This window comes from Gallinula chloropus (assembly GCF_964237585.1).
Source record: "Gallinula chloropus genome assembly, chromosome: 10".
Taxonomy (NCBI): domain Eukaryota; kingdom Metazoa; phylum Chordata; class Aves; order Gruiformes; family Rallidae; genus Gallinula; species Gallinula chloropus.
Window position 1 is genome coordinate 7813356 of NC_140095.1, and position 141326 is coordinate 7954681.

Consider the following 141326-nt stretch of genomic DNA (forward strand, 5'->3'; position numbering starts at 1 on the left):
ATTGAGAAGAGTGAAATATCAATGTCGTAATGGACATGACAGAAATAACAAATGTCATGATGTACGACAGCCCTTCTAAAGCCCCATGAAGCCAAACAAGATGCAGCAAGCATCCATCTCCTCCTTCCTACCCCCGTTCTGCTCTGTGCCTGTCCTGTCTTTCCTCCACATTATTTCCTCAGTAATGGAAGACTAATTGAATGAAAAGTGACTCTGTATATGCAAGAACACGCGATGGCTGCACTGCTCCCCTTCGACAGCACTGGGTGGACTTGTCTGCTTCGTGAGCTGCTTGGCACTGCATGGAGCAGTTGCAGTGTGGTTTTGACCAGCAGCCATGCATTCCTGTTGGTGTGACAGCAGGTAAGCATACGTGCAAAGAGCTGCCACCTCTGCCAGCTGAAACAGGCAGTGATAGAGCGGCTTTGGTGTCTGGCCTCCAGCCAGGGTCAAACCACCACAGCGCAGGGTACATTCTCCTTCCCACTCCAATTTGTCCTTTGGGTCATGACAAAACTTCACTTTAAAATCGTATATTAGTTTCCATTTCCAAGCCAAACCAAAGAAATGTCTGATTTTGTTCTTTGCTGAGATGGCTGGTCAATGGATGATGCCTTTCTTCCACCACAGCCCCATAGCCACCACACCTGGTGGGTTTTCCTGCCTCTGCCACCTGAGGGATCCCTGTGCCTATCTCCTGTGCAGCACAGTGCTGCACGGCCACTCTTCCTTCATTTTAAAGGCTACCCTTAGCAGTAACTGCTTCCTAAGGATCGTGAGAAATAAAACCCCCAAAGGATAGAAAATGAAATAACCACCGTTTATCCCTGTACTCTGTTCTCACAAAGTCCATTTTCTTATTGCCATATTTTAGTGGGCCTGTAGCAATGCACGTGACATGCAGGGGGACCTAATCTAGTGAACCCACAGCTCAAGCAACCTTGTAGTTGGAAAGCTAATTCTATCTTGCAACTGGGAGACCCTTCATTCAAAGTATATATAATGTACTGTAGAACTGGAGTTACTGCTTTAAAGGGGTGAGCCTTGTGGGACAGTGGGGAAGGTGAATGCTGTGTTCTGACAGGTAAGATTAATTTTACCTGCATGCCAGGTAAAATTGTTTGTGTCATTTTCTGGAACAGAATTTAACATTCTTACGACTAGGAATGCAGGTATTATGAATACACATTACACGTCTTAAATTAATGGATGGGTATGAGCCCTGAGAGGCTATATACTTTTATTTTTGTTGAGTGGGCATTCAGGGAAAAGTAACCTTGGGATTAGGTGATCTACAGCACCAGGCACAGGGCTCTTCCTGAGGGCACCTGGACAGGACAGTCCCAACAGTCCCTCGATGCTGTACCATGGCCAGGGCCAGTGCCAGACTACCTGCACCAACGCACAGCCATGCCTCTTCGTGGCTTGCGGCACTCAGGACGGAAGAAAAACCCTATTTTCAATCCTGTTGTGACACAGAGCTGTCCCCACATGGCAAGTCACACAGAGCAGCTCCCTCCCATCACACAGCAGCTGAAAGGGGGGTGGAGTCCCCAAAGCGTTTCTCCCCGGTCCCGAGCATGGTGGCAAGCGGAGCAGTAACTCAGAGCGGCCCCAGAGCCGAGCCGGCACCAAGGCGGAGCAGTGAACGCCGCTTATTTTAGCGTTTCACGGCAACAGTGCCGCCTCCTGCGTGTAACGGCGCTGGAACATGCAGCCCCCCGTCTCCGAGGAGGGCTCGTTGCTTCGGCCGGGGCACTAAGCCTTTTGCTGCACTGCAGGGACAGCGAGCGGTGCTGGGCGCTGAGCCCCCGAGGAGGGAGGCTGCCCAGCTCATGGGCGGACGGGGCGGCTCGCCCTTCTCGGCGCTCGGCCGCCGAGACACCTGAGGGCAGCGGCTGCCGAGCGCCCGCCGGCGGGCCCTTCCCGCCCGGCAGCCGTACGCGCCCGCAGACAGCCATTTCGCGCCACCGCCCAGCCGGTGCCCTCAGGTTACAGCGGCGAGCGGTCACCTGGCTGGGGCGGCGCTCGCCGCGCTTTCCCCGCCAGGCACAGCTGGCGATGCCGGGCCCCCCCCACGCCTGAGAGAACGAACGAACAAACGGCGCCACCGCCGCCGCGTCTCCTCCGCCTCCATTTTGTGACGGCCGCGGCCCCCAGCGCATGACAGGCCGCGCTCGCGACCACCCCTCCGCGCGAACGCGCGGCGCAGGGGGCAGAGCGAGCGCATGCGCAGGGGAGGCGGGACGGGCTGAGGAGGCGTGGCCGGCGCGTGGGTCTCGCGAGAGCGCTCGGGCTATATCTGGGAGTGGGCGGGCACGCGGCTTCCTTTAGAGCGCGTCCGGCTGCAGCAGCGTATCCCGACCGCTCCTCCCGCGCGAACAGGCCGAGAAGATGGAGGACAGCGCCATGGACATGGAGAGCATGGGCCCTCTGCGCCCACAGACCTTCCTTTTCGGTAACGGCCCGCCGCGCCCCCGGCCCCGCGCTCCGCCGGCCGCTCCGCGCCCTCAGGCCTCGAGGCCGGGGCGGGCGGCGGCGGCCGCGGCCTGGTGCCGGCCTGGCGCCTCAGCGTGGCGAGCGCGCGGGCAGGGCCTCGGTGGGGGGTGGGAGGGGGAAGGGGCGCGCGGCGCCCGCCGCCCTTGCCGCCCTCATCGCCCTCACGGCCGCGCGCTCGCTCCCTCTCTCTGTCGCGGCGCGCGCCCCACGTGGCGCGCTGCTCGCACGTGGCGGTGGCGCGGCCCGGCCCGGTGCTTTTGTTCCCGGCGCCGCCCGCCCGTTTCCCCGCCCGTTCCTAAGGACGCGGGCACGCCCGGCCAGCCGCCGGCCGCGGAGCACGCGGCAGCAGGCGGAGCACGTGTAGGGCGGCGGGCCGCCGCGCGCTCCTCTGCCGCCGGCTCCGGGGGCGGGGGGAGGCCCGGCTGCGGACTCCGGGCGCCCAGGAAAATGGCATAGTTCCGGGCAGCGCGGGGGCGGCTGGAGGCCGATGGTGGTCTAGCGGGCAGGCTCGAAAGGGCCACGCTGCGAGCTGCGCGCTCGGCACTAGGCCGCGGACTCGCCTGGGATTTTCCCCGCCCCACGTGTCTCTCGGGGCGCCTGAAGTTGGTTTTCAGCGCGGGGCCTCAGAGCGGCAGGCTTTAAAATACTGAAATACTGCCAGCAAAACGGTGCGCTCATAATTTAATATTTTTATTACAGGCTGTGAGCTTAAAGCAGACAAGGAGTATCAGTTTAAAGTAGATGATGAAGAAAACGAGCATCAGTTGTCTTTGAGAACGGCAAGTATTTCGTAGTGGCTAACTTTTTAAAGGAGTGATTCTAGGTGCATCTTGTTAAAAAATCGACTTTTACTGGGAGTGGAGCCTTCCAAATATATGCTGTATTGGAAATAAAAAAAGTAGTTTGAAATACCCACTTAAGTTTTTTTACAGCAAGCAGTACAAGTCTAGAAAGTGTAAACATGGAATTCACAGGAGATTAATAAACATACACAGAAAGATGTTAAAGGCCAGAACATATACTCTGACATCTCTGGTACAATAGTTCTGATGCTACAGGAGCACAGGAGAAGGAAGATAACAAAACATAAACAAGTGAGTTATGTTTAGGTTTGTTGTCCTTAGTGTCTGTCACCCCCCCTCAAAGGATTTAAGTGATGCTGTCCATCATCTGTCTTACATGCTCTTTGCTGAGCTGGAAATCAGGGTCAGTACACTGAGTGTCCTTAGGTGTGCATTCTTACATCTTTTTGGTGTCATGGGAAGCAAGACATGGTATTTCAAGGCTTTTGTTCTGATCTGAGCATGTTACTTCTCATTAGCAGAAAAATAAAAGGCCACAACTTAACAGGAAAAAAATCAGGGCTGCAGCACCTCTACTTAACGGTTTATTACTGTGATTATTTAAATAGAGACACCTTAAAGACACCTGGAAATGAGTGTTACCATTGTGGATTACTTCCTGCAGCAGAACTGCACCCTGCAGGAGACTCATAATAATGCTCTCCAAACTTAGTCATGGGTGCGACTTAGAGCACTTCAGTAGGCAGGCATTGCAGTTCTGTGAACCAGGTGCCTTCAGTTCTTAGCTTCTGTGAGAATTGCAGCCTGGACTTGACAGTGACTAATTTGTTCTTAATGAGAATAGCTTTTGAGGGAAGACTGTAACAGCAAAGTATGTACAGGACAAGTTCGTACAGGCAGTTGTTATATCTGAACGCTTGTCATTGATATGATATTAGTCAATGAGGGATAATTGAGGCAAATGGTTGTATCCAAAGATTGTGATGTTTGAAAGAGCTACAGCATCTCTTACCTTTCATGGGGGGTGAAGCAGTCTGGACTCACACTGGTACTTAGTTTTTAGGGTTGTGGGGGAAAAGTCCAAGTCAATAACTTTTGTTAAAAAAGGGAAAAATGCACAGGAGAAATGGGACTGTAATAGCAAACTGTAAGTGCTCTAAGAGGCTTGGAGGATCTTGGACTTGGCTACAAACAGCTACAGCCTTAGCAAGCAGAGAAAGGAGTTAAGAATAGGTAAGATGTGAAGATAGCAAATACATAAACCCTAAGTGCTGTAGTATTGTTTTGAACTGGTGCAGGTGACAGGAGTAACCTGGGGGTGGAGAGCTTGCTCTCAAATTCTTGCCCTGGTGGGTAGTCTTACCAGCTGAATGATTCAGTGTTGAGAACCCGTCTGAGAGGTGAGATCAGGGCAGCAATTCCACCTCTTCAAATATATGGTAACAAAACTTGGTAGGAATGATGAATTCTTTATCCTGTTTCTCAGCTGCCAGTCTTGATGTCTTGTCTGGATCATTGCAGCCTGTATAAACCTCAGGTCTTGGAGAATGGAAATTTGGGTTGTATGCTGCTGCCTGAAGTGTTCACACCTACTTCTTCTGTGGAGGGCGGCGAGCTTTCTTCTCTGTGGGTACTGGGAAAGAAACAGGAGAGCCTTGTGCACTTGTCTTGGGAGTAATTGTGCTTAAGGGCTCTTTGGCTTCCAGAGCTCTTGCATGTAACCCTGACTGATGCCAGAGGCTCAGAGAACTGGAATTTCAGGCTTGTCCCCTGTCTGTCACTTTGACTCCTGCAGCTATGAATCTTAAGTAAGCACCAGACTTGTGCCCTGTGTAAGGAGTCCAGGAGTTTTGAAAAATGCAGAAGATGGGCATTGGGCTGAGCAGACTTAACTCCTTGAATGTCAGGTTGTGGTGGTTTAGCGCTGTCTGGAGGCCAGACGCCCACCAAAGTCAGTCTATTACTCCCCTCCTTAGTTGGACAGGGGAGAAGATATATATTAAGAGGCTCAGGAGTCAAAATAAGGACAGGGAGAGATGATTCTGTTGCCCATGGCATGGGCAAAACACTCAACACAGAATGAAGAAGGAAAACTGTCTAATCTATTACACTACACTACAGAGAACAGTGAAAAATGGAGTTGGGAGTGTGATCAGATCTTTAAACAAACTGCAACAGATCTTAAAACACCACTGCCCCCACCACTACCTTCTTAGCAGACTTCACTCTAGTCATGATTTCACTCCTTTTCCCCTGCTCACAGCACTGGGGAGCAGGGACTGGGAGATGGGGGCTTTGGTCACTCCCTTGCGAGTCGGTTTCCTTCTCGGCTGGGGGTGAGGGGCATTCATTCCACACCCTCCCCCTGCTGCACTGTGGGAGACAGTCCTCCATGAACTTCTCCAATGTGAGTCCTTTCCTGCAGGGCTTTATCACAGTGTCTCAGTCCCAGTCCTCCACAGGATTCCAAGCCTCCCCCCAGCAAACCTGTTCTTACACATAACTCTCTCTCATCTCTGTGTCTCTGATTTTCTTTCTGGCTGCAAATGCTGGCAGGGGCTTATCCCAATGTAGGATCACAGCATCATCTTCTCTATGTCTCCACCTGCTCCACCCAGCGTGGAGCCCCTCCACGGGCTGCAGGTGGGGTCTCTGCCTTTTCCATGGATTTCTCCATTTTCTTGCTCTCTTTGGTGGCAAAATGCAGCTGCTTCCAGGTTTTCTCCTGTATGTGATTCTCAGAGGTGCTGTGATTATCTCTAGCTGAAACTTCGGCCTTGAATCATCCAAAGTTTACACTGAGGCTGGCAGAAAACTAACTGCTTACAAAAAACATCTCAGCAGCACAGCCTCACAAAACTGCAACACAAGTAAGCAGAAAGAGTGTAGTGCAATAAATGAACTGCAGATGAAACAGCAGGAAGGGGAAGGATGAAGGCTGCAGTTCTGAAGTAGTTTTGTTTCCCATCCTCTAGGCATGTGATTGTACTTCCCTTGAGCCAGCTTCAGTGCTGACTGGACAAAAGGTTGCTTCACTCACCAAGACGCATGGCTTGAGCTGCACCTTGCAAGTGCCAGTGTTACAGGGAAAGGGAGAGGATACTGGCTTGGGGAAGAGTGTGACTGAATCACTGTGAAAAAGTGAATGGAATTTAAATAAAAAACTTGCAAATAACTGGGAAGATTCTGACAATGTTCACTGCCTTTTACTCCACAGGTTACTTTAGGGGCTGGAGCTAAAGATGACTTGCACGTTGTAGAAGCAGAAGCATTGGACTATGAAGGCAACCCTGTCAAAGTAGTACTGGCGTCTCTGAAAATGTCTGTGCAGCCTACAGTAAGTACAGGAGCTTGGGAAGCTGCTGTAAATTGGGGCTGAAGTGGGAGAGGTTAGAAAACCTTACAGAAGGTTTGGGTTGAGTTATAGTGAAACTGCACAATGGTCAGTGGGCTCAGACAAGTGTCAAATTTCAGCATATGTAGTAAATACAAGCAAAGTATGGATATATTTTTAGTGCCTAGTAGACTTCTAGTCATAGACTTACTAAAATTTATGCTTTTAAAAAGTAAATGAGAGTAATTATGCATGTTGTCTCTCTCCATGCATTTGCAAGCAGATGCATCTATAGCCTGCCTGCATTGCTTCCTTGAGTCTGGGGTAAGACAAAGCTCTTCAGAGGTTCTGAAGATGAGTGCTCCCCTTTCTTGGTGCAAGGACACCCTACTTGTCACTCCTGCCGTCTGGAATGTGATTTGAATCAGTGTTGCGGGTTATATGAAGTGGCACTGCAGTGCTGGGACAGGTGTGATGGGTAACATTCAAATTGGTGTTGCTGCCAAGACCAGGAGAAGTAAATGTGGATTGGTCTGGCTTTAAAAAGTGATTATGATAATCAAGGAGAACATAGTAAACTCTGTTGTGGCTTATTGTCTCTGTGAACACTCCAGAATATTCTGTCAGATGGAAACTTGGGAGTAACTGTGTTAGCTTTGGAGCCTACAGGTGTGGGTTACATTTGAATGGATTGCCTGTTAGATACTCTTTGCCTCTAATACTTGAATAACCAGCAATGCTTTTTTCCTTAGGTTTCATTAGGCGGCTTTGAGATCACACCACCGGTGGTCTTGAGGTTGAAATGTGGTTCGGGGCCTGTTTATGTCAGCGGTCAACATCTCGTAGGTATGTGGTGTTACTCAGGTTACTAACTGTGATCTGACTACCTGTCAGCACCATCAGAGCTGGGTGATGTATCTGGTATCTCAGTACTGGCCCTCTGAATCTTTAATTCACTGTCCTCAGAGGCACGAGGTAACTGTAGGACAGAGGAGTTCAGGGAACTGCTTGCATACCTTTTCTTGCCTCTTGTTTTGCGTGTCAGCCTTGGCAGTTTGAGTGCTGGTTTTGCTGCTTAAAAATACATGTTGGGTTCCTGGTGTTAGTGTCTGCTTTGCAATTGAGGGTGTGAGAAGCTCACCCATGAAGTAGTTGTGAGTTTGCACTAGGACATATGTCAGCACTAGCTGCCTTCTTTGCAGAATTGTCTTCGAAATGTATTTTTCCAGATTATCTCCTAAGCGTATATCCTCAGAGATGGAGATGTTCTTGCTTTTCTGTGGCTGCTTCTCTGGGAGGAGTGCTACAGGTAGTGTAGGGATAGTTCCTCACCGGTTTTGGATTTCCATGTAGTAGTATGCTACTGATTTTCTGTAGTAGTATGCTACTGAGTTTCTGATCTCAGCGGTTAGATCCCTAGTTACAAAATTCCTCCTATCAATTCAGTGCCTTGATAAGACCTTGACTGTTTAGTTATCAGTGCTTTCCAGCAATCTTAACTACTCTTAACTGATAGGGGTTTTTTTACACACTGCTTTCATTTTATCAGCATTAGAGGAAGAACCAGAATCAGATGATGAGGAAGAGGATACAAAAATTGTGAACACTTCGACAAAGAGACCAGCAAGTGGAGGAGGAGCTAAAACACCACAGGTATATACATTTTGAATCAGCTGCAGAATTTTCTTCTGTGTTGGCCCTAACCAGCCTGTAGAAGTAAGCAATTAGATGGCTTGCTATGAATTACTTAATGTTTGGGGTATTGATAGCAGTGAGGAAGGGTTATTTTGTACTCTGGTCTCGGTGTAGTACAGATGGTTTCCAAAGCTTTGCTGAAGGGACTAACACGAAGACTGCTTTATGTGGAAGCTTTGTCCACTGCAGTAACTTGAGCATGTGCAGATTCTAGGGATAAACATCGGCACACTCCAAGTTTAAATGCTGCCAGAAACTCTGTAGTGTTAGAAGGAAAGGTTCCTATGCTTGGGTGTGCTGTAAAATTGTCAATAGCTTTTGACTTGGTAGCTGCACTTTGTTGGTTTTCAGCTAAATTGATGGGAGATAGCCTTGTAATTAGGTCACAAATGGGTTTGGATCAATTAGTTAAGACAAAATTGTATTGACACATAATATGCCTGTTCTTTTTTAAGAAAAAGGCAAAATTGTCAGAAGATGATGAGGAGGACGATGAAGATGATGATGAGGATGATGAGTATGTATTCTTTTGATAATGTATTTTGAAAAGTGGGGTTAATGGCTTCAGAATATGAATTGCATTACGCAACTGAATGTTAAGTGATGCTACTTGGCTACAGAAAAGTAAAATTGCCTCATTTACCTCTGCAATGCAGTCTAAATTAGTGTCACTAAAATGTCATACCTAGTTACAAAACTTAGTTTCATGTAATTCATTAACTTTTAATCAATGTGGAATTTTTTTTTCTTAGAAGTCAAAATATACCTTCAGTATTAGAAGAAATAAAGACACTCAGCTGCTTTAACAGTAGTGGAGTATTTGCCCATGTGTTAAAGCAAGGTATAAAGCAGATTTGGAAAACTCTATTTGCCTCCCATTTTATTTGGGGTGGGGAGGAGGACACATTCCTTAGTGTGGTTGAAGTTGAGAGTATGAATCCTGAACTGTGGTGACTGCCTTTCTAATTGTAGTGATGAGGATGACTTAGACGATGAGGAGGAAGAAATTAAAACACCTATGAAGAAGGTAAGTGATATATGTATATCTATATGTGCACAACATTGTGACCCTCTTCACCTGTGAAGGATTAAACTCTTAATTTACTAATAGGTGTCAGTTAACTCCTGATTTTGAGGAATCATGTGAAGACCCCTAATGCACTACAAGGTGGAGAGAGCTTTAAGTGAGATAGCTGTTGGGGACTGAACTCTGTGTTTGTTGTAATGCAGAAGGGGCTTTTTGTGCAGTGTTCTGTTTTGTTATATATGAGATACCAGGATTATAATAGACTGGATAGTAGTAATGGGGGCAGGTAGTCCCTCACAGGGATGAGTTGAGGCACAGCAGCTTGTGGTGTGTGAATATATGTTTTTGAGTGCTCACATACGTGGGTTGTGCTTGGCTATTTCAGTTAGGCCTGTATCCTCTGAAAAAGGTCTCCCTAGCAGCCTAACTGCAAAAACTGATCTAAAATACGTATGAGCCCACTGGAAAAGGTTGACTTCAGGCAGCCAGCTGCTCGGTGTGAAATTGCATCAGCCCTTGACTGCCATCTGGTGGCAAACTAAGTGATAACGTCTTGGCAACTGCTGAGCTAGAAGGTGACAGGTTTTTTTGAATTTGTTTACTTGGGTTGAATTTAGATGTGTATCTGCTGTTGAGAAACAGTAGTTTAAAATTTTCTTCATTAGGACAGAGCAGCATACAATGAGTCTCTGTGGGTGATAGAGCACAGTAGTTCAAGGCCTGGTAAAGCCAGTCTGAACTGCAGATTTCCTGATGTCTAATCAGATCTAGTGTGGCCAAATAAAATGTTTACCTTGATTTATATAGGAGTATAAAAATCCAGGTCTTAAAAGATGTGGCCTTGTCTGTGCATATCCCAGATGTTTATGAAATGCCAAACAAAAAGTAATGTTTGTGATTAAAAAAAAAAACCCCAACAAAGCAACTAAGTAGCACTGAGTCAGATTTTGGAATTGAATCTGGAATTAGTTTAGATGGCACTGTGCTCCTGAAAATCTGCATGGTAATATAGGGAAAATGTAGTAGAAGTCGTGCATACTTGTATAGCATCCTAACAAACCTTGGTCTTGGTTATGTAGTGTGCTGCACCAACAATTTATATTTGAGCTCATGTAGTATATGTGCTTTTTGCTTACAGGAGGCTGATCATGTTGCATGAGAGAGAATGCTTTTTTTTTATGTGGGGTTTAATAGTATGTATCACTAAATCCTGAGTATTGGCTTGATGAGCTTAATGTTTACTAACAGTTCTTCATGGCAAATGGTCTTTAATGATTTCTTTTCAGCCTGTCCGTGAGGCTGCAGGAAAGAATATGCAGAAAGCAAAGCAAAATGGAAAAGACTCTAAGCCGTCCACACCAGCATCAAAATCAAAAGTGAGTAAACACAAATCTCTGTAATTCAGTTTTCGTGCCCAACAGTAGCTTCACATAATCTGCTAGCCATAAAGTTAGATTTTTTTTTTTAGTTTTAATTTGAAACATGCTGGAGATACTGTTAATTGCTTAGTGTTCCCCCCTGAAACTCCTTGGTGATCAATATGGGCCTACCACAGCCAAGATGCAAAATCAGATGTTTTGTTCCCTGTGAGTAGTGACCCACCGTTTAAAATACACGTGTTTTCTATGGAGCTGCTTGTGCCAGAGGGTGGGTGCTGTGTTGCCACTGCAGTGCAGCAGGAGGCTGCTGCTAATGGGGGAGCTGAGCTGGACTGATGCATTTGAGAACTAAATGTTTTCTTCTTGAGTTGCTTTGTAGTTCAGCTTCCCCTTGCTGCCTGTACTGTACCCAAATAGACATGCTGATATCAGGAAGGCTGATAAGAGAGATCAGTGTGGGAAGGATGGCAGGACAGCGTCTTAAGAGCAGTGCAGATGTGTGCCTTTGTGAAGCCTGACCTAATCTGGCTGCAGTTGAGTAAACTCACTCAGTGTTTTGACAACTTGCAGTTTCATCTTTGGGAGAAAGAGCTGTGTAGGCACCTGTGGGGGAGCGTAAGTGGTAGTTGTGCGAACTGCAGTAATTCCAGACTTCAGTGTTGCTCTCCTTGTTTTTGAGGAATGTGATGCAAGCACAAATTTAACTTTTGTGACTTTTAGGATGATCTGAAGTATTTATGTGGTAGTTTTTTTCATTCTGTAGAACTTCTACAGAAGGTTTTTATGGGTTTTTTTTGACAACTTGATCTTGTATATTAAATAACTTTATGTATATGTGCAACTTTCTAATGAAATGACTAATTTTCAGACTCCAGATTCCAAGAAGGATAAAACTCTAACTCCAAAAACACCCAAAGTCCCTCTGTCGTTAGAGGAGATAAAGGCAAAAATGCAAGCATCTGTAGAGAAGGTGAGTTTTGGAAATGTTTCCTGGCATTATATTTGTGCTTCACACATGAGAAGCATCAGATAGTTTTTAGGAATGGTTACCTGTCGTGGATTGCTGTGCTTTTACTTCAGTTATGTTGATGCTGAAGCTCAGAGCAGTGAAAACTCACTTGGGATAAACAGATGCCCACGTACTCAGGGGAAATGAGAACACTTGGCTTTTGTAGTTTACCAGCAGTGGTGATTAGTAACTCACTGTGTCTTTATCCACTGTTTCAGCTGAAATTTGAAAAACGCACAACAAAAAACAGAGCTACAAGCTGTGGGTGATAATATTCTAAAGGTGTTTCTAATCAGTGTGTACACATTTTATTTTGATGAGTAAAGCAGAGTTCTTGTCAGGCTTGGTGTAGGTGGGGCTTAAATTAGTATCCAGCTTAGCTGCTTGTGTGGCTTTATAACTTCCAGAAGGGGGAGATAGGAGCCTGTGATGTGCAGCAGTGAATCGAGGAAGACCTGAAAGCGTTTGCTTTCTGAACTGAAGATCAGGCGTTGATTGAGTTTCCCCTCAGTGGATGTTTTGTCTTTCAGAGGTCACAGGGCAGTCACTCAGGCTTCTGGTTGTTACCAGCTTTGACTAGCACTTAGTTACATGTATAAGTATTCCTCTTACCTGATGGTTAAATGTAAAAAAGAAAATTGCATTTTAGTTCTAGTCTGGTTGGTAAAAAGTGTATGCAGGTAATAGGAATTTTTTCTCCCTTAGCCAGGTTAGGAAAACGTGTGTGCTAGCTAGGGGTGCAGCTGAGTGCATGTCTGTGCTGCGGAGTAGGTGGTAGCAAGGACCTGACCTGTAAGATGTATGAGTTCTGGTTTTACTTCTTGATTGTGCTTAGTGTGCTCGCCTGGGACTGAACCAGAGACTGTTTTGGCTGATACCAGTGTTAAAATAATTTTAGTTGTGTGGTGTTTTTTAATTTGGTCTGAGAGAAGCCTCCCCTCCTTACAGTGGCAATCAAAAATTCAAGGTCATTTAAAAATTTTAATTTTATGCTTAGATTCTTCATGTTTTGCTGTAGTTTTGTTCCATAATGCAAGAGAAGGCAAATGTGTTTCAGTAGAGTGGGTTCCGAGTGAGCAATAGCAAATTGTGGTCTAGATGGAAATGCATATCCCTGTCAGTGATGGATGGTGTCATTCGCAAGGTCAGACTACCCTCTTGGATCTGGCGGATGCCAGGGTGGGCTTTTGCGTGGCTGAGAGGAGGCAGGATCAGTGTGGCTTCTGCAGTGTAAGCAGAAGTGGCAGTGCTGCTCACAGCAGGCAGACACCCCTGTGGAGGGAAGCATGTGAACCACATAACCGGCAAGTAGCTTCAGCATTCACTTTCTGTTGCTGAAGAACATTGCTGCTGGGAAGTGCTGTGCAGGCACAAATGTGTAGAAGCAATAGCAGGCACCTTAGTGTAAGGGAAAAGGTTTGTGCATTGGCATATATATACAGTAGTGCTTTAGCTGACAGTCAGCAAGTTAGCAGCTTTAAAAAAACCCCAAACTTATTTTATTAAATTGCTAGCATGGAGCTGCTGTGTTATGTAAAAATATGAACAAGTTAATAGAAAAGCATCAGACTTGACAGTGTCTCATAAAACAACATGCTATATATGCTGGAGATAAAAGACAAGATAAACCTAGGTCCATATATTCTTGAACCTGCTTTATATGTATGATTTCAGACATAGAAGCAAATATCCCTAAACAAGTTCTTTAAATTCACAGAACTGATGTATTAGGATGAGGGTTGAAGGATGGGTGGGAGATGAATTATTTCTTGCTTCAGAGCTGAAGTTGAAAACCAACCTGTGAGGAATAGTGGTGCCTTGAGTTGTATCTTGTAGTAAGAACTCCTAAACATGGAATTAGTTCCAGTTTATCTGAACAGAATATGAATGTTGGCTAAACATGGATATTTTGGTGGTGGGTGCTGGATTTTTTTGAGTGTGAGCAAGGATGTTTGTATGGCCATTTTGGTGTGTAGGCATTCACTCTAGTGAGACATAGTAGGGATTCAGTAGAGAATCAAATCAGTAAAAACAGTTTAAAAGCAGGTTGGTTTGGGATGTTGAGGTTGCAAGGTGAGTTCAGTAAAATTCATGTGTACTGAAAGGAGGGCTGAAGCTTTGTAAGTTACTGGAATCATTACATGACCTGTGCATGCTAAAGCTTGCTTTTTTCAACATAGGGTGCTACCCTTCCGAAGCTGGAGCCCAAATTTGCCAACTATGTTAAGAATTGCTTCAGGACGGAGGACCAGAAGGTAACTGAATTTATTGGAACTTGATAAAGTCCAAAAACTTTTATAACCTGACTTAGGGTTTCTTTTCCACTTCTTTATCTTTACAAGCTTTGGACTGCTTCAAAGGGTTACAAACCACAAACAATACTTCAAATTAAATAAATGGGAACGGTTTTAAGGGTTTAGTTGGCTAAGATAGGAAAGCTAATATTTTATTACATTTTTCCAGCTTTTATATGGTTGGTAAATTATCTCTTGCTTACTAAACCCACAGAATTTTCCTTTTGGCACCATATTGGCTAAGGAAATGAGCTGTGGTTTTCCTTGCTGCTGCATTTGGCCACCTAGGCCAGTCTGCTGCTCAGCCTTTTGTTGGGGAGGGTGTCTGGGAGGGGGAACTGTTTTGTGATGGAGATTATGGCTTTCTTGCTACATTTTCTCCCAAAGTCAACTGAACTCTTGTAATAGAGGGTAAGCCAAAAGGTGGTATCAGGAAGCAAGTTTCTGAATTAGTTATTACTCAACATACACTGGGCTAAAATGTGTCTTGGATTTCCCTATCAAAATTCCTGCAAGTCAAAGCTTTCTTCCAGTGACAGAATTCCTTATGCTTTCCTCCTTCCCTCGGTGGTTCAGAGTAAACTTGTCTGATAGACAAATTGGTAGGTTCTTGAAGGAATGTTTAGCCTCAGCTACTGGAGTTGGTCTGACATGAGCCAGGGTAGGCAGAGTTCAGCCAATGTTTGCCTAGCTGGTCCACACCCATCCTCTCACTTCCACCTCCACTGAATTCATAGTACTGTGAATTTAAATGGATAAACCTGATAGGACCCAGCATCTTGCTTCTAACTTGATTTTTCTCTGAAAGGAATGTGGGCTTTGTTGCAATTCAATGTCAATATTTTGTGGAGTGTGTGGAGATAGTAAACTGAAAATAATTGGGAAAATGGATTTTGGTTTCTAACTCTTTGTGTACACTTCCAGGTCATTCAAGCTCTCTGGCAGTGGAGACAGACTCTGTAAGAAAAGAAAAAGTTTTAAACAGTTCATTAAAATCTGCACTCTTACTTCTGTAACCGTTATTTGGCTGTCCTTTTTACAAACGCTGAAAGAGCTTTCCCTACCGTGTCTGATAAATGTCATCCAGATTACCTTGCCAAGAATGTGTTGTCCAAAATGCCTGTTTAGTTTTTAAAGACTGGACTCCACCCTCAGCTTCATTTAAAGTATGTATGGAATGTTTTGATAAGATGTGGTGGGGGTGGTCAGACAAATGGAAATGGTGGGGAGACTAAATGTACGTGGAGAACAAATAAAATTTAGTATTTTAATAAAGTACTATCGTTTCTTTTTTTATGGGGTGGGGGTAGTCTGTATACTGAACCTGGAAGAAAACAGGGCTTTAAAGTTAACCTCTCCTAGGAGTTACTTCTGAGTATTTTAGCTACTTCGCTTTACTGACTACACATCAGAGTGGTGTTCATGTTAACTTCAAACCCAACCTTACTCCAATTCCATGGGCGTCAGAGCTGTGGAGCAGCAGAAGGCGTAAAGGGTAAGTGGGACTTGATGCTTTTCTGGAAGTGACCACTAATTAGGTAATTGCCTAAACCAGCCTTTCCTGCATCCCTGCTTTATTGGGTTTTGGTTTATGGCTTCTCCTAACAACTTGAGTTTGTGGGGCTTGTGACTCCACTTGTAAAATGTAATATTTGGGAACTGCCGGCTGTGCGGTTCCTCCAAGGGGCTGCAGGCTCCCAGGCGCTCATGACAGGGTTTTGTGGAGAAGAGATTTAGCTTGATGGCAGTAGGGTGTGCCTGAGGAGACCAGTACCAGTGGATAGATTCCTGGGAATGGTGAGGAGCTAATGCAGCAACTCCCAAAAGCTCAGATCGGTGGGTAGTCCTGTCAGGTCCTCAGCCATTTTCTGATAGCTGCCTACCAAGGGTGCTGAGGTAAAGCAAGCTTCTGCACTGTTCTTGGTTGTCAGAGAGCAATGCCAAGGTGTAAGGGCTCTTCCAGATGAGGGGAAGGGGAACACCAGATGGTGGGCCTGGCACTGAACTCTGGATTCCTGTCTAAATGCCTCACCTCAGGCTTGACTGCTGTGATGTGTAGCAACTGCAGTAAAGGTATGAAGACACTACTCATGTTTAAGCAGTTGTAACTTAAACTGATTCGGTCCCTCCTGTGTGTGAGGCTCAGTGCAACTGGCTTCTGTTTTTCACAGCCAAAAAATGTTACTTGAGAACACAAGGGTGTTAAAGCAGACATCAGCAGGCTGAGTGTTTTACCCTTGAAGGACTCAGTTGGGGTCCTACAGTGGTTACCTTTGCAAGATGTGGTAAAAACCTTTGGGTTGTGCTAACTGGGTGTGGGGGTCTATTTCTTTACTGGATGTTCTTTCTTCCAAGTTACTTTAGAGACAGGATGAATAATTTGGTTTGTAAAATTGTCACTGGAAATTTTTTAAGGTTTGCTATTAAAAACTCATTTTATTTCTATAGTTGAGGTTCTGGGCATGTTAGAAACGAATGTTGAGTCTCCAGAAGCAAATACTTCTTGGAAAAACAAAGCCAAGCAAAGCGCATGGTAGAAAAGTGAGACACAGTGCAAGTCCAGTGTCAAAAATTCGTTTAAGCTTGAGTATAATTGCAGTATGTGAAATGGAAGAGAGTAAGGGTTTGAAATGCCTGTTCTGGTGGGGTTATGTCAATAGATGATGGCATATGCACAAGTGAAAGCAAATTTCCCTGGTGAAATAGAGCTAATGGCACAGGCTGGCTTATTTAAGCAAAATTGCCCTCAATTTTGGCTGCAACAAGTGAAAATTGTACAGTAATTTCAGTAAAGCTGTCCAGCCAGTACACCATGGCAAGGACTGAACTTGAGAACAGCCGGGGCGCTGCCTGCCTTCAGGTCACCAACCGGAGCAGCTCTGTGGGGCGCAGCTGCATGTGGCATGAGGATGCTGGGAAGATGGGGCCTGTAGGGCTGGTTTGAAGGGAACATGGTTTAGACCTGGCCAACATACAGGCCACTGAATCTGTCTGGCTGCCATTGAGCAGCATGGTATAGAAATGATAACTTCCCTTGATCCCAGCTTGCTGCCAACTGATGTGCTGGCAGCTCTTGGTGTGTGAGAAGTCTGTGTGGCTGTTGCTGCCCTGCTCCTCCCTGCATGGCTGTCTCCCCATCACTCCCAGAGGAGACGTGGATCATGGCTCCAAAAGGTTTGCTCCTGTTGGGACTGGCCATTCTGTCAGTATTGTGGGGCTGGGCAGCTGTATCGTCTAGGATACTTGTGTATAGCTGCTGTTTCTTCCCCTTGAACAACCTCAAAGGTTGAATCAATGACAAATCTTAGTTCAAGCTTGGATGTGGAAATGCCTGTTGGGAAGAAGATCCCAAGCACCAGGTGTGGGTTACTGGAGTACTGCCCCTGACTGGAGCAGAGTTGTATGGTTGCAACAAAGCTGTAAGGCTTTCATAGCCAAGTTGTGTGATCCTGGTCCTTGAGGATGGGATATTTGAGACTATGGAGGTGTGTGGTCAATGCACTGAGGCAAATGCGGGATATCTCACTCTACTATGGGTAAACAACTTGCCTTCCCTTTACATGATGGTGGAACACCTATCCAGATGGTTGTCCTGTGTTGTATCTTCTCAAACTTCTCTCCCTGTTGCAGGACCCTGCTGTTCCATTCTCAGTTTCCTCCTGTATTTTGTTCTTTCCAGTGAACAAGTAGCCAGTGGTGTTCCCCCCAAACACAAGGGGAAGGCTGTGCAGCCTGGGTGGGTCTGTGGGGTGTGCAGCAGCACTGTTTGTGGTGGTTGCTGCAGCTGCTCCACATGGATCTAGTTTGTCTCCAAGTCTTTGGTGTTGCTGGGTATCTGGTTTTGGCGGAGGTGACAACAAAAGGATAATGTCCTGCAATAAACCCCCCTTCTTTCCAGCCTCAGGAGGTCTTGATCTGTGTCTTACTCCTTGAGGTGTTTAAGAAAAGTGCTTGTGGCCACCTTAGGTCTGACTCAGGGTTGTTTACTCCTGCAACTCAAGCTAGCTGGCCGAAATGGTGAGGACAGGACCCTGTTTTGCCTGTGCTCAGCTTGCTGCAGCCTTTGGAGAGGAACAACTTGAGCATGGCTGGCAGGAGGGTGGGTGGGAGTGTGTGTGGGCTGAGGTAATGGAAAACAGGGCCAGGATGGGTGGCGGTTCTGGGCTTCTTGCCACCCAGACAGTCCCGCAGGGGCTCGGTTCATGCTGGAACATACTCTGTCCTCTCCTCCTAGAAATTTTACCCAGATACCCCAAGCCATGTCCTGTCTGCTTCTAACGTACCATTACTGACTGGCAGCCAAACTCCCAAGTTTTTCCTTCCCTCTTTCCCTGTGGAATGAGCACATAGGCCCTCAATCCTCTTGCTGCTTTCCCAAAAGGCATTTGAAGACTGGGTCCCAGAAGAACCTGCAAAGGAGTTGGGTGGTTTGGAGCCAAGTGTGAGATGGAGGGGCCTGCGCTCCCTGGCCTCAGTGAGCGGGCAGTAGGTCCTGGCAGGTGGCAGCAAGTGCTGCTGGTTGTGTTGAGTGAGGTTTGGGGGTTTAGTGACCTGGCAGTTCAGGGGCTGCTTTCAGTCCCGGCACGTGTCTGAAGGAGGAGAGCTGGGATTGTGTGATGGGGCACCTGGAAAGTGCTATGGGACTTCAAGGTGTGTCTGGAAGTTCCTGGCCTGTCCTTCCTCCTGCAGACAGCAGAGGGAATCCCCTGCTCTCTACTTGCTGATTGTTTTTATCTACATTTACACTTCTAGGAGCAATTCTGTGTTGGATCAGCTCTTCAGTAGCTCTCTGGGCTGTTATGTGGGTGTATTTTAAGCCAGGCCTAATTTGGACCAAATAAATCCATCATATCTTAGTTAACATTCAATATATTTAAGCATTCTGTGGAGACCACCAGGCTCCTCTAACTGTACGTGTGTATGGGATCACAGAATCGTAGGGGTTGGAAGGGACCTCCAGAGATTGGGTCCAATCCTCTGCCAAAGCAGGGTCCCTAGGACAGGTCACACAGGTCAGTGTCCAGATGGGTTTTAAATATCTCCAGAGAAGGAGACTCCACACCCCCCTGGGCAGCCTTTCCCAGGGCTCTGTCACCTTCACTGTGAAGTTCTTCCACATCTTGGTGCGGAACTTCCTGTGCTCCAGCTTGAGGCCATCACCCCTTGTCCTATCCACAGACCATTGATAAGGGGCTGGCCATTTCCCCGTGTCCCACACTTTGTGCTGCATTCTGATGAGGTACTCCCTGTTTCAGTGCTGTAGCCCCCTTCGTCTGTGCCTGGTTTGTGTCCCTTTCTCCCAAAGCTTGTACCTGTGATGTTTTTCCCAGGAGCAGCCTTGGAAGAGGCTTCTCATGGCACGGTCTGCCCTGTACTGCGGCAGCGTGTGCTGCCTCCCAAAGTACCTGCTGCTTGAGGTTCCGCTCCAGGTATGTAGCTGCCTGTGTGAGGACACCGACGGCACTGGACAGCTTTGGTGAGCAGGTAAAGCTTCCAGACCTACTGCTGGCCCTCAGGAGATTCTTCACTGTCCTTTATCTCCTTTTCCCATACCTTTAAGCGTTTCCTTCAAGTTTTCCATGTAGAAACTGGTTTTAACTGAATGACTCTCCCATAGCTAAGGGTGTCATGGGATCACCAGACCAAAGGGGACCCTTGTGATCTCTAGAAAGTACAGGAGGACAGGGAGAATTAGGGAACTTGGCTCCTTTTTTAGGGTCTCAGGTTAGGAGAGATGCTTCTGCCTGTTCCCTCTAGCTTCATGGTTCTGGATAGTCCCTTCCAACTCATTCCCAATTCTACATCTTGCTGCAGTCTTCTCCTTGCCTACTTGGTCCACCACTGCTCCTCAGGCTTCTCTTGTGTGTGTCTTCTGGTACTTACAAGTTTCTCCTCCAGTCTTTTCTACCTGAGCAGCACTGTCTTTCCCTGGTCAGTCAGGCTCTCAAAAAAGCTCAAACACCATTGCAACAGTGATGGTCCTGCATGAATCAGTTCCCCCTTCTGTGTTGCTTGGCAAAGTCTCCCTGGTGGCACAGCAGAGGCTGGTCCCCTTGTTGCAGTCACGGTGAAGAATGCTGGTAAGAGCCCAGCCCTGTTGCTGTACTTCCAAGGGGATGGAGCTTCTATCTTTAGCTCCTTGTTGGGCTGTGAGACCCTTGTCATGCCCCAGGACAGCAGGACTTATGGAGATGTCTCTGACCTGTGACATCAAGGGGTTTTTTTGTGCAAATAGCAAAGATGGTGACCCACCCACCCATCCATTTGAGTTCTTCCTCTGAAGCGAGGTGTGGCCTACAGCTCCTTATCAGAAGGATTAGTAGAAACATACTTTTGTCAGCATTGTTTTCAGACAGAGCTGTCCTGTGCTTGTCTCAAGGCCTTTCTTTGGGTTGTTCCGAGGCTGCTCCAAGTCACCTGCTCAGCTGCTCCAAGTCACCTGCTCAGCTGCTCCAAGTCACCTGCTCAGCTGTGCTGTTGCTGAGCAGTGATGTGGGGCATTGAGAGGCCCAGGATGTCCCCGGTTGTTTGGTGCCTGCAGCTGTGTCCATCAACCCTGTCCTGCCCTGGGGTGGTATGTACCAGCTGTGGGACATGTGTGGTCGTGCAGCCTCCATGGGAGGTCCTGCAGCAGAGGGGCAGTGGGCAGGAGCCCACATCAGTGACGTGGGAAGGGATCAGTCCTTCCAGAGAGGAGATGGCTGCACAGACAGGACTTGAGGTGGTGACTTGCTGGAGACAGCTTAATTCAAGAGACTTCAGTCAAAGAGCTTTACGTTTAAGAGCTGTCGAGCTGAAAAGCTCCAAGTTAAGGAAATACTAAGTTTTGAAGCTTAACAGCTTTTTTTTTTTTTTTTTTTTTTTTAGGGAAAAATGAAACCATGGAGGAATATAAATCCATGAAGCCAAGCCCTTGGATTTAATGCATGCAAAGGCTGGGAAGTGGAATTTCCCCACTGGTTGGTGTTGGGCTGTTGGCAGAGGTTTGCTGCTTCTTGCCTCCTTTGAGAAGTGCTCAAGCAGCTGCTACATGCTTTTGAAGGGGAACTGCAATGCTCCTGGGTGGTGGGACCAAGGGAAGCCCGTGGGTATCCTCCCTGTGCTGGACAGGCAGGACACGAGGTGAGGTTGCCAGGCTGGGGGACATGGGGTGCAGGCACGCACTGGCTGAGGGGCCGTGAGTACTGGAGGTGGGCTGCCCAGCTCCAGCTGCCTCCCAACCCACAGGACATCACACTTGTCCCTCTAATGCTATGGGCTGAGAGCTGCCATACTGGGCAGCCCATTGTTTGTGCTCCCTATGTTATTCCATTATTCTGTGTTTATATTGAGCATGCAGGATGTGCTTTTTCGATCTCTGTTCTCCAAGACAGGAGTTCTGGTTGCCAAGAGAGGTGCCCCTGGCCACAGTGGGGTGAATGCCAGGGGACCTGAGCTGATCAGCCTGAGCTCTTGCTTGCTGAGGGACTTCAGACACTCCTCGCAGCCCATCTCTCCTTCATGCTGACTGACTGGTGTGCTGTCTTTATCCAGGCTCTGGAGACCGTCATTTCTTTCCAGACAGGGATTCCCAGCAGCTATCAGATACCAGATACTTCTTGCTGAGATGATGCGGTCAGGCCAGACTTGAGTCTCAGCAGTGCCAGTCTTCAGGTCTCTTTGACGAAGATCATAACCCTCCTGGGTCCCTACAGGGGATCGGTGCTTCTGCCTTTGCAGGATTAGTGCTCCCAGTTCCTGGTGCTGTGCCTGCTGGCTGGCATGGCTCATGCATTCCAGGTCAACAGTGGGGCTTTGACAGTATGTGCAAGAAACCCTCAGTGAGCACAAGGTGCCCAGCATCACTGGCACCATGTTCAGGGTTTTTAGGGTGGTGAAGGAAAGCTGTTACATGTGCCTGGGCTTAGTGTTTCAAATGCTTGGCGTGGGAATTCAGCTTTTCTGTATTTGCTGTATTTACTCCTTTGTCTGGTGTTTCAGCTTCATTCTATGCCTCCATGTGTCTGGGTAACCAGCAGAGTGGTTGCAGACACATTTTGGGTCTGTGCTGATCTCCCTGGCTCTTCATCTGTCTCCAGGCTGGTGAAATCCCACTGTAAGAGCTGACAATGTATGGCTTTGGGTGGTTTTTGTTCCTCCACACGTGCTTTGCTTCTGTCCAGCGAGAACTTTCAGTGTGCTAAAACCTGACTTCCACCTGGAACAGGCTGGTAAGAGCCTTCCCCATGCCTTTTGGGATGTGGTGAGGTCTGAGGGCTTGAGGGGCTGAGTTAGTGCACCCAGCACCTTCCTGGCCTCTCAGTCTGACGCCCCGTGCTAAAGCAAGATGCTGACCATGGCATCAAAGTGTCAGAATTGCTCCACACCAAATCATTGCGTGCTCTTCTTGGGTTCAATCCGTGCTGGCGCAGGAGTCTGGAGCCTTCTGCTGCTACCTGTACGTGGGGAAAGCTCTGCCAGTGGTGCTACAGTATGGAGCGGGCTGCAGGAAACAAGGCTGTGCACCTCTGCTCCTGGCTGTGCCCTCCTTGTGCGGTTGCTTGCAGGGTTCCGTGTCTTGGGAAGGTTGGGGGCTCCCATGAACCCTTTCTGTGGCCTTTTGTTCTCTTCTCCCACATGTGAGCATCAGCAGGGCTGGTGGCTGCGCTGCCACACTGACGACTCGCCAGCCGCTTGCAGAATTTTCATGCACGTTGTGTGTGTATATAGAGATAGTTCTATATATTTACGGCTCTGTGCTGCAAGTGAGGGCTTTAGCCTGGTGCTTTGTGGCTGGTTGAATCAAATCTGGCTGTTTGCTCTTTGTGCTCCTCCTGTGAGGTTGTGGCTGAAGGTTGTGGTGCCAAGCCTTCAGCCCTGTCCTCCTGGGTATCGCTTCAGGGTTGCTTTGAGATGGGTCTTCTGTCAAATGGTGGTACCTGCATCCCTCCCGGCCTGTCCAGGCTACACAGCAGAAGTGCTTCTGAAATCCTTTCTTAGATCAAGTTGCCTTTTAGTGTGGAAACTGGTTAAAGGTGTGACAGCCCTTCTGAAAGGTGTCTTTCCTTTTGCTGAGGGTTCAAAACGCCAAGGTGGTCCTCAATTTGTTTCTCAGTAAGAACTGCTTATTGACATGACACAAAGCTGGAGATGCAGAAGGTGATGGGAGCAACCGGTGTGTGGGTTTGCTCGCCAACGGCAGGGCTGAGACGCAGAGCTGACACTTAACAAAGTGTCAGGGGGGTGGGGTTATTTTCCCTTTAAATCTCAGATGTAAAGAAGGGCCCTGGTGTGCCAGGTGCAGCAGGGCTGGATCCTGTGCTGGCTGTTGCTGCCGGCTTCTCATTCACACTCCAAAGGGGTGTCTAGTGGGTGGGAAGGCTTCCTGCTCAAGCATGCTGCTAAGTCCCCAGCCCCATTGAATGGGCTTCATGCTCTGTGGAACGTCCGCTCGTCGGGTGATATGGACCACTGGAGCAGGGCGAGGATAGCTCATTGCATGGGGGGCACTTTTGCAGCCCTACAAGCAAAAGGTCATGCTGCTCAGACTTTGATTTGAGCTGTCCAAGAGCAACCACTAATCCTGTAAAGCCACCTGGCCTATAGGATGCAGTCTTCACTCAGGGATTTGCATCTGTGAGGGAATGGCAATAACCCCGGGAGATTTCGGGCAGCACCTGCAGTGTGGGCACCCTGCCTAGCCTGTGCCTTGCTTCATGGGATTTGGGGAACTCTTGGGAACACGATGCACCAGCCTTCACACCTTGAGTGTGCCATGTGGGAAATAAACAGCTTAAAGGTGTTAATTTCCCAGTGGGCACTGACTGCGCTGGATGCTTCGTGCTGGAAGTTGGATCAAGGAGCAGTGAAGCAACAGGCATGGGCACCCCATGCTAATAGCAGATCCATCCACGCACACCTATTCCCAGCAACGTGCAGCTACGAGGTATTCCTGGTTTTCTGCTGATGTGAGAGCTGCTCACCCATGTTCTGCACTCAGCTGTGTCCTTCGAGGCGGGTAGATGGAGACTCACCTTAAACTGGTGCTATTCCCCAGGTAGTTATGGAGGTTTTGAAGATCCAAGGGCTTCCTCAGACTGCCAAGGCAGAAAACAGGGCCTAGTTTAAATAAAGAGCTCTTGTGCGATCCCAACTGCGACGCTTTCGTAGTTGGAAAAAAAAGCTGCTGCTGTGCCCTCCTTAAGGCAGCTGCCCAGGCATTGCCCTGGCTGCCCTCACTGTCTGAGGGGTCTGGGTGCCTTTGGCTCTGTGTGCACCCGGTCCATTCGGCACCCTGGCTGGGATGCGGCAGTGGGACCTGGCATGGCATCGCCTGCAATGACATTTCACACATTGTAGCTCTTCTGTATGAGGCTGCTAAAGGTTTCCCTGCTGCCGGGGGGAATCAAAGCTAGACACGTTAGCGGCAGCTTCACAAATCCCTTGTCTAACTGTGCTGTTTCCATCCAGGTGCAGCGGCCCAGGGTGACTCGGGTGCTGGGTGATGCCACCAGTCGTTGTTGAAGGAACCTTTTCTTGGAGGTGGGTGATGGGGCTGTGGCAATGCCAAGTCCCACAGTGGTGGGGCAGGTGCTCATGGCCACTGTGGGGGCTTCTGTCCCTCCCCAGGTACATTGCCAATGGTGTTTCTACATCAGGCTGGCCTTAGGAAAGCGCAAAGTAGGAAAGCACAGACTTCACTTAAAATACCAGGTTTAAAGCATCCCTCAGGCGCTCAAGGCCATCCTGAGTGTTGGCAATGTAAAGCTGGTGCTGTGCTTGGTGTGTTGGAGGCTCTGGTTGTACAGGAGAGAGGGGCACATTGTGTGTGGGATGCTTTGGGCTTGAAAGCCTTCACCAAGAAGTCCACAGTGTTTTCTGTTCCTGTGGAAGGAGGAAAATGTGCTGCTTCCAACTGGCACAAAGCGTCACTGGCAGTAAAGGTGGAGCTGCTGTGAGGCTTGGGGGGAAGGACCTAACAGCAGCAGCTTGGGCACCATGAGGCAAGGATGGGGGGCATGTTTCATTTCTGCATGGATCTTCCTTCCTTGAGGATAAATCTGGGGTTGGGAAGAGGGAGGGGTGACACAGGCTGTTGGGAGAGCAGGAGGAATACGGTTTTGGCTGAGGATGGCAACCCTGTCTGGGTATTGTCTGCTGTGAGCTTTATCCTGTGCCACAGGGGCCTTTCCGGGGTGACTGAGCAGCACCCAATGGTGCAAGGAAGCATGGGCTGGGATCCTCCCCACCCAAACTGCTCTGAGGAAGAGAGGCACTGGTGGTAGTTAGGAACATGTTCAATGTTCTCACATCTCACTCTCATTCTGTAAGTCTCTGGATTCTGCTCACAGCATTTCTGTGCAGGGATCTCGGTGAGCTCAGCTTGCTGGGCGCAGAAAGTGGCTCTGATGGTCTCAGACATCCTTGGAAACAGCCTTCAGCTGTGGCAAGGTGCCGTGGGACTGCCGTGATGGGGATGTGTGGTGTCACTGGTGTTGGTGGCATCAGGGATTGACAGTGCTTTGGATTGTTGGGGTTTTTTTGTTGGGTTTTTTTTTTTTACTTGTGGATCAATATGACCAGAATCGTAAAGTCCATCAGAAATCTCTGTGTATTGTTGCTGGAGATTTCCTATGAACTTGCTTTGGTCACGGTTTTCAAACGTCTTGATGTTTTTTGTGATGGTTGAAGCTGACACTGCGGGCTGCAGAACACTGTGACAGGCTGTCTGAATGGTCCCTGGGGACCATCCTCCAGGGATAACGGTGCTGTTTGGTTTGATAACATGGGGGAGCGTGGGCACCTCGGTCCCCACGGATGTGGGAACAGCAGGGCTCGACTTGCCACGCTGATGTGCGCTGTTATTGGAGTGGGGGATTTGGAGAGCTCGGAGTTGTGAGCTGTGGTTATGTTCTCACTTAATAAGGTGCAAACTGATGCCAGGCTCTCTTCGGAGCGCTGGGTTGCCCGTGGAGGCTGACGGTTCCTGGCGTGTTTGCTGCCTCTCAGGGACGGGGAAGGAGTTACCGCACGGTCTCAGCGTGTGGGCTTTGGGGTTTTTTCTTCTTTACCCCTAAAAACCCCTCCCCGAACCCCCAAAGCTGGGAGGGGGCGGCCGGCTCGGTGCTGAGCCGGGGCCGCGCCGAGGTGCGGGCCGGCGGTGCGGCCGCTGGAGGGCAGGCGAGCCGTGCCGAAGCGGGCGGGCAGCGGCGGCCGCCGGCCGGGGAAGCGCCGGGCGAGCCCCGACAACCTGACCCCGGTGTAAATATCCCGCCGTGGGAGCGGTGCCGAGCTCATGGACACGGGCGGGCGCGGCGCTGCCCTGCCCGAGCGGCGGCGGGGCCGGGGAGCGGGTGCCCCGGTCGGCGGAGGGAGGGTAGGGGCGAGGGAGAGGGGGGACTGCGCCGGGGCTTGGCGGGGCCCCGCTGCCGCCCGCCCGGGGCTCGTTGGGGACGGGACCCGCTCGGAGGTAAGAGCCGGCCGGGTCCCCGCCGCCCCCCCCACCCCCTCCCCTCCCGGCCTCGGCAGAGCGCGAGGCGGCCGCGGTTGACACGTGTCGGCGGCGCGGAGCGGGGGGGCTTGGGGGGGTTGGAGGGGGTGTGTGGTTCCCTTCTTGTTTCGGACGAGCAGCCGCGCTGCCCGCTCCGTCGGGCCGGGGAGGGCGCGGAGGCGGCCGGAGCCGCAGCCCCGCTCACCTCCCAACCCCCCCGCCCCTTCTTCCCCCCCCCTCCCTTTTCTTATTTTTCTTATTTAAAAACCACTCCGCTCGCCGCCCCTGCCCTCCGGCCGCGCGGGCGGTGCTCCATCCGCGCAGGCGGTGCCAGCCCCGGGCGGGTCCCGCCTCCCGCTCCGCGCCCCGCGCATCGCCATGCCGCCCGCGCGGAGCGGCGGGGCTGTGCGGGGCCGCCGGGAGGCTTTATCCGCCTCGCAGGGCTGGCCCGGGGGGGCGGCGGGGGGGCACTTGCTGATGATCGGAAGTTACTGACAATAAGCACCTTCATCCCCCCCAAAGGCGGAGAGAGAGAGAGAGAGAGAGGGAGAGGAGGAGGAGGAGGAGAGACAGGGGGAGAGGAGAGCTGATGCCTAAGCGAGTCACTCGGAGGAGGCAAAGCGGGCGGTACCACAACTTCTCGGCGGCGCGGAGCGGCGCGGAGCAGCGCGGAGCGGAGCGGAGCTCGCCGGCCGGATCGCTCCCATGTCAGGGCGGCGGTGGGGGACTGCACTCCGCTAGCGTGAAGCCACTGACCTCCTCCCTCTCCTCGCCCAGCGATGTATTCACTGCTCTCAGCCTGCACTTGCCTGTAAGGATTATGGCATATTTCTACATGGTTTTTTGTAATGATTTTAAATATTTTTTTTTAAATTGCTTTTATTATTATTTATTTTTTTTAAAAAAAAGACCAACAACTTTCATTTCGGAGGCTCCGGTTGCCTTTTCCCTGCAATCAGGTGGTACCAGGGACCTGAGCCTTTTGCTACGCCGAGCATCGCTCTGTGCCCTTAAAAAAAAAATCGCAAGCAAAAACAAAGCGAAAAAAAAAAAAAATCAACTTTACCCATTTTCCTGCATCATTTGATCTTTTGTTGCCTTTTTTTTTTCTCCTCTCCAGATGTTTACATTTCCTGCTGCTGTGCTTTCAGGTACAGGTACGTGTCCTTTCTGTCCTCTTTCGCTTTTGGTTGTAAAATAGAAACAAAGGCGGCGTGCTGACCTCGGAGTGCCAGGCAGTTTTGGCTAGGGCTTTCACTTTCCCCCCCCCCAACCCTTCCCTCCCCTCCCCTTCTAGTTTTTATAGCCGTATTAAACCGATCCCCGCGCCAGATGCTGGAGTGTCACTGGCCCTGGAAACGGGCTGCCCGTCTCGCTCAGCTCCGTCGCGATGACCGCTTGCGCGGAGGCACCGCGCTACGGGCGCTCGGCCGCCCGGTGCGGGTTGGGGCGCAGCGGGTGTGCCGGTAGCCTGCCGTAGCGGGATCCTCTGGAGTGCATTAGCCTGGCTAATGATGTGAGAGGGAGTGCTGGACTCTCTTCCTTGCGCGATGTTGATTGATGCACTTGCCTTGGAAGAGCAGGCGCTCTCCCCTTCGCCCTCCTTGGGGTTGGGGTTCCCCCCCCCCCTCTATTTTTTTATTTTCCCTTCCCCTCCTAGGGAACTTACTCCTAAAAACTGATACTTTGAAAAACACGAGTTTCCCTAGCCAGGAGAAGGAGGCTGTATGCTCCCTCCCCATTATTCAGTAGAAAACCATCCAAGTCAGATCCTGCCTTTGATCCTGCCTCGGCAGGAATGAAGCCGTTGGAGGAACACCCCGAGCGGCAAGGCTCTGCAGCCAAGGCGCCTGCGGGACGGGGACGGCGGCTGGGGGGGTATTGGGGTGGCTGCTGCCACCCCCCAGGACCACGCGCCTCTGGGGATGGGGATTTTATTTAGCTGGGCATCCTGGAGCTGACCCACCTGCGGGGCTGGGCAGAGCAGGTGCCACTGCCCCGGTGGCTCCAGCAGCCCTCCATCCCATCCCGCTGGGGCGGGGGGCTGCTCATGCCCCCCCACTCCCCCCCTCAGCCCCGTGTTGTGCTTTGGCCAGAGTTGCACCTGCTTGTCCTCTCGCAGGTACCCCGGCAGCAGTGAGGGATGGTCCTGGGTGAGCACAGCCGCACCCTTGGAGGAAGCTCCATCCCTCCAGCCAAGCTCAAAACCCAACCAGCTCCATCCCCTTCACTCCCCACCCTCAAAAAAACCCCTCCAAAAAATCAATCTCTGGTCACGTTTTTGTTCCTCACCCCCTCTGAAAACTGCAGCTCGAACCTAACACCAGCAGAGCCTCCCCTCGGCAGAGCAGCCTGCTCAGGAGAGCATCCACAACTGTAAATTACCCTGCGGTTGGAAGGCGTTTGCTGTATTTCTCCGGTGCTTTTTTGGGTGGGTGTTTTTTTGGGTTTGGGTTTTCCCCCCCCCCCTCGAGCCTGAGGAATAACAGGCTGCGCAGGGCTCGCAGCGCCGGCACCCTCTGCAGCGGGGAGACATTTTTTTGCGCTTGTGCGGTAACTGAAGTTAATCAGCCCCTCCAGCCCCCTCCCTCCCTCTCTTCTCCCCCTCCCTTTGGTGCTTTTAGTGAATCAGAAAAAGTTTGGCTGGCTGCCTGGAAAGCACTTGCTAAAATCTGATCTCTTACTTCAGCAGCCTTAAAACTTGGGAAGTTATTGGCATTTATACAGTTGGAGCTTGCAGGCTTCCAAAGCAATAAAATAATAAAAAAAAAAGCCAAAAAAAAAAGCAAATCTCTGTGCTCTGGTGCTATTAGAACCATACTCGCTCCGTTTCGGGCTGATTTTGCAGCGTTTTGCGGGATGGGATGCCGGGATTGGCTGCGGATGGGTGCTGTGGAGGTGTCCTGGGCTGCGGCTGGAGGGGCGGCGGGTCTCGCTGGGTGTTACGCCGAGAGGCGAGCTCTTTCGGCGATTAGCGTTGGGAGCCAAAACATTAGATTAGTCATACTCAAGGGCCTTCGAGTGAGTGTTTACAGTATTAATGGTAGATGAAAAGATGTGAACGCTGTAAGTTTTTATTGCCCGTTTTGTTACACTTTCTTTCTGGATTTATTCATGGGATTACATGTTTTGAGCCTGAATGGGAGCGAGGGATTATAGGATTTCTTTTATAATGATCAGTTTGGGTAGGAGTTAGCCTTTGGTGAACTGGAGTAAATTAATGCGTCGCTTAGGTTTAATATTTATTTAGGCTAAAGGAAGTTGTTTGGTTTTGCTTAAAGGGCTCTGCCTTGTATTGGGGAGGTTTAAGAGCGCCAGAAATGGATTATGTTCTAAGGCCGCCTCTTGCCCTCCCGAGCAAGCCATGAGCAGCAGGCCATCCCGAGTGTTTGCCTCGGAGTTGTGCTCCTCTGCCGCTGACCGTTACCCTGCGGCTCTGCGTGCCAAGGTGGAAATGCCTCCAGCCCAGCACATGTTGGGGCTGGAGGGATGCTGGGGGAAAGTACCAGGGTCTGGGTACCCTGCTATGGCGTGTTATGTGCGAGCTGCCCGTGGTTTGGGGGTACAGTGGCTCAGCTGTTGGTGAAAAGCTTTCCCATAGACCCCGAGGCTCCTGTGGGGTACAGCATCACCCATGGGTGGGGTGCGGGAGCGCTGGAGATGCGCTTCACCCCACCCAAACCCTGGGGAGGCTGAAGGGGACAGGAGTTTGCAGGGGCAGGATTTAAAGCGCTGGCTCCTCCAGGGCTCTGTCATTGGGTGATGTTTCAACCAAGGGACATGGGAGTGCGGAGGGTTAGAGGGGAGCGCTGCTGGAGCGCAGGTGGTAGGTGCTGGTGGTGGCACGGCCATGAGAGCAGCCCCGTAGTGTACAGGACTGCAAGGAGAACAGCTTGTTCTCTGGTCCCTTCCCCGGGGCAACATTGGTCCTGCCTTGTTGTCTTTTCTTGCGTCTCGGGAAGTTCCTCTGCTGCTTGGGGTTGCTGCAGTTCCGATGGCAGCAGGGACACTGGGAATCCTCGGGGACACCAGAGACTAATTTACTTACACAGGTTGTTCCTGAGGATGTCCTTTCATCACTGGTTACTAAAATCCATCTCTTTTCTTCAGCATCCTTCAGTTTCCTTCTCCTGCTGCCTTTTCCCACTTCAGGAGCAGGCTGTCCTCCACCCACTTTTCCCTGCTGTGTGTCCTGGAGCAGTTTCAGGTTTGTCTTTGGAGTCAGTCCCTGCTCTTCACGTGGGCAAGAAGCCTTGTGTGGATGGAGGGGATCTCCTGTCCTGTGCTGGCCCTGGCAGTCCCGGTGGCCCTTAGGACATGGGGATGGGGGGGGACAGGTCCTGACAAGCTCAGAGGTCCCCCTTTACTGGGGCAGGTGGAGGCTGGGGGCAGCTTTGGTGTAGGATGTGAGGTTTTGGGTGTTGCCCTGGTTTGACAGAGCTTCCAGCAGTTCTATCCCTGGGCCACCTCCGGCACATCGTCAGCTGGAGTATGGGGTGATGCCTGTGTGGGCTGCCCAGCCCATGCTGTAGAGCGGTGCTGCCTCAGCCTCTCCTCTGCCCTGACAAACCCTGGTGTGGTCTTCTCAAGGGGCGCATCTGTCTTAGATTATGGTGAGGTCCCCGATAGGGCCGAATCCTTTGCTTTTATGGCTCTTGCAGGTTAGGATCCAGCTTTGGAATCAGATCCAGAAGCAAACAGGTCAGAGGAGCACACCAGGCAGCACCAGGCTATTTTCACATCTGCCGGTGTTGTGTAAGAGGAAGGCTGCCGTGCGCCATGCCAATAGCAACTTATGTTTCTCCTAAGCTCCTGTGCAGCGACAGACAGTTATTGTTTGGGGCTTTGTAAAGTGAGACACAGAGGAGTGTTGCTTCCACACGTTCAGTGAGCCAGATCCTGCGGTCTGGCGAGGCTGTGCGCAGCACATGTCGGCGGCGTGAGCCTGCTGCGCGGCTCCCTCCCTCTCCCTGTCTGCTCCTCCGCAGCAGTCCTCCCGGGGTGGTTGGATGCCAGTGCCACCCAAGGGCACTGGGGACACCAAAAGGCAACCCAGAGCGTGGCCCTTGCCATGGGGTTCCTGGTCAGCCCTTCTGCGGGCGTGAGTGGTACTGGGGCCCTGGGTAGCTGGTACGAAGACAGGGTGCTGGATGGCACGTCCCCCATAGGGTTACTCTCGTGCTGTCCTCGCCATCCTTGAGTAGCACGAGCATCCATCATGAGACAGCAGCTGATGTGCTGCCCTGGGACTTGGGCATTGCCATGTCAGTTGCTCCTGAAGCCCATGCTGTGGGATACAGGGCAGGTGCTACTTTGATGCAGAGCACTGCTCTGTTCCCTGCAGCAAAGCCCTGCCTGTCAAAACTTGGTGGGGGCTCAGCGCCCAACGGCTCCCAGGCTGGGACATCCATGTGCTTGCTGTCTCTGCTCAGCCTGCACCAGGACCGCTGAGTCCTCAGCACAGCATCCCCATGCTGGCACCTGCCTCCTACTCTGTGATGGGGTCCGAGCCCCTCGGAAAGGCAGCGCTCCTCCAGGAAAATATCCACAATGAGTTCTGCTTTCCAGCCTTGTCTCACCGTGGTTCCTGCTGCACTGCAATGCCTGCCTGAGAGTGCACACCCTGTGCTCATGCAAGGCTGCTAGCATGCAGGTTGTAGCAGTGATGCTGTGAAGGATAAATGTGGCAAAGGTGGCTTGGGAAAGGCTGGGAAGTTTTCTGGTGATTTTTCTGATTGCAGCTGACAATAATTAGGTGATGGGAAGACAAGAGAAACTGTAAGCAAAAAGTGTGACTTAACTGGAGGAGGAGGAGGAGCTCAGTGATGTCAATGAAGTGCATGACCCCACCATGGGCCGGAGTTGATGAGATGACCACAACTCTGAGTTGGTGCTGTCGCCGGCATCACAGCAGTGGATGCCACACTGGCTCGTGTGGCCCTGCACATCTGCAGCCCATGGAGAAGGGTTTGGTTGTGTATTAAATTGTTCTTTTCCTGTTTAAAGCCCCTTGCTCTCCAGGGAACGGCTGTGCTGCTTGCCACAGGGTTTCTTGTTCCTCCCTGCTGACTCATTGCCCTGGCCAGAAGTGCTGTGCCCTGCTTCTGCCCCCTGCACCCTGATGCTTCTGCCGCCTGGGCCTCAGAATGCTGAGGCTAGTGAAGGAAGAGGAGATGTGGGGAAGCCTGGCTGTGCTTGGTGGGAGCAGCCTGGTGCTGGTGCTGATGTGTGCTCTCGTTTCTTCTGTGGGAGAAGTGAGGTTGAGAGTAGCACAGGGTGAGTGCTGGTGTGGGTTGTGCCTCTACGCCGGGTGGGGGTACACAGCCTGTGCCCTCCACAGCGGCTGTCAGCTGCCTGCCCCGGGGCACGTGCTGCCTCTGCGGTGCCCAGCCCTTCAGCGTGCTGGGGCAGCTCCTCTGCCAGAAGCCCCCTCAAGCAGCAAGGCTTGTGAGGACTGAGCTGGTGTCCGGATTCCTGTCCCACCGAGGCAGAAACAGGCAAGAGCTCCTTCGGCGTTTTCTGGGTGTGCTGTGGCTGTGGGCCCCAGAGCAGAGCTGCTGCTTGGAGACTTTGGTCCGGGCACCTACCTGTGTTTTCGAGGCTTGAGAGACGCGTGAGATGCTCCAGGGAGACAGGGGAGGGCTTGACTGCTATTGAGGAGTGCCTAGAAAGGTGTAGTAGGCACAGGGCTTGGATTTCCCCTGTTTGAGATAGCTGGCTGCATCCAGGCTCTTGTGTTTAATTTCCGTTTGGTGTTCCTTGGGGTGCCTGGTGCGTTTGGGATGGGCTGGAGGTGAGTGATGGGGGGTTTGGGGGGGTGGTGGCTGGTACAGGAGGAATGTCCGCTCAGACCTGTGTGTATGTAGCTTGTGCCAAGGCAGGGAAGATGGGTGTGGAGCAGGTGATGTGTGATGCTTCCGGATGTGGTGGTGGGACCTCTGTGGAGAGGGTGACTGCCAAAAGCTCCTGGGGGGCTCAGATAGGATGAGCAGCACTAGGCCACTTGGCATATTGCTTATTTTTCTGTGAGCTGATGGCACCAAGCTGGTGGAAAATATTTTTTTGGGGTCTATAAAGCTCCTTCCTGGATTCTTGGGAGTATTTTTATGGGAGTGTTTTACAGAAGCTAGGCAAACCCATGTCGTGCTCTCCTCCCCTCCCAACCTGAGCAGGAGCTTTGGTTTCCCCAGGTACAGATGCTGTAGGTACCAGGTGTGATAAGAGCAGGTGAAAGTGTGTTCAGGGACCAGTGCGATTTAAAATAGGGAAAAAGAAAATAGTAGTGGCTGCTGTTGGTGCTGGGCAGGAGTGTGTGAGGGCAGATACCTGCTGCCAGGGCCTGTGCCCAGGGTCTCTGCCAACTGGGGTGGGTCACACCATGCGTACTTGGGCCGGAGGGTCCCTTGGGCAGAGGGAGGCACCCGGAGACCCTCCTGCCTTGAGCCCAGCACGGGGCTGCACGCAGGAGCCCCCAGTATGCTCTGGAGAGAGATGCTCTGCTGCCAAGCGTGACCTTCCTGTCCTTTGCTCCCATGACCTTGGGGGGGCGGGGGGGTGTGTCCAGTGGGAATCTGTGGCCCAGACAGGTCCAAATCTACTTTATTTTTTTCTTTCCCTCCCTGTGTTTTTGTGCTTGGCTCACCTGCTGTGCCCTAACGGCGGGTACGACCAGAAATTATGCAGAGCTGGGCATTACGTTGCCAACCTGGTATGTCGCCTCTGTGTCCCGGTGCCTCTCGAGATGTCCACGGAGGATTAAGCATCCAGCGAAGCAGCTGGAGGGAAAGTAAGAAGCCCCATCCCCCTCCCACCCCAACAAAACAGACTGTCTGGCTCAGCCAAAGTATTTTCCTATCGGCATTCAGCAGCCCCGCCATAGCATGAAGAGAAAGAAAGGGGAGCAGAGAGAGGAAGGAGGAGGCTTAGCCTGTCATGGTCTGCGTGTTTCCCTTTGTGCGAGCTCCTTGCTGTGCTGGGGGTTGTGGTGGGTGGGAGCCGACGTGCCAATCTTCCCTGCTCGGCCAGGGTGGGCTGCAGGGCTTGTGCCCCGGGTGCTGGGCTTGCCAGCTTGCTGCTGGCAGTGCTTTGACACCTCCCCATGTGCTGAACTTCACTTACACCCCGCTCGCTGTGTGCATTGGCTTATCCAAGAGGTTTTTGGCTTTATTCTGCTGTGGGCAGTGGAAAAGGGGTCGCGCTGCTGGGAAATCCGAAATGTGTACTGACCTCAAGTGCCATAACGGCATCTGCCAGCATCCTCCTGTGTGTGGCTCCTGTCTCAGTGCCATGCTGCTCCTGCTTCACATGTGGGTGCCCGTTGGGCCCGCTGGTGATGCTGGCTGTGGTGAGCTTTGCCTTGGAGTCAAGCTGGAAGGGAAGGGGGAAGACCCGAGGCTCCAGCGCTGCACCAGCACAGCCCTTGCCTTGGGATAAAAAGCAGTCAGTCAGGAGGAGTATGGCTGGTCCTGCTCCTCGCCATACAGTCCCTATTGACGGGGGATCGGTGGAAGGTGAGGCAGTGCTTTCTGGGGTTCAGACTAGAGGTGCTGGGGCTGCCCTGTGGGGACGCAGAGCCCTATGTGATGTCTGGGCCCAGGGGCTGGATCCTGCAAGCAACAAGGGGATAGCGTGGAGGTGAGGGGCCGAGCATGCCCTGTGATTCCACCTCTGTCTGTGCTTTAGAACCCAAATCGGGCTGAGGTCGATGAACACTTGATGAAGGTCCCAGGGAGCTGCATCTTGTGCGGATGCAAGGATGCAGCAATTAATTAATAACCTTCCTACAAGGTATTTCCAGCGCTCCTTAATAATCCCAGTTTCCTTTTCTCCTGCTGCATATATCAAATCCCTTTATTCCCTACTAAAATACTATCTTTGGCATCATTTTTAAGGACAGCTTGTTACAAAGCTGTTGTATCTTTTGGAACACCCCGAGCTACTCTTCTGCAGAAAGCCAGAATTAGCAGCGCAGTGCAGGGAGCAGCGGCGACTGACTGGGCTTGCAGTGTGCGTGCTGGGCAGCCGTGGGCATCGCTGGTGGGACATGAAGCCCTGGGAATATAGACTAGAAAATGGGATGAAGGACAGTGCTGCTAGAAGGGTGTGGGGCTGCTTCCAGGCTGGCCATCCCCATGGAGAGTGGGGTGCTCTGGAGAGCTGGCGCTGCTGTCATGGGGGTCCCCTTGCCCGCGGGGGCTCTAGGCTCACCCCAAACCCTGGGCAGTCTACTGGCTTTGCTGCTCCTCAGGGTTCTCCTGCCCAGTTGTCCAGTACGAACCTGAATGGATACTGGTGTGTATTTTCCTGAGTTGGATTCAAGCTGTAGAGGCAGAATTTCACTCGCAGCGCACGGGGTGCATGCTCTACTTCCAGCCATGACTCCTGATGATGAAATGAAAGTTGTTTTTGACCTCTTTAAGCTGCCAGGCCTTAAGGTTACAATCTTGTGTGAGCAGCATCAGTCCCTCGGTGTGAGGCCCTACTGTAAGATTGGATGGTGCAGCGGGTATTGATTATCTGTAAGGTAAATTATGATGTATGTAGTGCAGGTTTCTGACCCCGTGGTCGCGACCTTGTGGTGATTGGGGAGACTTCCGACCAGCTGAGATCAGAATAGCAAACAGCCCCCCAGCAATCGATAGAGGAACCAGCAGCTCTGGGCGTTGGGGCTGTTCGCGGGAATAATGCTTGCTGCTTGCCTGCTCCTGGCGCTTTCAGCCCAGGGACCAGGCAGTTCTTCCTGAACTTTGCCTAAAAGTAGCCGTGAAGCTCCATGTTGGGTGCTGTGCTGTGTGATGAGCTGGGCTAACCACAGGGTGAGCAGGAACGGAGAGCTTGGCCATGCAGAAGGGAGCGCGTGTGTTTCTGCATTGGGGTTTTTGGCCGAGCTGCTGCGACTCAAGCTGGAAGGGAGGAGTGAGGGCAGCTCTATCTGGTGGTGCTGGGGCAGACACGGAGGGTTCTGTCTTGCTTATATTGCATATTTATTTTGTGAGTCTGAAACAGCATTGTCTCAGCCCCTGTGAGAGGTCTCTTCTGACCTATGAACCAAACAGACTGATGTGTGGCAGAATGGATAGCTAGGGCTGAATTCGGAGTGACGTGCATGCAAGCTGCCCGTGGATGTGGGTGTGGTGAACGATGTGCCAACTCTGGTGCTTTGCTGGGGTTGCTCCCCTAACCTGCGTAGGCGCAGCTGAGCCACCAGGGCACTGGTGAGGTGGAGAACTGCACTGGGCTGCCCCCAAGAGCATCATCCTCACTCCTGACCCCATGGTGCCTCCAGCTCCTGGGTCAGCCGGATGGCGTTTGCGGATTCGGAGAGGGAGCAAATTAAAGGGAAAAGTCTGCCAGGAATTTAATTGGGGTTTGAATTTAGCAAACAAGGAAATGGAATCTCTTTGTGCCATTTTCATTTCTTTCTGTGAGTGTGATTTCCCCAGCGTGCACCGTGACCATGTGTGCCAAGAAGCTGGACAGCACCAGGTTACATCCTGGGGTCTCACTTCTAAAGAAAACCTCTGTGAGCTCTGATGCAGGGCCGGCAGGGCTGAGCTCGCAAAGCTGCTCCTGTAGCCAGGTGACAGGCCTGGGGAGCTGGGGACCAATTGGCATTCCCAGACCAAATGGGGCTATCGGCATTCCCAGACCAAGCGGGAACCCTTCGTACCTCACCATTGGCACCGGCTGTGCGATGGGTGCTGGCCTGTTCCTGCAGGTCCCCTCGCAGAAGGATGCTTGCAGAGCAGGGAGAAGGGGGATGCCAGGACTGGTCCTGTAGGTGTGAATGCCGGTGGTTCAGAGAAGGGGGTGCTGGGGAACCCCCAGCTTCATGCTGTTGCCTCTCCTCGCTGTGTTTGCTCGCAGTTGACCTGAATTTCCTGCCAGCAGATTCATTTCCCACTGCTGATGGCTGGTGATGGATGCAGCACCATGTGTTGGGCTATCCCAGGTACCTGCAGGCTGTGCAGGGGCACAGCAGCCCAAACCTTGGAAGGTACCTTAATGATCATGATGCCTCTTTTCGTTTTTTCCCCTATTTAAATTGTTTCATAAAGGATTCCTTCTCCCAAACCGTTCCAAATTGTTCCCTGCAAATGGGAGACCTGCAAGCTAAATTAATTAAAACCAAATGAAACTTTTCACTAGCTCAGTGCAGTAGAAAGATAAGGAATCCTGTTTGTCGGGCGCTGGTGGTGTGGAGGTTTCCACGCGGCAGCGCAGCTAAAAGCCATCGGTGCAAATCTGCTATTAGAAAACAAACTGAGCTTTTAATTTCTGGCCCTGGGCTCATGTGTTTGTTATCTCTGATCCCAAAGGCAGATTGACAGTTTGGTTTGGATCAAATTCAACACATGGTTTCTGCCATACTTTTGATAAGGCTCAATATTAATCTGATTTTATTTTTTTTCTTCTTCTTCATGAGATCTTCAGTTCAGCAGAATTGTTCATTCCTGGGAATATTTTCATGCCAAAACCATTGAGGAATTTATTTCTGGAGAGAAGATGAAATGACAGATTTTAAAAGCTCTCAAGATCCCAAATAAGGTTGAAATTCATTAACTGCAGGCAGTAAGCTTGGTGTGACCTGGGCAGGCTTTGAGCTGGTTTATTAACTGATATAAAGAGCATTTTCTTTAACCACCTTTGGAAAGTCAGCAAAGGAGTGGGCAGACTGGCTCTAGCAGAGGGACCAGCACAGGTTCTGCTGCTCCCACCACCAGCATCAGCACATGGCTCTGGCTGCCTGGGAATGAAGGTTGTCACCATTCATGTTGGTGAGCTCCGGTTTCTTCATAGGAATGGTGGGGGGTGTTGCTGCTCTCTGCCGGGTCCTCAAATGACCCGCCATACATCCCAAAGATGAGCTTTTAGGTACAAATAGGTTACTTGCATGGTTTGTAGTTGTTCTGTTTATATGGGCTTCACTCACCAAAGCTGGTGTCTTTCATTGTTGTTCTGCTGCCTGGGTTTAAAGGGGCGGGGGGGAAGACAGAAGAATCGGGAATGGGGGGTGGCCAAAGGAGAAGAGGCAAAGGAGGACTACCTTGTCACCTCTAAACTCGGCAGCTCAGCAGCTTTGTGCCTGGAAGCCCAGCTGCCAAGTTTTGCACCCATCCTCACTCTTGAACGCAGCTATCTGTGGTGGCTGATCTTGGGGCCGCCTCCGATGCAAGCGTGGCAGCTTGTAGGTGTGGCTGTTTGATCAGGGGTGAAGTTGGTCCCAGAGCTTATCTTTGGTGCCTGGGGGCAAGCGGTGCTGGCAGGACCTACCAGTTGGTTGCACGGTGCTAGAACTGGGCACTGGAAAATCTATGACTTGATGGTGATGCTGAAAGCATCCGAGACCCGTAACCCAGCTACGCATGGACGTAATAAAACATGAAATTAACAGAGCTGGAGATGAACATCACCTGGGTCTGTGCTTGCTTGAAGTTGCCTCTGGCAGCAGGTTCCACCCAGCGAGGGGTTTACAGGAGCTCTGTGCGACAGAGCTGCCGGGGCACGTGTCTCAGGGGGAAGCCCTCGCTTCTCAGCAGGGCAACGCGAACTCCCTGCATCCGCCCGCGTTGGGTGAGCCGGAGCTCTCCAGCCGCGAACGGAAAATGTGTGTTCGTGCAATTAGCGTGGCCCCTTCCTTCCCTGGGAGCAGAATGGTTTATTGATTTCTTTGGCCCGCTCGCCCCCACCTATTCAGCAATAATGACCCTTCCACCCCAACTCTAAATCATCCCAGCCTGCCTCGCCCGTAAGCCCTCTAATCTTTTTGGGTTGTTGTTGGTATTTATGCTCGTGGAGGTTTATGATCTGTCGGCGCTGGCTGCTGAAATGCTTTATTTATCCATGCGCCAGGCCACACAGGGAGTGTCCTTATTCTGGTATCATGTTCAGGATGCTGTAGTTAAGGTTTGTGTCAGCACTTCCATGCACAAACCTCGTTATTCAGGGGTTTTGCAACTCCGTGGAAAAGAAAACCAGCGACCTGGCACGGCAAGGGGAGACTCGGAGGCACGCATGGAAGCCCGGCAACCCACTGCCCATTTAGGGATTATTGGATGGGCAACCTCTTTCTCCAAGGAAAATAGCCAAAAACACCCTTCTCCTTTTTGGTTTGATTTTGTAGAAAGAAATCCCTCTTCAGTGTGCTTGTGTTGGTGTCAGATGGGGAAAACACAGTGAGGTAGGACACAGGCTGGAATCCTCCCTGGATACTTGAAAAATAAACATCCGTCGGATGCGGAACAAAACTGCTTTCTCCTCTGGAGAAATTGGGTGGCACGGAGGGTTTGGGGAGGGCAGAGCTGCTCGCTGGTGCCTTGCTTTGCCTGGTCCTGCGGCCGGCGGGCTCAGCACCGCAGCCTTCCGAACAGTAGGCGACGGGCTGTGTAAATGTGATTTATTGCCCTGTTAGCGCAGGAGCTTGTGGGCTTATAAATTACTTGGAGATTTCTCGATAATAAAGGGAGCATGGTATAAACAGGAGAGATGATAGGGCTTGAGAATGTGTTTCAGAGGACTTGTGGGGATGGAAAAGTTTCGTGGCTGTTGGCAGGTATGGGGTGATGGCTCACCAGGGTAGGGGAAGAGCCTTCACAGCCCAGCTGGGATGGGTCTTACTGCTCCCTCTTAATGGCCCATGGGTTTGCGGGCGCTCCATGGAGCAGCCGAAGTCAGAGCAAAAGTGCTCAGGGAGCCCCTCAGTTTGGCCAGGAGCAGGGTGTGCACAGGGTAACGTGTTGATGGAGAACTATCAGCTGCTTGTGTCCACAAGCAGGGAAAGGCAGTGCTGAAGTACCCCGTCTTCCTCAGATGGGACACTGTGGTGGCGAGGTGTTTGTGAGGGGGCACAGGGAAAGCCAAGAGAGACACTCAGCCCTTTTGTTAAGCAGGTACCGAGCTGGCGTGACTGGCTGCTGCTCCAGAGCCCTTTTACTCATCTCTGGGATGGTGCTGGCATGTCACTGCATGTAGCCTGCGGGAGCATGCAGCAGGCTGAAAGCAGAAGCGATGGGGGACATTATTAGTGAATCAGGAGGTGCAGGAACACCTCCCCTCATACACGTCTCTGTGCCAGGTCCAGGGGTGCTCAGCTTTGGCACTTACCTCCCTCCCAGCCCTTGGTTTGCTGACCGCCTTTGGCAGGGCATCAGGGGAAGCTGCTCTGCAGGCTTGCGAGAGCACCAGGTTCAATAAGGAGCATCTTGGGTGCCAGCACTGACACAGAGGCGGTTCCCATCTCTCCTGTTTTCCCTTGAAGCTCTTGGAGATGGCTGCGTGCTTCTTTTGCTGACCGTGAACTTTGGAGCCACTTTGGAGCATCCTGGTCTAACGTTGGGGGTGTTTTCAGGGGAAATGGTGCTTTGCTGGTTGGTCCTGGAAGCTCTGCAGCATGTTACCATGCAGCATCTCAGACCACGGCTTCAGGTCAGGGCCACCCCAGAGAACCAATAGGAAGTGGAAAAATGCTGTTAGTGATGACTTTAATTGAGTTTTGCTAATTAAAAGTGGGTCTTCCTGGGTAAGCTGATTTGAAGAGGTTTATTTAAAGTAAGTAGCACATCTTCAAATGGAAATCAGTTCTGTGCTCCTCCTACATCAGCAGGGTTTCTGTGGTGAAGTATTTGGGGCTCAGAGGACACCCAGAATGGTCCATCCTGCCCTACACTTCATGAAATGGACTTTGCAAGGCAAGCTGAGCCTCTAGCAAGGTCAGAAGGAAATATCTGCCTTGCAGAGATGAAGCTGATTTTGCATCTTCTGTTTCAAATAAGTGAATGATCGATCAAAATTACCTCTGGAGAACCCTGCTCTGGATCTGGCTTGCAAGACTTTTGCAAATGAAGGTGTTTGTCACATATGTGGGGAGAGAGCTGGGCAGGAACAACTCCTATTGCAGGGGCTTTGTCGTGGGAACTTGGCAAGAGGAAAAGGAAAGCCATCAGCAGGTTGTTGGTAAAGTGTCCAAGTGAAAAGCTGTCTGAAGGAGAAGGGGGCTTATCTCCATGGTTGTGATTTTACAAACTGCTATTTATTTTTAGGTGGCTTGCTGGCCTACTCCACTTTTCACCCTGACTGCTCCTCCTCTGCCCTGTTAAGCCACGACCTTGCCTTTCACAAGTCCCAGTGGGTTGAGAGAGCTCCATTGGCTTATTCCTGGGAGACGGTCTTCTGCTGGGTGGTGCCATGTCCCAGTTCCCTGCTCTCACCTGTTCAGGCACCTCCAAAGTAATTTCCAAACCTTAGCCTTGCTTGCGGATCAGACAGGACCGTCCCCCCCAGTAACTCATACTACCAGGCTGGTGTTCAGGAGACATGTAACCACTGAGGCTGCTGTGTATTTCCCAGTTTCCAGGGATGCTTTGGAAGTTTCCATAGCATGGATTGGATAATTGCCCTGGAGCCACAAAAGTCTCCCTTCAGAGCAGTGGTGTTGGAGAGGCAGTAAAGAGGATGCTTAGATGAACGATGGAGAAGACAGCCTTTACGTGTAGGGGAGGGTGGGCAAGCTGATGCCAGCCTGTCCTGAAAGCAGGCACAAAGAAACGTGAGGCAGGCTGGTGGGATGAACACAAGGCAGAAGTGAGTATCGGCAGCACAGATGTTCCTGGCGGAATGACTCCTGCAATGTCAGTAAATCCCCTGCCTGGCCTCCAGTTATTGTTAGCTGGATTAACCTCCCTGTTCGTGGTCACAACCATTTTCTCGTAACCCAGCGCAGTGGAGAGGCTGCTGGATGGTGGGCTGAGTGAGCAGGGACACCCGAGGAGGTCCCTTCCCCTGGGGACCCTCCCACGTGGGGTCACTAGGTGTTATCCTGCCAGAATATGCAGGAGTGGGACCAGTTGGAGCTTAGTAACAGGTTTCCAGAGAGCAAACTCGATAGAGGAGGAGTGGCACGGGGTAATTTGGTAAGGTCTCTGGGCATCTGTATTACCCGTATGCTTCTGGAGAAGCCACCTTCCCTGTGAGGTCAGTGCTCGGGGACTGCTGTCCAGGGAGACAGTTGTTCGCTGCATCTCTCTTTTCATTGCAAATGCAATGGAAAAAAGGTGTTTTGGAAATCCTGCCTGCACTCCTGCGTGCGGCTCGGCAGTTGCCATGTTTTACCCTAGAGGGAGTTGCTTTTCTGCAGTGGGAGCCGGGATCTGCGTGTTCCTTGGACGTGTCAGGGGACCGGGAGGAAAGGAGCTACCCGGGTAAACATCGGATCGCTGCTGCCGCTGCAGATGTTTCTTTCTTTTATGGGGAGATGGGTCTGTGGTGATCTCCTGTCTCCTTCTGATGGTGGTGTTTTCCCAAGTATCGCTTGGGTTTCTCATGTCTTGGGCTTTTGCTCCTGTTTTTGTGGAGGTCCCGGCTGGGCTGGCATCGAGCAGGAGAGCCAGAGACATCACCTTGGACCTGATGGGCTTTACGCTGTTTCCAAGGGTGAAGGACTCTGCCTTTTCCCAGGGTTTTGAAAACCCCAGGCCAGTCTCAGAGGGGTGGGCTTGAGGTTTCTGCTCTGCCCTGATGCCGTGGCCAAATGGATTTGCAGCTGCAACATCTGCCCTGGGAAGAAGCTGCTGCTGATGGAGGGAAGAGCTCAGCAGTGCTCTGAATGGGTCAGGCTTTTCAGCAGTTGGGCTCAGGTCTCGTCTGAAGGGATGCACAGACTGCCAGTGAGTATTTGTAGTGTGGTGCCTGCAGCGTTGGTCCTTGGAGCTGGGAGGACTGCCCTGGTCTCTGCTGCAGCTCCACCAGCCTGTCCACGCTGGGCTCCGCCACCACCATGGGAGGAGCAGAGGGCGGTGGGGACCCACCGTGCGCTTTCCCGGGAGCATCCCCGGGACGAGCAGGGGTAGGGGAGGTTCAGGCCCCTCACCCTTGTGTCCTGCTCTTGCAGAGCTACCCGTGCTTTGTGCAAGGGCTTCTCAATTGTTGGGGAGCAAGGTGCCCACTGCCGGGGCTGGTGTGGGAGGGAGCTCCTTCGCAGCTCAGTGTGCAGGGTGGGACATGCTCAGACACGGGCAGGCTTCTGCGCTGCTGCCTTGTCAGGAACCAGGTTTGTTCCTGGTGTGTTTTGGGCTGGAGAGGCTTCCTGGCTTCTTCTCAGGGTTTTCTTTCTCGAATGCCTGTTTCACCTGCTCGAAAACACTGACAGACAGCTACTCACCACAGTTCAAAGTTCTGAATGGCCAAGCTGTAGCATCCCTGAATCCAGCCGCTGGCTTCATGGATCCACAGCCTCACAGAGGCTGGTGGGGGCTGATCTGCAAAGCCTTGCTGTGGTTCTCACTGCAGCAACACCCATGACAATGGATGCAGGCCTGAAACTACTTCCAAAAGATATTTACACACTGGTGCAAGCGGTGAGGAGTGGTGGCAGCAGCACAGAGCCTTGCAGGGATCCTGGGTCATACATTGCCCCTACAAAGCCTGAAGGATGTTGCTAGTGGTCAGAAAAGCATGCAGGGACACAACAAAGTATGGAAACTTCCCCCTGAGCAGGGAGTGCATCCCCTGGGAGGCACGGTGGAAGCGGGGAGATTGTTCTGGGTTTTGTTTTGCCCTCGCTAAACTTGAGGGTGTTGGAAATAACTGTGGGGAAGTGGCAACTGTGGGAGCTTAGCTCTTCCCCAGCAAAACCATCTGGGGAGAAGCCATGGTAGGGACTTCAGCCACGAAGGGGAATGCTTTGGAAAGCTCAGGCATGTGGCAGTTGTGATTTTGGCAGGTCGGGGCTGTCGCAAAGGCTGTTGTAGTATAACACATCCTCCAGAGCCCACCTGCCTTCTCTCCGTGGGTTGTGTGTCTCGGGGTGGGTTTGATCGTGTGGCAGGACGTGCTCAGAGCAACGTAAGTGCTGTGAGGGTCTTGGTCCTGGGGAGGTGTGATGGTTTCTGCTGGCCTCGAGCTGTGGGTTCCCGGAGCATATGCTGTTCAGGTCTGGGATGAGTAGTTACTCTGCTGTTTGGGCGTTATTTAGTGAATCCACTGTGGAAGCTTAGTGGGTTCCAGTGAGTGAGGGAGGAAATGATTTGGTTTAACATTAATAGCCTCTTCCCCCTGCCCTGCCCCCTTTTTGAAACTCCTGTTGTTGTTGTTGTTCTGGAATCATCACACTGTTTCCTAAAAATGTGTTTTCACTACAATGTGCTTGGATTTTTTTGAAGTGAAAAAGCAGTGGATCTTGTGGGATGGAGCTGTGGCACTCAAGCAATGCTAAACTGCTTTGCATCATGAGGGCCCTGAGCCTCCCTATATCAGAAACTCCTCCTGAGATAAAAATCAATGGCAGCTTTGAGTCAGAATTGCTGAGGCTGCCTTAAACTGATGTCAGAGATGTTTTACAAGACCACAGGGCTGGGTGTTTCAAAGCTCTGTGGTGATCTTGTGTCCCAGTTTGAGAACCTCAGAAAGGACAACCAGAAGTACTTGAGAAGTGGTACAGCTATGTGGAGGATCTCAGTTTTCCCCTTGAGACTTTGATTGGCCAACGGTTGGAGCTGCAGAACTGAGCACCTGCAGATTCCCCTGGGTACATGGGGACCTGGAGCAAGCCTTCAGAGTCATCCTGGGGGAGATGAGGCACTTGAGCTGGAGCAGTCACAGAATCCCAGAATCGTAGGGGTTGGAAGGGCCCTCCAGAGCTCATCAAGTCCAACCCCCTGCCCAAGCAGGGTCCCTAGGACAGGTCACACAGGTCGGCATCCAGATGGGTCTTGAATATCTCCAGAGAAGGAGACTCCACACCCCCCTGGGCAGCCTGTCCCAGGGCTCCCTCACCCTCACTGTGTCTGCATGGCTTTGGGTCAGACCTTCCCTCCAGCCCCGAGCAGCAGCTTTGGACGGCAACATTTTGCCAGTTGCGGTGGAAGTCAGAAGGACCACCCAGTTCTGATAAGGGCAATTTAGAAAGGAAGGGGAAGATTGTGAAAAGGGGGGCAAAGGGGCACAAAGGGAAGGGGAGAAAAAGAAAAAACCCACCCCATGGCTGAACAAAAATGAAGATCAAGACCGCTGTTAAACACACTGCCTGTGAGGGAGGTCTCCACCGTGCCTTTTCTAATCTAGAGCCAGCAAGGATTGTATTAACAGCTTCAACGCAATGGAACAAATTAATCCCTGATGTAATTGAAATCGGTGAGGTCTCACAATAGGTGAGTTTGACCCAGTGGGATAGAAATAGAACAAGTCTTGGAATGAAGGAGTGAAATGAAGTCACACTGTTCAGCCATTGGTATTTCATTCCTAGAAACAAAGGCCGGACGAGCGCAGAGAATACATGGCTCTGCTGGGCATGGTTGAAAGCTGCTCAATAATATCAAGCTTTGAAGGGATATTTCTGTGTGGAGAGGAAGTATGTAGCAGAGATATAACAAGCGTTAAAAAGAAAGACAGACAAAGAAAGAAAGGAAGAAAGAGAAAGCCCTGCTTGATTGATGGCTGTGGAAAAATAATGCTGGCCCTGAATTAAAAAAAATTAAAAATTCAAAAAATTAAAAAGATATGTCACAACTAGAGAAAAATAAGAAATAGGGGAAAAAATATATTTCTGGGGAGTCAAAGCTGTCAAAAGCTTGTGGCAATCAGCATCGTCCTGCAGATAGCCCTGCGGCTGGGATGCCTGGTGCTGGGTTGCTTTGGTTAGCATGGGTAGCAGAACTCGTGCCCCTGGGGAACAAGGTGCCTTTGGGTGCTGGGGGGTGCCTCAGTCTCATCCCCTTTGTCACTGCTGCAGGGGGAGCAAAGCGGATGTGGGATGGGTGAGCTCCCTCTCACAGGCTGCTGAGCTGCTGCTGCTCATGGTGATTATATTAATAATGTGATGTTGGGGTGCAGCCAGTGACCTGGCACTGAACTGGTGAGAATGGGCAGATGCAGGTGGGGATGAGGAGGGTAGGGTGTTGGAGCTGCGCTCCAGCAATACTCTTGTGCTGGGCTTGCAGCCGCCTTCCTGGGGCTTTAAAGGCCATTAATCAAGGCTGAAACCCTGCTCTTCCCCAGGCCCAAGCGTTTCCTAGCGTGGAGCAAGTTTAAAATGTCACCATCTCACAAATGGGGTGTTTTGGCACTCCTGGCAAAGGCTCACTGTCATCAGAGAGATTCGGTTTTCTTGAAGGTGGCATCATCTTTCTTTAGAAAATGGCCAAATACTGACTGATGTGCCATAAAACCATTTGCTTTGGGGGTTGGACTTGATCTCCTGAGGTCCCTTCCAACCCCTATGATTCTGTGGTTCTATGATTCTGTGATTCCTCAGTCTCTCTGGTCCCCATGTTTTGGCACTGCGGGTCAGCAGGCTCCAAGCTGGGCAGCAATGGTATGGGTGTGGAAGGCTGGTGGCATCTCGGGGAGATGCTGGAGGCATATGGGTGAGCGATGGCTGTATTCTCCAGGAGCTGTGTGTTTTGGGAGAGAATGAAGGTCCATTGCGGCCCAGGGAGATTTAATGTTTGGCCTCTCCTAGTGTGGCAGCAGCTCTCTGGGGAAAAGGCAGCTTTGCTTGCAGAGCAGCTTTTGGATCCAAATATGTCTCACCTCACTGAGCTGCACATCCCCTCTTCCAGTCCTTGGGAATGTCTTGTCTTTGGGTCTTGTTTAACATTTCTGGAATCCACAGGGATGGCAGGCTTGACCCCCCTCATCACCCCGTTTCCTTCTCCTTCCCAGCTCCATCCCATACATGCACTTCACTTGGAGTGCATTAAGAGTGCAGATGTCACTGAACTTCACATACCACAGCAGCTTGAACAGGTCGGTGTATGAACGGGCTGTGGAGCGGTATGGCTCTGGTGGAGGGAGATCTCTTGGCATCTTCTGGGTTTTAAACAGGACCTTCATGCTCGTCTGGTGAAATTGTATTTTTTTTCTTTTCCCCCACCAACAAAAAATTCCCAGGGAGCATATCAAGTGAAACATGGCATAAACACCATTGAGGGACTCTCATGTCTGTATCGCTTTGAACGACTGTTTCCGTGGTGCACAGTGTTGCATCTCTCAGTGCGTCCTTGAGGGCACGCAGTTGTCATCCCAGGTGACATCTCCCAAGACTGAAATGTAGCTTTTTGGATGCTTGTTTTTCAAGGGGGGGGGGGGGGGGGAAGAGTATTTTTCTGTGGACAGCAGGAAGAAACAAATGCCTAAACAAAGGTCTGAGTTCTGTTATTTTGAAAGGCTTAGTTACGTTTGTCCCACAGCATCTCTCCTGTTGGATGCACGGAGATTCACTCCAAAGGGCCCTCGCACCTCTCTCTGGGTTCCTGCTGAGCCTCTGAATATGAAGCTGCTTCATGTTAAATGAATTTCTAAACATGCTTCTAAGCCCGGAGATGTGAATACATCCACTTCTGCCCGGCTTTGAGCTCGGCTCTAACCTGGAGGTATCAATATCCCAGCAATGGGTTGACTTTGCAGCCCAGAAGAGGAGAGAGCAGGAAATGAGGAGTGCATCGTGTTTCACTGTATGTTGAGGATGACTGTCATAGCAAGCTAGCAAATCCTGCTGTAATTGGCATAGAGGAATGTTGCCAAAGTCATGGAAGCAAAGTGGTTTGTTACTCGGCTTTGTGGGCTTGAGAGAGATCTGTCTTGGATATCCTCTTGTTGACCTTATTGAGTTAGCTTTCATGTGCTTAGAAGGTCACGGAGAAAATCATTAATACTGGGCTGATTTGATGGCTGGAAGGTAATAAGTATTTCCTGCTTATCAGATGGGGTCTGAAAGGACTTTGAATAGCTGGATTTGTTTATCTTTTGCAATCGGCACGGCCCTTAGCAAGAGGGGTTTTGTATTCCTGGTTCGGGTTGGGAATGACATATGGTTTGCTCCCCGGTGAGGCTCGGAGGCTCTGCAGGATAACAAGCAAAAAATCAGGAAATGCTGAAGTCCAGCTCCCAGCTAACTTGGCCATGCTGTGGGCCTCAGACATCTCCTGCTGTAACGCTTTATGACGTGAGCGGCGACAGATTAACATCCCCTCTCCCTGAGAAGCTCAAAATAGGAGGTTTGAAGTGCAGAGAGGTCGGTCAGCGGGAAAGCCAAATCCCGTACACATGTCTTGGCACCGCAAGGATTTCATGGAGCTCGGCGGGGCCGCCGCTGCTCGTGACAAGGCATCAGCATGCGCAGAGATGCGGCACACGCCCGTGTAGGACTAATGTTGCCGTGCTGCTGTCGGAGGCTTTTGCCATCATTGGGTGCTTCTTGGATTACTTAATGGTGAAACCTTAGGCTGTGCCAGCCAAATGGTCTTTCCCTCGCCCTTCCATTGGGGATTTAACAAATAGGAGAGTCACTCTTTAAGATGAAGGGTTCAAAAAGCATTTTAAAATTCTTCGGCTGCCTTTGTTGGCTGAATGTTATTACTGAAAGATGTCAGGATAATAAATAGATGAGGAACTGATTGGAAAGAAAAAGAGAGGAGGAATAAAAAGGCGCCCAAATTCGATGCTCTGTTTTAAGGACTGATTTTGCAGACTATAAACCGTTGGCCAAGAATAGGATGGAGTTACGAAACCCGCTGTCCTGGGATGCTGAAGTTGTCCGGTGGCCCATCCCACTTGGATAGATTTGCAAAACCCCAAGTCCCACCAAAACACTGGAAGAGATAAAGTAATGCAGGAACTCCTTCTCCTGGCCCTAGCGAGTGTGTCTCACGGGGCACGTTGCTGGGCGGGAGCTTGAAGGTGCAAGCAGCAGCCATTCCTTTCAGGGACCTGTTGTGCTGATCTCTGGATCCAGAGTCTGTGGGTTTTGCTACCTCCAGTGAGGATGTGCAGATGATCAGATTGAAAGGGAGAAAAAAAAATGAGGTGATAACTTTGCATATGATGATTTTATGTAGAGGAATAACGTATTAATGGGGGGAGGGGGGGGGGGAAGAGAGAAAAAAGGTTTCCTGAGATTTCCTTTGACTTTGGTGAAGGGAAGGGGCAGCCCTTAAGTTTTCAAGTGGGTCTGGGACATTTCTGCATTGGTTTTTGCATGGTTGTGATTGTTATGGAAGCGTATTTGAGGGTGGATGGACTTGGTTTTAGGTGACCTTCTTGGCGATCAGTTACCAGAGGAGGCATATGTTACTAATTTTTTTGAGATTTATGAAAGAGAGTCTCTCTCATGGTACATATAAATGGACTTTCTTATCTCAGTAAAGTTAGCTGCTTGAGGGAGTATGCTCTTTAGGGCAGGGATACTGTGAGAACGGATTTCAGCACTGATCAAATGGGTTTTATCTCCTGAAATCGACACTGCATGAAATTTTATTTTAGAGTATCGATACTCTCTGCTGCAGGCCAGATGCAGCCCAGGCTGGCACGGCTAATTCGCCTTGGCCGTGATCCAGGAGAGCATCCTGTTTCAACCTAGTGCTTAAGCAGAGTGCTTATCTTTAAGCAGGCAGCTAAGTCCTGGTGGTTTGTTTCACAGCTGCTTGGGACCATGGCTTCCTGACCCCAAGGGACAGGTCAGCTGTGAGGAGAACCTGCAGTACGGTCCTCCTCCAGGATTTCTTCCCCTGAGGTAGAGCTGGGCCTGTTACTGGGCAAGCGATGGAATGATGCCTGCTTGGTGGACTTTATTTTAGGGGTCAATGTCCCCCCACTGATCCCTGTGTCAGGCTGCTGCTGGGCTTGGGCGAGGTGTTGGGCTTGGGGGAGATGCCAGCCAGGCTGGAGGAGGAAGAGACATCACCACTCTAGGCTGTGGCGTGTCCTCCTTGCCAAGGAAGGAGACACCAAATTAGCTGATTTTGGGAAGGAGAGGTGTGCCAAACATGCACAGGAGGGTCATGGGGTGTTGGAGCTGACCACGGCGCTGGATGGCTCTGTGGGCACTCCAGAGTCTGCCTGGGCACTGCAGCTGTGGGCAGGGGCTTCTGCCACACGAGTGCTCGAGAGCCCATTAAAAGAAAGAATTAAAATGTGGTTTGGAAAACAGATTGCCTTTTCTATTTGAAGGTTCCAAGAAAGCAAAGCAACCTGCCCTCCCCCCGCTTCAGATCCCACCTGTTTTGGTTTGGTTATTTTTTTTTTCTCCCTAGAAAAATGTGAAATTCATTAACATGTGGTGAAAGCAATGTAGCGACGTCATCCTGATTTAAAATATATTCTAAATCTGAAGATGATGGAGCCAGAATCTGAACTGCAGATAGCCTTTGTGGGCATGGGACGGGCTGTCAACATTGCTCAAACATCTCTGGCTTTGGTAGTTTATAGCATCCTTTGCAACAGGAAAAGAAAGTGAGAGGAGATGTAGGAAGGACAAAACCAGATGAAGAACATTCACATCTTGCTTGCTGTGCCCAGGCATAGCTGCGGTGCCTTGGGAGGGGAAAGGGTGAGCAGAGCCTGGCTCAGGTGAAGGACGTACTCTCTGTCAGCATCCCGCTGTACCTCCTGCCAGGGGACCCCAGCTTCTCGCTGTGCTGTTTTCTGAGAGTGGGAAATGCCACCGTGATGAGTTGCGTTGGTCTTGCTTGTCACCTCTGCTGTCACTCCAAATGTCTGTTTTGACCCTGTGTCACCCTGAATCTCCTTTTGCACAGCCCATGTGCTTGGGTCCTGTGCTCTCCTGACTTCTGCAGTGAAATAAGAGAGCTGAATCCCTTTCTCTCCTGAGATTTGGGATTCAAATCGCATAATCCCAGCATTTAATAAGGGCAGCAAAGGCGATCCTGCAACATCACTGTGAACCTCGGGGCTGTTGCCACTGTGTTGAATATAATGTTTTTGTTTGGGTTGCTTAGTGAAGGTCTGGTGCTAAGCAGTGCTGCTGGCTTGGAGGTTTCCTTCTGCCACCGATCCGTGCATCTGCTTTATAATTGGGAACACTAAAAAGTTCTTTGGTGGTTTTGACTTTCAGGGAGAATGTGGCTTCAAAGTGGTTGCTGGAGTAAGGTGCTGCATGTATGTGGGAGGCTGTCGTGGGGCTGCATTGCTGTGGTCCCTTGTCCTTACGGGCTTTAGCCTGGAATGGACCCGAGCGAGGATTTATTCACCCTTTTTCGTCTGCAGTCCCAGCTCCATCCCCACACCAGCACTTCAGAGTGCTGCTTGCAGGCTGGGAGGATGAGCGTGCCATCGTGGGAATGTGTTAGGAAGAGAAGTGGTAACCCTGTTAGGAGTAAATGTTGTCCCTCTGCTGGTCTTAGACCTCTAAACATCATTAAATTCCCATGTGGTTCTTATTTCGTGGTGGATTTTGTCTCTTAGATGCAAGCGCAGACAGCATTCGAATTCACCAGTGAGTCGACTTGGAATGGTCTTTGTCTTGGTCAAATTAAAAGTTGCCTGTTGTGTGCCACTCAGTCATCTTTTCCTTTTGTTTTCTGGATGATTTATTGCCCTGTGAAGGGAGTGTGCCACCAAAATACTGTCCCTCTGTGTGTTTGGCATGGGCAGCGTGGGTGTTGTGCTCTTGGGGACAGACCGTGGAGGGATTTCTGGGCTTGGGTGGTGTTAGGGTGTGAAGTGCTTTCAGGCATGTGCTGCTCAGCCTCCCGGACCGGAGGGACATCCTGAGAATGGCTGGCTTGTCTGGTCCTCTGTCCTTGGGCAAGGTAGCCTGGTGAATCCTGTTTCCATGTTTCTTGGCAGAAGTTAAGATAAGGAGCAAGAACCTCCAGAGGGGGGAAAATGTATCAGGGAAAGTTTCTGGGAATATTTTCAGTCTGTAGTGAATTCAATTTAATCAGTTGGCCAGAAAAAAACCAATGAAGTGGCTCCAGCCATCAGCCCCGGCTGACAACAGCCTGGACATGCTGGTTTGGCTCTCCCTGGCCCTTGTGATTTCTCCCCAAATTGTGGCCCCGTCGAGGCAGACAGCGATGCATCCGTAGATGCTCACCCAGGGCCTGGCTTCACTGCAAAGCAGTACTGGCAAAACAAGTTGGTCCGAAGAGTGCTCATATACAACTGCCACTCTGATCATGGCAGATTTTATGCCTGTGTGAAGCCGGAGTCTGGTCTGCCAGTGTCGGCAGCATTTTCCTGGGACTTCCCCCATGCTGTCACGCCAAGGGCAGCCAAATCCGAATCCCCTCACTCCATGTGCCCTTGGCAGGTTGCTGTGCAGCTGCGCTGAGATGCTTGTTTTGTTTCATGGTCTGTTCTGTTCTCTCTTTCCCCCCTTTCCCCATCCACACTCAGATGTTCGCCGCCGAGGAGAATGTAGATTTTCGGATACACGTGGAGAACCAGACGCGAGCGAGGGACGACGTGAGCAGGAAGCAGCTTCGGCTCTATCAGCTCTACAGCAGGACGAGTGGGAAACACATCCAAGTGCTTGGCAGGAGGATCAGTGCCAAAGGAGAAGACGGAGATAAATATGGTAAGAATATTTACTGGGATCCCCCAGACTCCGGGTCAAAAGGCTTCGGTTTTGTACTTTGGGCTGAAAAAGCTCGTGGAGAAAAATAAGAGCAGCAGTAAAAAGCAGGACAAAAGGGAGAAAACCCCCAACTTTTCCAGGTTAAAAACTTGGGATGTGTTGGAGCAGGCTGGCAGCCCTGCTCCCAGCTGCGGGCAGTTCCCACAGTAGTGTCACATCCCAATTTATTAATGTTGGATGGTGCTTGTAGAGAAAATTTTTTTCTGCCTGTTAGGTGAGCTCAGCCTGTCTGTTGTGATGCACAGGTGATAGATACCCAGCCTGGTCTCTGGGGATGTTCTTCCCTGTGAACTCTGGGCTTGAGTTTGGGTGAATCCAGCACCTCAGTGGACCACTCTGATCTTTTTAGGTGGGGGGGATATTTGGTTTGAGCTGAAATTCAGGAGACTTTGGAGCTTTGGGAGTACCCTAAAGCTGGACTTGAACCTTGGGAATGCAAATAATTGAAGGAGCAGGGTGTTGGACTGTTCTCATCGTGGTCTGTGCACAAGCACCGTGCTAGAAAGGCTGCTGGCTGGCTGAATTACAGTAAAACTAATCCTGGTGCGTTTGGAGGCGGTTCGGCAGGGATGCTTTTGCTCTGGTTGATTGCTGGAAGGACTTAAGGGCTATTTGGAGAACTGGTCCTTTTCCTCTTATGGGCGTACAGCCCCGTGGGCTCATGCATTGCTGGGGCGGTGTGTGGGCATTGGCTAGCATTGCACGTTCGTGTGGGGCTGACCTTACTTGCAGCACTGGCTGCAGTGATGGCAAGGGACTGCGGTGATGGCAGGTCAAACCCTGGAAAGGGCTGTATCCTCGGGGAGCTTTGGGTAGGACAAGGTACACGCTGTGCCTGGCACTGAGGGCAGCTACTGCTGCTGGTGTGGGTGGGTGAGCAGGGTGGGCTGCGGCCCGGGAGGTGATGGCTGCAGAGCACCTGGCTGGTGGGAAATGGACCCCTACTGCTGCTGTGTGGAGTCACCCGCTCTCTCGGAGAAAGGCCTACCCTGAGGTCTCATCAACCTTGTCCTTTGTCATTCCCAAATTTCCAGATAAAACAGGAGTGGGAAGTGCCGTGCGGCTGCTAATTATTGTGTCATTTTATTGCATTAATCCTCTTAAGGTTTGATATGTAAACTAGTCACTGTGTGCTGGCTGCTGGCTGCCCGGGGAAGGCTCTTGCCCACGGTGCCTGTCAGGTAACGTGATGGAGTTTTCCTTTCCATAAAAGAAGGCAGCACTTACGGTGGGGTGCAGCAGGGAAGTGTGCCCGTGAGCAGCTGACAAGTGCTAATTTATGTGTCAAAGCCCATCTTGTCCCCTTCATACATATGCAATCGTGTCTGAACAACAAATCCTCGCGCGGGAGCATGCTCGTGACCGGTGGCGATGCTGTACGGTTGCAGAGCCTGAGATTTCTGGGTGCCCACGTCGTTCCTCACCACCAAATCCTCTCTGCCACTGGCATCCCGACAACCTGGAGTGCTCTGGCGGCGGGGGGCTGTGTGCTGACACCCCCTGCCTGCTCCCTCCTCTGCGCCTCCTAATAAAACTCCTTGATGCATCAAGCTGCAAAGCCTTCCCATCCCTAGCCCTGCTGAAAGGTTATGGAAATCTGTTCGTCATCTTGCTTGGCACAGGAACGCTTGGAGCATGATAATCGGGGAGACAGTGAGGTGGGACGTGGAGGTCCGGGATGTGACCACGCAGAGCTCCTAGCTGTGATAATGAAGGGGGGAGAGATGTCAGAGTTACTGAAGTGAGAACCATCTGTGTTACAGCCAAAACTGGATACAAAAGCAATGACACAGGATTCATTATGTGCTGGGAACCCCTCCCCCCGAGGCATTATTACAGAGTAACCTTTGATCAAGACCAGAGAGAGGCTTAAACCAGGTCTGGGGATCTCAACGGTTGCAAACTTTTGATCCACATCTCCGTCTCACTGGTCGGATCTGCCTCTGAAGGGAGGACCACCTTTCCTCTGCTGCAGCAGATGGCTGGTTTGCCTCCTGCCCTTTCTCTCTTCCTTCCTATTTTATTGCCTCTAGGCTGGCACTGCGAGTCCGAGCCAGGCCTAGCATCGGGGAGTCCGTCGGAGCCTGGCTTAGCGTCAGGGAGTGCCCAGCGCACTGTTTGGCTGCGTTGCCTTTGCAGACGGTGCAGTCTCCCACTCCCATTTGGGGGGTTGGACCCAATGATCTCTTGAGGTCCCTTCCAACCCCTACAATTCTGAGACTCTGTGATGTACTGGGGAGTCAATCAGAGCCAGGCTTAGCACTGGGGAGTCCGTTAGAACCGGGCCTAGCACTGGGGAGTGCCCAGTGCGCTGCTTGGCTGCGTCGCCCTTGCAGATGGCGCAGTCTCCCGCTGTCTTAACCCTGTCCCCACGGACAGGAGGGGCAATGGTGCAGCTGAAGTGGGTTTGTGTCCTAAGGGTTACAACCCAGGGAAGACTTTGGGAGACAGTGTCAGAGAGAATGGAAGGGTGATGAGGAGGAAGGTGCCTGTGGGCTGGCTCCAGCCCTGAATTCTCCCAACAAGGGCAATGGTCTGTGGCATTCCTCACCAGCAATCAGCACTTAGCCTGTTTCAAGGATGGAAGAACTAATAACACCTCTTTGCCTTCTCCTCCCATGTGTTCACAGCTGGTTAAAGCCCAGTGTCCAAGTGAAAAGAGATGCTTTTCTTTCCTTTCCTTTCTTTTTTCTTTTTTTTTTTTCCCTTCCACAGACACAGGTTCCAAATGGTTGGCGTGAGAGGGTTGTCCTGCCTTTGAAGGGAGGTTAGTTTTATTGCAAGGTTTTATTGACTTCTGTAAAACTTCTCACCTCTTGGTTGACGAGGATGCCCAGAAAAGAGGGGAGGTGGCAGATCTCAGGCAGTGAATTGCTCACTTCCATGGGTATGACAAAATGACCGGCCAGCCCTGGTTTTGGGGGGTGGGGGTAGAAGACATGGCAGGGCTGAGGGAATCCAGCCAGAGGAAGCCCCCTTTAGTGTTTCATCTGGGTCTGCAAATGCCATGTCTGAGGAAAGATGTGTGCTCTGCAAGGCGTGGGTTTGCTGGCATAGTAATTCCAGTATGTAATTTCAGGTTTGTGCGTTCTTTGGGGCCAAGATCTGGCCCCACGTAAATGGCAAATTAAATCAGTTAATAGAATTAATTGAGTCGATGTAATCCTTTTAATCAGATGGATTTGATCCCTTCTCAGATGAATTAGAATCCATTAACAGATAAGTCAATTATTGGACTAAATTAAATCTAATAATAATGCCTGATGCTCACAGCAACACTAATTAATCTAAATACACTTACCTATCTCCCAAGGTTGGGCTTTTTTTTTTTGAAGGCTTAATTGATGTTCCTAAAGTGCTCTGAGATCTTTAGATAACAGTCGATCTATGCGAGCAAAATATTATCTCTTAACAGACTATAAACTAATTAAAAGGCTGATCTATTTACAGATTGCATTTTTACTTTAATCTTTTCAGCCTATTCAGAAGGAGTTTGCACTGGCCCAGAAAAACAATATTCCTGTTATAAGCTTATTATTACTTTACAGGTTCCTAAGTGGCCCTTTCATTCAGAAAATGAAAGGGGGAAGGAGAAAAAACAACCATTAAAGTGCTGACAAGAGAAAAAAAAAGAGAAAGAAAAGGACCTGGAACCTTTATATTCTCCCTCCGATAAATGGTACAGATAGGGAAGAGAGGGATCAGTGACCTGAAACCTTAGATCCTTTCATTTATTTTCATTTCACAAAAGGCAGAAGACATTCTATCCTGTTTGTTCACGATCTTTGTATCCGGCGTGGTCGGGGAGACAGAGCTCTCTTGGTTGGGTGAAGGCATTTTTTGGCCTCATTTGTATTTCACAGCCATGCGATTTTTGTTTTAATTTGTCCCTGGCTACTGCTGTCCTGCGGGTGGGTGAGAAGTGATAGCCATCAGCAGAGAGGTGAGGGGGGTGTGGGAGGTCTTTGGGCTTGCCCTCTCTGCAGAGGTGACTTTTATTTGCCTGCGTGTCCCGAAGGTTGGTTGGGATGTGGGGTATGTAGGTGGATTGTAAGTCGGTGTGTGCCAGGTTGCTATCTGGTGGTATTTGCTCCTTTGGGTCCCTTAAAGTTACAAACCATCTATTGTGTAAACTTGCTGCAGCATGTCTGCAGCATGGGGGTGTGTGTTTGAGGACGCTCCTGACAAGGGGCAGTGCACAGGTATGACATCTCTCCTCAGCATCCCATCATCCCCTCAGCATCAGGGTTTCCAGCCACCCAGGGGATGGACCTTAAGCCAGGGAAATCTTCTTCATGACTGACACCCTCCCACCCCCCAGGATCTCAGTGGGGCTCAAGCGATGCTCCTGAGAGCTTAGGGGAGGGTAACAACACCTGGGGTTGCTGGCACGGGGTCAGCAAATCTGGGGTCAGGCAAATGCAAATTCAAGAGGTGGTGTGTGTGCATGATGCCAGGCATCCCCTCCGTGTATCGTGGTACACAAGACACATGCTTGTCTGGGCTATGTACCCAAAGCAAGGGGTTTGGGGAGATGGGTGCCTCCTTACCAGGGCTGCCCCAGCCTGGGCAATATGCTCGCAGATTGCTGGCCCTGCCTGCTGCTCTAGCTGGAGCTTCCCAGAGATGCCAGTGGACAAGCCCACGGAGAGCACATTACAGCTGTCTAGACATCAGCCACACTCCATCCCGCCAGAGATTTCGTTTGTGGTAGAAGTGGGCTCTGTTCCATGAGGAGGTGTAACATGTGTGGAAAATATTATTACAGCAAAATAGCCTCCTTTAATTGACTCTCAATTTTGCAGGATTCCTTCCTAGGTTTGGGTAATCCTGTGCTCTCCAGAATTAATGAGCTGACATAGCACTTCTTGGGGTTTGGCAGCCTGACAGCTAATTTAGAACTCCCTAAACTCATTTCACTAATGACTCCCATTTGTTCTATCTCAAAGCCTGGAAACAAATGCAAAATACCAGTGCCATTGTCCCATCTTTAGCAAGTCATTCTTCCCCCTCAGTATTTCTGGCACCTTAACAACAAGCTGCCTTGGGAAACCTGATTTTAACCCTTTCCCTCCCTAGAACACTTGAAATCAATTCTCATCCCCCTCCTGGGAAGACCAGAAAGGAAAAACCCAAACCCATGGTGGCTGGAAGATGCAGAATTAACCTGCAAGAACAACGATGGATGTAGCCCGAGCATCGGTCCGGGTTAGGGGAACACAGCCTTGTGCAGGCCAGGCGTTCAGAACTGCTTGTCCTCCAGGAGACGGGTCCGGGAGGGACTGTCGGTCCATCCGCCTGTCCCGGTGCAGCTCAGCCCGGTGCCAACTGTGCTTTGTAATTTATTCCCCCGAACCCTCCGGATGGCTGTTTCCTACTTAAACGACCTATTGCTGCCTCCAGTCCCTTCCCATTACAGTTTTGACACGACAACAAGACAAATAATTTTTTTAAAAGACCTTTTATCTTCTAAACCATTTATTTTCACTTACTTAGCCCGGGGGCAGAGCTGACCTCAGCTAAGGGATGATCATTCACCATGGCAGCTGTACAGTTATATGGGTCCTGGGGACTGGCCCGATCCCGAGACGCCTTCGCCGTCCAGCTGCTCTGTTGTGGCTCTGGGTTTTGTTTTTTTTTTCCCTGTCTTGCTCAACACCCCCTGATTTGCTTTTTTTATTATTATTATTTTTGTGCTTTTCCTTCAAATGTCTCCCCTTCTTGTCTGCAGCGGGGCGGAGGTGAAGCTTTCCTTTGAAAGCAAGTGTGGGGATGATCCTGGAGCCGGAGCTCCCAGCGAGGAGCCTGGGCTGCCCTCGCCTTCCAGGAGACACCCCGAAAGCTTCAGCGGCTGATGGAAACGTGCTGTAAGCATCTTGCACCAACCATCTGTACATTTAAGACATTTTCATTTTTCTCTTTTTTTCAACCCTGCCGTGTTCTGTGCCAAGGTAGGGAGAAGCTCTGCTAAGGTGGGATGAGAAGTTTGGGAAGAAAAACTCAAGCTTTTTCCTTTTTGATTCGTGACAAACCAATTTCAAATGATGTATTTCTTGCTGATTTCCTTTACTTTTGGTTTTTGATAGCTGCTACGCCAACTGTCACCATGGGCAGCTTCCCACCTGAAGCTCCCACCACCTTCTGCAGCGCTCCCTGCTTTGTGCCTGCAGTAATAGCAGAAGCTCTTTATTTTCCCTCTGACACTACAGTGATTTTTGATTTCCCTGCTTCTGGACCTTGAAATAGCTTAAAGAGCCTTGACTTTCGTGTGTGTGTGTGTGTGGGGGGATTAAATTAATCACCTTTTAGCTCTCTCTCCAAACTTCTCCATCATCGCTGGTCAGCACTTAGAAAGCGCAGGCCTGGCTGTCAGTAAGTATCAGGGACCTGAAAAGAATGAAGAGGAGTAATTTTTAGGTCCACTGATAATTTGCCATTTTTAATTTCTTCAAGGAGCACAAAGCGAGCTGCAAAGTGAAAAATCTTTATTTTCATGCAAGTCATAAAAGGGTTTTTGTTAACAGTTTGTGTGCGTATGTAATTCTGTGCTGTGATTTAAGTGTTCCCATTAGAAATGCAGAATAGGAAATAGGATCCCATCTGTGAGCAATTTAAGAGGAAGTGAGACAATGGAGTCGATTGCCGCTTCGGTTTAGATAATCAATACAAATATTATTAGTATAGTGATTTATCTTCGGAGACACTTTATGAAAATGTGAATGCCAGACCCTGAAGACAGGTCAATGCGATGTTATCTGTTCCTGCCTTGCTGTGGTTACAGCCTTTTCCCATGAAGCTCAAGCAGCTGCTTTGCTAAATCTTCTTCCCTGGCTGTGATGGAATAACACAGGAACAAAGTTAGGGCTTCCCTTTCTCCTCTGCGACTCTGTGAATTAGCACAAAGATTACTTTGCTCTGATATTTGTACCTGGGGACTGCTGGGTGGACGCCGGGAGTTGATCTTTAAGGTCCCTTCCAACCCAAACCCTTCTGTGAATCTATGATGAAGTTCTGGGAGATGTTTGCGTAATTCTAAATATATCTCTAGGCACAAATGTTGAGAGAGCTCCTTTGAGTTTATTGCAGCTTTACATTAGTGTCTGTTATCAAGCCTTGTATTGAGGTTTTCCTGTATCTAAGTATTTGGCCAGTCATGAATCCAAGTCTGTTCTTGGGATGTGGATAAAAGTACCCTGTGAACATGTGAACATGCTATCTGATGTTCCTGAAAAGGTTTTTCAATTGCTTTTATGCTGAACAGGGTGGGAAGGGAAACATCGTCAACAAATTGTCTTGTAAATTTTGGGTTTGGTGTGTGCTGTTGTACATGTTCTCCAGTGGCCACCAAGATTTGTCCTTCATACGAAACATGTGGAGGAAATGAAAAACATTGATCACCTCATTAAGAATAAGCCTAATTAAAGGCAGGATGGGAAATTGAAGACTTGGTGTGTAAAGAGCACACTTCAGCTTGTAGATAGCAAGGGATCTTGCCAGGTTGATGTCTGAGAGCCCTAATGTCAGTGGCTTGCTTTGCTGGAGACTTGGTGTTGGCAGTGGTAGCCGAGTCACTCAGCTGGAGCATCTCCTGCAGTCCCCCTGCACAGGCTGGGTGGTGGGACACTGAGGCTGGACCCTCTAGACAGCGGAGAAGAGAAGGACCTTTGCTCCTCACGTGTAGTGGAGTGGCAGCAATTTCATCCTCTCAATCTCCTCGTGCATCCCTCATCTCTGGAACAAGGTTTGCACCATTCCCTCACCGTGTACACATGGCATCAGGATAAAAGCATGGAGAGATGCTAAAGAGGTGGTGGTAACAGGCACCACATGGGTAGCCTGGCTAGAAGGAATTCCTCGGTGGTTTTAGGTGCTGTGAGACCATTTCTGTTTTCAGGACAAGAAAGGTGGTAGACTTCATAAACAAACCCCCAAGGTACTTTAATCACTTGGATTTCACCTCGGCTTTTTCAAAAACCAGATAGTCAGAAATTTCCGCAGCTGTGAGGTGGAGCACAGCAAACATTAACAAGGCCAGTAGCATTGTGTGGCCGTCTGGAAGAGGAGGGAAGAGCCCAGTCCCCTACAAAACTGCACCGAGCCCCAGGCTCGGCGGAAAGGTGAAAAATAATGAAGCTCCAAAGAGGAGAAATTGCTGATGCGCGATGCTTGGAAATCTGGAAGGGTCCAAAAAGGGAGCTGAAAATACCCCCCAAAAATGACTATCTGTGGCTTGAACGAAATAGTGTCCGATCAGCATTCAGAAACCGCTGAATTCAGGCCGTTCCAATACTGGCATTTTCCAGACTGCCTGCCAGTCGGATGCAGAGGAGAACACGTGTAGAGCGTCTGCGGTCTCAGCGCTTGCAGGAAGGCGAGCTGGAAGTGAAGGGAGTGAGAAGGCCTGGTAACCCCCCCCCTATTTTTCCTTATGGTGAGGACGAGTAGGGGGCTTTGGGGTCAGAGGGAGATGGTTGCGTGGCCGTGCTCTGTGAGCATCCCTTTTAGTGAGCTGTGCCAGAAGGGAGTAGCACACGCCTTGGTCCCTGATGAATTTTAAGTATTTTCTGAACGCCCGGAACAGACAATTCCTGCTTTTATGGTGACGTAGTTGCCGAGACCTTCTAAAGGTCTCCCGAGCTTTGTGTCCCTGGCTTCTGCTGTAGGCACTTTGGGGATGTGCCTGCCCTTTGCTGGTGAGTGGTTGAGCTTGAGGAATCACTGGGTTGTGCTCAGATTTATTTTGTACTTGTCTCTGAGAGCTGAAACGAGTGCCTGAAATGCCTTTTCCGCGCCTGCATTTGCAGCTGCCAAAAAGGGGTGCCTTTCTTCCCAAAGCAGCAAGAAGGAAACCCTACTATTGGCCATGACCCTGCTGCCTTCTAGCTGTAATGAGTTTTGGATCCTCTCCAACAAGCAATTTTCCAACCATCTCAACTGTATGGTAGCTGTGCTGATTGGAAGTGTCCAGCTCCAGGTAGCGCCATGGAGCGGACTTCTTGTTCTCTGACGCTGTTCAGCTGCTTCTGTTCCTCATCCAAGGGCTTGCCTGGTGGGATGGAGGAGGAGCGGATGCTGAGCGGCGTGATGGTGACGCAAACCATTGGTGTTTGAGCATATGGTAGGCAATGTATGCTTGGGATCTGGGCTTCAAATTGGTGCATCTGGTATGGTTTGGTTTATACCTGATGTCCTCAAGGAAGGACAAGCAGGAGAGGAAATGAGTGGTCAGGTGTGATTGGGGAGCTCTGGCAGCCCAGGACATCACCCACAGCTGCTGGGGGTGGTGACCTCAGTGTGGAGAGTCTGCAGGGAAGGGTTAAGCACAGGGTAGCATGGAAACACCAGATAAATCCAAAAATACAATGTCCAAAATGGCCTCAGTGCTTGTCTGGGGACAGCCACGAGGCTCACAGTGGTGTGGGTGTACGGGGCAGCCCCATTACTCCAACCCTGTCGCTGAATGCTGGAGTGCTGAGTGCTGAAGCAGACCCAGGGTGCTTTGGGCTCCTAGTTTCACACCACAGGCATAGGGGGAACTCCACAGCTGCAGAAAGCTGGTCTTGTCCTGTTGGGATCGCTGATGTTGTTGCAGGTCCCAGCAGCAAAGGAGCTTGCCTGAAGGTAACTCCAGTACAAATCCCCAATAACATTTCTGCTGGTTGCACAGAGGGATCACAGGGCTGGACCGCTGTTAAAACAGGGGCCCGATTATCCTCTTTCCTACGCTCATGAAACTCCACCGGCTTCAGCAGAGCCGTTCCTGGAGCTCCTGTGTGAGCCTGAAAGGAGATTAAGTGCCCAGCAGTGCCTCCCATTCCCCCTGTGTCTTGCACCTTTGTTAAGACCTTGCATTTCAAACCATTTTAGCCGGTGGGAGGCAAATCAAAGCTGTTAGGTTTTAGCCGGTGACAATGGTAGGATGCTGCGTGGTGTGCCCAGCCCCTCGCCTTTGTGCGACATGGTTTGCTCAGCGGTGATTCTTGCCTTTATTTCATTTGCTTCTGCATCTGCATTTGCAACTGATTTTTTTTTTCACCCCCCCAAGTTAAGTTTCTGAGCGGTGGCTCATTAGGAGTAAATAGGCGAAAGGATATTGACTTTACACCTACTAATTTGGGGGTGCTAACAAGCACATGTAAGAGCTGTGTAGTCACCGGGAAATTGGTCCACCTGGGAGGACTGGAGGAGGGGAGATAAAAAGCACTGCAAAGAAGCCGCCCTTTTTGTTCCTAGCTGCGAGCTTTGGCTGTTCTTGCAGCCTAACGAGTTTGGGTGAACCTCTGACGGTCACCATGGCTGTAACCTGTTCCGGGCTGTGCCAGGATTTCCTAGTGCTGGAACCGTTTGACCTGTGTGGGCATGAGAAGAAGCCGAGATCCTAATTAGGAGATGCTAAATGTTTGCTCAGAAGTGAGGTGCCCTTTGCGGCGGCTGGTGGAACAAACCCTTCTTCCTGCAGCATATGTGAGCGCAGGGCTCACAGAATGAGTCAGGATGCGCATCGCTGGCATGCTGCGTGTGCACGGCACTCAGAGGAGATGTGTAGTCGCTTTAATACAGCTAGCTTAGGTACCAGCATCAGCAAACATCAGTGGTGAGGGATGCCCATCAGGCAGGGGTGAATCAGCCTGGCTCTGTGAACTGGCTGCAGGAGCAGCAGTGGCCCATGGCCATGGGTAGCTCACTCCCACTGAGGTCTGCTTAGAGTTTCTGTGGTTTCTCTAGCCCTGATGGGCCTGCCCTTGAGCTGGATGACCTCTGCAGTGCCTTCCCAGCCTAAATTACTTTGTGATCTGGTAAGTGTCTTCCAATGCTGAATGTCAGAACAGAACTGGCAGATGAAGCCATCAGCAGCCTGTTGCTTCGAGGGCAGTGGTTCTCCTTTGGATGCGTTCAGTGGGACCCTTAGGAAGTGTGTGTGCATGGTCTGTCCCTCCCTTTTCTCCTTGTGATCTTTGTATTGAGATTTCTAGGAATTTATATTATTTAAAAGGTTGGATGTAGGCAAAGTTTTCTATTCTGCTGCTTTAGTCCTCCTGCCTTTCCCCCAGCTTGGGGTGACCTGCTTGTATCTGTTGAGGTGATGCCACCTGCACAGGGGTATACACACCATAGTTTACTCTGAGAGGAGTGGAGAGGTGTGCTCTATACCAGCACAAGGAGCAGTTATCTGTACTCTAAACACAGATCCAGTGTGGTGTGTGCTTTGAATGGAAGGAAGGGGTCCCCAGCCCTGCTGTATCCGATGCCAGGCTCCTGTTCTGTCGCTGGGCCCTCCAGCCTCCCTCCTCCTCCTCTTCAGTGCCTGACCCGGCTGCAGCCAATCTCTGTCTCTCAGCAGGAGGAATCTGAGGAAACCAGCAAAGTTCAGCTCCTGGGGCTAAATTGTTGTGCTCTGTAACAGCAAACTGTGTTGAACTAATTGACAACCAGCTTTAAACGTACCCTGATCGAGCAAATACGTTGATTTATTTTTTCCTCTCTTACTGAGTGTTAAGCGGCTTCCAGCTTGGTTTCCTCCCCGAGAACTGGATAACTCATCTATTGTGTAGTAAAACTGATGGGCAGTTTTGACCTCTCTACAATCCTTTCAATATGCAGAGGGAGGAAGGAGTTTCCTCTACTCATATGAATGTTTGACCACTTAAAAAAAAGCTAAACAACAAAAAAAAAGCCCCACAAAAAAAAAAGCCCAACCCAAAACCACACACAACAACAAAAGATGATCCATTTTCTCTGGATGTCTTTGAAAGAAGCGTAGTTTAGAGACAGACTGGAGAGAAAGGCTATTGATTTTGTTTGACCTCCAAACAGACTGCGGTCAGTATATTTTCCCTGCTGGAAGTGGTTCAGGGCTCTGAATTTCCATGTCAGCGTTTGTCTTCTGGAGTGCGCTGGAGCTTTTGCTGCTTCTTCAATAAACAGCAGGCTGTAGGGAAAGGTAACGCTGGTATGTACGTATTTCCCTCCGGATCTGCCCTTCCTTTCCCTTTCTTGCCTATACAACTTGGTCAAGCTGCTGATCAAGTGTTTACAAGTCCCCTTCAATGAACATCATGCAGGTTAGTGCCTTAAACCGGGACTACAAGCAACAGATTTGTAATCCCTGTCTTGATTTTCCCAGTGCCGAGCCAGGTCCTTTCCCAGCCTCTTGCCTGCACCAGCACCCATTGCTATACCGGTGCTAGGAGAGAGATGCCTTCCTGTACGCAGTGGTAAAGCCCTCCAAAAAAATACCATCCCCTCTCTTCTACCATGTTTATTCTCCCCTCTCTTCTACCATGTTTATTCTCAACCTTTACATAGGAAAACCTCTTCCTTTCCTCTTTAGGAAAGGATTTGCTCTTAGTCTCCTGTGGCGGAATGGAATGCTCTGGTAGTTCCCATAGTGCTGGAAGCGCTCTGCTGGGTACAGGTTTGCAAGGTTTTGTGTATGCAAGTTTGTCAAATGGCTTATGACAACCGATGTGCCCTTTCCTCTGGCAGTCGGCTGTCAGAGAGCAGCTTCCAGGGATGGAAATACCTGTAGGATGTGTTGATTGTTGGGTTTCTAAATGGAACTTCTCAGCTCCTTTGAGATGAGTCGTACCACTTGGCATCTCTCTGTGCCGAGGTGTCGGGCTGCATTGTCTCCTAATTTCACAATAACGCTTCACGTGGTGTGTTTTCTGGTTTGTGTGCTTCTGCCTGCTTTGTGGCAGATTCAGCACAGCAGGTTTGCTGCTGTCGGCACATCAAAGGGCGGCCCGATAAACCCGCGGAGACATGATTGGGCTGTAGGCAGAGGGCCATGGCTGTTGGATGCCAGTTGCTGAGCTCCCTTCTTGGCTTTGGCAGGAGGAGCTGTGTTTCTGTCCCACATGGACAGATGTTCCTGTTGGTTCTAATATGGACCCCCTCTTTGGAGAAAGGGTTGGTCTTTGTTGCCGCTGCCAGCCGCGGCATCATCTGCTTTGAGCTGTTTTGGGTCGGGGGAGGCTACTGGTGAGGATGAGTGAGAGCCTGTGACAGGAGGTCTGCTGACAATTACACTGCATCAGTTTCTAAATGAAGTGCTGCATCCCTGAAAAACAACGAGTGGTGGAAGATGTATCGGTCAGGCTGTGCTAAAACAAGCTGTGGCTGCAGCCTGCACTGTGCATGTCACCAGTGACTCCCCTGTGCAGGACTTTCAGGGTTCCCTGGAACCTTTTTGTACCATGTAGCCCAACCCCCCTCTCCCTGCATCTCAATATTCAATTACATCAACACTTTGCAAATGGCTCAGCAAACACCTCAGAGAGACCTGTGATGTTAAACCTCTGCACAAACATCCATCACAATCCCAGAATTGTAGGGGTTGGAAGGGACCTCCAGAGATCACTCAGTCCAACCCCCCGGCCAAAGCAGGTTCTCTAGGACAGATCACATAGATAGGTGTCCAGACAGATCTTGAATATCTCCAGACTGAGTTCTCAGTGGTCTGTGGGGACAGATGCCCTCTCAGTCTTCTTTTCTCCAGGCTGAACAGCCCCAGGTTACTCAGCCTTTCCTTGTAGGGGAGATGCTCCAGGCCCTCAATCATCTTTGTGGCCCTTGGCTGGACTCTTTCCAGGAGATAGCAAGGAGCTGACCGAGGGACATGGCTGGTGGTGATGGAGTAGTGCCCAGCGATGCCCCAGGCAGGGCTTGAGCCAGCCCAGTGTCGCCTCAGAGTCCCACACAGCACTGTTGGCCCTGCTCTTTCCCACTGCTGGAGCTGTCCCCATGGGTCTCACTGGGTAGTTGTGTCTACCCTGGGTGCTGCTAGTTATCCCTTGGCTCTGGGTCCCAAGGCTGTGTGGTGAGTGGTCCCTCCTGATTGCATGGGGCTGTTGGGCAGAAGAGGGCAATGCAGTGGGGCTGCCATGCTGTCTGGGGTGACTCAGTCATAATTATTACTGCTGCATCAATGATTTCCGTCAACCCACTACTTGTCTTGGGTGTGAGTACTCCCAGGCTTCCCATCTGAGTGCAGACTGCTCCGTTCAGGCATTATGCACCTTGAGGTGATCATGAAGCTTTGTTAGTAAGGAGAGAGTTTTGCCAGCACGCTGAGCACAGGCAATGGAACAATAAACCATGTCATTGGAAACACAGGCAACTGCCAGAAAAGCAGTGGTGCTGTGTGTCACCCTATTGCAATGGGTTCTGGTGGTCTCTGGTATGTTGTGATGGTGGATCGGGGATGTGATGGTTCCTCGTTAATGATCTAAATCAAAAAGTAAGCAGGCATAGAAAAGCAAAGACATCCTTGTGTTTTAAGTGCCTGTAATCCGTTTCTAAGAGCCGGGTACCAAAATATCCCCTTGATTCTCAAAGGTAATTGTACCTCTTAATTAGCTGGAGAGAAAAAAAACAACCCACCCCACAACCCACCAGCGCAGCCTGAGATCTTGCTATATAAATTATAATTAACCCCTTGGCACTGGAAGTTGAGATTTCCTGCCCCCGAGCACAAATGCAGAACGCATTAGCAGCACTTAACGTCAGGCGCTCTCGCCCACCGCAGCCGAGGGGTCAGCTCGCTACCCCATAAATACTGCTGCACGCCCTGGCCCGGTAGGGAAGTGGCAGGGACGCCACGGAAACCCGAGGGGAAGCGCTAAATGCACTGCTTGAGGATGTTTGACCTGCTTTTTATTTGTTTCCAGAGCTGCAAATGCCCCAGCAGGAAGGACAACACAGGAGAAAAAAAAAAACCCCACACAATCCCAAACCCAAAAAACAAACCCAACCCCGGGTGAGGAGATGGGAGCAGGGAGAGGGACACTTCCCGGCGAGAGGTTTTGTTAGCCGACATGGCTGGTTGCTTCGCCATGAGAACGGCTCTCGGCGCTCCCGCCTCACCCACCTCCAGCGCAATAATTGTCTGGTGCCAGACACACTTGGCTGTGCCTGTTGTATGCAGAGCGGCCAGCCAGGGGCCGCCGGCCACCCACCGCTGTCATTCACCAGCATCCTGCTTTTTTGTCTCCTTTTCATCCGTGCCTGTTGGGGGATGAGCTTTAACTCTTCACACCGGAGGTGGACCTGCAGCGAGACGCCAGGTCGGGGCAGCAGCGGGGGGAGGCTGGCCCAGGCTGGGGCGGCGGCAGCAAGCCTGGGGTGACCTGGCCACCTTGGCGGGCTTCTAAGGTGGCTTTCTCCTCCCGTGGCGGAGGTCAGGGCAGCCTTGGGGCTTGGAAGAGAGATGTGGCCATCAGCTCTGCCTGTAAATACTTCAAGGCTGCTGTGGTGGGGGGTTTCCTTCTCCTGTCTGCTCCGGAGATTGTGGACGGGGGGAGCAATGGTGGGGAGGAGGGATGTGCTGTGCAGGAGGAGCGCTTGTGCTTTGGGCTTTGTCCTTTGCTTGTATGCCTGGAAATTTGTAACATGACTTATGTTCTGATGGAAGAGCTGGCCAAAGAGCCACCCCGAGCTGAGCAAGGTCTGTCTGTCTGTGCTAGGATAGGTACAGGCAGGACCCCTGCAGCAGCCAAGTCACTTGCCAACAGGGTCCCCTCAAGGGACTGCCCCTGGCGTGTGGAGAAGGAGGAAAGGATGCTCTGCTGAGGGCAGGGGAGAAAATTTGGGCTGGAAACATGGGCCTGAGTCTGAGCTTTGTAGGTGACCTGGATAAACTGAAACTGATAAATAACAAGTAACATGATACAGACTTTATGTGGTCAGTGTTTCTTGTCTAAACCCAGAACACCCCAAAATAAGCAATTATAGATATTGCCTTTGCTCTTGTTTATAACACTGCAGATGAGGACTGGCTTAGTTCTGTACTTGATTTAGTTTGTGTATTAAGTTTTGTCATGGGATCCCCTTTTCTTAGGCCAAACACTTCTGATTTGAATGCAGAATCATATTTGAGATTTTTAAAGTACCTTTATTAAAACAAAAAACTAATTTTACAGTTTTGCCAGGTCTTATTTAAATACCCCGTGCCAGGCGCCTTTTGTCCCAAATGACTCTAGGGGAAAAAAACAACCCCACAACCTGACCCATAACTTTTAAAACTTCTCATGTAATTAAAATGCAGTAAAAGGCAAGCAAATAGTCCTACCTATGCTGTGGATTGGGGGGTAATAGTTTAACAAAAGCCCCATGATGAATGTTTAAAACAAAAAAGAAACAAATCAAAGGTGCTAAAGGCAGAGTTAATGTGATATTTGTTTTTTTCTTGTTGTTATTGTCATCATTTCTGTTGCTGCTGCTCTGAAAACAGTTGAAGGGGTGGTGCTGTGTCTGTAGGAAGAGACCTTTCAAAAGGACTGATGCAGAGCACTCTCCTCTGAGGTGCTTCCCCCTGGGGACTCGCTTTGGGGAGCGGTTGGTTTTTGTCCACCTCTTTCAACCCTTACCCAAAAATGTTCTTACTGAGAGTGACAGTTTTCTATGCTTCATTTAATAATATGTTATCTTTTACTTGGCAAAAATGAACTTCAGCAGCACAAGCATTAAGGTATTCATTCAGATATCTCTGAAAATGTGTTTGCATCCACTTGGCAAGAGGACAAAAAACAGGGATAATTTTTTTCCCTGTCTGAAAACTTAAAGCACAGAGGAATTTCCCTCATGTGCTGGGATGTTCTCCCTGGTAGTTTGCACCGCTCCTGATGCTCCTCAGGTTCCAGAGCCACAAGAATCCCATGGAAAATACCAGAGCATCCTGCAACTTTGTCTTCAGAATATATATATTTTTTTTACTTGCTGGAAGAAGGGAAGGCTGGAGAAAATGCTCCTGTGTGCTTATATCCCTGTCCCTAAAACGAACTGCTGTAACTTCAACTTTGACTGGAGAGCACAAAAGGATACAGCCTGCTCAGCAGGGCATCGCATCTTTGTGTATCAGGCCTGGCTGATCTTAATTCAACTAACACTGCAAATGCCTTATGGATTTCTCCTGATTTGGAGCACTCACAAATACAACAGTGGAACCTGGATGGACTAACTTCTGGAGTACGTGCAACCGTCGTGGGGTTGGCGCACGGGAGAGATTTATGCGTGTGGGGCTCCTTGGTAAGAGGATACGGTGGTGCTAACATCACACCTACTTCATTGCAGGGGATGAGCAGCCAGGTTGCCCAGGAGAGGTGGGCAAGTGCTTCAGAGTGTGGTCTGTCTTACGCTTCTGGCCCCAGATAAAGCAGCTTTGGAAGAGTGAGAGTACACGGGGTTCCCATAGTTGTCATTCTCTGGTTATTGTTATTTTTGTGTACATCACTGTTGGTTTTGGGTTCAGCCGAGACCGGGAACAAGAGAGTCAAAATAACTTCAGCAGGGTTTGTTCTTGTGGTAATCCTAACCCTCTGCGGGATGGGAAAGGTTCACGCTATTTCCAGACCCAAGAGATTCCAGTGCTTTGGATGTGTTTCAGCTAGGTGCTCAGGGCCAGGACCTGAGGTCCTTGTCTGTTGGGCTCGACTGTGTCAGTAGGAATTTATTCAAATGAGAATGATCAAAGGCATTGGGGTTTGGCCCTTTATTTTTCATTTTAGGTGCTTTTTCAAGCATAACAGAGCTTCTGAACTTTTTTTTTTTGAGGCTCATCCTTCACTAATTCCAGACCCCGGAGCCTGGCAGCTTGACAAGCAGTTTTCCTGCCTCTGTAAGAAATACTGTCCACTTAAGCTGTGTTTGGAGGCAGCAAGACACCCTGGTGAGATAGAGGAATTTCTGTGCTAACATTTTTAACGTTTCTCTTTCCAGCCCCACTTCTTAGTCATCGCGAGCGTGCAGGTAGCAAAGTTCAGCGAGGAATTTGTTCGCTGCCGCTCCCTGCCCAGGCGTTTCTAACGCACACGGCCTATCGCCTCCAGTTTTACTGGATCTTGTCTAAATAAGCTTATTCACCATTGAAGCAACTGCCAAAATATTTTTAGCATCTCTTATGGTGAATTATGTATAAAACATCTGCAAGAGGCCAAGTCCGATTCCCCGCCGCTTAATCCTGTTTTCTTAGATCTACAAGTGGGGGCGAATGGCTCCGTGTCAAAATGACAGTATTTTATATTCATTTTTCACATGGGTAAGTGATGGCCAGGCTCTGGGTAATGCAGGCTTGGGCCAGTAATATGGGACTTGAAAGTTTCACGTTGTCCTCAGATGCATTCAGGGATGTATTAAATTTTTGTTTAGGTTGGGCAAAATCTCTAAGAACAACCTCGGTATTTATTCTGGCCTTATGTCAGCTAAGCTATCAAACAATTTTCATAGGCACAGACTGATAAAAGACCTCAGATTAGTGAATTTTCATTAAAGCTTCTCCCAAGATGAAGCGAATAGAGTTAATTTATAGGGACTGTGCCTGGAAGCGTTGTCATCCCTCATGAGCCTGGGCAGTCCGGACAAGAGTACTTCTTTGTTTCAGGATTCTCTTTTTCCCTTGATATCACCATGCTGGTGTAGGCAGCACATCTCCTACAGGATGGGGATGCAGGCACTCGCTGAGATGGTCCCCAAGATGCTGGGGGAACACCAAGCGACTCAGCATCGTTCCCTGGGCATGTTTTGTGGAATATTTTGGGTGGGTGTATCAGATATTTAATTATCTGAATACATCTGTCTGCGCACCGCGTGGGGTTAACTGCTGAAGCAGTGTGTCATGCCTGCACATCTGTCCTGGGCTGGGTCCTCAGGCTGGCATGGTTGGCACCAGCATGGGATATTTCCACATGTCTTGGCCTCCTGTCATGTAAGACGTGCCCAGTGAGTGCGGATAGCTCAACATCCTGGAAAGGGGACAGGATGTCTGCTAAGTGTTGAGTGGCTGGTGGCAAAGAGGGGTGCCTGAAGGCATCGCCCGGAGGCTGGAGCTCTCTTGCCCTTGAAGTGAGGCAAAAGGGGAATTTCAGCCCTTTTTCCTCCTTAAAAGCGCGGTGATGCTGCGCTTTGCTCTATCCCATCAAGCACTTGGCGCGGTTGCGGGTAGGCAGTGTGAGCAGACAGTCCCGTGGAGGGCAGGCTGGGGTGGTGGGGTGGGGGGGAGAGCTCACACCTCCGTGTCCAAAGCCATGCTTCTGGCACGTCTGACCATGTAGCCGTTGGCAGGGGCAGGACCCTGAAGCCACGCAGGGGTCTTTATCAGCACTCGGGGGACTTCCGATGCGTGTGAAGTCCTTTGTGTGCGAGTATTTGTGGGATCAGGTTGCTGCCCTGTCAGTGCCTTTGAGGTCTTTGCTGAATTACAGATTTCCTTCTGATGTCTCCCATGCAAATATTTAACCTGTCTGGTTCCTGAGAGCTACCGAGGCTGTTATGCAGGTGACAGGTTGTCTCCACAGTCTTTCCTTTGTTCAGTCCTGCTCCCCCTCACACCCCAAAATCAGGCATGGAGAAGCCCTACGAGGGACTTGTGTGTTGATGCTCTGAGGGGCTTACATGCTCCAAGTCACGCCTTTTTTCCCTAACAGCGCCTGCTGACCGGTAAAAGGTAGGATGCTTAAATGGGGTTTAAGAGAAAACCTCATTTGGAGAGATGGTGTTTATAAAAGCCTGGGCTGAGGCTGTGCTGCTCCCCATGCAGCCCTTGCTTTAACATGGGGCAGCTCCCTGGCGTGTGCAAAGTGATGCCTTAGTGAAGGAACTGCCTGGAGCCGGGATCTTGGTATTGCTCTTACTCCACCTCCCCATTACCATCCATCCCTCTTAATAACTTGGCGGATGTATCCTCCTTGATGACCTAATTGTGGTGGTATGTGGGCCAGAGCTCTGCCCTCCCGAGCCCCAGCCTTACAGATTTCAGCAGTTACTCCTGATTTGTACCTGTGTAACTGGGGAGGGAGTTGGATCCTGTGGGTTCTAACTATTTAAAATGCTGTGGAATATACAAGCGCCCAAAATAAACTGGAGGGTGCAGCTTAGCTTCTTCCCTGTCTTGTTCATAGCCTGTGGCTTTATCAGACCCTCCAGACTTTGTGTAATTTTGGTGTTATTCCCTTGTTGTTACGTCCCAGATGTGGAGACTGGGTCATTCTCTCCTACGTTGAGGTCATGTAAAGGATTCATGTGGTGTTGGCTGGGCTCAGGCTGTATTTGAACAGGTTGCAACTATTTTAAGTACCTTTGGCCACGCTGGGGTACACACAGGAAGATTCAGTCTTACTGGAGAGTAAATTCTACTCTCTGGTCAGGTTCAGTATGTACTGTGAACTTTGGAAATGCATTTAGTCTCACTTCACAGCATCAGAATTAATAAACAGGAAAGCTGCTCTCCATCCCAAATACTGTGGTCCTAGCCTGGGCGTACCTGTACATCCTTCCTCTTCGTTCACTGGAAGTGGTTTCAATTGCTGAGGTTGCTTTCCCCGACTTTGTAACAAAACCTTGAGAGCCTTGTCCCAGGAAAGGTGCTGTAGCTGGCAAGCTTCAGGATGGCTGTGGGCAGCATAAGTGGCTAGAGTTCCTTTTCCTCTGTGGTTCATTTTTGCAGGATTTATACTTGGGAAGAAGAAACCAATAGCAGTGGTGGCTAGACCCAAAGAATCCAGTCCTCCTGCACCTTGGTTGTGTTTTTCCCTTTATCTCTCCATTTATCTGAACCTGGCTGGTGCTTAAGCATTTGTGATGGGTACATGTAGACCTCACGCTTTGCAGGTGTCCTCTTTCTCCTTTCTTCCCCTCTGCTTTCCTGGCTCCTGTCCTCCCACTCCCAGGAAATATTTGAAAGATAATTTGGCATATTTTCTGCCACCTTCACATATCTCCCTGACTTCATGTTTTCTTAGCTGGAAGATAGCTTTTCAACATATATATGTAATCCCTTTCACCTAGACATGTGAGGAATTCCAATCTCTTCCAGTGGGAGTTTTCAGGAAGGTTTAGGTTAAATGGGCCAATAAGGCAAAAGCATGTAGCAGAAGATCTCACCCTCTGAAGACATCTTTTCTCTTTAGGTCCCCTCCAGTCCCCCCCCCCCGAAAATATATCAGAATATCTAGCTGTCAAAGAATTTAAACAATAATACCTGATCTGAAGGCTAGAGTGCAGGGCTTTTGAAAATAAAGATGGCAATCTCTCTATGGTGTATCCAGGGACTGAGGGAGCTGGAAGGCAGGTGTCCTGAGCAGCTCACTGCTGTGGGGACACTGCTCCGGCTCCATGTGACTTAGTTTACCCGTGTTTTTTCCCTGACACTTCTGCTATGGCATACAGCATCTTTATCACAGAGACAAAGCAGGCAGCAAGCTCAGCATGTGTGTATTTAAATCTTGCATGTGATGACTTGAGCTGCTCTTACAGCTCGCGAGCGGGGTGGGAGACCTCAGCAACGCCTTCTGCTGGGATGGCCTCCACCTCCCATCCCCCCTCCCCAAAACTACGGTTGCAGCACCCAGGACTAGGATTTATCCCATCTGACTTCTGCTGACTAGAGGTATTGTCCAAAGTCCTGGCTCCTGAGAGAACTTGGGGAGATACCTGTTGTGAAAAGGATCACTAAGGGTGCCATAGGCTGGAAGCCAACTGTGTTGTGAACCCAACCCAAAAACCATCTCTGTTGTTGGAGAAGAGGTCAAGAATCCCTAGAAATAAGATGTTTCCAGCATCTTAAGCCCCAGCTTTTTCAGAAGCGGGTACCTCTGGGCATCCCTCGGCTGTACTTGGTGGCTAGGATCACAGTGGGGAGCAGACAGCATCTGCTGAACCTCCTTCTCTCTGCTCCCTGATCCTATGCATGGGGCACAGGATGATCTCTGGGGCTTGCCAGCCTTCTTGGGACATAGGGGTAAGTGTGCTGGTATATTTACTGGTGTGGGCGTTGTGCTGGGTGCTTGCCCATCTGCTCCTGCTTGGTCTGTGCTGCAGCGTTAGCCTGGGAGGGATCCCAGTGCCAGCGTAACCTTTGCAGCCCACAGGAAAGGTGACTTCCATTTAGTTCTAAATTATGACATTATTTTATTAGATCTTTAAACTTTATTTAAATTCTTTATTTAAAAAAGGGGGAGGAAGGTATCATATTTTAATTAGTAGCGGTGTCAAAGGAGACCTAGATTAATTATTTGAAATCACTCCATCCAGATGGTTTTAATTTTCACAGCAGGGAACCGGCATCTTTTTAAGGTGATATTTTTCAAATTAAAATCAGCTTGGATATTACTCATACTGGCTGCAGAGCGAGGGGGTGGGGAACACGAGCCGGCGTGCCCCGTGTTCGTCCATCTGAGCGTGGGCTGCTGGGGGGGTCCCTGCATCGAAGCAGTGTGGGTTGCCGACTGTCCCGCTGGACCAGGGGTCGAGGCTGTTGGGTTGGAGCTCTTTGTCAGCGTTAGCTCCTACTTGGGCTGGCCCAAGGCTGTAGCTGATATTCAGTGTTGTGCTGAGCAGCTTTAGTCACAGCACTGAGGCTGGGGTGGGTGGGGAATGCTTTGCAGCTTAGACGGGGACGTGCTATGTGCTGTGTGCAAGCTGTGGAGCACCTCGCTTGACTCCTTTGGTGTGTGGCCATTTGCATGGGTGGGTTTGACACTGTAGATCTGTGGGCAACACCTCGGCACTCTGGGTGTTGGCCATGGTTCTTGGGTCCATCTTTGGGACCTCTCATGCTGGCTCCATAACCTTCCCTTGCTGCTGCTCTCCCTGTCCAAGGTTGACCATTAGACCTTTCTGGTGCCCTTGCTCATTTGAGAGGAAGACCTTCCACAGCCATCTCTTTAAAGACGGCCCTACCTCTGAATATTCCCTGGTTTGTTAGTGCTGTGTTGCATCTCAGAAGCCTCCCTGAACTTCTCAAAGCAGTGTGCATTCACCAAGTGACATACCATCTTGCTCCTCTTCCCCTTGAAGATCTGTTGTTGACCCTGTGCCATCCTCCCTCATCCTGGCTTTGCCCATCTATGTATCCTTTACTGCAAGGGGCTATTTCTGGTTCACGTGGCCCCTCCTCACAGGTGTCTAGGGGTAGTCACTGCTTCGGTACAACCTTAGCAGGTGTGGAGGGAAAGCCTGCAGCACCCGGCTGTCGCTGGCAAGCTGCTCCCCATTGCAACAACATGGTGTGTTTCTGAAAGGCTTAGATAAATATCTGTATTTATGCATGGCTGCAAGTAATATTCTGCTGTAATACAGGCATTGTCCTGCTTGCTGTCAGAAAGAGGTTGTTATTTAAATATCTCCTGTGATAACAGGTTTAACAAATATATCTGAATAAATGCAAACCACTAGTAACTGGAAAACCCTGAGCTTGCACGTGTGGCTGAGCTGCAAAGGGAAAACTCCGTTTAGGGCCCTTGTGAGTTAAACGTTAGTGATATTTGCACCGCTGCAGAAGCCAAAAGCTGACTTTACAAGTGGGAAAAATATTAATGTGTTTAAATGAAACAAACTCCTATTTCTATCCCCATGGTAAATCCTTACAGCGAACATATTTGCTCTTAGAGGGTTTTAAAGACTGAAATATGAATGCCAAAAAGAATGTGACTTTCTGCAGCACAGATCAAACATTCTCCAGAGTTTGGCATAAGCCGTGTTTCTACGGTAAGGCACGGGTCTTACAAGCGTGAGTATTTCCAGAGCAGGACCGTGGATTTGCACTTGCTGACACTTACACATTCTTGTGTTGTGTTTCGACCATGTCTCCTTTCTCCCCCTCCGTATCGGAGATGGATCTGAACCAAAATGTCCAGCCTGCCTGTTCCTGCCTCTCCAGGGAAATTCCTGGAATCCAAACCTTGAGCATGACTGGAATTTGTGTTCAGATCAGGGATGGAATAAAATGCTGAATTTGGATGGATCCAGGTTTTCGAGGTGATGATGGCACGCTACACATCTGGGTGGCATCTCATCTACTTCTGCAAGTACAATTGAGTTGAGGCTGGTGGTTTATGAAGATGCAGCAGAAATCTACCCTCTACACCATGGTTCCTGGCAGTGCTGCAAGCCAGCCCTGCCCTCAGTAAACATGTGAGGCACTCTGAGGTTGGCCATATTCTTCTGGTTAGAGCAGGAGTCATGGACCGGGACTACCAGCAAGCAATTAGTGACCTCCTGGGAACACAGCTAGACGCCCAGAGGATGTCTGTGAGGCGTGCGTTTGTCAGAGAGGACGAGCAGTGCTGGATCACTCCCCTGCTAGCTGTTGTGGTGATCTTCAGGAGATCACTGTAAGGCTTTGCATTGCAACTGTGTGGCTGGACCACTTCTGTGAAGTGTCTGGGGGCTGCTAGCTGTTGGGAAAGGATTTTCATTCCTCTTGGGCTGATCTTGAACCTGTTGGAGCATGTTCAGAGGAGGGCCACAAAAATGATCGGAGGTCTGGAGCACCTCTCCTGTGAAGATAGGCTGAGAGAGTTGGGTTTGTTCAGTCTGGAGAAGAGAAGGCTCCAGGGGAACCTTATAGTGGCCTTCTGGTACTTGAAAGGTGCCTATAAGAAAGCTGGGGAAGAACTGTTCCTGAGGGGATGGAGTGATAGGACATGGGGTGATGGTCTTAAAGTCAAAAAGGGGAGATTTTGGTTGGATATCAGGAAAAAGTTATTTGGTATGAGGTTGGTGGATCCCTGGCGCTGGTTGCCCAGAGAGGTGGTGGAAGCCTCATCCCTGGAGATATGCAAGGTCAGGCTTGATGGGGCTCTGAGTGACCTGATGTAGTGAAGATGTCCCTGCTCACTGCAGGAGGGTTGGAGTAGATGACCTCTAAAGGTCCCTTCCCACTTAATGCATTCTATGATCTTTTGTTTGCATGAGAACAAAATCCACGTTCTTACCCACTGGCAGCCCAAAGGAGAGCATCTGTTGCTGACGGGGTGATGGAGTTGGGGTGGACTGGTGGAACACGTGTATATATATCTGCATTAAATCTGGAGTGCCTGCATAGGAGCTGGTGGAAACATGTCAGGTCTGCACCTGTGAGCAAGCCTGGAGCTCAGGCCCTGGGTGGTTGGTCCCTTGTAGAGTGACCCGGTGCGGGGTGCTTTGGGGAGGGGCGCAATAAGACAGCGCACTGATGAGCTGTGCGTGCTCTGACTTAATGGACCATATTGGTAAATGACTTTTTCTCTTCTTCTTCCTTTATAAGCCCAGCTTCTAGTGGAAACAGACACTTTTGGCAGTCAAGTCCGGATCAAAGGGAAGGAGACAGACTTTTACCTTTGCATGAACAGGAAAGGCAAGCTCGTGGGGAAGGTAAGTGTTTCCTCTTAATTCGTTTGTAATGTGAGCGTTACCTTCAGCAGCCTCCTCAAGGCTGTAACAATGTGTTTGCTTCACCGGTCAGCCTCCAGTGAAAAGCAGGATGATGGAGGGGATGTGGGGTTTGGGAGGCAGCCCATGTCCTCCTGACCCCTCCCTCATGTCTATAAAATCCAGCTCTGCACCTGCCCTGGGATTCTCTGATGGTGCTTCATGTGTGGATGGGTTTGTGCTTTACAATTGTGTTACATTGCTTGAGGCGGCATCTTGGCATCCCAGTGTCGTGGCTGCCTCCACCTTGACTTTGTTAGTTGATCTTTCTTTGGAGTGAAATTTGAAATAAAAGGGCAAGTGGACTGCTGTGCTGGGGAGATTGGTGCTGGGGAGGTGGGCACCGTGAAGGTCCCTTTGGTGGTGAGCCAGGGTGGATGGAAGGCGTGGCAAAGCCAGAGGATGGATGGTGTGGTGAGCCAGGGGATGGACGGCATGGTAGAGCCAGGGAATGGATGGTGTGGTGAGCTGTGGCAGAGCCAGAGCTGGAATCCCAATGTCGTGCTGGGGCCGGGCTCACAGTTCTAGCATTACAGGAATATTTTATTACTTTGGATCCCTGCACAATGGAAGCATGTAACAAATTACAGCGTGTTCACCCGTCTAGCTTAACTTCTTTGCTGAAGTCATATTTTTTTATGTATTAACTTGTTTTTGTAACTTAGGCAGCTCTTCTGTATCGCTGGCGAACCTAGAGGCTCGCTAACCAGGCAGGAGCTTGCTCAAAGCTAAAATATCACCCAAAAAAATAAATATGAAATAAACGATCCCAGCCCACAAAGGCCCCTCCTCCGCTGCCTGCACTTTGCACCACCAGGAATTAAAATCCTGGCATCTTTGTGGCCACGAAAAAGGGAAGCTGAGTTTTGTTTTGAGTCAACAGAGCGAAAGCCACGCTCCCAAACAGAAACCAGAAACCAAATTGCTCTGATGAAACATTATTTACTTTTGCGGTCCCGAGAGTGACACTTGTGGGACAAGTGCCTTCCCGGGAGGATCCCTCCTGCCACTTTTGTTTTCCTCATGAGCGGCACAGATGCTTCTGAGACTGAAGCCCTGGATCTGTCGCCGGCAGCCACTGGCCATGGCAGCCTGCCTGACCCACTGCCGAGCAGTGCCTGCCAAGCGGGCAGCATCTGGGATGCTGCTCAACATTGGTGGGGTCTTGAAGATTGGTGCTCTGGGAGGGCTGGACCAAGGTAGCCAGTTCTCTCTGCTTCCTGCACTTCTGTGGTGCAGTTACTGATCTGAACGAGGCACCCTTGCTTGATCTTGGACAGGGAAATACATTTTTTTTACTGGCTTAGACCTCTCAGGGCACATACATGTGGATGCTTTTGGATATTGCACTGAACCCAAACCCAGCCCTTGACTTTTTTATTTTTATTGCGCCCCCCCCCCCCTTTGACTTCCATCCTCTAAAAGTGGGATAACAATGTTTTTTTCCCCAAAACGCTATAAGGATAATTTTGTTAATGTTTATGAGGTGCTGATACAACAGTAATGGTGACCTTAGAGACATCCCAATTAGATGGGGTAAAATGACCGTGCAACTGTACCTTTTTCTTTAATACACCTTACCCGGGGTGGGTCAGAGATGCTACACTGTGCAACCTGCATCCTTTCCTGGTCTGTGCTGTGTCCAGGAGCATCCTGTCAAAATCAGAGCCTGTTTTTCAAAACACATAGTATATTTTGGCAAGATTCATCCTTTGATTTGGCCCGTTGGGCACCAAGGCAGGACAGTTCTTTTGCTTGTTACCTTTCACATGGCGTAAAGCTTTTTAAAAATTTATTTCTTGATGTGCTTTTCACAATGTTAAGTTGGCAAATAGCTTGTTATAAAAAAAAAAAAAATTAGAAAAGAAAATAAATCTATTCTTGTAAATATGAGCCTTCCCACCCCAGACTGCTGACAAGTTCATAAACCAGCCGACCTGAGCAGGAGGGGGTACAGAGCATGGCGTTTGGAAGGAAAATGTTCCAGACGCGTTGCCCATATTAACAGCTTCTCATGAGCAAAGAAAGAAAATAATAGCATGTCTTCTTGATACCAAAGAGTGTGGTTTTAATTAGTATCATAGTTTCAGCTCTTTTTGTGGCAGGAGTTTGAGGGAATGCTTTTTAGCCTGAATGCTCTAAACAGCTAGTAAACCCCAAGGAAAACATTAGATAAAAGTTACGCCTGGGCTTATACAAATATTTAAGTTCAGTCTGGGGGTGGAGGGGAATGAAACCCATAAACTGATTGTTTCACGGTCGCCCCGGTATGTTCATTTGGCAAGAGAGGAGCCATGGGACCAAACCGGGTCTTTTTCTCTGCTCATTTCCTATTGCCTTACACTGCATAATCCCTAACAATACCAGCATATGCCATCTGGCTTTGTTCTCCTCCTCAGTCAGCAGTTTTGGATCCCTCCCACCCCCCCCAGTTGAAAACCTGCTTTGAATTTAGTCCTTTTTGTTTCCCATAATCACCTACACAGGGTATTACAGACTGGAGCAGGTTGTTGTTGTTCTCAGCTGGAGCTGGTGGTGCATGCAGGAGCTCCAGAGCCTGGGCTTGCTCCCCACATTGGAGACGGCTGTGTTGCAGGCCAAGAGACTGACCCACTGGAGAGAGAAGAGCAGTTTTTTGTGCCTTTTTGTTTATTTATCAGAAGTTGTACCTCCACCAGCGTTTCTGAGCAAGGGCCATCTGATAGAGCTTTCTCAGGAGCCCCAAAACTTGAGCTTTCCTCCTCGCTCGGTTGTTACCCTGTGGCCAACGCTGGCCAAAGGGCTCAGAGGTGTTTTGGGCAGGCTTCTAACTTTATTTGTTGTCACAGCATGCAGCTGTGGAGGTCACCAAGGCTCTATGTGCTACTTATGAATACTGGAGACAGGGCAGGTGTTGTACAGGGAGTGACTTTTCTGTTAGAGGTGACAGGAACCAGGGGAAAACAAATTGGACTGTGCTTATTCTTTTATTCTTGGTGTTATGTTGAAGAAGGCCCAGGAATAGATTGCAGTTTAATTTTTGTCTCTCTAACCATATCTTTTTTGGCTGTGGGGTTTTGGTGCCTCTGTGTATACACATATGGAAATGGTAGGACCTGAGTTCTGTGATTTGGCTGGTTTTCTGTGGACTGCTGAACTTTTTGGCGGGGTTATATTACCAGGGGAAGGATTCAAGTAGGAAAACTCAGAGCAGGAATATTTGGTGCTTTTGTGATTTATTTAGTTTAAAATTATTGTTATTACTTATTTATCTTGTACTTCTTACAAACATGGGGAAGAAGGGGACTCTGAAGGGTTCAGCTCTCCTCCCAAGGAGAGGAGGGATGTGACTCTCCCGCTTGTGACAAGGCACAGTGTGACTGGTCACCTCAAAGGTGGCAAGAACTGAATATTTGCAATAATTCACTGTCAAGGGGAATACCAGCTAATGGTCTCTTTGGAGGAGCTGTGAGTTTCTTTGTGGGTCTCCTGGTGAGTCCTCCAGTGTTTTGTTGGGATTTTTTTTTTCCTGCCTCAGCTTTTCTTATCTTCTGCTTTGAGATAAGGGTGTCAATATAGTAGGGGCTTCGTGTTTGTAAGAGGCTGTCAAAGATAAGTCTTTTAAGTCTCCAGAGCAAGGAATAGCAGCCAGGGATGGGAGCTGGTGGCTGTTAATTAGCTGGGCCACTGCTAACTGCTTTTGCTGGCCTGTCCTTACAGCAAATTCATCTTATCTAGAATTGCAGGAGATTTCCTTTCCCTGCCCTGTCCCCCCCATCCCCAATCAGGAGAGCATTTACCAGAGGTCAGTGATCTCTCTGAAGCTGAAACTGGATGTGCCAGCACCATTACAAGATGAACAAAGCCCTGCCCCTTCCTTTAGGGCTGCTGGCTGTTATGTAGGGATGGGAGCATCCCCTAATCCTGTTCCTGGGGGACTCCCTGTGCATCTCTCCCAGCCTCCCATAGGATCACATGGGGTCAGGTCGGTGCTGGTGCCTGGGCTGAAGCAGGTATCCATGCTTTGTGTTCACAGCTGTAAGGGACAAGAGACAATCAGCTTGTTTTTCTGGACTGACCAAGGGCAGAGGAGAATGGACCTTGGCTTCCTGCAAAGCTGTCGAGTGAGAGGAGAGGCTGTTTCCTGCAGACTGGAGCAAGGGAGACGCCAGTCTTCAGAGCAAGATACAGAGGCAGGGAAGGGAAGTAATGACTGGAAGGAATCTAGAAGAATGGGGAAAAAACTCCTTCACAAGATGCTCTGAGCAATCCTGCTGATGTTCTTTCATGGCATTAGGTGGATTGAGTCTTCTCCAGATTCAATAGCAATATTGCTCCCTGTTGGTTTTTGAGAACATCTCCATCTCTCAGTGCATTAAGTCACTCGAGCTCTTCCGGGAAGGAGAAGCAGGTGGTGGGTGCTGAAGCCGTCACCTCAGGGTGGGATGGGTCTCAGAGCACATGTAGAGGTGGGACAGTTGTGTGCTGGGCTCCCATGTGGTACTGCTCTGCATGGTGTGGCTGTACTTTTGACTCTGTGAGTCTGCAGAGAACCCCCACAATGCTGTGAATGGGGGTGAGTGTTTCTGAGGTAGGGCGCAGCTATGGAGAAAACTCCAGGAATGGCAGCAGAGTTGGAAAAGTGATATTGAATGGGGTCCATCACAGGTACCGTCCCTCTACAGAAAGTGAGAGCAGTAAAGTTGTGTCCTGAGAAGTCCCTGCTCATTGCACTAGTTCAGCTGCTTCCAGGAATTCAAGCTGGAGAGCTGGTGATACCATAACACAGGTGATTTCCCACCAAATCCACATGCTGATTTGCGCCATCTCTCCTTGGGTTTTCTTTCAGAAGTCCTCAGTGAGCTGGTATACACACACTCTCAGAAAATGATTACAGTGTATATACATTGTTTTTTTAAAAAGCATTTTAATGGATTTGGTTCTGTTTCTCCTTTCTTTGTGCTTGCTGTGGGGGGAAGAGCTGTTAGTTGAGAGGTAGGAACCCCTTGACTGTTTGGGGTGGTTGAGGCATTGCTTCAGCTCGGTGATGGGTAACTCGGGTGCCTTCTGGGTACGGCTTTGCTGATGCCATGTCTGTAGCCCTGAAGCCCTCCTGGTGCTTACAGAGCGTGGATGAGCAGTGCTGGGCTTGTGCTCTCAAGCACAGTCCGGCTCTTGAAGAAAAGCTCTGCCAGCCGGAGTGTGGCCGTGCCAGGGACATGTCCTCTGCGCCAGGGGCTGGGGGTGGCATGGTTCTACTGGCCACCATCACCTCTCCCCCACCCCTGACCAGTACCGCTGTGCTGGTATCCCTTACAGCATAGACCTGCCTCTGCGATGTAAGGTTTTTTCTGGTGTGATAACTGCTTTCCAAGCCAATATATTTCTTAATGTTACCAGAAAGTTGCTAATACCATATGGCAAGGCTCTCTGTATTTTTGCAGGACAACAAACAAATTGTTGCTAGATGCCAGACTGCTCTGGCAGAGCTTTATCACTGATGCCTGCCAGCAGTAGCCTTTAGGGGATAGTAATAATTTGGGGTTGTTTACATTACAGCTTTAAAATAGGGGTTTTCTTGAAGCATGTGTGTGTTTAGTCAGGAAAGTTGGCTAAAAAATCTCTGACAGCATCAAAGAGCGAAGGCGCTCGCTACGGCCCATGCATGCGGTCTTGGCCCTTTATAATACCTCAGGCCGTGCAGGAGAAAGGAGCATGTTGTGTTACAGGAGCTCCGGGTGGTTAAAGTGGGAGCAACCCTTTGCAGGACAAGGGGACTTCCCTGGGTAGGGGACACTGGGTGGGTTCTCCAAAGCTTTACCGGTGTATCGGGACCGGCTTTGTCATCACCTGACTTTGGTCAAGGCTGAGGTTGAGCTTTCTTGCAAAGCCACCTTTGAAACACCCATGATGGGAAAACAGGGTCTTGCCATCAAGCCCGGGGTCTGTGCCAGCCTGAGACAAGGAGACTCAGGAATGAGCTCCAAGCCTGATGCCCAAGTCCTGCTGGCGTTTGGCCACGAGCATTCCCTGGTGCCTGCCTGCGCCAGGGTCTGTCCCAACAGCCAAATGTGCTGCAAAGATGTTGGGAGGTGGCAAGAGCAGAGAGGCGCTCAGAGGTTTTGCAGTTTGAAACTTCCGTGTGGTAGATGAGGTGTTTGCACTCCTCAGCTTGTATATTTAAAACCACGCCTAACTGCATCTTGGATTTGAGGCAGAACTCTGAGTTTCACAGGGGTTTGATGTTTATCCAGAATTTTTCCCGGAGTTGCACAGTATTTGGGTTGCTTGAAAGGGGCTTGTAAAACCTAACAATTTCTGGGGCTGAATGCTGAATTTGCAACAAAAACATGACCAGAATTAGTGGGGTGTTGGGTTTAATAGCGTGCGTTTTGTGGATCTCTCTGTGACACATTCAGACGTAAACTGTTCTGACTTGGCATCTCACGTGGAAGCAGAACTTGACTTGGCTTTTGGTGGATTTTGCTCAGATCACAGTTTGGATGCAGATGGGTTCTTCACGTAGGGTGGGACTGGTCCTTTTTTTTTTTTTTATTAAGTGAACTGTTCCCAGTCTCTCTCTCCCCTGCTAGTCTGGGTTTAAGCCATCTAAACAAACGCCTTCAGTGGGACCTGGAACCAAGCGACCTTGGGCCCTGTTGTGCTTTGAACGGGGACCTGATGCGAAACCAGCCTCGAGTGTCTTGAAAGCCTCAAATCAGGGCCTGTGGGACTGCAAAGGGCTTAAAAGTGAGGAGGTGACAAAAAGGGTTGTCTTTCGGTTGTGCCATTAGAATCATCTGTGTTCACCTTGCCTGGCTTTGCCCTTCAACCAGCCTAAAGAAGTTTAAGCTATTACTCTGAAAACTTAGGAGCTGAGGTTCTCAAGAAACTAAAAGCTGAAGGGAAAATAAGCGATCGCCCTTCTCCGTTCTCAGTCCCTACCCTCAAAATCACAAGGCTTTTGGTAGCACTGCAGCCTTCTACATCTGCTCCTTTCCCTGTTAGCTGGGCTACCTGACACATCGCATTCAAGCTTTGGTGGAATTTATATGATTTGGTTCATTTTTTGCAGTTTCAAAGCTTTATAGTGCTGGAAATGTCAGGAGGATTCCCCAGGGTGAGGTTGCTACATGCTATGGTAGGGATGTTGTTATCACACAGTCTCAGGGTTTGTGGACACAGTAATTTGTCACGTTACTTCTCAGTAGGTGTAATACGCTGAGAGCTGGACAGACCCTGTCCCACACCTTTGCCATGGGGCTGTAGTGGCTTTGCCCTCTGGTGAGAGGCTCAGGGATGCGATGTCGCAGCCCGAGGTCGGTATGGCTGGGTTGGGTTTGCACACCTGGCTGAATGGCTCCGATGCTGCGGTGGCTTCTTCGAGGTGGTAGGAGTTGGTGTGAGCTCGCTGGACCTTTGCGCCGTTAATATTTGCTGTGGGCAGTAGGCCTTGTCCTGGTTCTGTTTGTACGATGATTTGTTGGCAGCAGTGTTTTGCCAGAAGTTTCTCTGGAGGTGGTGTGGGGAGGGAAAACGTGACGTGGATACAGGTAACAGATTTTGTGGATGAAGTTTAGATGCTTTCTGGTGGTGTGGGATGGCAGGCAGCTGATCTCAGTGTGGCTGGGAGAGCTGAGGTCTTTGGACTCAGCAGTTTGGTGGCCACGGAAAAGCACCGAGTGACCTCAAGTCTTGGGAAGGAGAGTGGGGAGAGTTGGTGGGGGGCAACAGGCATTGCTGGGAACATGGTGGGGATTGAGCTCATGTGTTGTGCGAGAGGCTGAGGAGCTGGAAGATGGGCACTACATGGAGAAGACCCCTTTATTTCACAAAGTGTTAGAAATTCATGGCGCTGGGTGGGGAGAGGGGCTTACGCCAGCAATTTACCAGCATCTTCTCTTTGCTGGTTGGGTGTTGGTGCTGTGTGTGCGCTTCACCTGCCTGATGGATTTGGGAGGTGGGTTTCATTGGGCGCCTTGTGAAGCACAGTTAAGCCCACACCATGCTGCTGAGGTTGGATTTGTGTTTAGCTGCTTTGCCAGGCAGACCATTCATGGTGTTCATTGGACATCACACGAGTTATAAGAATAATGTACATGTTTGAGGTCTGCACTAAGTCCTCCTGTGCTACCGCCAGTCCTTACAGTCCTCTAAGCCTCAGGAGGCTTTGATTTAACCAAAGTGCAGTGTTGGTGCTGTGCATGATGTGTGTGGAGGATCCTGTGAGCTTCCATGGATGCCAGGGGGAACACCCGAGGTGGGGTGATGCTTTATCCATCATTTCACAGGCCAGCCTGGGTGGTCAGGAGGTCCTCATAGCCACATTTTAGCCATGTATGAACATTTCCAGTTAAGTTAAGCTTCTCTGCATGGCCATGATGCTTCAAGTGTTTGCTCTGAAATAAAGCAAAAGGTCTTTCTGGTTTTTAAAATAACTTTCTTCATGATACTGTTTTTATGTGAGGGAGCTGCAGTTGCTCTGCTGAGGGTGTGAGTGTTGGACTTCACCCCGGCCTGCATCTCCTCACCGTGTAACAGTTTCATGGATTTCCTGTGATTCTTCAATTGGAAATTCTTAAAAAGCATCAATTCTGTCTCTCAAACTGGAGTTTTGCAAAGCCAAGGTTCACATTGCAGACCAAGCTTGACCTCTGAGGCTTTTTCCTTATCCTGTGGCTGGAAGCTGCGTATCCCTTTCCAGGCCAAAAATTGCCACTTTCTTGAAAGCTATGTGACAATTAATCTAATCCTTTCAGTATTCAAGGAGCAAGTGTCACCATGAGGCTGCTAACATCCCGTCCCCTGTGTTTCTTGGTGGCTGCAGCTGTGTGTCATGTTGGAATATTTCATTTCCCTAAGGTCAAATGTTAATTAAAGTTATTGAGGGAGGATCTCCGAGCCCTGGTCATACCTCACTCATTTTGGGTAGAGAGGATGGGTGTGCTGTATGTGTCTTGTTGCTGACACTTGAGTTGAGTTTTAATTGCTTTCCTTGGAGCATCCTATCTCCCAAGTCTTGAGCGTCTCGAGGATGAGGCTGATGTTTCTTGTAAATGATGCTTTGCAAATACATCAAGGTATTTAACCATCAGCAAGCAGGAAAGCTGCCCAGCCTTGTCCTCCTCAACTGGATGCAGTTGGGATGCGCTTTCAGGTGGACTTTGCTCTTCACAGACTGTTTCTACTTGACTCTTAATTTGGTTTTGGAGATGGAGTGAGTATGGAGGCTAATTTTTGAGGCAGAGGATAAAACTTATGCTCCAACTCCTCCTGATGCCCCCAGGATCCCATTGGCTCTCTCAGCCCCAGGGCACACTGCTGGCTCATGGCCAACTGAGCTGTTCAGATACTGCGTATGAATCCTGCCTGTGGTTTCAGGTCTCTCACAGCAGAACTTTCCTATTGCGGGAACCCACAGTTTTGACTTAAATTCTCCTAAATTTTCTACCGGTTTTGTAAATTTAGTTGAAAAAAAGTGATTGACATTTCTTATCATGAAGAGTGAGCACAGATAGTTCTCTGAGATGCAGTCAGGAATTTCTATTAGCCAAATGTGCATCTTCCTGGGCGAAGCCAGCCTAGTTTGCTCAGATGACTGCTGTGTGCTGCCCTGCTGTACAGCTGGCAATAAACGTGTCCATGGCAGCAGGAGCCAGTTTAGGAGCATGTCCCCAGCCTTGCTTGGCTCATCCTTCCATCTCTCTGTCCTGCCATGCATCCTGTGACAAACTGCTCTTCCTTCCAGGGTGGTGTGAGGTTTACTGGACAGATATTAGTTAGAAAAGTGAAATTTTTGAATGAAAGGTGGAAGGAAAGAAAAAAAACCTGTAATCCCTTCTCTCCTTTCCATAGTTCTTGCAGCTTGTGCTGTGTCTGGCATGGACAGGGGTCTGCCAAGCCTCCAAGTCCCGTCCCACACTTGGAAGACCGTGTCTGGTTCTACATGTGCTTGGGGAAGATGGAGTGTATCCCCAGGGCATGTGGGTGCAAAAATGGGTGACACCTCTTTGAATCTGGGCCTCTGGAGATGTCCCCTCTCTTCAGAGAATCTCCTCTGTGTGGGTTTTGTATTACTTCCCCTGCCTCATGAATGCACTTAGACAGCCTGTATACATAATTAACCTCCCCGCTGCACTGGCAGACACTTTTATTGAACTGACCATCATGACTCCTAAGTATTTTCCTGGGAGGATTGTGCAGGTTCAGAGGCCAGAGAGCTGGAGGAAATGCGCCTGACGCTGAGTAACTCGTGGTGGTTACGGATGCAGCTTCCCTGGTTTTCTGGGAGCAAGAATGTACATTTGGGTCAAGAGGTGTCTCTGTGGTGAGGGTGCTGTGCCATCAATCTAGGATGCTGAAGGTCAGGATGCTTATGGCGGATGTGTCCTGATGATGCCTATAAAGTGAATGAGGATGGCTGGGCCCCGTGGACCAGCAGCTGGAGCACTGGGATCTGACATGTTGTGAGGGGGTGGCATTTCCCCAGTGCTGTTGGATCTGGCTGCTGCCCTACCCGCCTTGTCATCACTCTTTCTGGCCTACCTTTAAAAGGCGTGCATGGGAAGGGGGAGAGGTAGCAGAGCTGAAAGCTGCCCCTAACACAGCTCCCACTGCCCCCCCTCCATTCGGGATTTTTCCAAGCCATCTGAGCTCTGACTCTGAGCTGAGCTGGTGCAAATCCACAGAGAAGTAATACGCTTCCTGAAAATCGTGTCTCTAGGTACGTGCTGTGTACAAGCTCTGGGGCTTTATAGGTGGTATCAGTGGTGCTGGGTGCACCAGCCCTTAGCCCTTAGCTGGGGATGCTTCAGGAGTGGCTTCCTGGGACTGCTGAGCCACACAGCTCCCAAAAACCCAAGCCTTCGGTGCTGTGCCTGCTCTGAAACTCAGGAAATACAGGGCAGGGTTTCTTCTGTGCAATGCAGTGGGTGAATCAGTGTCAGTGTTTGAGGGAGATGGTGGAAATAATTGAAATAATGGATGAGCTTTGTGGCTGTACTACCTAATGCCTGGGGTGGTGTGAGATCCATCACAGTGGGGTCCCACTGCTCAGGCACCCGCTCTGTGGAGGGGGAGGGAGATGCAGAAAGGGTCAATTTTCAGGGGTTTTCCTTGCAAAAAGCCTAGGTGTGTACACCTCTTGGAAACCTCTGGGTTAGAGTGGTTGCATTCCCTGTGCTGGAATTTTTAGGAAGAGAGGGCTTGCTTTTCCTGGCAGAGGGAAGCCATCCTGCCTGCATGGAGAGCTTGTATCTCCACATACTGACTTTGAGCCTGGGGGGCTGGACTTGCAGAAAAGTGATAATTAGACAGGAGAGTCATCCCCATCTTACTTGAAAGGCTGAGGCATTCCTGGGTCCTTGCAGAGTTGTGTCCTCTGGGTTGGTGTTTGTTATTATTTGCTGCACATCTCCAGCAGTTCAGTTGCCTTACCCGGCTATCCTCATTGCAGCATCGTGATGGAGGCGGGAGTGGGGGGAAGCGTTTTACTATAAGCTTAGCTACCAGCAGTGGGCTTCATTTGTGCCCCCATCTTTGCAAACAGAGAAACCATGTGGTGTCAGAGGCAGCTCTCCCCATGTTGTGGCGTTAACCGAGCCGCTTGCGCAAGCTTATTGTTGCCATAAAAGCCAAGTGAAGTTTGGATTTGCCGGTGCCTGCCGAGCCGGATTTGTGAAGTGTGGATGAAAAAAATGGCCCTGGCCTCCCTTCCCCATAAAAAGCTGCTCAGGTGGCTTAGCGTGGCGGGCAGCAGGGAGAAGGCGGAGGCGGCTGCACCTGCTCAGGCCTTGGCTCGGGCTGGTGGCGCAGAGGCTGCCGCGAATTCCCCCTGAGCAGCAAGCTGTTCGTGGCAGCAATGCCTCGCTCCGAGGAGCGCTCCCCCTACGACAACAAAGAGCCCTTTGATCCTTTCCATTTGGAGAACTTAAAACGGGAAAGCCAAACTACAATAAGACCAAGTTGGGTCATAAAAAGGAGAGCAGGAGCACCAAAGCGCTCCGGAGTGTAATTGTAGAAGCAGCAAATGCTTTGGCACTTAATTCTGCTTTAGTGTCAGTTCAACATGTTTCATGTTTAATACTGGAAAGCCTGTCGCCAAATGCTCTGCACAAACAATCCGGCGCTGCTCCTTGGTACGCTCGGAGAGGCCCTGGCTCTTGTGCAGCTCCTCCAGCTCCGCTGCCTCCCGCTTGGCCCGCAGTGCATGGGCAGTTCCATGCTTGAGACTGCCCTTTCCATAGCAGCTGCTGCCCTAACCCTGCCTGGCAAAGGCACTGGGACTGTTGGGGTCTGCCGCCTTGTCACTGGGAGCGGATCGCTGCCTCCGGGGCTGGTCCCTGGCTGTTAGCTACCAGGGGTTCCCTGCCAGAGACTTCATGCTCCCCGGGCTGCTCCGACACGGCTGTGCTTCCCCTCGCCCCTGCGCACACTGGGGTGATGCCCGTGGGGTCTCTGTGAAAGGTGGTGTTTAGATCAGGCGTGTTATAAGATGCTTATCAGAAGCCTGGCTAACAGCTACTGCATCTTCCTGCGGCTGCTGAAGGGTGTGTTGAACCTATAAAAAATGCTCTGAGTTGTTTTATGCAAGAAAATGAGCTGCAAGCTGTCGCCTCTGCGGTGGCACGGCCTCATCACCCGGCCAGGCACCAGCAGCACCCACCGAGCAAAATCAGTGGTTTGGTGGTGGCTGCTCTCTGGTACAAGGAGGTGCCAAATTGAAAGACAGCCTGTGCCTTTCGCAGGGGTGGAGCTGTGCCGCTGCAGCATCTCGCACCCTGCTCTGAGAATGGGCTTGGCTGGAGATGTTGCCCATGGAACAGTGCTGGGCAAAATGTGGGAACAACTCATCTCCTGAGCAGGTGTGGGACACCCTAAGGGCCACAGAGCCCTTGCGCCCTGCCCTGCTCTGAGGGGCTGACAGGGTTGCGGGGCTGGGTGCGGGTCCTTCCCCATCAAGTGGCAGTGCCATTGCAGCGGCCAGGTGGTTCCTGCACAGCTCTGGGGCTTGCAAGACTCCTTCTTTATTTTAAAAGATGACTTGAAATCATGAACCTTCATGTCATGAAGGGTGAGTGCTCTGCAAGGTGCATCCTGACAGCTGAGTATGCATGAAATGCGGCTTGGCAGCATCTCCTGGCTGACGGTGGTGGCAGAGGGTGCAGCCCGTATCAGCAGCAAGTGTTTGCACCAGGAGCTCCTGGGGACGGGCGAGTAGGCAGCTGGAACGGGGAGCAGCGCTCCTCAGCCCCAGCCATCTCCTTTTTCTCTTCATCCTCCACTCTTCAGAGGAGTGAGGGCACGGGTGGCAAACCCAAAGAATGTTTTGGTGTCGTTTAAATAGCGACCATGTTCAGACCTTACGTGATGGGCACCCAGTGAAAATAGGGTGTCTCTTCAAAATTATTGAAAAACCCTCATAAATGGCTTTTTCTCCTAATAGATTGCCATGGGCCCAGATCTCCATGGTGTAGGTAATGTGTTGGAGTGATTTATTCTATTGGGGATTATAACAGATGCTGTAAAATCATCTTGTAAGCATTTGAAAATCATTTGTCTGTCTCTGACGTGTCTCAGCGCGTCCAGGAATGCTCTGCTTGGGGAAGTGAGGTCCTTATCCTGATTTATCTCAAGGTACTTGTAAATGTTGCTGTAATTTCACATTATCAAATCATTTAGCTCTTCCTCTTCCAGCACAAAGTTATTTTATCTCACACACCTTGTTTACTTCAAATTAGCCCTGAGGTTGGCCTGAAGTTGCACCTTGTTATTCCTCCACCTCCCGTCTCCGTCTTTAGGCTCTGTTGGCAAATTGGAAGGTATAAGTAAATACTTTTTTGTTATTAATAGAATAACTTCTCCCTCCTACACACACATTTTCTTTTCATTCCAGTCTTCGTTTTCCATGAGAAACTGGCATTGCAGTACAAGCGGAAACCTCCCAAATTGCACGAAAACGCCTTAATTCTCCTAGCAACAAGGTCAGGGCTCAAATCCAGGACCTTTCCATGAGTGTGGGGGAAACAGCCCTTCCAATTACCTGCTCCCCCTGCGGTACGGATCCGGTCGGTTCATCAGCACCTGGGTTTGGGTGGATTTGAAACTCAGCCATGGTATTGTTTAAAATTTCTCCATTCATTGGGGAAGGGTTTGTAGTGGGCTGAGCCCTGAGAAACCTGGGGCTGGTTTTTATGGCTTCCCATTGAAACCTGGTGGAACCCCGTGGTGTCGACTGATTTTTCCCCTTCCTCACTCATGTGGCTTTGATCAAGCCTCGGGCTTGGAGAATGACCCCCCCAGGAACTGGAACCACTGAGCTTTGCCCACTCCTGCCATTCATTAAAACATTTGTGAGCTTCCAACTGTAGATGATAAAATTAGGAACTTTGTGGAGATCGCTGGTCCTAGGCTGAGCTGGCTTTGCCCTTATACAGGGGGCACAAATAGGGAACATGGCCCCTGGATTAGCATCTTTGATGCAGAAGCTGCTGTGATCTTCATGGGAGCTACCCACAGTAACAAAATCCTTTAGGCAGGATGGTGTGTTCATGTTTTCAGGGTAAACATTGCATATTATTGCACTGATTGGATTGGATTGAAGCTCTGCTAAAGGTGTTCAGTTGGGGAGTTGTGGCTGGTCCTGGTGGCTGGCGATGATGAAGCTTTGCCCCTCTTGCCTGTGTGATTCCAGCTTGGGTCATGGTGCCTGATGGTTTCCATCTCATGGCTCTGTTTGTAGCTTGTATGTGGTTATTTGGGGATCGGAGGTGTAAGGAAGCCTAAGCCAGCATGGGCCTTTCTCTCCATGGGCTGCAGGTCCTGTCAGAGGCTTGCTCCAACGTAGGTCACTGCATCTCCTGTCTGTCTCCCCCTGCTCCAGCGTGGGGCCTCTCCACAGGCTGCAGGTGGGGTCTGGGCCTTTTCCATGGGACACCCGCTCCACCACGGGTTTCTCCAGGGGCTCAGGGCCATTTTTCTCTCTGGCACCTGGGGTGCCTCCTTCCCCCTGCTTCCCTTCCCTTGGTGCCTGCAGAGTCTCTCACATCATCTTACTCCTCTCTCACTGTTGCTGTTGTTACAGCAACTTTTTCACCCCTGAGGTGTTACCACCATCATGTCTTGAACCAGCAAGGGTTTGGGGAACTAGCAGCCTGGGGCAGTGGCTGGGAGGGAAGCAGAATTGAGAGGAGGTTGGATGTTTTGCTGCAGGGTGCTTAGGGAGCAGTGCTTGTGCTCAGGAGCTTCTGACCTCTAGTTCTGCATCTAATCCTGGCTCCCTCTGTGAGGAGGAGTGTTGGTTAGGGACGTGGTTTCCTAAGTCAGGTACTTCAGCTCTATGTGACTGCTTTTTAGGTTGAGATTGAGAGGTGGGGAAAGGAGAACCACCATGTCCCTTCTGCCACCAGAAATGGAACCCTCTTTCAAAAATCCAAACCACCCCTGAGAGAAGAGAGGTATAAAAGGTGGTGGTGGGTCTGGTGGCTGAGGGCACCGCTGCCCCATATTCCTCCAGCTGCAGTCTCATCAGGATGCTGGTGGGATGCCAGCCCATCCAGGGAGCTGCTCTGGTGTGAGAACAGCCCCTTCCACTGCTGGTGTTGCTTGAGGATGCGAGTGGGAGCCAAGTCTGGGGTGTGCAATGTGGGTCTGAAATAACCGGTTGGATTCAGGGGTGGAGTGGGGTTGGGGACCTTGTCGCCCACAGCACCTCTCTGGCTCAACCCTGGAGCCCCACACGCAGTTTATTTGCCCAGGATGCTGCAGGGAAGAGATTTCAAAGCACCAGGAAGGCTTAGACTAAGGCTTGTAATGATTTTAGTGGGATTTGGGTAGTTATGGATGCAAGCCCATAAGGTATTAAAACTGAGCAGTACAAGTGGGCAACGCTGATGTTTGGCCCATGTGAGATTCTGATATTTTATTTTTTTCTGATTAAGTATGATGGTTCCCTGGCACGAGTCCAATTCACCCTCCTTCCCTCATGGAGAAAGCAAAGGGAAACGTCTTGCTTTGCTTGCGACTGAAGGAGCCGGACTGGATATATTTAACTCTTTTCTTTGAAAACTCTTTCTCTCCTTGGATAAGAGTTTAAAAAAAAAATACATTTACAAATATGACCTCATACTTTCGTGCTTTTTAAAATTCGTTTCTATTTCAGCTGATGTTTGTTACGGCTCCTATTAACAGTGTTTGAACCAGAAACAAGGTCCAGATGTGATGATTTTATTGATGCCAAATTGGGTTTTGGTCACTGAACTTGCATTTGGATAATGAATTTTTTTCTTTTTTTTTTTTTTTCCCTTCTTTTCTTTCTTTTCCCCTTCTTCAGCCTGATGGCACCAGCAAGGAGTGTGTCTTCATTGAAAAAGTCCTAGAAAACAACTACACGGCACTGATGTCAGCAAAATATTCAGGCTGGTATGTGGGATTCACCAAAAAAGGGAGGCCACGGAAAGGGCCCAAGACCCGGGAAAACCAGCAGGACGTACATTTCATGAAGAGGTACCCAAAGGGGCAAGTGGAGATACAGAAACCTTTCAAGTACACAACAGTCACCAAGAGGACTAAGAGAATACGACCCACCAACCCCAGTTAAAAATAGACAGAAACAGTGTCACGATAATAAACCAGAAAAAAAACAAAAAGACAAAAAAAAATACAAAAAACTGCTCCAGAGGAATATTTTTACATTAAAAATAAGGAAGAAGCTCTATTTTTGTACATTGTGTTTAAAAAAAAAATAAAACTAAAAAAAATTAATAAAAGACTAGATGGCAAACGCTGGGGAAAAGCTGTTAGGGATTTATTGTGACTTGAAAAACAAAACGAACTGCTCTATTTAAATTGACTTCTTGTTGTTGATGACACACAGGTGCTTATTTCGCTTTTTTTGGAAAGGACAACTTTTCAAGCAGATCCCCAGAGGAGGAAACAAAAAAAAAAAAAAAAGAAAAAAGAAAAAAAGTAATTATTAAAAAAAAAATAATAAAACCAAAGAAAACCAAAGTTCTTTCCCAAAGTTACTGAGACCCTGCCCCGAAAAGTGCCGGTTTTGCAGTAATCTATTTATTGTCTGCTGCACGCCGGCCCGAGACAAGATGGTGTGTGCCGCAGTGATTGAGTTTCCGTGGAGTTCTCGACGCATCGATCTTCTGTAACCTTTCTGACGACATAAGGTGTCACGGCTCCGTGATCCTGCATTATGCTCAGTTCTGGAGAATGCTGCTAACTACATTCAAGTGACTACAAGATGACCTAGTACACCAATGATAAGGGAATATTTTAAAACCAGCTATATTATATATATTATATATATATAAGCTATTTATTTCACCTCTCTGTATATTGCAGTTCCATGAACCAAGTATTACTGCCTCAACAATTAAAAAAAATTATTTAAAACACATGTACATATTTTTGCTGTTTGCACTTCTTTCCCCTCCCGGAGTAGTGGGTTCTCAGCACATATTCAGCTTTTCTTTGTGGGTAGGAGGATATGCTCGGGGTAGTTTCCCCATCATAAACAACACTGCTAGTTCTGTAACTCCTCCTTTCTCTGTCTTCCTCTTCCTCCCCCCTCGTTGTTCCCACAAAGAAGAAATCTTGCGTGGGGTGACGATGGGCTGGCAGTGGGGTATCCCTGCCAATGTTTTTTCAAGAGCAGGAGTTAAATTTGATACTTTTTCCAGTGAAGTGACTGTTTCCTAAAGCTTTGGTGGTGCAGAAGGTAAACGGGAAAATGATCTGACTCAATTGGTGTGCATCTTGTGTTTCCTTCACTGGAGGTTTTGAGAGGGGCTGTTCGTTTCAGCTATTCAATAACAATATTTTGTCTTTCAAAACTTGCCTTTGACTGGCCACATCCCTCACCCTGCGTAGCCCCACCAGCCTGCCGAAGACTTGCTCCCCTCACTGTCCATCAGTTTTCCTGCACAGGACGAGGACTTCAGCTACTACAAGGTATTTGCAGAGGTGTTGGGATTGGTCTCTTCTCAGGTGACAAGTGATAGGACAAGAGGAAATGGCTTGAAATTGCAGCGGGGGAGGAAGAATTTCTCTACCAAAGGGGCTGTCAGGGGTTGGAACAGGCTGCCCAGGTCAGTGGTGGAGTCACCATCCCTGGAGGTATTTAAAAGGCGTGTAGATGAAGTGCTTAAGGACATGATCGAGAGGTGGGCTAGGTAGACTTAGGCTGTGGTTGGACTCAGTGATCTAAGGGGTCTCTTCCAACCCAGGCGATTCTATGGTGCTAGGCCGCAAGGTGTGAAGCTGTACATTCAGAGTGGCCTGCTGGCTGGCCTGGTCAGACGGGGTTAGCTGTGGGGGGGAAAAGAAGGATGAGGAAACAGCCAACCTCAGGTTTTTCACTGAGATGACAGCTGAGCCCAGGTGAAGCTTTACAGAGTAGCTCCCTTGACTTTTTCCTTCCCTCTGTGAGCAGACGTTGCTGTGGTCCTGATTCCAGCCGGGGGTTGCTGTGGTCCTGATTCCAGCCGGGGCTGAAAATGCTCAAAACCACTAAGAAAGCTTTTCCTTGTTAATCAGTAGAATGACTCTCCCCAGAACAAGCTTTCTCAAGATAACTTTGAGTGCTGCAGCCAAATCCTGCAGATCAAAGCCCTCTGAGAGATGGTGCAGATAAACATGCAAGCTTGAGGATGCTTATCTGAACCAATCTCCAAACCTCGAAAGCCTTGAGAAAAATGAAGAGTGCTGAGCAGGGTCACTTCGTGTTGCTCCACAAAAAGCCGGGCAGTGTTACAGGTGATGCCTTCACCCCAGCTACGCATGGGCGGTCACTCGAGCAGCCCCTCTCCCAGTGAATACACTGGAGCTGCTCTCCTGGCGCATCAGGAGACCAGTACGAAAGCAAGACCTGATGGTGTGGTGGTGGAATTGGTGGGGGCTGGAAGGCTTTGCCAGCTTTGCCTTCAGATTGATTCATGTGGGAGAGATCTGGGGGAAGTTCAGAGGAACTTTCTGGGGGTGGGGGATTGGGAGCGGCTGGAGACGTGCTGTGTTAGTGTCTGCAAGAGGAAAAACCCAGTTGATTTCCAGAGTGAGAAAGGATCTGTTGGTGCCTTTTTCTCCTTGAATGCACCATGGCACTGATGGTTTCACAGTCAGAATGACAGGGTTTCTTTGCCATCAGGGAAATTTGAAGGGGTGGAGGTGGTAGATGCTAGAGGAGGTTGGGCTGAAGGGATTTCCTATGAGGCTAAGGGCAACCAGGCCTGTCCTGCAAGGCCCACTGGGTTTAGAGACTGGCATGTGGGAACTAGGGGCCTCTAGCACTTGTGTTGTTGGCTTACAGGAATATTTGCTGGAACAGTAGTGAGACGGATTCATTGGGGTGTGAAAAGTCAGCATGGTGAGGAGATATGGTGCTCGCTTGGGTTAGGTGCTTTCAGAGGTTGGTTGAGAATGGTGTGTGTTGAGTATTCATGCTCATTAGACTTTATTAGCAACAAAAGCAGAGGCAAAGATGAGAAGAATTCACACTAGGGTCCCTTCAGAGTGCCTTCCCGTTGGGCAAAAGGGTGCCCTGGGAAGGAGACGTTTAAGAAATTAATAGAAATAGGGGAAATCCATTGCATGCTCAGTGATGGTCACCAGCAGGCATGTGATGTTTCTGCACCTTGGTGGTGCTTGGTGGGTAGGCCAGAGGTTGAAAGTGGTTGCCAACATCCCAGTTGGATTAAGTCTCTCTGCTGACCTCCAGACTGAAGTGGCAGCTTGTCTGTGGTGGTTAACATTTCTTCCTTTCAGAAAGCCTTCGGGCTCCCTGAGTATGTGCTGAGATTCCCCATGTAGACTAGTACATTTGATTTACTTTATAACTGAGAATTGTTAATAGGGATTTAATTACTGTTGTGGAAATAACCTCAACAGCGAGTGGTATAATGCTTGAAGCAACTGGAGGCCTTAATGTGTGTGGAGCTCTGTGTGGACACACTTAAAAACCCCACACTGCTTTATTTGAGTTAATAAAAGCAAATTGTAGCTACTGTTTCAGAAATATTGATAGATTTGTACTAATCTTTTCATAGCTGAGATCAGATAGCAGCATGCTCTCATAACACCATGGTCGGCTTCGTCATGAAGCTGGGTGAAGGTGCTGCTGGGCACACCCAGATGTTAGTCCATCCCAGGAAGGAAGCTTTGCAGGTCCAGGGAAGTTCCTTGTCAATACTTTTGAGTGTGTTGCACAAGCCGGGCTGCTGTTTGCTGACACCTTGCAGGTGGTTGGTCTCCCATGTCTTCCTGCGGTGGTGAAGGGTTGGCAGTCAAAGCTCAGCCAGGCTCTGCATCTGGTCCAGGTAGGACAAACCTTTCACTGTGGCGTTGTCATGACCTGTGTGGAGTTCACCGCTGCTGCAGAAGACAGTGTCCCTGGCCACTGTGGGAGGTGTCTTCCAGCTCACCAGGGATGTGTCCTGGACCATGGAGATGTCAGAAAATGGGAGTGGTTGACCAAGCTGACATCCCTGCAGTTGGAGCCCTGAAGCTGGCATGGTCTTTCCCTCTTGACAGCCAGTAGTTTTGTTCTGCCTCTGCCTTGTTGGTGCAGATGCAGGTGCTGTTGCACTGCGAAGCCAGGCGGTTGCTGCACCTCATCTGAGCCTGATTTCTAGCTAACAGTCAGCTTTTGGAAACATGGCTTTCGGGAGCCTGAGCCTGTGAAACAGGGTGCTCCTTTTCTTGGACTGTCCTTACAGTCTTGTTTAGCTCAGGATCACTGATTAGTGCTGGTTTTAGGCTCACAGAGATGAGATTCTTGCAGCTGCGAAGCAGTGGGGAAGCCTCTTCCAGGAGCACACTTGCGGTTTTAGTTGTACTCTTCGGCAAGTAGGGCATTATTGCACTTGTCTACCTGTGCTGCATCACCTCTTACACACCAGTGTGCATGATATATGCACAATTGATATTATATATTATATTTATTTTCGGGAGGGTAACTGGTACACCCTCCAATGAATGTCACAAGGTGAGGAAAGGTGAGGAAGAAGCAGTCAGCACAAAAGCCTGGGGAAGGGATGCTGCCCAAAGGCTCAGTGATGAGAAGACTGAGTTTTATGTCCAGGACTTGTTAAGGCCATACCCTAAATGAGCAGGATGTCTGTGAACCCTGAGTGTCTGCAGGGAGCCACACATGGAAGCAGAGCAGAGCTTGGGAGGATCCTGGAAAGCACTGTGAGACCTGTGTTTGGCTCATCCCCGTGGGGCACATTGCCTTAAATTTTCTTGGTCTTTGCAAGAGCTTATTTACCTAGGCTCATGGATGCATGGCCAGGTGGAAGGTAGGTATGATTTAAGTGAATGCCCAGCCTACACCAGGTCTTGGAGCAAGGCTTGACAGGCACACACATTGTGCTACAGGCTGTGTTTTGCCACGGGGATGTCCAGCAGCTTTCCCAGATCCACTGGGTGTTTTGGTGTCTCTGGGAGAATGAGATTTCAGTCTCTGGCTGGAGAGTATGGTCTAGCAGTTTGTCTTGCCTAGGAGAGTTTGTCCACCAAGGAGGATCTGACTCTGAGCCAGTGGAGTTGGCTCTAGGTGGGATAGGTTGGGTAACAGAAAACATATGTGACTTTGGTTCTAAAAGCGTGCTATTTTATCATAGCTACCTTTGGAAGATAAGGTTGTTAAAAGCCCGTGTGTGTGGAGTGGTGGTGGCTCTCTTTTAGGGCACTGAATTACTCTGCAATGCAGGTATCTGCCGATGGAGGAGGAGGCGGCACATGTAAGTGGAGCTGTTACTACCCCACCTCAGTGCTCAGTCCTTCCTCAGTCCCGCTTGTCCAACATGGAAGGGGCCAGGCAAAGCGTGGGTGTCCCCCAGGAATAAAGCCTTTCTCTCCTGGCCACTCTCAAGGTATTAAACATCACGATTTTTGTCTGCTGCAAGGAAAGCAGGTATACTCCTGTGCATAATTTCCTGGGGTAGCGCCAAGGGGTGGAAGTTTATACTTAAGATTCACAACAGCTGTTTAAAGCGCCGCTGTCTCGTGCCAGCCATACCACCTGAATGGCCAAGGGATATATATAAAACTTCAATTATTTTCTGAATGTTTGTTGTTATTCATTTGGAGACGGATGAGAGGAGATTCCTCACGAATGATGTAACCTGCGTAGACTCTGTTATTTCCAACGGTGTGAGCTGAAAAATTAGGGAGGAAAATCAGGTCAAACTGAAACTGGTTTTTTTTTTTTTCTTAAGTGAGACAAAGTACTGGATGGAGAAATTTGGGTTTACCAAAAACATTTAATTCACCCTATTTAACAATTAATGTCTTAAAATATAGAGAATTTTAAAGGACACCCCCCCTTCCCCGAGAACCTTCACTTTGAAAGTAAAGAGTGATATCTGGTATGTAAAAGAACCTTGCCTATTTCTCCGTTGACAGTTTTCAAAGTCTGAATATATTTGAGCCTCTCCCCAGAACCCCACATCTGTGGCAGGTCCCTGTTTCTTTAGCAAACACCATTTTACCATGCTGGCCAAGGCCCTGGGTGGTAACTCCTACCACCTTTCCCTGGAGCCTGCTGAGGAGTCTCAAGTCCAAACCTTCTCTAGGTTGACTGTGTCTTACCCATTCCTGCTGTCACCACCTTTTCTCCAGAGGCTGAATCCTACCTGATGGGGAAAACAAAGCTCATAACACCTTTTTTTTTTTTTAAGCTTATAATGCCCAGATTAAGGTGCCGACACGAGGTGACATGGACTGCAAGCATCCCCTGCAGTACATCACCTGCAGAGCCCCTGTCCCACAGCAAGGTCTGGCACGCACCGGGGGATCTATTCAGCAGTCAGGACCCGTGGATTTGGTGGTTACCGGTGGGGATAAGCCACACTACAAGCTCCAGGCTGGTGTCGAGCACTGCAGTACCTGTCCCTATTTGTTTTGGGTAAGACTTGTTTCTACTCAGAAAGTTATGGAAAGTTGTAGCCCAACCAGGGCAGCCCAAAGGTGGCTGACACTTCTCCAGGCAAGAGCTGATTTCCAGTTTCAGAGCAGCCAAAAGGGGAACTGTCTGCACATCCCCAGTGTCTGCCTGGCTGGGGGACCCGTGGCTGAGCCACAGGAAGCATAACTGTGTTACACTGGGCTTGGGAAACGACCGGTTGGGTTTCCCGAGCCACAACAAACTGATCTGAAGAGAAATGAATCGGTCTGCTCAGGCCTAGGGGATAGAAAGCACTGCCTTTATTTTGAAAAAGACAACTGGGGTGGCCAGGAATAACAGAAGATGTAACCACATTGAAGCCTCTGATGGGAGTTTCTTCCCTGGTTAAGCAGTGCAAGTGTCAGTGAGGTTCCCAGTGTGTTTTGAGGGGTGTCCTGGGTGAAGGATATGGCCCAGCTGGGGGAAGCACCACATGTGATGCTGCAGCTTCTCCTTCCCAGCCAGGTGCTGAGGACTCGTGTTTTCACCAGCTTGTGCAGTCCCAGGCTTGGAAGGCCTTTTCCCACCACCCCCCTCCAGCACCAACCCCTTACCCCCACCAAAAGAGGCAATTCTGAACCTGCTTCTACCCGGAATAACTGAAAGGCGCTATAGAAATCATGTGATAAATTTGTAATTGAGAGATTTCACCCCAAAACTTCCCATCTAGGGGAGCCAGAGATGGGCCTCCATTTTGGGGTACACTGCCTCTCCATCAGCAGCTGGGAGTGATGCACTGTCAGAAACCTTGCTGTGGGTGGAGCAGGAGGGACACAAGGGAAGTTTCTCTCTGAGCCTTTTGTGAAGCTGTGTTGAGAGCCGTCATGAAGCAGACCCCTATCCCAGTGGGTTCAGGGCTGGCTGCCTGCTTGAGGGACGTTGTGTACAAGGACAGGAGGAAGCAGGTCAGGAACAAGGAGGGAAAGTGATGGTGTAAGATAGGCCATGGCCCGCGGCACACCAACGATTAGTGCATTAGTTCCTGGGAGGTAGCACATGTTACTTTGATCATATGATCGTATTTGCATGAATCAGAATGTAAAAATCTTGGCTGGGGTTTACAAAGGAGCCTAGAGGAATGAACTGCCTATCTATCTATGTATCTGACACAAGCACATAGTGCTCCCACTCCTTTCGTGGGACTATTTTCCAAGGTGAGACAGCTATGTGCAGCTTAAATGTTGTTTACAGCCATGGCAGGCTTTAGGGCTGTGATCATCTCTGCTCCAGAGCTTTCAAAAGGATAAAATGAGCCTCCTATTATAAGGGCTGAAAATGATCCTAAATGAATAACACACATGCAGCCTTCACAGGCACACATTTCTGAGCCATTGGAAATGTTGGCACACGCAAACAAACAAAAACACATGTCTCGGGTCTCTGGTTTTCATAGATTTCTGCATGCCATGACATTTTGTGGGGTGGCATTGCCAAGAGCTAACGAACCAGATTCCCAAGCTTGGCTTGCAGAGCTGGCTTGGTGACACAGGGCCTGAGAGGGGAAGCCTCTGGGCTGGGGACGGGCTTCGGGGATTGGGTAGAGGCTTTCGAGGGGTGCCTGCCTGCTGGAGGACCGGGCAGTGAGCAGAGATGCTTCCTCCAGAGCAAGGTTTGCAATGGGAGGCTCTCTGGAGGCAGCCTGGGCGGTGGGCCCTGCACCCACATCTGCTTGAAGAGGTGATGGAGAGCAACCTCTCTGAAACCCGCAGCCCTCTGCAGTGCCCAAAACACCCCAAGACAAGAAGGTCTGTGTGAGTTGCATGTGTAATTCAGCTCCACCTGGCCCTAAAGGCACCATGATGGGGACACAGCTGAGTGCGGGGTGGGAGTGAGGGGGGGACGGGGGACACACGACTGGGACCCTGCATCTGCCCTCAGAGAGCTGGGCTTGGCCAGGCTGTGCCCTGCAGAGCAGCTGGTGTGACCCACGGTGCTTGCCCAGCTCGCATGCACCATCCATCAGCCTGTCTGGCTGGCTGGCTGGCTTGGGAAAGGTAAAACACTGTTTCCTGCGGGGTAAGATATTTTGGAGGGGGAAGAAAGCAATTTGTGGCTGTGTTGTCTGCCTGATCAAAAGTGTTACCGGACTCGGCTACACAATGTGCGCTCTTTAAACCGGTCCCAATTAGCCCTTCTTGCTAATGCTGTGTTTCATTCCTGGGAGACTGCACTCGGAGAGCTGTTATGACTTTGTGATTGTGCACATACCTTTATGTGCTTTCATTCTTAATCCCCTTTTTGCAGAAGCCAAAAGGTCTTCCAGCCAAAAAGGAAATCAAAACCTTTTGTTGGCTGCTTCATAAGAATTAAGGGTGGGATGAAGGTTGTAGCAGGATCTTAATTAGCCATTGTAAATAACGAGAGCGGCAGTGCCTGCAACCATATACCACCTTGGGTTGAGATATTGTCAGACCACACAAAGCTAGGTGAATGGGCAGCACAATGGCAGATAAAATTCACCCTTGACAACTGCGAGGCAAGGCACGGTGAGGAATAATTCGAGCTCTGCATGCACGTCGTCAGGCTCCAAATTAATTGTAATCATTTATGCTTTTATTGAGCTATCTGCAATGACTCTGGGGTCTTTTTTTTTTTTTTTTTTTTTCCTTTTCTGCTGTTGGGAAAGTAAAGCAAAATGTGAGGATGGATAAAGAGAGGGATGTAAAACATTCCTGCAAGCCTGCCTGCTCGCAGCAGAGATCCGGAGGAGACCTTGCTAACATGCCGGGCTCCTCTCTGGATATCTGATCTCAAAAGGGGATATAGTGGAAATAATAAGTGTTCAGAGGCTGACAATGAAAATGATTAGAGGCCTGGTGAGGGAATGCTTTATGGAGGTATTGAAAGGACTGCGCCTGCTTCATTTAGAGACAGGAAAGTAATGAATAGTCTAGACTGCAGAGAAAGTAAATTGGGATCTCCCGCTCACCTGCTCTCCCAACACAGGCGGGGAAATTCAATGAAAGGCAGCAAACTTCAAAACTGCTGAAAGAGAGCGGTGCTTGACTTGGGAGAATTAACATACGGCATGGCGATTAACCTTTGGGTTCAAACGGTGAGAGCCTGGAGACTGGCCTTGGAAGGGGAGGGCTTTGGGCAGTGGACCCCCTTACGGGCTGGTGCTTCTCCCATTGCACCCTGCGAAAGCCATGGTGGGTCATTCTTGTGAAACAGCTCTGAGGAAAGCACAAGATACCTCCAGGTGTGCTTGGGATCCTTCCCTGCTCCCATCACACAGGCCAGTCATTTCTCCCACTCCCATGCTGGCTGAAGCAGCAGCAGAGATGCCCCATGATGGCCTCATAGGACCCTCTCCCAGTTACCTTTCTCCCCCAAGAAGCTCTGTAGACACCTCTCCCCAAGGAGACCTTTGCCCAGGTGGAAGTCACCCTCCTTGCAAGCCCTGGCTTGCTTTTTGGATCCCAAAGTCCTCTCCATGTCACACAAGCATGATGCCATTTGCTCACCATTGAGACAGCACCAGCGCTGCACATGGCAGTGTTGTATGGCAACCCTTGCCAGCCGGTTGGAGTTGGAGAGAACGATCAGCCCCTGCCTTCACAGGGTCTCACAGGTCTTCTCCAACCCTCGCTGCCTCTCACACCAGCCGTGCCAGGCAACTAAGTGCAAGTGGTCCCATTCCAGGGGTGGAGAAGTTGAGATCACTCGTTCGATCTTGAACATGTAAAGTTTTGGGTTCAGTGTTTTGGAGCCTGATTGTACAGGCTCCTTGCATGCATTCGGGCTGAGATCTTTCATTGCCCGGAGGATCTGGGTGTTCAAGTCCCATCCATTTGGCATGTTGTAGCCAGATTTCTGCCGTGATTTCAGGAGGAGATCCATGCATGCAGTGGGCCCTTTGCTATGAGAACCCAAACAGCTGCAAGGCACAATTTTCTGGGAAGCATCAAATATAGCTGCTGGGTAGGAGGCGAGTCTGTCTCTGAAAGCTCCAGGGCACTGCAGAGCAACTGGGTGTCCTCTCTCCATCGTGGGTACGGGGAGCAGGTACGGCCTGGGCAGCCCAGCTGCAGGGTGCTGCCATCAGACGTCGCAGTAGGTGGTCTGAACCCGGCCCAAGGTGCTCTAATCTACGATCTGCTGCAGCAGCCAAATGATTCAGGGCTAGATGTTTGCTTTGTGCCTCTTCAAGTTGTGAACTGAAATCATGTCATGCTCTCAAAAGAAGGCAACGAAAACAGACCCTCACCCTTCCCAGCTGGTTTCTCCAAGCAGGCAGTTGCTCCTCTAAGGTGGTGGGAGCGACCACCACCAGCTCAACGACGGGGCCTGGAGAAGCCCTTCTCCCTCCCTGGGGAATCACTCTCCAGCTGCACAAAAAGTGACTGACCAATAACAAATAGAGCATTCATAAATGCACACCAAACCCCTGCCCTTAGCTGGAATCCGTGACATCTGAAGTTGTAGGTGGGTTCTGTGTAGGGCTGCATTGCAAGGGAGCAGGACTTTGTGATGGGGTGCATACCTTCACAGCACACGCTTCATTACACACCTTTCCACCCAAGCCAAGTGGTTTGCACACCACAACAGCAGTCAAAGCCTTTCCTGGCAGATTCACAGCCAACAGCAAAGGGCCACAGTGTCCCCTGGAACATGGGGAAGAGCCTCCAGAAAAGGTTTGGCAGCGTGTGGAGCAGCGGGGCTGCAGGAGCCCGTCCTCCATGGAGGGGTTACCTGTGTGGGCAGATGGCAAAAACCATCATTCCAGGAGAAACTGCCCCAGTGACAGGGAGAAAGCAAAATGGATCAAAGGACCATGCAGAGATGGACCAGCAGCCGAAGTTGTTTGGTCTGGCAGTGCCCGGAGAAGTGGTGGTGGGTGGCTGCAAAAAAATGTGGCTGCAGCCAGAGGTTGGAGGATCAGGGAAGGGCTGTGCCTGCGTCTGCTGGCAAACATCCAAACTCTGCTTTTTGGGGTGTCATTGCCAACTTCATGTCTGTCCTGCAGCTCCTTCTCTGCTGTTGGAAAGGTGCTGCTAGTTCCAGACTGGGAATAGCTGCATCTTCCCGGAGGGCACAGGGACACCTGCTAGAGATGCTGAGTCAGATAGGCTGGAATGATATGGGTGGGGAGGGAGGGAGGGGGAGAAGAACCCACCCGCGTGGGGAGAGCGCTGGGTCTCTGGTGCGGTCCCTCTCTCTGCCCTATTTCAACACACACGCGCGGGTGCCCTGAACCGGTGTCAGGGGTAAATTGAGTCAATTATCTCCCACCATCTCTGTTGAAAGTGGTACTTAATCCCTTCCTCTAAACCTTTTATCTGACATTAAATGGTCATTAGTTTAAAAGAAAAAAAGTTAAGCTGACTCACTTTCCAGCTGGAAAAACCTTTATAATTGCAGTAAAAATGCAGCGAGGGCATGTACTGATAACATTGTTTTAGGGAACAAACAAAAAACACCATCGGTTTTACATTAATTAGTTTTCTGGGCGAATGAATTAAACAAACAGGACCGCTGATTAGTAACTTGTGGGCACGTTATTGTGTTTACTATTAGACCTTCCTGGAAATTTCCCGAGTTAGAAGAAACATTTAAATTATAACCAGCTACACGTTTCTGGTGGGAATCGTTCCCAGTCATAAATAATAAAGAAGTCTTTAGGCTGACGAGAAGGAATTCAGATTCATCTCGCCGATGTTTCCAGTCAAAACCAGGAATCCAAGTCCTAACTGCTTTGGGTGGAAGCTCTCTGGATGGGGAGGAACGCCCTGGGGACCAATGTGCTGGTGGCCGAAAGCAGGAGGGAGCTCATCTGTCTCTCCTGCTGTACAGGTTTGTTGGTGGTTTGCATCAAGCATCCAGCCTCCCCGTTCAGCTTGGTACCTGCACCGCGAGCAGCCTGGGGTTTCTACCAGGGCTTTTCCACCAGCCGTGTCCTGCTGCTCTGGGGCGGGTGCCAAGGATGTCTGGGGACTTGCCTGTATGGTGCTGGCACCCACCTTGGGAGATGCCTTCACTGAGGCCAGAGCTGAATCCAGGATTGGACTGGGGTGGGTAAACAAGGGCTACAGATGAAATCAGGAATTAGCTAGGGGTTCAGTGAAATGTGACTGGGAATTTTTTCCCTTTTTGCATTGAACAGTACAGCTAAAGGATTAAGCTTTGTGCTTTTTAATCAGGTTTGGGTTTGTTTTTTTTTTTTCTTGGAAAGTTCTTTGCTTTTTTCCAGCCTGGAAGCAAAGCCTAGAAATACTAAAATGTGAAGAGAATGCGTTTCAAGTCCTGGGTTTTCTCCTTGAGACAAAAAGAAACGTTTCTTTTAATGCAAAGTTTTTGCTTATCTGTAAATGTGTGTGAAGACAGGCTGAGAGAGTTGGGCTGGTTCAGCCTGGAGAAGAGAAGGCTCCAGCTAATTGCAGCCTACCAATACTTAAAGGTTTCTACAGGAAAGTGGAGGGGGCTGGTCACCAGGGTGTGCAGGGACAGGACAAGGGGCGATGGTTTCAAGCTGAGAGAAGGAATTAGGAAGAAATTCTTTACTCTGAGGGTGGGGAGGCCCTGGCACAGGGTGCCCAGAGAGGCTGTGGGAGCCCCTGGATCCCTGGAGGTGTTCACGGCCGGGTTGGATGGGCGTTGAGCAGCCTGGTCTAGTGGAAGTGTCCCTGACCATGGTAGGGGGTTGGGACTGGATAATCTTTGCGGTCCCTTCCAATGCAAAGCATTCTAAATCTCTAGCCATCTCTAACATGGTTTATTGGGTTTGTACACTTTGAAATAGAAATCCTGTATCTCCCCACAGCTAGCAGTGCAGTGCCAGGACCTTACCTCCTGCCTCCAGCGCTGCATCACCCATGGCAGGGCATTGTGCATGCAGGGCAGGGCACAAGTGAGGAGTTCAGCTTCTCAATGCATCAGGACCGTGCTGATGGGGCTGACCCAGCAGTTTCCATCGGGCTGTTTCTGAACTGCCCGTCTGAAGCCCCAGAGCAGGGTGTGCTGTGACCCCCCCTCCTGGGATGCTCTGCACCCGTGCCCTTGGCTCTGCAGGCAGTGCTGCCAGAAGGCAATGCTGGACATATTTAATTTACTGGTAAATTATGGGGGAACTAACTCCAGCATTTTTAGTCATGCCCTGTAGCTAGGCCTGGGCCCATTGTTACTTGAGGACGTTTTATTAATGAGACATACAACCAGTCTGTGGCTGCCCCATTAATGCCAGGGTTTGAGATAGCAGCAGGGTTATTTGCTGTTGTTTGAGTGTTTTGCTTATGTTGGCAGCGAGCCCTCCGCAGCTACCTGCTCTGCAAGCACCGGAGAGCGGCCGCGGGCATCCTCTGCTGCAGCTGGGGAGCTGGAAGGACCATGTGGCACGGTGTGTTTCACAGGAACTCAGCCCTGCAATGCTTTGCAGAGCAGTGTGGCACTAACAGCAATAAACCACACGGACACCAGTGCAGGGGGCAAGAGCAGCCCCGTTGAGGTGCCATCGCTGCTCCTGTGTGGGTGCAAAGCTTTGGGCCGCAGTTAATTAAGACGAAGCTTTTCTAGGCTGGAGGTTTGCACAGCATTTAGCACACCAGGGGCTTTGCATGAGAAAAGTCATCTCAACTAAAGAGCAGGACAAAGCACGACAGAAACACCATGGAGTGCCAGCCCCTTCTCTGTGCACAAGAGCTGCTGTGAGAGGCTCCTGTTTGCATAACGAAGCAGCTCGGCTTTTGCTGCGTGCCCGACTCATTTATGCTTTTCTGAGCCCCAATCCAGCCAGACTTGACATTAGCAGATGCCAAATGAATATTTGCACAAATGTTCACCAGCGAGGTTTTTTTTTGCGCCGCTCCCTCGCTCAAGGTGGCAAGTGTGGGTGTGGAGAGCGCTGCCCCTGTTTGCGAACATGTCCCTTTGAACTCCCCGGAGGGGAGGGTGAAAGAGAGGGGAAAAGGTTTTCCCAGCAAGAAAATAAAAATAATAATAATTAAAAAAAAATAAATTAAAATCTGAACAGGTTCCAGCCAGAGTTACTTGGTTGTTAACCCAGAAACCTGTGGATACTGGAATCCAGGAAAGGAGCAGGGGAATGGAAACGGGCTCAGTGAGAGCAGGAATGCGGCGAGAAATAAAGCAAACCCGAAAAAGCCCCGACTCATGACTTTGGGTTTGCTGATATGAAAATTAGACACATACAAATTAGCTAGGAAATATCCTGTTTCTTTAGGGGGGTTGGGGGGAGGAGAAGGTATTAACCTTATAAAGGGAACTCTCCGGCCACCCCAGGGAGGGTGTGAAGTAAGTGTTGGGTGATGTGTTGACTTTAATGCAGGAAAGGAGTCTGCTGCTGAGAGCGACATTAATCCTGCGTCTGCATTTGGGCTGCAGCGGTGAGCATCCTCCCTTGCTGCCCCAGTTAAAGTGGTGCCTGGAGGACACTGCCCTGGGCACTGGGCTGGTTGTTGGGGAGCTTCCAGCCAAGGAACCCACATCTGCTTGGTCAGGGACTGTGGTGGGCACAGCATTGGGCATTTTACCACGGACAGGCTCTCAGGGATTTGGTGGTGGCCCCCGTGGGAGCAGGATTGACCTGTCCCACTCCTGTGCCCCACCTGTGCCCCAGGATGGAGCAGCCCAGTCCCGGGGCAGCTCCTGGACACCTTCCCTCAGCGTGGCATTTGCCGGGTCCAGCTGGGTTAGTGGCAGAGCCTGCGAGGGGGGAGCAGCAGAGAAGCGCCTGAGGACGGAAGAGTTAAGCACACCCTGGCAGCAGTCCCCTGCCGCCCCTCCCCAAGCTAATCTAGCAGATGGGGGAGATACTAATTATCCCCCAAGCCGGTAGCTGTGCGGTGAGGGCGATGCTATCCTGGAGCCATGCCATGCTATGCGGTGGCATGGAGGCATCGCTGCGGTGCGAGCGGGGCGAGCCGTTTTGGGGTGACCTGTGGGGATGCGGTGTGAGCAGCCTGGGCAGAGGATGCTGCTGCGAACCCTGCTTTCATCAGTAAAAGCAAGGTGCTAGCAGGGCTGGGAAGGGGGAGAGCAGGCTTGGCTCTCCCGTGTTGCCGTAGCCTTGCTCTGGGCACACGGCTATCCTTAATTCCTCCCGGGAATTCCCAAAAGAACACGGAGCTTTTCACCGCCGCAGTGCGTTACAGCAGGTAACTGGAAAGCCGCTCTGGCAGCGACTGTTTCCGTAAAAAACAAACAAGCAAACAGGCAAAAAAATCCATGTGTTTAGCATGTCTGAGAGACGCCGAAGGTGCCTTGTCAGCAGGCAGCTTGTCCCTGGTGTTTGCGGGGCTGGAAGGACCAGTTCTAGCTCTGCCTTTTGCGGGAGGCACACATCCCCCCCCCTTCCTTTCCTCGCCAGCTTCCTCCCCTGCAAGCCCCGGGTGCCCACGCCCCCCGACACCGCTCTGGGCTTTGCAGATGAAAGCTGTGTTAGGAACAAAGCATTATTGATTATTATCCCCTCGAATTTCAGAGCGGGCTAGCATTTCATGTGCACGCCGCGGTCCGTGGGCTTGCTGGAATAAATAACACATGGGAGCTTGTTCGTATGCCTAGTCAATAGGGAGCTGTCGGCTTACATGCGATTTCACACATTTTTCAGCTAGCTCAGCAATCCAAATGCAAAAATCCAGCAAACAGGGACATCGTGTTTATTTCTGACACTCCCTGGAGAGGGCTGTATCCGTAAACCAATGAATGGATTACACTCATCCATAGATGATGGGGTTTTTTCCATCTGTGACAGATATTATATGGAAAATCTCCATTTAATATCTGATCCAAGAATAATTCGATACAAGTGAGTAATATAAGTTAAAAATGCTGTAAATTCGTCTTAACTCTTTCAGGGCAGCATGTGTGGGTGGGAGGCAGAAGCTGGTGGGAATCGCTTGTGGAACAGGGGAAAGGGAACGGTGCTTTGCAGGTGGTAGCTCAACTCAGAGACACCCCTACAGCTCTTGGGTAGTAGGGGTTGTGACAAACTGATTGGGCTTTGACCCTTCTGAGCGGCACTCAAAATGCCTGGCTGGGAAATGGAAGAGGGACCTGAAATGCAGGAGTCACAGGCAGGTCTCCTGCACTAGGCCACAGAGTCACGCCTGGGTATGGGTCATCAGTTCAGAACAGATGCTTCCAGGGATGTAATTGTGCCATGGCTTGTGCAGTGTCAGCTGGGGCTTTGCCCCTTTGCCTCATGGCTGTCATCACGGTGATGCCCTGCAGATCAAAATGGGGTGATGAGGCTGCTATGAGCACTAAGCAGAGAAACACCCTGGGCAGCAAGAGGTGATGCTTCTGGCCAAAGGCTTGAAACACTGTGATCTTGGGGTCTATGCACCAGCCCAAGACCCTTCTGAGTCTTCCAAAGGCAGCTCCCAGTAATTCCTGACCTGTTTGGGCTGGTGGACAGAGGCAGTCCGTGAGTAAACAACTCTACAGCTTCTCCTGAAAACTCATCAGTGTGTCCTGGAAACAGTGGGGGTGGCTGGGACACAAGCTGGGTAACAGAAATGGAGGCAACCAGCTTCTGCCTTCTGCTCTGCTAGCCTGGCACTTTTAAAAATCAACGTAGGCCTGAATTTACACCAGCATGAATGAGAGCTGGTCATTAAGGACTACATGTCAATAGGCTGTCACTGTGGCTTTTGGGTCATACTGCCATTAAATGGTAGGGGACCGTTCCTGATGTACTCTGGTGCCGGTCAGAGTACAAAACCAGGATAGTCCTTAACCCACACAGTTACCAAGAGAGTAAAAAGCTACTCTGAGGTGAAAAGGCATCACCGTACTGGCAGCTCTGAAAAGGACACACCAGGCACCACAGATCCAGTTGTCAGCCCTTGCCTGGGTGAAACTCCTCTTAAAAAGGTTCTTCCTGTCCAAGGCTGACTTGCTCAAAAGCCCAGCTTCTTGTCCTCAGTGTGTTTTAATAACGCAATGACACGTCAGGCTCCATGTGAGCACAGGTCCTGCGTGGGGAGTGCAGTCAGGCAGGAGTTGTAGGACAGTGTGCTCCTGCCCCTGCTCTCCAGCCCAGCCTGTCCATAGTCTGAGGAGCAGGAGCTCTAGCTGAAAGAGAAGCCAATAGGTATGCACAGGGAAAGTTCAGGATACTGATACTTCTGACCACACAAAACATCGAGACAAGTCCATTATCTCATGCTTATCTTGTAAGATCATCATCTCATGCTATGTCAGGGCACGCTGATATCACACAATGTGTCTCCAGGGCCACCATGATGGCTGGAGGTGGCTCGTAGTCCAGCAGGAAAAAGAAAGATTTTTAAATTTTCTTGCTGGAAGAAGCTGCTCAAACAGAGCTTGCTCTGCAGACACCGATTTCTATGAAGTCCTGTTTTCTGATGGGATTTTTTTCCTCTTTTTTTCCCACCTAGCCAGGAGAAACAAGGCACTGACTATCAAAGGCTGGACCCCACTGAATACAAGAACTAGAAATAACAGAAATAATAGGAATAGAAATAGGAATATACACATACATATGTATACATACATACATGTGCCTCTGTCTATATTGCCACCACCACAGCATCCCAAAGCTTTTGTGCTTGACCCAGGCGACGCGCAGTCCCAGCGCTCCGAACCCGAGCAGGAGAGGAAAGGCAGCAGATGGGTGCAGACAGAGAGCGAGCGCAGGGAGACGATGAGCCAATATTGCTCAGTATGATAGACAGTGGTCTTAGCACACCAGCAGCCTAATTCAGTTTTTTTTGCTGTCAATTTTTCGGTAGATATGCTGGCAAAGGGTGGATTTAAGGAGGAATGTGAAGCAGCAGATCTTGCTGCTGTTTGCAGAGAGCCTCCTGGTGTGGAGGGTGGGCTGGAGGGGGGAACTAGGGTACATCGGATTCACCGGGAATGAGCTGGTGTGATGGGGGACAGGGCTTGACACCAGCTGAATTCAGTGCGTGTTGTACCTGCCTGGAGACTGGATCCCCTTCAGATGAACTGGGGAACGAGGTCTGTGGGAAAGAACAAGAAGAGAGAGGAATAAGAAGGTTTTTTCTCTAACGATGGAATTTCATATGGGATAGACTTGTTATAATCTTAAAAATCATAGCATCAGTATGTTTATGTTGTATAAATGCTGAATATACCATCAGAGCTTGGCATTCTGAAATCAAGGTAACAACCCCTTCTCTCCCTGGACAATGTCCTTCTCTTGGTTCCACCCCTTGGCCTCATGTGCTGGGGTCTCTGAAGGCCAGTGAAACCCCTTCACCCCGGCCAGTCACTTGCCCTCTTCTAGTCCTGCATGCTGCACCCCAGAGAGATGCTCTCTCATCGCTGTGTGTGCCAGATGCCTCATGCTTTTTACTTGGTACTGTCTCAGGAACACTGCAGCATCCTTTATCTGGATTTTAGTCCCCCCCCCCGAGATTTGTTCCCTGCTCCGATTCCAGGAAATGGACCCAGGATGAGGGATTGCTGCCTGGGCTGGATTCTGCCAAGAAAGCCTCCTTTTCCGTGAGGAAAAGCCCCAGGAGCTCTCCATGCCCCCTTCCACCAACCCACAGCTCATTCCCTTAAATACCTGCAACTTTTTTGAGGATATATAACCCCTCCCAGGGCTGCACTGGCCTCTGATACAGTTTCAGCAGCTGTTTCCAGCTCATGTCCTAGTTGTCTGAGCCTGCAAGCATGTTTAGTTTGACCTGTTAAGCACAGATGCCATTACGGATAACAAATACTTGACTCTGTTCTCCTCTCTTTACATGCTTTTCATCTTTTTCTACCCCAAGCATAATTCTCCACGTCTTCTGATTTCAGTAGTGCTCAGATGCCTCCTAGGAATTTGGTAAAGTTTCCCCTTTTCATCTTGCCCCACATCATTTTGATACTGTCAGTGTGTTGGATGGTATCCTACCATATCCTGTCAGCCACGGGCTACGAATGACTGTACAGAATTCAGGAAGATTTTGAAACGTATGTTCCCCTACCTCTCCAGGGCCAAATATTTCATTCTGCTTCAAATATCAGGGAGGAAGTAATTGATTAACATGTTCATTACTCATTCCTGGTACAGCGCAGTCTAAACATCCTACATTTAATCCATCCCTTCTTTTCCTGTGAGCGCCATGTAAACGCATGTTAAGAGGCCACTGCAGAGCAGCTCTTGGTATTTATGAAATGAATCTGATTTTGTGTCTTCCCAGGAAGCAAAGATTATAGTATATATCATTGCTGACTTGGAGATTTGGATAAACCCACTGCTGCCTTGAAGATGCTTGTTCATGGTGAGAGCCCTGCTAACTCTTGCAAGGCTTGTATTGCAGTTTATAGAGCAGTATAATGTTTGTGTGTGTCCTTATACTTCTACCGTTCGATCAGTGAGCAAAGAAGGAGGAAATAAGATTTGTTAGCAATAAAGTAGTATACAATAGCTATTAAAATGGGGTAATTACATAATTAGCACGGTAGTGGTAACTCACGCAGCATGAACAACAGTAAAACAAACCCCCGTTTCCCTTGGTCCGACTCGAGCTGGGACCCTAACAAAACCTCCAAAATGGTTATTTAGTTGAAACACACACGAAAAACTTAAAAGCCATCATAAAACTGAGAAGGGAGGCCCAAAAAACCACAGGGAAGCCAAACACTTTCAAAGAAACAATAGTAAATTAGGTGTTAAAGATATAAAAGCCTGTTCCCTAACAATTTAATTAGGTAGCATGTCTGTTACAGACATTATGCTGCTAGTTTTGGAACCCATGGCAGGGCCTCACAGCTCTCAATTCACACCAGCCCCCAAGAGAGGAGTTTGTTATGAAGGACTGATGTTTTTGCTCTACAGAAAAGTGTGATGGTAATCAAGTGAAAATGGCAGGTAGCACAAGAAATTACTATTTTTCTTCCCCTTTGCAACTTTCCTTGACATATTTTTACAGTAATTAAAAGCCCAGTTTGAAGAATAGTCCTGGTTTTAATTAGCACCTGCTTCAGTTTCATCTGAGCTCATTCCCTCGAAGAAGGAACAAAACAACAAAACTCTCCTGGAATGGGCTCGAGTTTGGCTGGTGTGAGATAAGCCTGCCTCCAACTTCTGTCCTGCGTGCTGGAATGGGACTGAGCAGCCAGATGCAGAGGCAGAGCCCCTTTGCTGGCTGTGCAGCCTGCAAATGCGCCTGGGCTGAGGTTGCATTTAACTCCTCCTGCACGGCATCTCTTCTGCTTGGGAGTGAACCTCTTCTTGCCCCGTCCTAAATCTGTCTGGTGGGGTTCTGGCTCCCACAAAGAAAAGGAAAGTCCTGGTGGCTTTGCCCAGGCTGAGCCCACCTTTAGTGCCTTTTAGGATGAAACCTGTTAGGTGGAATCCGGTATGGGAATGCCAGGGGAGCAAAGGGGATTGCTTGCTAAGGGGACGTCGTTACATTGAAAGGGTAGTCCAAGTGCCTCACCGTGGCTCAGAAAGTCACCCCATCACTAGATAAGCCATAAACCCGCTCTGGAAAGGCTGGCTTTTACCTCTGAGCTTCTAAAGATGCAGCTTTCTTCTTTGTACAGCAAAGATGGTTGCATTTAATGACTGCTGTAGAAAGAGCAGGATCCTGTGGGAAGACCCCCCTGACCTCTTCTCAAAGGCAGGATACTGAGCAGTACTCCTGCTGTGCCCAGGGTAATTTTCAGGGATAAAGTTTCCATCAGCGGTTTGTTCTTCCATCACCTCCCAGCAATGTTTATACCCAGGAACTGAGAGTCCGTCACGAGCTGAGGGGTCATTTACTTTCCATGGGGTTTCTTCGCTAAAAAAAATGATGACACATCCCTGATGGAGTTAACCAAAGCAAGTGGAGAGGTCCTCACATGACCTTTCTGTTGGCTTGCAGGCTTTGCCTTAACGCTGAGCCTGATTTTAATATCATCTAATGGTGAACATGCCACGTGGAGCCGTGTTTTGCCCTGCAATTAGCATGCCACTTCCACGCTGCCCTGGCCTGCTCTGAGTCACTGTTTCCCTGCAGTGCTGCTCCTCATCCAGCAGATCTCAAACCAGTCACGTGCAGTCACCCGTCCAAACATGACCGAGCCCCTTGGAGAACTGGTCCTCCTTCCTTCAGAAGTGTGCAACTTCTTCTCTGTTTTGGGGTTTGTCCAGCTCAGGCCATGCAAGTCCACCCGAGCAGTGCCAGATGGAGAAGAAATCAGAGCTTTTCACTTTCAAAGACGGTGTGGGGATGCACAGGAGTTGCTTTGAGCACTCAGTGCACTCCAGAGAGGGGCGATGGCACTTCTAGATTGTTTTTTGAGGCTTCTAATCCTTACTTATGCCCTTACATTCACTGTACTTCACTTCCAGACCTGTACTGCTCTGCTCAGCTGGAAAAGGGAGTTCTGCTTTGAGAACTTTATTTTTTTTAAGGACAGACTGACAGGGGAAAAGCAGCTCTCTGGGGGGGATAGCTGCTCCCCACAGTCTGAGCGCAGACCCTGTATTTTGAGAGCATTCACCCCCCTCACCAAGTTTTGTGACGAGAATGAGCCTGGGCTAGAGCGCTTCTGCTTGAGAGAGGCATGGACACTGCAGGGCCTGGTGATACTGCCATGGAGCTGTGTGGAACCAGTGCAGGCAGGACTGGTTCTTGTGGTAACGACCAGCTGGATTGGATGGACAGCTTCCTCTGACCCCATGTCAGCCACCCAGCTGAGCTGCAAGGCTGCAGATAAGGAGCAAAGATCCAGTGACTTCTCTTACTCTGGTATCCATGTCCAAAATTTACTCCCCAGGCCACTGAGATTCCACTTCTCCTCCCAAAGTAGCTGGCAGCAGCTCCCCTCCCCGGGGAGCAAAGGCTCCTGCATTTCCACGCTGTTGTGTGTGTTGTTTGCAAAGGGCTTTGGAGTGAAATCTTTCTCACAAGGCTTTTTTTTTTTTTTATTTTTTTATTAGCACTTCATTGTTTTTTCAGGGCTGGAAACATAAGCTAAGCTATCCTGATGCTATTTTGGACCTCACACCTCTCTTACTTGACCTAAGAGAACTAAGGACAGCTGCAAAAATACAAACAAACAAATAACTTAGAGCACTGGATATGCTTTAAACCACTAATGAGCTTAGCCCAACAACCCCCCTAGGAGGCATATGTTAATTTATATGTTTTCATTAAGTCTAGTCTTCAGCCTCTTGCTTTGTCTGTGCAGCGTGCAGCATTGCGGGGTCCTCGGTGCGCAGGGAAGACAAGGGCGGGACTGAAGCTTTGGCAAGAGCATTTGAGACCAGAGCATTTTCTCGTATTAAATGTCTCCTGCTGGGAAAGGACAGTGAGTGTGGGACAGCGATGTGACGAGACACCCTGGCCAGTGCACGTGCCAGGCTGCGAGGAGGCGAAATAGCACGCGCAACCCTGGGTAGTGGGGAGAAGGATGGAGCAGGTCCTCCGCGAGCTGCCGCAGCTGTACACGGGGCCTCCACCGACCATCCTCTGCAGGAGTCTGGGCCAGGGGCTCCGTCCTGCCAAAGCTGCAAACCCTTGCCTGTCCCACTCCATCTTATTCTGGCTGAGCTCAGATTTCCCACACCCAGACACTGAAGCAGGAGGAAAATGAGCCATTTTAGCAAGGGACAATTATGTTCTCCCTCCTTGCTTTTCAGTGTCACTAGATCTCAAGCGGGTCTGGCATAAACAGCCCGTTCCCTGCTCATAGCTCTTTTTTCCATCTCATTCTCCTGAAGCTGCAGTTATTCGTGACTTCACTCCAGATCTATTGCTCTGGGATTTGGGAAGCGCCGCCACTCCCTCAGCCCACATCGCCACGGCGGGTGGGGGGAAGGGGACATGGGGAATGAAGAGAGCTGTCACCTTGCATGAAGTGGGAGATGGAGCCTTCCCCCACTGCCAGAGCCTGCCACAGCCCCTGCAGTGGAGACCAAGGGCTCTGACCAAGGGGCAGGAGCATGTGGGAAGCTCTAGGAAGCCATTGCCTCTGCATATAAATAGCAGCATGAGACATTCACGGAGCAGCTGTGATAGTACAGCACTGGACATGTCCATGCCCTGCGACTCCTCCTCTGTAATTCCTTGAGGCTCATGCTGGGTGGTGCATGAGCAGGGTCAGCAGCTGGTGAGGCAGTGGAGCAGGCTCCATCACACCTCCAGCTGTCCTGTTGCGGTCACCATGAGCTCCTTGACCCATGGGAGATCATTCACAACCCTTCTTGCTCCTCTTTCACAGGGTAGATACATCCACTGTGAGTTTTGGCTTGAGTGGTCTGACACGGGGAGGCAACGATGATGATTGGCGGAGTCTTGGTAGAGCAGGGAGCCAGGAGTGCCCTTTGCCCAGCCCCGCATCGGGTGAGGGGCTTGGTGTTTGCACCACTTGCCGCAGAGCAGAGCCCACTGACTTCAAGTGTCTCTTTCGTTAGAGAAGCGAGATGGGTAAAAATAGCAGCTTACTGTTGAGGAAAACGGCTTCCTGTCTGGGCCTTATTTCATCGCCCCCGGCCAGTGCCGTGCAGCTGCGAAACCACAGCCTGGCTCCGTCTCTTTGCTCCCTACTCATACATGGTCAGTGCACTCTAACCACAGCGCTTCACAGGGGGACACCTCTGGTCCTTGGGGTTCTGCTTGAGGGTAGCCAGCCCTAAATATTTGGGGGTCCACACCAGTCTCACTTGAAATATATTATTCTTTGCTTATTTGCACTGAAGTTTCTCTAAGAGGCTTCCTCGCTCTGCTAGGAAGTTCCCACCCTCTTGTACTAATGATCTAACCTTGTAGTTTGTAACCCTTTGGCTGGGGGTGGGCATCTGTGGGCTGAAACACTCAGCGATCCTGTTCTTGTGATGGGAGTGTGGTCATTTTGCAACTGGACTCATCTCCATTTGGATGACAAGTGGAAAAGGCTGCAGGCCCCTTGGGAAAGAGGATAGAAGAGTGTGATCCAATGGCTGTAGCTTAGGAACAACTAGATACCAGTGGGTCTAAGAGAAAAGGCTTATGGAATTGGAACAATTTGATCAAGATGATCCTTGAATTACCTGATCTTTATTCTCTTACCAACAGTGGTAAGCACAGTTCTTCAGCTCCCAGGACTACGCCTTGGTTTGACTTATAGAGAAGTAGTAATTTTACAGGTGATCTTAGAAACAGCCTTAACAGGCCCAAGGATTTTTTCTAAGGCAAACACTCCCCTGGATGCTACTGGATTTCTGGGATGGATCCTCTAGAGAAGTGTATAACCTGCAAGGACAGCATGAGGAAAAGCAAAGGGGGAAACAGTAGTTGATTTGTCAACACTGCTTTGAGTCAAATCTCAGCCTGCCAACTCATGCTCCCTGTGTCTTTCTGTAGATGACTTTCACTCCATGTGGCCACCCACAGTCTCCTGTCTCCTTCACTGCATGTCAGGTGAACACCAAATCCACAGGAAGGAGCTACATCATCTGAAAGCAGGAAACCTGGCAAATGGCAAATGAGTTCCAGCAGTCAAGAAGGTACCTTCAGAAAGAAAGGAACATCTCTGTCTGAAGGAGCGCTCCTTTGGCAGAGAAGAGACTGGATGAACCTCACCCAGATATGCCCCTCTGCAGTTACTGCTTCTTGTGTTTCACAAGCTCTCATGACCCTCTGAGAAGGGTTTCCTCTGCTTGTGGTGGGACCCAGTGTGGTCCCTAGCCCTTCAACCAAAACCTGTGGGAGGCTTCCTGTCCAATGTCACGTGGTAGTATTGCTTCAGTGGCTTGAATATCTTCACATTCCTGGATCTCCCTCATTTTTGGTCAAACTACATTTAGAATTCTTTTTTTTTTCTCCCATCTTAGGAGTAAAATAACTCAGAGGATTTATTCCACTATAATTCTTCTTCCCAGAAGAACAGTAGATAAATATTTCAAGCTGCATCTGATTTGATTTAAGATCTTATTTCTGTTGCTGAGGTACATTTTCCTTGCAAGGAGGGCAGGCTGTATCAAAGCCATGATGATTCACTGAGTTTCGCAAAGGGCTGTTTTGCCAGTTGTGTTCTCTGGTTGTTTCTGGGTTTGTGAACCAGATCCACCTTGGACCTTCCCAGAGAGCCAAGGGTTTCAGCTGGGTGAGGGCTGAGTGGTAATGAGAGCTGGTCAGAAGGTGGAATTTCCCCTCCAGCAGAAGCTCTGACACTCCCCTGTTCTTTTCGTTATGAGTGGACATGAAGAGGTAAAATTTGGAAGTTCCCCATGAAACATAAATTTAGAAAGCAGTCTGAAAAGAAAGCCTTCTTCACATGACAGCGGGTTTGTCTCTACTTTCCTGGTATACAAAAATGGAAAAATGAAGCCATTAGGCAGTGCAAAAGGCAAACTGTGCATAAAGTTTGACTCAATATTCAACTATGTGCAGCAGTGGAAGCAAAAAAGACCATAATGAAACGAAGCACGTCAATGCCATTGAAAAGAACCACCGCGGCAGTGATGAAACACCATGTTTTGACATACTCCTGTTGTAAAATTTCATTGAAATTGACAAACTGCCGAGAAATATTTTGATTTTTGAATAGACTTTACTGGATGAGAAATTGCTCTGTTGAAAAATTTTCAGCTGGCTCTATCACATACTGAGTCAACAGCTGATGAGCAGACCATCATCACTGCTGGAGAGGGCCTGGAGACGGCGAGGCAAACATGCGAAGGTCAAATCCTCAGCATTTTAGCAGTCAGTCATCAAAACACCATTTGACTTTAGCAGGAAGTGGGACTAAATAAGAACAACAGTGTTTGGCGCTTCGTGCCTGTCCAGATGGCCTAGCATTAGGCACTGGCTTCTAAGAGTAGATGCAACCCGAGTTGCTATCAAGGCTTCTTGCAGCAGCCATTGTGGAGATTGACAAGTCAGAATGCCTTTGTTAGGAGCCAAAGTCAGGTCTGCTAAATCAGCCTCTAAATTTCAAGCAGATGCGAGATGTGAAAGCAAGAGGAAGATGGCAAGAAGAGCTGCTTTCTGGAACAGAAGTACTGGAATGTGTACTTGTGTCTTGTGCTGGAGAAGGAGAACATTGGTTCTGAGGAACTGCTGGTTCAAACTGACATTTAATGTCCTCAAAGGGACATTACATACACATACAGCCATGGCACACAGATATCAGCTGTCCATTAGGTCTGAAACTCCATATTGTTCTGTTGTGAGCTCCAGAGCGAGATGAAAGAAAACCAACAACGTCCACAACTGCCTCACTTCCAGTAATTCCTTTTAAACTGGTCAAAGTATACACTTGAAGTGCTAAAAATTAATATCCACTTAACATGGAAGATGAGCTGTCAGAAAAATGTGTGCCCTGATTTTGGGTACATAATGATGTGCTGCTTTGTCTTACACACAAAACTCTGCCCCAGCTCAACTCAACCTGAGGAGCTGCCATGGCCACATGCACCCACTTCCATGGTACGATCTGGCTGTGGCTGCCCTGGAGAACAGCAGGGAGACAATGCACGCAGAGTAACACCAGACTCCATGGTTTCCTCAACCTGTCTGCATTCAGACTATGATGTGACAGGAGGATTTGTCCTAGGACCTTCACTCTTGGAAGATGTGTGTGATATGGTAGTAGACAAGACCTGTTTTTGGTGCACCAACAAGGCAGAATACGATCCTGAAATAATCCAAGCCCTGTTGCTTTGTAAAATCCTAATGCACAGTAATGCTGTGACCCCCAGTGTTTGCACTGAAGCTCTGGCATGCCCCAGTGATGGTACACAGAAGCTCCTCGAATTGGGGCTGGGAGATGGAAGTTGTCACACATCGGTGCACAGCCTTTTCTGTTACAGCTTTGGCACTGACAGCAAGCAATGGTGTTCCAGTAAAAGTTGATGATGCTGATTGCAGATGACCTACATTTCAAGGGGCAAAGCTACAAAGCTTTGCTCTGTTCCTCAACGAAGTCCTGCTGCTTCCACTGACTCTTGGGAAGCTCTCAATAATGAGGTATGTTATCACCTGGTTGATACTGCTTCCTCTTCCTTTGTTCCTTTTTAGGATGATGGGCTGTGTTGGATGCCATCTTCTGATTGCCTCTCGATGTGGATGGAAGGGTAGAGGTGGGCAGGCAAACCACTGCTGGATAAAACAGGAGAATTTTGGTTCATGATGAGTGGTAGATGTACAAAATGAGGTGTCTATGTACAAACATGCACAGAAAACAAACTCCAGGTATCTTCCAGTTCCTGCTGTGGCTTGAGTAGCACTCGGTGCCTTCCCCATAAGCCTCTCTGAGATCAGCTGCTCAGACTGCCGCTGCTCTGAGGCTGTCCCACCTCACAGAAGTGGTGCAGCATTGAAGCACTTCTCCATGAGCTTGTGCAATCACTCTAGTTGCTCACCAAACGCCTCTCTGCAGCCTGCGTGGTGAGCTTTGCTTTTATTGTTCATTTCAGTTGTACCTGCTCGTCCCTCTGCAGGTGAGAAGCTCTGAAGAAGCTTCACTGATGCCCTGATGGCCAAGTGAACACCTACTGCTGGGCTTGCTAGAGAAAACACAACATGTATTGCAAAAGATGGACTTACTGTTCCTATTAATGTTGCAAAACAGCTGCTTTGAGAGGCAGCCGAGAGCAGAGCTTGTCCCTTTCCCAGCCACAGGTTCTCTTTCATGTCAAACCCTTCTCTCGCTTGGCAGTGCAGCTGTGCCTTCTCCTGCCAATGCTCTCACACTGCCCCATGATCTCCAACAAGACATCCAGCCTGGCTTAGCTGAGCTCAGGAGCTGCTACCTTAGTCAGCTCTGCTGGCCTAGGTGTGCTTGGGGGGAGGGGAGAGGGCAGGGGAGGAAAAAGAAGGGGGGCAACCTTGCATCCCGGTGACAAACACCATGACAGGAGGTCCTACAACCAATTTGGTCTGGCTGGATGTCACATGCCTGGTTATAAGGACCTTTCCCCTCTCCCTGCAGTGACGCTGACTTGGCTTTGCTGCAGCTCCAGGTATAGGAAAAGCACCACTGGCTGCAAGAGCCGGGTGAGTAATTTGTAATGAATAATTTATGTGAGTAATGCTGCCTTTTTTCCAGTATGTGAGTTGTCTGTATGAGAAGGCTGGATTTTTCCCAGAGAAACTTGTTTTTTGGAAACCTTTTTTTTTTTAATAATCTCTGAAAAAAAGAAAAAAAGAAAAAGAAAATCTTGGTCTGCAGCTTATTAGTGAGTTGTTTGTTGAGAGTGTTTGATAGTCCAAATCCAGACTGTCTTGCATGCGTGCACACAGCTCACATGGGCCTGATTAAAGTCCGTTCAAAGCCGGAGGGAGCCTTCCTGCTGGCGTTGCCAGGCCCTGGGATATGCTGTGGATCTCTGGATTTGGAGGGTGCAGGCCCAGTACTCAGGAACAGGTTGCTCCCGTGCTTGCACCCAGCTGTAGCTATCCATTGTGCTTGCTGTGACTTCAATATCAGCTTAAAATTTGTCTGTTCAGGGAAGAAAATCTATTCTGTAACTGCTCTGGCAATAAGCACAAGTGAGCTTTGGGCAACATCCTTGTGAACTAACAATTTAGCAAGAGATTTTTAAATGGGTTTTGTCAAAAGAACTTCTTGTGCAGAGGAGAGAAGACAGCCTGGTGCTCAAAGGACTAAAAATATGTGGGATCTGTTTTATGAAAATGCTTTTTCAGTTTTGAAGCACAGTTCCCACTTTCTTTCCATTCTTGAACATCAGTTCTGGCCATTCCAGCTCTTATCATTGGCTTTGTTCTTGACTCCTAACTCCTGGAAGTACCATTGCTGCCTGTGTCTCTCTCTTGGAGCAATCAGAAGGAAGGTATCCATACATCTAGGCCATAGGTCCCACCCATTATAGTGAGGTCCTGAGACTCATTGGGGATGGAGTTCCTGGGACATCCAGTCCAGTGTGTGCTATCACTAATTTCAAGGGCAAGAAACCCATTTATCAGCTCCCAGTTGGAGCTTTCTTGTATCTTTATGGATCTTTGAAAGTCTGGTTCTCCAAGCATGAATCCCTTCAACCAGGAGCACTCAGGTACTTTTGAAAATTCCCTCATTCACATTTCTAGTGCTTTGTCTGATGGGGCTTTGGCTGCTGGAGCATGTCAGACTCCATGCATCCCCCAACACCACTGTGGAAACATCTCACAGCAGGTCCTGAGAGGAGCTGCAGCCACACGTGGGCTCCAGCTGACCTCAGCTGGCCTGACCAAGGTTACTCTGAGCTTAGTGCATCGTATGCTCACGTGTGGTGTGTCACAGAGCAGGATGGTCCCCATGAGTTCATGGGCAGCGCAGCATCATTCCCCTTCCGAGAGCTGATTACACTCTAACAAACAAGAGCAGTGATTTCTGAGAGCACAGGGGTGCTGAGCCAGCCATGAGACTGCTCTCATCCTGCCCCAGCTGGCCAGGACCTTGTTGCAGCAAGGACACTGGGAGATTCCGAGTTTCCAAACCGATGTCTTCTGAGATCATGGAAATTCTGAACGAGAGCAAGACTGATCAAAGCTGCTTCTTGAAGGAGTGTAAGCACTGAAACTGAGGAGGAAGAGGGGGAGGATGTCTTGTAGCCCAAGAAGGGTCAAAGGCTTGTTCCAAGGCTTGCACAAGTGCCAGTCAGTTCCCCCTGGTTCCCCAGAAAGTCTCTATCTTTCCATCACCTCTAAGACTTGGTTGTGAGTCTGGTCCCCACCACAAGCTTCTTGCTTCTTGCAGGAGTCTCCTGGTTTACTCTCATAATGCAAACTCTGACATAGCTGCTGCACCCACCCTGGTCACTGCAGCCTTCTCCAGCAGAGCCTGTCCCTTGCTGTCCAGCAAGCTGCACCTTCTCTGCCCCTCCTAGAGCTGTTCCAGCTGTCCTGGAGCACAGGAGCCAGGACAAGGTTTGCCACGCAGTCACAGCCTTTTCCACAGTGGACCACATCCATAAACCAGATCTGAGCATGAAGGATGTGTTCCAGCCTTTGCCTCACAGCAGACTGAGGGTTTGTCCCACTCCCTCAGCACGTCTTGGGAGTCACAACCCAAAACCGTTTGTGCTGTATCACTGTCAAGCACGTCCAGAGTCCAGCTTTTGTCTGCTTCCAGGCTTGTCTGAAAGTGGAGGAAAGAAAGGGGGAGAAGAAGAGGCAGAATGGGTGATGTCTTTAAAGACAGAAAGAGGGGATCAGATCCAAGGAGGGACTGAAGAATCGGAAAGGGAAAGAGCCCAACCCACATAGCTGTGCCTTAGCCATGGGTTAGCCAGCACGGAGCAAGAGCACTAAGCCATGACAGGAGGCTGGCGCAGCGTCATCTCAGATTATTAGTGCCTCTTGTTTTATAAGCTAAGTTCTGGGGGAGGAAATATGTAGTGAAGTGAAACTGGTGATTGCACAGGCACGCCGGCGATTAAGGTTGAAGTGGGTGGGCAGTCTGTGGGGGCTGGTGTGTTAACTCCAGCCAAGGAGAGGCACATGCTTTCCAATCTATCCTATCTCAGTTTCAGTGCTGCAGACAACCCATCAGGGTGTCATTAACAAGCAGTTACTCCGCTCTCGTTGCTGTGCTTTAAGGAAATATGTCAAAGGCATTTCTGGTGAGCGAGGGCTCGGTGCGATCAGATTGCTCCAGCCTTCTCACAGCATTCCATTCAGATTATAATACACAATAGTTCAGACCCTGCTGTGTCCCATTACTCAATTATGAAATTGCTTTAGAAGTTGGGAGCTTACTGATTGGCTCCGAATGATTTCATACCCATCATATTTCTGTGTGTTTGTGCTCTTGGGCTGATTGCTCCGTCTAGTTGGTTCAAGTCGTTTCACCCTTCTGTTCCATGCACTAGAATATGTTTTATACCTCCTGGTATCACTAACAAAATCCCACTCAGTGTGCTTCGCATCTTCAACTCAGGGGGTGGAAGTGTTAATCACCTTTGAGGTCAGTCGCTGTGGGTTTAGAGCCTCTGTGGTACTGCCTAAGAGCTGAGAGAAGTGGGAAAGTGGAGCGAACAGAAGTACGATGCCATCGTGCAGAGCTCTTCTGCCATACCTGTCTGGCAGATGTGAGATGCTCCCCACGAGGAAGCAAGCGGTGGGAGGAAGACTGGAACTGCAACTGAATGTATTTGTGCAGTTTCTACCGCTCAGACTGAATCCTAAAGCCCTTATCCTCTGGGCAGCATAGCCATTTAATCCATCAAGCATCACAACAAGCCTGCATAACATTTAACTTTGCTCACAAATTACATGCAAGAGGCAGGGGAAAAAGTCCTATCGATAGTTTGTGCAGATATGACCTACTTTTGTGTATCAGATCTTTACGCATCTGTTTGCCTTCCTGCCTTGTTTGTCATGGGGTAACTGTTTCTCAGTGGTGGGAGACAAAGGAGAGAGGCACTACTGCAAAGCAGGGATTTTACACCTGTCCGAAACAAACCTCAGGAAATCTGAATTGGTTTGATTCTACTGGATGACCCAATTTATCTTACCCTCTTCAATGAGGTCAGGAGGACTCAGCTTGTGCATCTTCAAGATGTTCCATCCTGTTTGTATCCATCCCCACAAGAGCTGCAGCAAGGTCCTGTTCTAAATTAAAATAATGTTATGTGTTCTAGTTTGCAGAGCCAAAATAAACTCAGTCTTTGAACTGTTCTAAGACTCACTGCAAGTGATCACTTTGAGCACCTATTGTTAATAGCAGCACAAATTTTCAGGAACATTTTGTACCACCCAAAGCAAAAAGAGAAAAGCTGAGGCTGATAAACTGATGGTACGAGGCACTGTCAGAGCCTCTTAGAATCAAGTTGTTGACATCTTCTAGAGAGATGCTGAGCTTACAGAAAAATTCTGGGTGAAAATGTCCTTCCTTGGTATGCAATTAATAGTTTTCTCCCTTCTCCATCGATAAAGGAATGTGATTTAGAGTCCCAGCAAACTGCTCAGGGGGTTGGATGTCTTTAGAAGCCTGTGGATATGGCCAAGCAACTGGATGCCTTGTGATCAAGCCCTCGACCCGCTGATCAAAGGGAACAGATTTCTTAATGAAAAGCCTGAACTCTGGTGGTCCCTCAAGAGCTTCTCCTGGGCCAAATCCTGAAATCCTCTCTAGGTTAAGTCCTTGCTGGAGACACCTAGATACATGCACAAATAAAAATGAAATGAGGACATTGGATCCGTCTGGCTTGTTTTTGAGGGATAATTTCTTTCCCAGGATCAGCATGTAGCATTTTCTTCCCCTCCTGCTCAGATTAGACCACCAGCAGGTTTGTTTCACCCTCTAGGTATTACCAGGGAATTACTGGAAGGCAGCAAGGCTTTCTGTACCTTTGATACTGTTGAAATGATAGTCCCTTTTGCCTGCGCAGGGATGGAGCTAGAAGGTCTTCAGAAGGGTTCAGCAGCTTATGTTTCCGAGAAGAACCACTGATTTTCTGATGAGTTAAGGCTTTGGCAACAGCAACAGGATTCTCTCACCTGCCAGCAGATAAGGATCATCGTAAATGTTCACCATTCTGGGCTGTGCTGTTCAATTAATTGAATACTCAAAGAAAACCCCCCAGCACTGTGCCATCTAAGTTTTCCCCTTTCAGACTTTCCATTGGATGTGATTGTTCTGACAATCTGCCATGCCGCTAGCACAGAGAGGTGCTTATCTTGCAAAGTTATTTCATGTATTTATTAACTTATTGTGTTTACTTATTTAACTATTCTCTGCAGATGAGACATATGGCAAATGCTGGCCAGCTTAGTCTCAGCTGCTTCTCCAATCCAGATGCTAATATCATTTCATAACTTGGCTTGTGCAGTTGAGATCTGTACCAAAAGACTCTGTTTTGAATTACCATTATATTTGATATTAATACTAAGCATACTCACAGCTGTCCTACATTGCTATTTCCACCCTCCCTGGGATTCGGCTCTCAGACAGAGGACATAACACTCTTGTATGTCTGCCTCTCGGGCTTTTGGATCTGTCCTGGACTTGCGGCGTATTGTCTACAGCAGAGAAGATGTGCTAATTGCCACTGCATCATTCTCAACTCATGAGCTTGATGGCTTTCTCAAGGTCAGACCTAACCTGGGAGGTTTTTCCAGCATTGTAATAGTGACCTTCACCTGTGCAGCCCAGGAAAGGCCCGTCCAAAGGCTCTGAGGGTACCTAGGATGGGATTTTTGAAGTATTTAATTAGATACAGATGAGGAATGGTATCTGGTGGGATTTTCCACACCAGGTCCTCAGTGGTATTATATGTCTTTGTCCCAGTGAAGTCAATGGGAGCTAAAGACTGAACCATGCCCCCTTCTCTTGAACACAGCTATCTGATTTTCAGGAGCACAAACACCTTTACAAGCCAGCCCCTACCAGGCAGCTGAGCCCATGGCTTCCCCAGCTCCCAGTGAACGGTCTCACCTCCAGACCTCCATTTTGCAGACAAATTGAAATGAAATGTCTCAGCTTGCATGTGTTCAGCTGCTGCTGTCTGGGGACCCCATGCCCACCCCAGCTCAGGGCTGGAGGGTGCCCAGGAATAGCATTTCCTTCTTGCTAAGGGCAGTGGTCTACCAGTTGGGACCCCCATAAACATACCTTGTCAGCAGGAATGACACTTCGGTCAGTTGTAGGACTCAAGTATTTTCTTCTTCCCACAGAGGCAGAACTGTAAGGGAGAGGAAAAACATGAAACAGATCAATTCCTTGTGCTTTTGGGATTCTGGATGTGCAACACACCAAGTCACCTTTTTGTCCACAGCTGCTGATGTGCCCCAGGCACTGGTTCTTCAGCACAAGAGCAGAATAAGCTTCTGCTAATGAGCAGGTGAGCAGTTACTCTTTCTGCAGAGACAGGATTTTGTGCCTGTACTCACTAAAAGCTAAATATTTCTGTTGGTGGCAAACTATTTATCACCTTTTATGGATGAAATGGGAGAAAAGCTGTAAATCCAATGTAAATCCTATCCTCAGCAAGCCTCTCGGGAGTCAGCCCAGAGATGCCAGGACAAAGGCTAGAAAGCATCTTGGGTGACTTTCAGATTTTGAGCAGGTTGGCAGCCTTGGCATGAGCCCATTAAAACCCAGAGTGCTGCAGCAGGCGTAAATCTGGCCCCGGTAGGGAAGCGCCGTGGCCAGAAGTGGGTTTGAGGTGCACCTCTCCTGGGTGTTTTCCAAGGTACACCGAGATGCATGCTGTGCAGCAGAGAGTCAGCTCCTCTCCCTCCATCTTCTGCTTTCTCCTCAGAGAGGATTCAAGTTTATTTAATCTCAGATTTCTTGCTGAAAAACACTCAGTGAGCATGAAATGCCTTTGAACTCGGGGAGTATTGCTACTGCCTGTAATAAGGCCGGGTAGCAGGAGACAGCCGCTTCCGTAGCTATTACAAACACATCTGCACAACGCAGCGCAGGAAGCATCTGAATGGCTCCACGGCCTTGCGAGCACATTTGGAACCGTGGAGGACAGAGCTGGTGACCCCCACGGCCTGCACACAGTATGCAACGGGGGCAAATTGTTGAGCTTAATATAAAAGTATTTCCAGCCCAGACAACAATCAGCTGCGAGGGACTTGGAATATGTTAGAAAGCGGATAGCCAGGAAACCCTTTCCATGAAGTGAAGAGAGGATTTAGTTGCTGAGTGCTGCAGAGATGCATACATTTTCCTAAAAAAACACTCGTGGTGCCAACGTGAAGATTCAGTGCATTGTCAAAACAAGCCAAGATTCTTATTAAAACCAATTGGTTTGGTTTGTCAGGCTACTTTACTATGGTGCCTCTAAGCCAACATATGTATTTGGGTTTAGAAGAGCTGTTTCAGCCAAACCTTAGGTGGCTAGAAATGAATGTGAGCCGAGCAGATGCAGGGTATCGTTTGCCCACTACTGTCCTTTGGAGGCTCTTTGATGGTACGTGGTATGCAGTATGTCAGATGTTGGCTTTCTGTGTGAGAGCAGAGGGCCTCATGATGAAGCTGTACAGGGTAACTGCCTGAGAGGGACAGGCAATGTTGTGGGAACCCTCCGTGCTCTGCAAGTCATGTAACAGAAGGAAGTAAGGCAAAATAGACATGCTATTTCTTGTAATGCAGACTGCGTTGGGCCATTTTGAAGAGAGAGGTGACATCTTTTATTAGGCTAACTGGGATGACACCAGAAAAGCAGAAGAAGCCCTTATACGCTTGGGAATTTGTCTGTTTTTTCCAGCTGTATCGGTCTAACAAAAGCCCCTTGTGGCTATGACACTACTACTGCTAGCACAGCAAACGAAACGGTGCAGTTCTGCTCTTCATGGTGTCAGGGTTGCTCCACCTGCCCTTGTGAAGACAGGTGGGCAGGATGAATTTGGAACCAGGCCTGGTGGGTCGATGTGCTAATACAAGCAAGCAAACAACCAACCCCCCGCACCCCCTGAAAAATGTCTTGAGTGTCTATTTTGTCTATTTCAAGCTAGAATTACTAATTTTTACTTTATGCAAAATACAACATCAAAGATTAGCTCTTTTCATAGAATCATAGAATTGCCTTGGTTGGAAGGGACCTTTCGGATCACCAAGTCCAACCATCAACAGGGTCTGAAGAGTTTTAACACTGCAAGCCGAACAAAGATGAAGACTTTAAGGGGGATGGGTAGAGGTGGCAATTCCAATAATAATCAAAAATCAGGAAGCTGAGAAAGAGGGATTCTACTTTTCCTGTTTCTTTACTGAGCCTTTTAGTTTCTCTCCACTCACCTCTATACTGTGTCAGTGCTGATGTGCTCTCCCAGTCACTCCTACTTCTGTGCCAGTGTTGCTGCTGCTCTCACCATGGCAGACGCAGAAGGAAAATGGAAAGACCCTGTTTGGGGAAGAGACTGGTAAAAGCAGAAGGGGTTTTGGGTTTTCAGAAACACCAAGATGACAGTCAGAAACTGCAGTTAAAATATATCCATCCTCAAACTCCACGGACCTCCATGTCCATAGGCCCTGTGCATGAGTTTGGGTCTTGACTCTTCCCTCGACGTGCTTTGTGACCCTGATCCCATCCTTTCATACGAAGTATCTATTTCCTAAAAGACTTTAACAAACCCATGATGTTCTAATCAGTTGGGTAGCAACAGAATCATCTGCACTGGGCAGTGAGTTGAGCTGCCCCATGGCTAACGGTCTGGGAGCATTACCTTTCCAGACATGCTGAAGTAGACCTGAGAATCCCAGAGATCTATTTCATGGCAGGGAAGTGTTTGCAGGCTGAAAAATAGCGACTGCACTGGGTGTCCTTGATGTGTCTACATGTGCTGTGAGGTGTGAGGACCCAACACTAGACTTGTGGGTCCTCCTCCATCTCTGGAGAGCCACAAAGCGTCGGCACCTGCTGTTCCCACGGGCTGCTGAGGGGTACTCAGCACAGTCAGCTTATTAAAAGCAGGGATGTATGGCAAGTCCTAGCTTCCCATGATCTGAGCAAAACCTCAGATTCAGCCTGCCTTCTATGAGCGGTATTCACACATCTGAGCCTCAAGGCAAGCTCCCAGCCTAACTATCAGACTCTTGGCAGTAATTTCCACACCGGTTTGTTGTATTTGGACTCAAGATTCCCCCCTTGACCCCAAAAGTCACACTAAAATGCTAAAAGTATTTTCTTTACTTGCTAAAGAAAACACAGAGGACTTTATTTAGTTATTCAGAACTCCTCAGCCATTCTTCAATCACTTCATGATTTCCAGAGATTGTATCTGTGCTGTTGTCTCCCGGCTCCGTTCGCTCGGAGGGGAAGGAAAGCTGTTACATTTCATTGTCCTCAAAAGAGGGGAGAAAAATCCGACTTGCGCTCCCAACCCAAACAACTCTGCTGCCTCACGCATTCTTGACAGCCAGCGAGGGTCCACTGAAAACTGTCTGTAGCCTTTAACTCCCTTCTAACAAGTTGGCCATTTCCATAGAGGAGATTTTTTCTCCACTGATTTATGAGCTTTAATTTATATGCAAGCCTGGAATACTTGCTTTGGGAAGAGTTGTACCTCAAGCCAAGCAAGCACTGAGATGTACAGCACTTTGCATGGTATGTTTGGTATGTTCATGGCCCAGTCTGTAGCAGGTCAAAAAAATCCCAGGTTAGGAGGGATGGTGCTGGTTGAAGGTGGTGCTGAGCGCTCTCGCTTCCCAGCCTGCCTGTGCCAAAAAGGTGCATTACTAAACTGGGTGGATTTAACAGGTTTGGAAAGCCTCCACGTGCCCCAGGCAGACACAATCTATAAGTGTGGAAGCACTCCTCAGCCTGGGCTCCTGTGCAGCCCATACGTGAGCTGGGAAATGGTTTAACTGTGTCTCTATGGGTGGTAATGGGATTTTCCAATCCAGAGCTGGAGCCTGGGTGTAGGTAGGATTGTGCTGACTCCGGCGATTGTACTGACTCCACCATTTCCTCTGGAAGTGATCAAGAGCATTTGGCACTTCTTCACACTGAGGTCAGGAGCTCCTGACTTTTGATGTCTCAGCTGAGATACAGCAACTGGTGATGTGCATCCCCAGCCACAGCAGTATCCTGTTTTGCTTCCCATTTGTACCTGCTAGGAGGATCCGAATTGCTGCTACGGTGTCTCAGCTGAAGGTTGGTACCTTCTAGCTGAATGGTGCTGAGTTCTATATGTGCTTTACTAACTCGATGTAGGAGCAACATGCTTTTCATCCACTGATTTGCTCTCACCCTTTGTTGTTCTGCGTTACACACACATATTAAGGGATTGGCTTCCGTATACTTAAAATCTGAGGGAGTTGTGTTAGTCACTGGAGTTTGGTGGAACAAGGCTCATCACACTCAGCCCTTCCTGTCCTCTTAAATATCAGTTGTAATGCCCAGGAAAAGTGCCCCATGGGCATCCCTGTTTCTTTCACAAAGAGAAACATGTCATGCTGTGTACGGAGAAAAAGCCTCAGCTTGAGGCTGCTGAGGTGGCCAAGATCCCGATGGGCAGCACTTGTTGCAGGGAAGGCACTAGCAGGTGCAACGCACAAATTTTGCCAAGGGGAAGCATGGTTGCAACTCCATGATTGCTCACTCGTGGCCACATGCCCTACAAGCCCTTGTAACTGTCCCTCAGACAAGCCACAGAGACCAACTGCTGATCTGCAGGGAGTTCCTGGTTGGCCTTGCACTGGCCAGGAGAATGCACCCAGGTAGCAAGTACACCAGCACCCCTCGGGGCAGAGATGTAAAGAGTTACTGTGCTTGACCAGTTATGACAGGTCAGCTCAGGCCTCAGGGAAGGTGATTAGATATGAAGAGTTTGGGATTTGACCTCCAGGTTGAGTAACACAGGTGGTTACGGTTACTTGGTGAACTTGCTAGTTGCAGTAATGGAACCATGGCTGAGCCTTCAAGGTTCATGAGCATGGCCAGAAGCTGTGTGCTAATGAGCACTTAACTGCCTGGGTAAATCCCTCCATGCAGGAAAAAACAGATCAACATGTTGACAGTGAAACACATGTTTAAATGTTTCTCTAATCTCAGTGGCCTTAGGCCAGGTCCCTCAAGCATATTAAGCTCATGATTCCCACTGATTGCACCAAATACCTTCAAAGGCTTGACACTTGTTTGTAGAGGAAGGAGGCACGTGTGCCTTGTAGGGTGGTAATGAAGCCCTGTAGGCTGGATTCACTGACTTAGCACTGGATAGTGCAGCTAGTGAGACCTGTTGGCCCGGTGGGTCACCTATGCAGAGCTATAAACTAGCAGCAGCAGTGTGTTTACATGGTTGCAGTTGTCTAATCTTGACTGTTATCATTCATTTACATCACCTCCTTCAAAAGCCTCAAAATGCTTTGTATAGCACTTTGAGATTGGGGTGTTGCTACCAACTGTTACGCACCTCCACCTTCATACAGGAATACAGAGACCAAGCTCTAATGTATGCTCTGCTCTACAGTAAAACTGAGAGGGGTCTGGGTGGATGGGGAGAGCTGTTGTCTTCACAGATGAAATGGTGTGTTCATGCAACAGCATCTGGTTCTTTGAAGCCGGTTTGTTCTGCCCAATGCCCAACAAACTGGTCAAGGGCTAGGTCACCTCCACCCTTTGGTGATGGAATTAGTAATTATCACTGACGGAATCAGAAGTTTGGAAGGATCCAGGAACACTTGAGAACCTCCTCTCATCTCATAGATGGTTTCTCTGACTGTATAGTTCATGGGAGCCCACCAAGTCACCACTGACCGTAGGAGGAGGACTCACTGAAGCACACCTAGAATGTCTCCCACAAGTACAGTGTGGGGTTTATGGAACAGCCCAAGGTGGGGGTACATTCAGGTCCTGAGGGGCTATGTGGCTCTGAATGGGATAGAGTGATAGACGTCCCAGGAGGCTGGGAGTGTAAATTTGGACCCAGGCACCAAGAGTTACTCACGCACTCATGATAAGAAGGCTTGGGGGAGAGGCATAGGGCTATTTATTTATTCGTCTGGCTGCAGACGAGGCAATAAAAGGTGATCTTTTAGAAAGCTCAGAATAAGGAAACCTGAGTCAGAGTCAGCCGCAGCCTCCTTCGCTGTTATCTGTGTTGCACTGAACAATAATTCATCGCTCGCTCTGGCTTATATAAAATTGCACTCTTGGATGTGACGTCCCTCCCGGGACCCACTCCACCCAACAGTACCTCCCTGACCTCATCGCCCCTCTCCCTTCTCCACCCGCCGCTCGCTTCTGCAGTGCTGGCCTGCTCGCCCCATCCTCACAGCCGGGGACGGGTGCTCGCCAGCGGCCGAGCTCGCTCTCGCAAAGTTTGGCTCCGGAGTGGTTTTGCACTTCTGCCTGGAGTTCCCTCCCCGTCTCTCACCTTAACGCCTACCTTCCCGCTTTCCCTCTCCACCGCTTCCCGATCCTCCCTCTAAAAATAGGCTCTGTGGTTTGGGAGTTTCCAAACAAACAAACAAAAACCAGCGGAAGGTTGTGGTTTCCACTGCTTTCCTTTCACTTACACAGAGTGGGAAGCCGCCTTTCACACAGAGACACTGCCATGCATCGCACCCAGCTAAGACAGTGGAGAACACAGCAGGCATGGTACTTTGGCACGGCCATGGGTGTGTGTCATCTGAGATGGTCCTGGCAGAAGAGGGAGCACGGTCCCTGTGACGCCTCTCTCATCCCCACCCTTCTGAGCTACAGCGCTATCACGAGATCTGTGTTACTGGTAAAGAAAACAAACCTCAGAGGTGGTCGGTACAGCAGCTTGTTCATCACATGAGGAATATTCTTCACCAAATGAAGCAACGTGGGATGAGTTGTGCAAACTCCGGGTTGCATTTGCTGTTGGGAAGCAGATAAAATGTTCATTGAAATGCCCAGGAACTAGGATCGTCTTATAGTGCACTACCTCCATGCTGTGATCAACAGCTGGATAGCTGGGGGAGAGGTCTCTGAAGCAAAACAACAACAAAAAAATCTAAACATAATAGTCTGTATATAAATACATACCCATTATATCTCAGGAATATAACTCATCTGATATTAAAAGCCCATATTCTAGATCCTGGCAGGGTCTTTCCCGGCAGCTTCCCAACTCTCTGCTTCCAGAAGTGGGCAGATGTGGGAATCTTGAGGACTCTACTGGCATGGCAAGGTGCCACTGTGACTATGTTGGGTGTCCAGAAGCTTTCATGCAAGAGGCGAGCAGAGGCAGCCTCACGGAACAGACCGAATCCTGCTCACCTTATTCACACTAGCCCTGGATAAAGAAAAAACTGGCCAAATATATTGCTTTGAAGTTAATGTCTGATCATGATTCACTCTCTGGCTGCCTCAATTATTAGGCTGCTTCTGCCATCTCTTGCTTTTCTTCACAAGTTCTGCAGCACTTTAATTTCCTCCGTGATTTAGCCTTTTGCTACAGGTCAGTGTCTGGCAGGGATGGATTCAGCTACGTAATGGCTGTGTGGTGCTGCCTTGGTCAGGTCGTCAAACCCCCACAGACACTGTGGCCTGAAGTGGGGAGCCATTCAACGCCCCACTCAGATGCTTTCCTCCTGAAAAATGTGATCAGTGTGAAGAGTTGTGCTAAGTGCATGTCTGCATGCAGAAACAACCTGGCACAACAGTCAGTGCCTGCAGTCAGACTGGTGCTCCTGTGCCCTTTCCAGTGCTGATTGATCCCCTTGCCCAACCCACATGCCTCTTTGTATCAATAAACCCAAATTTGTTCGTGGTGTGACTTTTCCCCATGGATTACAAAGATCTCAAACATAAACCAGACTGTGGACCCTTAGAGGGAAGATGTGCTTCAGGCTGCCTGCTCCACAGGTTATCTTTCTGCTGATCTTCCCTCAAAAAGCATTTGAACTAGGAGGACCTCTTGCTTTTTGTGTAAGGGAAAAGGGTTAAAAGCTCAACGCTGTCCTAAAGCATTAGCAGTTGTGTTCCTACCACAATGGGCTGGGGGGATAAAACCCCAAACTTTTCAGAAAGGAGTAATATCTTACGTATTTGTCCTATAGGCCTGAAGGCTTGGCAGGTTGTTTTCAGCTCCGTCAGTTTGTCAGATAAAATATACTCATGTTATCTCTGTAAAACTTCCTTTCCAGAAAGGTACACTGCATGATTTCCATAATTCCTATGGCTGCTGAGATTAATGGGGCAATCCCTGACCTTTGGTGTGTGGGAAACCAGCAAGGTATTGCAACATCCCTTGTTACGTTCTTGGAGTGCCAGGGATGAACACTGCTATATAACCTATCCATCGTCCCCTTGGAGGTATTCTTTCTTTGCAACTCCTGAAGCCACAGAGCTGCATGGCTTGGATTTCTTTGCATTTTGCAGGGTGAAGAAAAAACCCCCAAAGCCTCTACTGAAGAACCCTGCATTGGTCCCTTCCTTCACCTTTGCCTCTGTTTTCACACACTTCCAGGAGAGCAGAGTTGTGTCAGCAACTGAAGCAGCTCTATGCACTAATAGTCAATGATGAGTTTTTGCAGTGCACTTCACAGAGGAATGCCAAAATAAAGGTATTAGAGAGCCAGATCAGGACTTTTTGTTCCCAATACCTAGCACAAGCCTGTCGTGAGCTACAATTTGATTTCTCCTAAAGAACCCCATTCACTGAGATGGGGAAAATGCAAGCCAGGCTTCTCCCTGGTGTAAATTTTGCCCCTTAGAACTTGGGTAACAGGAATAGGCTCAGATGAGCTTGTCAGCGTTCGAAACCTTCTAGAGCTCTGAACTAGACTGGCTTCAAATCCTACCTGTGAGGATGAAATGTACCGAGCTAGAATCCTGTTAGTTTTCCACCAAAGAGGAACATGCTGGGGCATCCATGCCATGCTGACAGCCATGTCATACTGGAACATCCTGAATGTTCTATGCCTTTGAGGAACTCATTTGCTTAAATGGTGAAAGCAAATTGGTTTTGTTTTCTGTGATAGATTTTCATCAAGTCTTTAGCCCTTGGATCCGCTGCTCTGTTTCGGAGCCGGCAGTGGCACCAGTCCTGTGGCTGTAGCTGTGTACATGCAGTACATGGGAAACATAAAATGAAACTTTTAAAATTGAAACTTTTTGTGTTTCAGAGAGTTGAAACATAAAATGAAAATGAGAGGCAAACTAGGAAAGAAAAGGGTTAACCATTTAAAGGCTTGAGTTAAACAAAATATATCTGTGCAAGAGTCTCCCCAAGGAAGCGCCTGAGACCACATCTCTTGGATCATTTAAAATTGGACTGTACAAAGCAATAGAGCAAATTCTGCAGGGAACAATCCTTCACTGGCAGGTGGGATGGACTCAATGACCTAATAAGTCTTTTCCATCTCTAAGTCTACGAGATGAGTCTATAACTAGTGCAATATGGCTTGCCCAGAGTTCCCATGTGTTGGTTATGAACAGAGCCAAGCTGCACCAAACTGTGTCTTGCTTAAGTTAACTATTTACGTGGTTCTTTTGCCCCACGCTGGTTCCTTTTTTTGGCAGAGTCCCTCCCCAGACAGATGATTCTTTTATACTCACTTCATTTTTGGTATGTAAGGCATGTTAAATCACATACTGTGTCATATATTTTCCTTAAAATAGAGCAAGAGGGCAGAAAAAAAGCCCCTTTCTCTTCCATTTCTGCAAGTGACCCCAACTCTCACCTTGGAAAGGATTTGGACCACCCAGATCCTTGACCTCATTGTCCATTGGGCAGTTCCCACCATCTCATCAACCACATGGTACCATTCAGAGCCCTGCATGTCTCATTGGCACATGGTCACCCTGCCCAAGTAGTGACACTTTGGGGGTCTCAGGGCTCAAAGTGCATTTGCTTTTGCTCTCAAGTGACCGAGTCTAGCTGGATAAACTCAAAGTATATGCAGTCTGTTCTCTGCACCCAAAACTCCTCAGATTCCTAAAGGGAATGGCACCTGGGATGTGTCAATGACCAATTTTGGGCTTGTCAGCATAGGCAGAGGACTCAGTCCTGCCTGCAGTTAGAGGGACCTTTAGGGGCTCTCTGCCTCTCCAAGGTCTTCTGAAGCCGCCTATAGCCCTTACAGAGGGCCTGCACCTAACCCCACCAGAGAGCAAACGTGCCAGACACTGTACTTGGCTCCAGGCTTTTTTCCTGCTCCACCTCAGAAGCGTGTTGGCAGAAGGCAGGCAATGAGTTTGGATGGGCTGCTAGATGATGGGGCTGACAGACATGATCAATGGTTTGTTGCTGCAAAGCCTGGGGCTCTGTTCAGCTTTGTGCTGCTCTGCGTGCTGGCGCTGGCTGGGGAAGGTTTGGGCAGAGGTGGCCTCTGGTTTGGGACTCTCGTGTCCTTCCCTGGCATAGAGATGTTCCACAGGAGGCATCAAGAAACTGGTGTTAAGCAGAGAAATTGTGGTAAGCTGTGACAGAATTGGGTGGCTTCCCAGGTGTTCACTGGAAGGGGAGGGTAGGCATGGAGCTTACCAAACTGCCATCACTCCTGGGGATTTCTGCTGCTTGAAGCCTCCTCCAGTCCCAAGGAGACAAAGAAAACTTCTCCTGAGCTAGGTGACAGTCCTTCGGGAAGATGTGACCTTGTGCTGAAGGTCTGATGTGCTTCTGAACGCCTTGCAGTGTGTCACGCTGTGCGGCTGCTGTTCCTGTCATAGCAGAGGATTGCACCTTCAACTCTCAAATCTGAGATCTGAAAAAGCTGAGGGTTAGTTTGCTGGTTTTTAAAAGTAACTAGGACTTGAGGTCATTCTCATTTCAGTAAGAGCCCAGAGCGGCAGGGCGAAGGTCCACCTAAGCCCCTGTGCACCCTGTTGGTTAAGGTTTCCATGTCTGCTCTGGTAGGGTACTGAAAGCTCATCTTTCCCTGCTGAGAGGCGCAGCCCAGTAAGCAGCTGTTGCTAGAACCATGTCCTCACTGCCTGCATCTATGTCTCATCCTACTGCAGCTTCTGTGCTGTGATGGGCACTCCTGGAAGGGTTTCCAGAGAGGTGGGACAGGTGAAACAGACTAAGCAATGAATCAGGCCCACTGCCTGATGGTCTCCACCCAAGGATACCTCTCCTCAGCCCCCTGCAACTTGTGACCCTGTGATTTAGCACAACATGCCCCATGGCTCTTCATGGAGGGATGCAGCCTTGGACACAGGATACACCTTGGATACTGTACCCCTGGATGCAGCACCCATGCTGGGACCAGGTTTGGCACCCAGCACAGTACAGTAACAATGCTGGTCATTGGCCCTGAATCTCGGAGAGCATGAGGAGGTACAGCCTCCTCATGGCAAAGGCTTCAGGCTGTTTGCAGGCAGGGCTACAAAACTGCTCTGGCATCAGTAATGTAGCTCTTTGATGCTCAAATTTCATGTTCTTGGGACAGTGCAGCAACCCATATCACCCAAGTTCCTGAGGTTGTATCGAGCCCTTCCCCACCAGGAATACTTTCCTACCATGAAGTTCTTAAGGGATGCTCAGGCTGTTGTCTGCTGTGCCCATCCCCAGGAGAAATCCTTACCTTTAGGGTCTGATAAATAGACATAGGAACACACATGATGGAAACCCAGTTAAGAATAAAGGTGGTGGTGTCACCCACCTGACCAAACACCTTTGGTGTCTACCTGGTTCAATGGGGGTGCAGCGTCTCTCCATCTCCCTGGAACAGAAGTGGCCCAACTGTCCTGGTTTCTGCTGGTGTCTCCCCGGGGCTGTTGCGCTGTTCTTGGGCCCCAAGCAGGAAAACTTCCACCCTTTGCTTGTTAATGATGTTTTTTGCATGTTTTATCTGATTGGGGAAAAATCTTTCCTCCCATCTGGATGCAGAACCGAGGGAGAGACTGCAGTGACCCGAGTACACAGCACTCCAGCAGACTGCACAGCTAGAAACTGGCCAGCGCTTGGAAAGGGCACGGCAATGGGGCGAGAAGACTCTGGTTTGTACCAAAATCTTCACCTCCTGCCTCTGTGCTCCAGCTCACACCACCATTACAAAACCCCTGCAGTCCTGTGAAGTGTCTCCAACGTGAGTCATCCGTGGCAGCGCTCTGGTGTGTGCGGAGCGCGCGAGGCACGGGTCTCTCTCCTAGGAAAGCAAATTTCCCTTCACAGCTTTTCAGGGCTTTTAAATAGTTGTTGTGATGGTGGTACTAATTAAATTCAGCTGTTGCAGGTAATATAACTCCTAACAGCTTTTTTGGGGGTTTGGTTTTTTTTAAGTTACTTTCTCCCTTTTAGAGGGCAAGCGCGCAGCACTTAAAGGTACAGAGTCTGCCCGCTGGGATGGCTGCTGGCAGACATGCAGAGCTTCGACTGAACTCTGAAATCATCACTTCAGCCGTGCCAGCTTGCCTCAGCCCTGCACGGAGGGGGATGGAGGTGCAGGGCTCTGACATGAAGGCACAGACACTACCTGCCTGTGTTTCCCCTGCCCATGCTTTGAATCCCAACAGACCCAACGGCCAGTGCATGAGATGGGAAAGGTGTCCGTTGGCTGAGCTCTTCTCTTGCTTGCCATGGGTCTTTTTGGACCTCAGCACCATCAACTCATCAACTTGTGCAAAGCAGAGGCTCCCCTGCCACCTCCGCTCCTTCATGAGGGTTATCCAGCATCTACACCTTTGGGAGCATGGTTCCCATCTGTGGGCAAACTGCATAGATGAGAAGTTGGTGTCTTACGAGAAAACAGCATTTTTGTGGTCTTGTCCTGATGCTGAGTGGTGCTGCATGGGGGGGGGGTCAGGGCTTCCCAGTGCTCACCTTTCAGGTTGTCAAGGAGAATTTCTTCTTGTCAAAAATGATTCCAAATGCCCTCTCTGTGTGTCCTCCTATGTTTTGAATTTTAAAGAGTAGCCCCAGGGCAGTATATTTAAAACATGATCTCAGAGAAACTGGTTCATTGCATTTGTAAGCCTAAAGAGCGAGCTCAGAATGACAACGATAAATAGACATTAGGGTTTGTGGAGTCACACTGAGGTCAGGCATGCCCCCCCACCCCCTAGCTTCACTCCATCCCCCACCATGTGGGCCAGTATTGCATTT

At 49.6% G+C, this 141326-nt stretch overlaps 2 protein-coding genes across 2 annotated transcripts; both read left to right on the forward strand.

Moving 5' to 3' along the window:
• Nucleotides 1-2324: 2324 nt before the first annotated feature.
• On the forward strand, nucleotides 2325-15318 carry NPM1 (nucleophosmin 1). Its single transcript, XM_084268579.1, has 11 exons — nucleotides 2325-2458; nucleotides 3199-3278; nucleotides 6520-6639; nucleotides 7389-7482; nucleotides 8186-8289; nucleotides 8787-8848; nucleotides 9304-9358; nucleotides 10645-10734; nucleotides 11606-11707; nucleotides 13927-14001; nucleotides 14965-15318. Exons 1-11 carry the CDS (start codon nucleotides 2395-2397, stop codon nucleotides 15001-15003), a joined length of 885 nt encoding a protein of 294 aa, XP_084124705.1. The 5' UTR covers nucleotides 2325-2394; the 3' UTR covers nucleotides 15004-15318.
• An 11901-nt stretch (nucleotides 15319-27219) lies between these two features.
• On the forward strand, nucleotides 27220-94660 carry FGF18 (fibroblast growth factor 18). The gene is made up of 5 exons (XM_084268745.1): nucleotides 27220-27320; nucleotides 27630-27666; nucleotides 52640-52820; nucleotides 77902-78008; nucleotides 94375-94660. The coding sequence occupies exons 1-5, from the start codon at nucleotides 27289-27291 to the stop codon at nucleotides 94639-94641; spliced, it is 624 nt and encodes a 207-aa protein (XP_084124871.1). The 5' UTR covers nucleotides 27220-27288; the 3' UTR covers nucleotides 94642-94660.
• Nucleotides 94661-141326: the final 46666 nt, after the last annotated feature.

What these genes read in the sequence shown, in the direction of transcription:
- NPM1 (XM_084268579.1), top strand. Translation starts at nt 2,395, where the DNA reads ATGGAGGACAGCGCCATGGACATGGAGAGCATGGGCCCTCTGCGCCCA. An exon ending in AAATGTCTGTGCAGCCTACA is followed by an intron (nt 6,640 to 7,388) that starts GTAAGTACAGGA and finishes TTTTTTCCTTAG; the next exon opens with GTTTCATTAGGCGGCTTTGA. An exon ending in TCAGGACGGAGGACCAGAAG is followed by an intron (nt 14,002 to 14,964) that starts GTAACTGAATTT and finishes GTACACTTCCAG; the next exon opens with GTCATTCAAGCTCTCTGGCA.
- FGF18 (XM_084268745.1), top strand. Translation starts at nt 27,289, where the DNA reads ATGTATTCACTGCTCTCAGCCTGCACTTGCCT. An exon ending in CTCTCAGCCTGCACTTGCCT is followed by an intron (nt 27,321 to 27,629) that starts GTAAGGATTATG and finishes TCTCCTCTCCAG; the next exon opens with ATGTTTACATTTCCTGCTGC. An exon ending in TGCTGTGCTTTCAGGTACAG is followed by an intron (nt 27,667 to 52,639) that starts GTACGTGTCCTT and finishes ATCCACACTCAG; the next exon opens with ATGTTCGCCGCCGAGGAGAA.